Source organism: Orcinus orca, chromosome 9 (assembly GCF_937001465.1).
Source record: "Orcinus orca chromosome 9, mOrcOrc1.1, whole genome shotgun sequence".
Taxonomy (NCBI): domain Eukaryota; kingdom Metazoa; phylum Chordata; class Mammalia; order Artiodactyla; family Delphinidae; genus Orcinus; species Orcinus orca.
In genome coordinates, this window is record NC_064567.1 from 26,957,124 (window position 1) to 27,067,875 (window position 110,752).

Genomic DNA, 110,752 nt, shown 5'->3' on the forward strand with positions numbered 1-110,752 from the left:
TGTTTTCTCTCCTTTGTCATGCAAAATAATTATGAATCCATGAGGTAGAGATACAGAAGCACAAGCAATAAATTCCATAAATCTTATCAGTGACCATACAACTAAGGATAGTCTTTATGTAGATGTAATAAGGAAGGAAATGCTGGTCATGGAGTAGTTGTAATACCATCAATAGTATTTTACCATTAATCACAAACCTGGATCAGCAATGAGGCTCATTTCTAACTGTAAATGTCATTACATCTGTACATCTATATCTACATATATTGCAGTGGTTCTCAACTGGGGAAACTTTTCCTCCCAGGGGGATTTGGCAACGTCTGGGAACATTTTTGGCTGTTACAATGGAGGATGCTACTGGCATCTAGCAGATAGAGGCCAAAGATGTTGTTAAACATCTTAATGCCGCACAGATGCTGCATTAAGCAGCATTTATTATATAAACATGGCTGCACTTATTTAAACAGTTGTCCTTGGGGGAGGGGGAGGGAAGACTGGGAGGTTGGGATTGGCATATACACACGACTATATATAAAATAGATCAGGGGTCCCCAAGCCTGGTCCGCGGCCTGTTAGGAACCGGGCCACAGCAGAAGGTGAGCAGCGGGTGAGTGAGCGAAGCTTCACGTGCAGCTCCCCATCGCTCGCATCACCACCTGAACCCCCCACCGCTTCTCTGAAAAAACTGTCTTCCACGAAAGTGGTCCCTGGTGCCAAAAACGTTGGGACCACTAAAATACATAACAATAAGGACCTACTGTATAGCACAGGGAATTCTACTCAATACTCTGTAATGACCTATATGGGAAAAGAATCTAAAAACGAGTGGATATATGTATATGTATAACTGACTCACTCTGCTGTGCAGCAGAAGCTAAACAACATTGTAAATCAACTATACTCCAATAAAAATTTTTAAAAATAAAAAAACACAACAAAAACAACAAAAAAGTAAACAGTTATCCTTGATTCTGATATTTCAACCTAACTTTTAGTTTAAAAACCCTCCAAAGCGAAGAGTTAGCCAGTCCAAAATATCAACAGTGCCGAGGCCCAGCAACCCTAATATATAGTTGCTGAAATCCCACTCTTGAAGGTTTCAGCCTCATGACCAAACTACCTCCCCAAAGCACCACCTCCTGATACCATCATGTTGGGGGATTAGGATTTCAACATATGAATTTGGGGGAGAGGAGACATAAACATTAAGTCTATTACAGCTGGTAACCATACCCTTTTTTACTTTAGAAACTATCTACGCTAGTATTCTTATATCTGGTGTGGGTGGAACTGACCCATCTTCCCCAGGTGCATGATGCAAATTTATTAGTCAGACACTGCAAAACTCCGTGCTACAGTGATTAGTTAAGTAACATGATGCTTGTCAGAGTAATGAGAATCAGACCTAAGACTTTTGCTCTCGTTGTGCGAAAAGAGGAATTTGCTTGTGTGTTTTCCCCTGGAATTATTGCTAAATTGGTAGGTGATAAGTCCTGGAGCTGCAGGGAGCCAGTACACTGAGAGTCTGACCAAGAATCATGGCCACATAGAACAAAGCTGAAAGGTAGAGAATGAAGAGCTGAGACCTACTGACATCAATGAATGACAGATCCAGCTAAGCCTTAAGAGGTCTATCTTGAACTTGTCAGTTAACAGACCCAGTTCTCTCTCTCCCTCTCCTTTCTCCTTCTTCTCCTTCTTCTTTTCTTTACATATGCTAGTTGCACTTAGATTCTGACACCTGCAGTCAAGAGTCCCTTTTATCAAAGACATTTTGAGGCAACAAAAGGCATACACAAGAAAATTATGTAAGAGAAAGTCAGAACCAGGAATAGGAGAGCAAAATAAACTAATCCTAACTTAACACAGTTCAATGTTTTCCAGTGCATGATATATGTACTACTGATAGTATGTGAGATGATTTTAAGCATTATACAAATCATTTATTTTGACAGTTTAATAATATTTTGATGTGGATTAAAAATATAGCTAGCATATCAAACCCAAGTTTTCTTTTAAAATACATTTGTTAAAGTAAAAAACTGCTTTGATTAAAATTAGAATATAAATTCTTCTGGAGGTATGAGGATATGGCAAACGTCATGAAGGTATCATGCAAATGTCTGAAATTTTGAAAGCATTGACATAGTTGATATGATAGCATCAAATTCTGCTCTGAGTATTTGAGCAGCCTGAGGTGGGGCAGGTGGGGTTGGGAGGGGGTGTGTGGAAAGAAATACATTATTTTACAACTATCATTGGAAAAGAGAAATTGTACCAATGCTTCTGGACAGCTTATTCTCTGTAACTAAATTCCGAAAGAAACTTCTCACTTAGCACTCTTATAGAGAGACTATTAACTTATATTACTTAATAAAAATATCCTGAACAATAGTTTTATCGTCAATATAAAAGTGAATTCATAATACTTTTTCTTACAATAATCTATTAAAATCAAGAGTTTTACACTATAACTTAGTGCACTTGATTCTATAAGTGGCTTAAGTTAATGCAGTACAACCATGAGGCCTCCCAGGGATTGAATTTAATGCAAAAATAAAAGTTAAGTTACCTTGGGGTTTCGATGGAGAGCATTTCCATTGAAAACTTTTCAAAATCCCACATTTCTCACTGGGTTTTGAGAGTAGCTGAATAGCAAAAAATTATGGTTTATGCTGTCTGAGGTGGTTTTGAAGGACTGGTGTTCTACATTTCTACTTGAGGACAGACTCTGACGTTTTCAAAATCAAGAAAACAAAGGCAACTATTATTGATGACCAAAAGAAAAGGCTTTTTGTAATTCAAAGAGTTCTGTAGCAACTACAATTAGGAACCTTGTCATAATAGGTAAGATATCAACATAATGTCCCTCAGAGGAGAAAATAAGCTATTAGAAATCCAAATTTAGTAGGCCTCTTCAGTTAGGAACTATAGGAATAGAAGTTGGAGAGTGGGAAACCTAACAATCTATTTGTTGGAGAAAGAATAAGTATTATAATGGAACAACAGCAACAGGCAAATGAGAGAAACATCAGGACTTGGCCTTGGAAAGCTTATCTTCAGAAGGAAATTAAAATAGCTTTAGGAAGAGTAAAGCGATAAAAAATGAAACCTGACCTAACAGAAGAGAGTGATAGAACATATTGATAGACTAAAGCTCCTTGGGACAATGTTTTGCTATACTAAGGAAGCAAGAAGAGTATATTGCTTTCTATTTTTAGTTATGAAAATAGTTTTAATCATAGCCTTAGTTTAAATAAATATGAAGACTAGGATAAAGACCTGAACTGTTTTTGTAGTGAATTAGTTGAAAAAATGATGACTCTAGAAAGATGGACTACAAAAGCAGTTATTCCTTTAAGTCTTCGTTTCTGGTAATTTAAACATGTAAGTTATTTTTTCTTTTACTTGCATAAATATTTGCAGGAAAAACTACTTCATTAGCATATACTACTTCTCAGAAATTTATGGAAACTAAGAAGGGAATTAAAGGCAAAATATTAGAGTAAGAGACCATAAGTCCCTTTCTTATCATATCTCCCATAGAATTAACAGATACCCAAGAGTGTCTTTTTTTTTTTTTTTTTTTTTTTGCGGTACGCGGGCCTCTCACTGTTGTGGCCTCTCCCGTTGAGGAGCACAGGCTCCGGACGCGCAGGCTCAGCGGCCATGGCTCACGGGCCCAGCCGCTCCGCGGCATGTGGGATCTTCCCGGACCGGGGCACGAACCCGTGTCTCCTGCATCGGCAGGCGGACTCTCAACCACTGCACCACCAGGGAAGCCCCAATAGTGTCTTAAGAGCAGTGATTTCTCCATCTAATGATTATATTTTAAACCCTTGACTTGCAAAAACCCCTAACATACTGTATCCCCAACAATTGTATACTGTCAATTTCTCTATTTACTTATACTGACATGGTCCCTCTTTCCTACTCCTGCCCAACTTGCTTAGAAAACAAGAAGATTGTTCTATACAGGCAATATCAGTGTGACAATTCATTTTCTTTATTTATCACTTGTAGCTTTGTTAATTCAAAAGAAATACAAGGCAAGAGCTTCCAGAAAAATGTATGTTCAGTTTTCCATGAGAAACTGACAAGTTTTTTGACTAACATATACTTTGAATGGCGAATAAAATGTCCACAGTGATTAGCTTCTATGTCTTTAATGTTGCATTTTTGCAGTAGAAATATATTTAGACAGATTATTTAAATATAATATATAATTCCTGGGCAAACCAGTACTACTATTGAATGTATTTCTATTATTCAGAGTCATTGTCACCTTCAAAATAAATTTTTGTTTTCTTTGCTTATGAGAGTGTTATGTATCAAGAGTGTCAAAGAAAAGCAAGTAAGATTAGAGAGGAAGCTGGTACCTGGCAAAAGATCTCCCAATGAAAATCAGAGAATTTTGAAGTCTCACCTGGCTGCAGAGGGTAGCTTCAGCATTTATATCCTGATGGGTGAGAACAGAAGTCTTGGCCGTGATTCAAAAATTTTGCATTGGGAGAGCCAGGATTATTTAGAAGAAAAGGATATTGAGAACTACAAGGTTATGAAGCAGTTTCTTAGAACTCTGAACAGTCCTCCTTTAGTTTTTCCCTCCCTTCCTTTCTTTCCTCCCTTCCCTTTCATGTCTCTCTAATTCTTAGTCAACAAATATTTATTGAGAATCTGTGCTAGGCAGTGGGGGATCATGTAACTGAAAAATACACATATATGGGGTCGTATGCACATAAAAATACAGGATCCATCACCTTAGAGTCAAATGAGGAAACAAATAAATACACATCGGTTTAATTCATTTTAAGCTGTAGAGGAATTGCATGCAAGTTTCGATGTGGGAACCAAGGAGAAAAGGGCACCTTACCTGGGAAATTCAGAAAAGCCTTCACAAAAGTGGTAAATACTTGACCTGGTTGTTGAAGGAGGGCTTGCCATACAGACAACCTTAGGGAAACAGGAGAGGACACTCCAAGCAGAGGGAATAAGGTGTGAGAAATGTGGCCTGTTGAAGCAACTCTAAGCACTGACGGAGTGTGACGTGTAAGGGGTTGGGCGCAGGGGGAAGAGTTACCAGAGCATGAGGCTGAATAAGTTGGGAGGGATAGATATTGAAGGGCCTTATATATCTGAGTGAGGAGCTTAAATCTTACCCTGTTAAGTAATGAGGAATCTCTGAAGAAATTTTTAGGGAGGCTAACATGATCGGCTTCTCACTTGCTTGCTGGCAAAAATGTACAGGATGAACTGGGGGCACAGCAGTGAGACTTAAAACAGGGAGACCAAGAAGGCAGTCAATGATGGTCTGATTTGGGGCGTAGGCAGAAGAGACGAAAAAGAGGTGATGATAGAGAGTGAACAGGAGGTAAAACTGACAGGCTATAGCGACTGGAGAGAGGACGGGGACAGTGTGAGGGATAGGAGGACAGGACGGTTTTGAGGTTTCTGACTGGAAAAGAGTACACAGCTGTGTTATTCACTAAGACAAGAAAACAGCTTAAGAAGAAAGATTTGCAACAAAGATCAATGAGTTCGAATTTGTGCACCATGCCTTTAAGGAGCTTATCAGTCGGAGCTACAGATCTAGATTAAATCCAATGGTGCTTGGAGAGCCTGAGGAAGATAAGATTGGGATGTGTATGAACCTGCATGAAAACAGCAAGTTGTGAAAGAATGACACATTCTCCTTACATGTGTCAGAACACTATAATGTGCATGCACATAGACACCATCATTACATAGGAGCTGAGTCATTGTACCGAGTCAGTCTGGATGCTTATTAGAACTTCCCTCTTTCATCAATTCAGAGTCCTAGTCTAATTGAATATAACGTAAACATACAGGAATTTCAGTATGAAGAGTATCCAGGTAAAAAAGAAGTGCCAGTATTCCACTGTCTTTATCTTCCTACAAATCTTAAAGGAGGAAAATGGAAATGGGAGAAAGAAAATATGAAACTTAATTTTTAAACAACTTGTTCAAATTAGTTTAAAATGTTATCTTGGTCAAGGATCTTTTAGGTGCAGGTAATAGAAATGAGACAGGAGAGAAGGGGGCAGGGCACAACCATTAAAAGAATGACATAGCCATTGAGGATTAAGACATAAACTGGTTGGAACCAACTAAGCCCAAGACGTGGAAGATTAGACTTTCAGTAGACCTTGAGCCTCATTATACACTCTTTATAATACACTAGCATGCTAAATGACACACCCACAGGTGTTATGACAGTTCTGAGGCCAACCATCAAAGGACAAAACATAGCCCAGTTCCTGGAAATCCCCACCCACACCCCCAAAAGAGTTGGAATTATCTTCCTACTCCTTAGCCTATGAAATTACCCAGCCCATAAAAACTAACCACTCCTGCAGCCTGGGGGCTCTCTCACCTCTGGGATGGTCCACACTCTTATCTATGGAGTGTGTATCTCCCAGGGCTGTCTCACTTTCTGAGATGGACCCCATTCTGCCTATGGAATGAGTATCTAAGTAAACCTGCTTTCACTTTATTCTGGCTCGTTCTTGAATTCTTTCCTGCACGAAGCCAAGGACCCTCATTTGGCGGCCTGTCCCAGGGACTCAGCTGAGACCCGGGATATGACCATCCTCTCGTGCCCCATTTTCTTGCAACATCTTTTAAGGAAGGTGGTCTTCTACTCTTCCCCACTTTTCTTTTGATTATAAAAATGTAGCCCACTTAGTTCTTGGGGCAGAGCCCTCTTGCCTGCCCGCTTGAATCCTTCACAAGCGTCCTATTTTAATAAATCTACTTCTTACCTATCACTTTGCCTCTTACTGAATTCCTTCTGTGCCGAGACATAAAGAACCTGAGCTTCATTAAGTCCTGAGATGAGTTGTGGTTTTCAGTTGGAAGACTGTGGGTTCAAGTTCCAGCTGAGGTGCAACTGGGTTCCAGTACCACCTGAGGTGCACTTTCAGAGAGCTCTGGAATAAACCAAAAAAGAGGAACTTACATAGGACGATGGAGAATCCAGGAACAAGAACTGATACTGGGCCTCAACTAGGAAATGGAAAGCTAGCAGGGATGGAGACTTCTCTTCCTTTTAGCTCCCTCTCTAGAGATCACATGATCTCACATCTTTGCTTCTTTCTTTAAGTCCGCTTCATTCCAATTTCTCTCTGTAAATTGCTTTGTTCTTCTTTCATGAACACAGCAGAAAATGGCCACCCCACATTCCTTGAATTTATATGTCCTTAGTTTATGCAATTAGCATATACTAACATCTAGAATACATGATCCCCAGATCTCAGGAAACAAATTTGTTGGCCCAGAGATTATTTAACCCTGGTCCAATCTTCTATGGCCAGAAGGGCCTTAAACCTTAGATGTGACCTTCTAAGGGCAAGGTCACAAAATATAAATGTGGCTACCACTACTCAGGATCATGAACATCAGCTTTTGAAAAAGAATAGGTATCTATTACAGGAAAATATAGAAGAGTAAAGATGACATATGGATTCCAGCGAGCAGTAAGTGATCTGAAAGCTAGCAACGAGCAGAAACTGAATGGGAAAAGTACAGCCAAAAGGAAATGATTTGAAAACATATATATATATGCTGCTATGCCCAAAGGAGATACAGGGACTGGGAACTTAGATGGCCAAATACAACCTTCTAAGGTTATTTTAGCAAGTAACTGTACTTGTCCTTGAGAAATTGCTATCGAACCAATTTCTCACCCTGTCTCTGCTCGGTTCTGTATTGTAGGGGGGTCACCCTTACAAGATACAATTCCCAGCTTCCAAATCAGCTGATTTCCAGCTGGGTTCACTCAGTGAGAGTGCTGACCAAGCAGAGAAAAACAATTATTGGACTTTGATGAAAAGATAACTTATATCCAAGTACTATTTCACTTTAAACGTTTGTCAGTATTGCTTTCCTTGCCCTGCTCAGGACTAGTTACTGAGGCCCTTCACTTGCAGCTTATGCTTTAGAGCTGTCACTAGTCTATTCAATGCTTTTGTAGGAATTAGCAAAAGATGTCTCCTCTGGGCGCCAGGGCACACGACTTGTCTAACAGAGTGTGAGCCAGATATCAGCTCATACAGATATAGAAATTATCATTTGGCATCCTGTGAGTGCAATGGAAAATCATGGATTTAGAAACCTTCCACTTAAAGGAACTACACTGTTGACAGTTTCCCTTGACCAGTTCATGCACCCAGCTCCCAGCTGCTGGGAGTGTTGCCTGCTAACAGCTCACAGTTGCTCCCTTCTCCAGAGATTTGGCATTGCTTTTGGCTAACGGGAGTCAGCACCCAAATCCCAAAGCTCCCTCTTCCCAAAGCCAATGGCTGAGTGTGTAATAAGTGACACACAAAAGGCTGATCCTCTTGCCTCAAGGTGACATTTCTGTGAAGTGAAATTTCATTTATGATCCAGTGTTTCATTGTCTTGGATTAGGCTAAGGCTAGACTTCATCAGACATGTCAACTGTGCAGTGATTTCCCCTTCCCTATGCAGCTTCCTTCATTCCCTTGTAAGTGTTTCCTGAAGAACGTTCTTTCAATAAAGCATGTGTGCCTGAACCCCTGTCTCAGGCTTTGTTTCTAGGGAACCTGCTCTAATACAAGCACTAATGATGATTTTTTTAAAAAAAATCTCTAGAGGATAAATAGATTCTGGAGAAACACAGGAATAATTAAAGCAATAAGATAAAATGGGTACTCTAATACTAAGATTTAGGGATTCGATCCTTAAATAATATGCAAAGTTGTAATTATTGATGAGATGACAAAATATTTTGTTTGGTATTGGAAACTTAAGAACTGAGAAAACAGAAGGGAAATAAGTTTTAAAACTTGTTCTACACTCTATAGGGTGTTCAGGTTACAAGTTTATGGCTGAGTAGAAAAAAGGATTCTGGAAAATCTTTTTTTTTTTGTGGGAGATCCATTAACTTTAGTTCTATTTAGTAGCAATAGCTACCATTCAGTGAGCAACCATTAAGTGCCAGGTTTTGTAGCAGGTGCTGTTATATACATTATTTCAATTTTATTCCCTACAACCATGAGATAGGTATTATCTCTATTTTACAGATGAGAAAACTGAGCTACAGTGAAGTAATCTGACCACTGTAGAGCTGGTCTTCACCCTAGGTCTGTCTGACTATAAGGACTGCATTATTTTCATTATATCATGCTGCCTCTCAGTGAAATTTTTAGACACATTTAATCGACAGCTGTTGCTAAATAACAAACCATATACATCCACATATTCTCTTATACTTTTCTGCCTTTTCCATTTTTAGACACGGGTGAACGAGGAGTTTGAACAAATAATTGCTAAGGCCCCTTGATTCCCAAGCAAGGAATAAGGAACTTATTCTAACATGACCACTGACTTTGGCTAAATTATTTGAGTGTTCAATGTTTTTCCTCAACTACTTAAAAAAAAAAAAACAACCCAAAAATATTAACTTCCAGCCATGGGGAATTGAGAGGCATGACTGATTTAACAATGATCAAGTATTATGCAATCTAGTTTTGAATATAAATGATACATATTAGAGCCATAATTCCATGAAACCACAGTCACAAATCACCCATTCCTTTCTACTGAGGTAATTAAAAGTAGGATATTTATGCTCAAGGGATTTTAATTCTTATCACCCCCTCTTAGAGGTAGGCTTATAATAAGGTTTACATATTCATTTCTATACCACCAAAAGGTTGTTTGTAATAATAAAAAAATATTGTTTATATTCTCTTTTGCACTGCCTTTTTACCCATTACTTTTTAAAAAGCTGGATGTCTTTTCCCATGGGATTGATTATATAATTTTAAGCTGAAAGGGACCTTAGCAATCAGTAATTCATTCCTTTTATTTCACAAAGCAGTAAATGGAAGCATACAGAAGCTGAGTCACTTTACTAAGATTACATGGCTAGTTAGTATCAGAACTCAGATTAGAACAGCTAATCCGTTTGCCCTAGCAGCTGTTTTGCCAGATGTGAACAATGAAGACATTGTCCCTACAGAGCCTACACTATCTAGGCCTCAAACTGACAAGAATATATCCCAGGGGGTTTTATAGTTCCCTCCCAAAAAAGCAATGGGATTCAGATACAGCCTGACATACACTACTGAGTGTCATATGTTGGGGGAGGAGAGGGAAGGTGCTTGTTGGTGGAGGTAACTTGAATCTTGAATCCCCTGGACGCCCTCATGGAGGCCCGGCCATCGTAATCACCCGGAAGGCTCTTTTAAACATGAACTGATGAGGCCTACCTCCAACATTCCTAATTCAGTTTCTGATTCAACGTGGTGCCTGAGATTTTGCATTGCTGACGAGTTCCCAAGTGATGCTACTGGTCGGGGGAACCACATTTTCAGAACTACTGGTCTATCCCCCCAAGATCCTAGGGATGGCCAGTCTACTATATCTTGTTCTGGTTCTTGTTCTTACTCCAGTATTTGCTTCCAGAGTTGCTTTCCCAAACCAAGTCAACCTTGATTTACTGTTCTGGCAATTGCACCAAGCTAAAAACTATTACTCCCAGAAACCCATAAAACATACCCTGTATTTCTCCTCTCAGACTGGGACCCTGGATATCTACTCCTGCTCAGGAAAAAAAAAAAAAATCACTTCATGCTCTGGACTTGCATTAATTTGCTGGTCATCCAAGGTGGAGGCCATTCCTGTCTACTGCTGTTAGCCACGACCCCTCTCCCTGCTCCTCTTAGGTTGTGTGCTGATTTCTGCAGATTGCATTTTCTCTCCCAGGGCTCGCAGAATATCACATGCTTAATATTCTGTGGCAGAGTTTGGACAAGACTCTAAGTTTCTTGACCTGATTTCAGACCATGTATAGCTATCTTTGTACTTCATGAAAAATATTCACATATTGTGCCTTGGATCAGATGTGATCACTTGATTTATAAGTATACATTTAATATTGTATAGGTTCAACATTAAGAAGATATCAAGATGAATAAGACATGCTCCCAGCTCTCAGACAGCCTTAAGAATAACAATGGAGACAGACATTTAAAAAGTAATGATAATTTCCAAATGGAAAATCTGTATATCACTGGCTATGACAATATATTATATTAAAATGATACACTATGATTTTCTTTAATGGATTAGCTAGGTAGCTATTCATAGATAAATGACATCAAAATGTATTATCTTATGGTACCAATCCATTCAACCATTACTAGCTTTCCAAGGGCAAATAACCTAATTTATGTGGAGGGAAAAAAAATTGCTAGTTCATATTAAAGACAAAAAATGGAATAAAAAGGACTGCTTACTTCGAAGAGACAAAGTTTTATAATTCTCTCAGGTATGTATGTTATATGCATGTAATGCAGTACACAAAATGCTATCGTTATCACTTTCATAAAACTGGAAAGCAAGTACTATTTATGTTTAATATTTTATATTCTTGCTTTGTCTAAAAAGACCTCCTCTCCAGTCATCCAGTGTCCTAAAGTTCCTACTGTCTCTTGCTAACTTCTCCCCAACTAAATTAACTAGTTGCTGAGTACCTATAAATACTCCTCCTATGTTCAGGGAGTTTCTGATCTTATGAATCTGCAGATCCCTAAAGTTGAACCTGAAATCTCAGGCTCTCTTCCAGCTACGGCACAGCTTTGTGACTTTTCTCTAAACAGACAACTCATGGGCAAATGTGACTTCAAAGCACATAAAGAAGCAGGTGGCACAAGGGTGGCAGCAGAAACATACAGCTTCTAGAAACCCAGAAGAATTCTAGTTTCTAGTTCTCAACTTTAGCATTGGATTTACAGTGTCTCTCCAGACATGACAACAGATCACTGTTCACTGCAGCAGTTCCAGAGTGAAACCTGGGTGTAGTTCCTATTTGCATAGAGAATGAATCAGGAGGCCTAACATATGACCAACAGGTATTTCAGAAAGAGAAGAAAAAAACTTCAAAAAGAGAAGAAAAGAGTGGAGAAAATGATGAGAAAGTGACACAAGAAAACTTTCCAGTACTAAAGGACATGAGTTTTTAGATAGAAAGGGCATTTGAAATACCCATTTAATACAATAAATGTTAAAAGATCCCACTGTTGGTATATCATCAAATTTTAGAATTCCATGAGCAAATAGAAGATCCTAAAAACTTCTAGAGACAATAGCCACACACAAAGGACCAGCATCAGAATAACATCATATTTGAACAGCAATGTTAAAGTTAGAAATCAATGGAATAACACATCCAAATTCTGAAGGATAGTGATTTTCAATCTGAAATTCTAGACCCTGTTAAACTATCAGCCACTTGTGAGATTAGAATAAGACATCTGATGTGCAAGGTCTCAAAAATTTTACTTTTTACATATATTTGTCTAGGGAGGTCACTAATGAATACATGCTATCCAAACAAGGGAAAAAAACAAGATAGTTAACATAGGATCCAAGAATCAGAGAACCCAACACAAAAGAGGTGAAAGGAAATCCCAGACAACAGCCATGCAGTCAAGAGAGCAACAGTCTAGATTAAGCGGAGGGCCCTGGGAGACAGGTCTCTGATTAAAACAAACAAACAAAAACAACATAAGTACATCTAATAGATTCCTGATACATTTGATTATGTGGAAAAGAGTATGGGGAAGGATTTTACAGTCGTTAAAGAATACAGAAGAAATGAAACAATTAAACAAAAGAAAATTTGAAGAAATCATCGAGGGGAAAATAAACCCAACAAAGTAAAAGCCCTACAGGAATGTAAATATTGTAATGTAAATACCCAAAGAAACAGTTCAGAGTGGAGGATGACTCTGGGGGGAGTAAACGGGGGTAGAGAAGGAAGCTTGGAGCTTCTGGGTTATGCTGTTGTTATAAGCTTTGTAGTATCATTTTATTTTTTAAATCATGTGAATGTATCATTTTTAATAAAGCTAAAAATTGATTTTAAAAAATTTATATGTATTTTGCAATATGTACAAATATTGAATTACGTTGTACAACTGAAACTAATATAATGTTATATGTTAATTATATCTCAATTTAAAAAAAAAAGAAAATATGTAAGCCTAGATTTCAACTCTGAAATGGAAAATGAACTACTAATAAACCTGAAGAAAAGAGTAATAAAAATGAACACAAAAATTACTGAAATAGAAATAACAAACTTGATCAAAATTACAACAAAAAAGTTATATGGTAGAAGAGTCCATATCCTTCATCTCAATACTTTCAGTGAAGTAATCCATGGAGACTCAAGACATCGTCAAAACATCATAAGTATCCAAACTGCCTACTCATCCATAAGGTAGACTGACCTTGAGCACACTAAAATAAAGAAGCCAATGTCTGCCCTCTCTCATTTGGAATAATCCAACTGAGAACCACTGAGTATTCATTAAAGTTAAAGAGCAGTGGAAAAGAAAAAAAACCAGTTAGCAGCATCCTGGGAACTATAACATACATATTTCAAATAATTTCTTGAATAAAGCTATGTATTAGGTATGTGGAGACTAGTGGTACTGGCCATATAGTGGTAGTAACTATCACTGGTAATTCACTAGCACGATTAAGAATTCAGTTTTCCACTAAGACCAATAAGAAATCAGAATGTGTTGTAAATAAGCTGTCTATTTCTAAAAAAGTAAGCCCCAGAGAGGCTTGTACTCAAAATGAATTTAAAAGGGAGAGGGAGCGGAATATCGTTTGCTAGCTTACTTTTCAAGATTTTAGTTGATGAAAAATAAAACATTTAACTTGGGAGGACAAGGACAAATTCTCTTAAACATTTCTATATGCAACATTCGCATAAACGTGCAGAGATATTTTACAAGGCGAATATTCTAAACCCATGGCACTTGGAGGTTGCGTGTGGGAAGTGACACTCACCACTCCTGCAGCAGCCAGGTTTGCTGTTGTTCTGTCTCTACAACTCAGCTCTGCCATGGGAAAGCAGCAAGTCAGGATTGGTAATTATGACTACAATGGCTGTTGAATGTCACAGATCCCTGTGTGCAGCTACCTCTACATTCCCCTACAAGGAAGGGTGTCATTCCATTTTTAAATGATTAACATTAGCAAGGGGAACAGGGTGCTTCAGAGGACTTGTAACAGTACATAAACAATGATATTTGTAAAGGAGAAAAGTGGATTAACAGAGCACTAGGACAGGAGAAATTGGCAAAGTATAACAATAACGGCAGGGAATGCATCTGAAAAAAATGCCTTCATTTCCGTAAATAAGCTACCCTAATGTTTTCTGTTAAAATGAGGACTTTACCTTAAAGGATTATAGCAAAGAGAGAAGAAAATAAAAGACCTAAAATAGATTCTAAGTGAGTCAAGGAAAGTCAATAGGAAAAATTAAACATGAATTGCCTTATTCTGAGTGATATCCATAGACATTTTAAGACAGCTTATGCATTTTATACCTACAGGAAGATAGAATCCCTACAGTCTTCTTCACCTAGCTTACAAACTTCAAGATACTTAGTTGAAGGGAAATAGAATCCTTCTTATTTCCTGGATCAAATCCAGTCTCTCAAACTGGGTAAAAAGAATTTGAGATAAGAAAATAACTTGCCAAAGAAAACAGAGAGAAGGTTGTCTTGTGTTCTGCCAAATAAAGGATATGCTCTCAAGAATCAAAGGAAGAAGGGGACTTGCTAAAACCTTTCAAACAAATACAGCTGGTACTGCTTGGTCTCAGGATGATCATGGAAAAATAGAATCCTTGTATGCATGGTAAGGCAGGAAAATCCAAATATTGCTTGTTCACATGTTCATGAGAGTAAGGAAGTCCTATTGCCAATGCAATGTTCACGCTTACATTTCTCACAATTTAAGAATTAAGAACAAAAAGCTGGAAAAAGCCTAGAGAAAAGCAAAAACGACAATGAAGGGGTAGAAAATAAGAACCTAAATTGCAATTCTGTGGACAAAACCATATTTAAAATTTTGAGGAAAAGTTAAAGACATGTTTTGGGCTTGAGACAAAAGCCTATGGTCGTTATAATTTCCCATCCTCATTTCTAAAGAAAAAAGAACAAGGGCAAAAGAGTCAGAAAATTGCATTTAGAAATAGATAAGTTGTTGAAAATTTCCTGAAAGAAAAAAAATCAATTAAAACATAAATAGTCTAGACTAACAACAGGTTGTGAAAGGATTGGAACCCAACAGTTGTCAGCACGGGACAGATTCTTCAACTCATAGCTATTGTCCATTCAACTATCCTCCTATAGCTTCTTTTTTCAGTCCTTTTCCACATCTCTCTCTCCTATCTTCAAAATAGTTTGGTAGTCTGCAACGTTTAAAAGCTGGCATTCTGGCATAAAAATTGCTATCTTTCAGTTTTTATTAGAAATTAATATGATTCTGTCTCTAGATTGATAGTTTCAAAAAGTTTTGTAATTTCAGCATACTGGGACACATAAACCTATGTGACATAACATATAGCCTAACTAGAAATTCTGCTAACAAAGAAATTATGCCCCAAATTCACCACTATCTATCTGAAGAACTATATAGAGTCCCAAATACGAAGGACAATTTTCAAAGTAGCATGCTTAGATACGACCAAGGTAAAAGTACACATTTCAGCTCAACGCTTGCTCCCTTAGCTAAGGGAAGGCAGAGCAGACCACAGGCAAGGATGGTCAATGACAGGACAAATAGTATTTAAGTAACCACTCTGTATCAGGTATTTTACACGTTATCTTGGTAAATTTTGTAACTTTGAAGTATGTTGAATTATCTGTTTATGCTACACCTTTATTAAACAGAAATTATTTTCACTTTATGGATGAGGAAACAAACTCAGAATAGCAACTTGGCCAAAGTCCGTAAGGTTAGAATGACAGAATAAGAACTCCAACTTAGGCCTATCTGAAGCCTATACTTCTGTTACTATCCTGGTTCACAGGTTTGAAAATATTACGGAACTAATCTCTACTTCTCAAGAATTGGTAATGCTTTCCACTATCACTGTGGCTTTTATATATAGGAACCTCACTTTTTTATTTTTTTGCGGTACGCGGGCCTCTCACTGTTGTGGCCTCTCCCGTTGCGGAGCACAGGCTCCCTACCCGCAGGCTCAGCGGCCATGGCTCACGGGCCCAGCCGTTCCGCGGCATATGGCATCTTCCCGGACTGGGGCACGAACCCCTGTCCCCTGCATCGGCAGGCGGACTCTCAACCACTGCGCCACCAGGGAAGCCCAAATTTTTTATATTTTTAAAGTGTATTGATAATGGTTTAGCAATCTGTTTAGTACATCCAAGATTTGTACTGGGAGCTTTCAGAAATATTAAAATCAAATAGTTTTACCAAATTTCATTTGGCAAAGGACAGATGTCCTAAGTTTAATATAGGTAACTCTTTTGTTTTAACCGAATAGCAAGCAAACATGATGGTAAAGTTTATGCAATAAATGCTAATTTGTTTAAAGTGGAGATGCTTATTTATAATTCACAGCAGTGGGTATTATTTATCATTTACATATTCCAAAACTTGGTTTTAATACAGCTGTCTAGTATTTAATTTACTGAACAAAGGGGGTTATCCTAGGTGGCTTTCAGTATTCTGAGACATACAAAAAAAAAACAAAAACAAAAAAACTCCTGAGATCTATAAGTTCTAAGGATTAAATCACAATATGTATTTCCCTGGGTGACACCCCAAAATGGGCACATTCATTTTGGATAAAGAGAACACAAAGTCTTTGGGGTTTGAGAGAAAGAAAAAGACGAGAGGGGGGAAAAAAGAAATATTTTTTAATTCACAAAACAAGGGGGGGAAATGTGTGGAGGACCGTTCGAGAAGAGGCTGAACTGAAATGTTACAAACACATTTGTCCTACGAGACACACCAGCGGGCGGTAGAAATCTTTTCTAAGTGCGTCTGCTTTCTCGGAACATCCATCAGCAAGATCTCTGTTTCAGAATTCTGGGAGAGACCTGGTCCTTCACTCCCACTCCCACTGCTGAAGTCTGGACAAACTCTGAGAAACCGTAGGCACCTGCGGCTCTGACGGAACCAGCGAGGAGCACGGGGGAGCGCGTCCCTTCTCCCATTTTCCGTCTGCAGATTCCAGACCTTTCTGACAAGCGGCGTGAACGTCCGGCTGTCGCGCCCCAGAAATGCGACCTCGTCCGCGGAAGATGACCTGGGTCTGCACTGAAGCTCCGCAAAGGTGTGCGTCAGCATAAGAGAGACGGGCAGCTCGGCCACGGAGACCTGACGCCTCCTCCCTCCAGGGCTCTGCCAGCGGAAAACACCCGAGAAAGGAGCCCAGACCCGGGAGCCCGCGCCTGACCCGCAGCCCCGCATCCTGCCGCCCCTCGGCCGGAAGGGGGTGTGGCCTCGGTCCGGCGCGGCGAAGCCAGCCGCGACGTGGGGGGGGGGGGTCCTCCCGGGGCCGCAGACGCGCGTTTCCGGCGCGCTCCCCCGCGTCTTGCGTCCTGTGGTCTCGCCCGTCCCCGCTGCCATGTTGAATTGTGCGGCCGCCGCCGCTGCTGCAGCCGCCGCCGCCGCCGCGGAAGGAGGGTTGGAGGAGGAGTTGGGAGTTTAGCGCAGTCGCCGGAGTGCGAAGACAACGAGCCTCCGGCCAGAGCCTGGGCCGGCCGGAGCTGGGAGCTTCCCTTTCTCAGCGCGGCCCGCCGTCGACTCCTCCTTCCCGTGGCCTCCTCCCCGCGCCGGCGGAGCTGCGAGATGCTGCGCCTCTGATTACCCTCCTCCCGCCCCTGTCACCGAGAAAGGGGACGAGCGCTCGCCCACTCGCTGGAGGAGACTGCCCTGGCCTCCCTACCCCGCCGGCGAAACCATGAGCTCCGGCCAGCAGCAGCCGCCGCCGCCGCGGAGGGTCACTAACGTGGGGTCCCTGCTGCTCACCCCGCAGGAGAACGAGTCCCTCTTCACCTTCCTGGGCAAGAAATGTGTGGTCAGTGGCCGAGACCCGCGTCGCCGCCCCCGACCTTACCTCACGGGCCCGGGCTGGAGGGCCGGGAAGTGGGAGTGGGGAAGGAGGCGGGAGCGGCGCGGGTGGGCGGTGGTGCTGCCGGCCAGGCCTCCCGTCGGCCCCGGCCCCGCGTCGGCCCTCCGGCCCCGCGTCGGCCCTCCGGCCCGGCTTCCTGGGTGCGGGCCGGCGCGGCCGGACGCCGCCTCCCGGACCTGCCCGGGGAGCACGCAGGGAAGTGTCACCTCCGCAGGCTTGCCCTGGAGCCCTGCTCGGTCGGACCCGGGTCCGTGCCCTTGCTGCTGATTCAGACTTTACTGTCAGGCCTCACGGGGATTTTCTTCTTGCCCGAGCTGCTTGATCTTAGTAACTGGGCCCCTGGACTGGCCCTCGCTTCTCCACCTACAGCCGATCTGGGGGCGCCTTCCTTCACAATGCCAGAGGTTTCAGGAGTGGGTCGGTCGGGGACCGAGGCCCAAATATGAATGAATCGGACCATAAGGTGGTTTTTTAATCTCCTTTGAGGATCTTCATTCCTTTGAGGAATGAAGTCGAGTGCGTCTGTTCAGAATGAGGGCAGGAAATGCTACTGCTCCCTATTGCAGAGAAACGAGGTTTATTTCTCCAGCGGTCTCGCCCAGGCCTGGTTTTTCTCTCCTCTCCACTGTTTTTTGATTTTGGGGTTTTTTTGGTTGTTTTCTTTTCTTTCTTTCTTTCCATTGGTGGGAGATGTTGCTCTCCCACACCAAGCGCAGAGGAACCGCAGTCTCCAGCAGTTCTTGGCCTTTGGGGGTCTGAGAATGGTTCTTAGGTTGGTGCAGTGCGGCCTGGTCCAAGCCCCGATGGCCGGTTGGGAGCGAGCAGCTCTGCTGTGGGAAGGGGAATGTGTGTTGTTGACGGAAGCGTTCATTACACGGGCCGCTGGCACTTCTGCGGGTGGGGAGGTTCTGCTCTGCGGGGTAGGCCTCGTTAGGCTGCATCTTACTGCGCTGGCTGGGTTGAACTGTGGTTGAGTTTGTTGGAACGCTGTTTGGGTCCCTTTCTCCCCCCTTTACTGCTTAACACCTGCGGAGTATGTGCCACTGGAACCCGGGAAGCACCGAGTGAAATGCCAACAGGGCTGTACCTTTTACAGCTTTTCTTAGTAGTGCTAAGTGTGTCAAACCAGACTCCACCTGCCTGTTTGAGAAGTTGGGATTAGACAGGTTCTGGGAAGTTACCAGATTAATTGTTAATTTTCTAGGAGTTTACCCTTTGTATCCTGTGCCATCCAGTAGGAGATTGAATCATTACATTCAGTTCAGATGTGTTTCAGATTTCAGAAGTTAGACCTGATTAGAAGAATAAAATGAGGGGGGTGGCTTAAAATGAGAACTGGGGGAAACAACTGTAAGGGCAGTCAAGCCCTTTACTCCCCACACACACTTTTTAAACCAATGAGAAAACTGAGCCAGTGAGCCCGAAGTCACCCAGCAATTTAGTAATGTAACCAGAACTAGAAAACCAGGACTCCTGATGCCTACTCTGTTGTACTTTCCACTACATCATGTTGTTTTAGAAGAGTTTTTTTTCTTACTTGTTATTGACTTATTTAAAAGTGGTATGAAAGGAATAGTAACTTCTATTTTTCATCAGAAACTGATATAATTAAAGTGTAAGACTCTTAAAGCAGCACTAATTTTTGAATATTTTCAACTTAGGAAAATCTTCAGTACTTTAAAAATGACATTATTTAAAGTTTGTGGGTTTACCACTTTTGTTGTGTAATCTGTATCAGAAAGCAAGTAGTTGTACCGTGTGTAACCTACCAGACGCATTAACTTTAAGCAGGAAGGACATTACATTTATACCCAAGTATACTGACTAATTGTGCTGTGCTTACCTGTAATGTTTACTGGTTTCAAAAAAATGACTGATGTGGAAGAATACAGCGATAGATAGAGAATGAATTTCTGTCATTTAAAACCACACTGTTGTAGTTACCTGCTCTTGTGGTGTGAAATGGTTGCGGAAATTAACTTTAATATTTGAAGTCTCCAATTACAGAGTAAAGAATGATATGTTAATTTTCTGGAACAATCCTTTTTTTTTCCTTTGCTGACTATGCAGCTTTTTGTACAATACTGAAATACATGGTCTCATTAAAAAAAAAAAATGAAGCAATGAGATTTATAGGTCAAACCAAATTTGTTTAGCAAGATGTATTCAGAACTCTATCTAAGAATTCAGGAAATGAAACAGGAGTAGTTGTAGTTCCAGCTCTCAAGGAGTTTCATTCCTTCTTTCACTCAGCAAATATGTATTGAGTAGCTAAATGTTGAGGTCAAAATCAGGGTTGATGCCTGCACTAAGGGAGCTTACTATATCTAAAAAGAGAAACAAATGTGTAAACTGATGAGTATGTCAATACTTCAGAGTGATGTGCAAGAGGCTGCATGTCACAATGGAAAATCCTGTATCCTGGCTTTGTAATCAGCAGATCAGGGTTTAAACTCACATGGTCACTTTGGACAAGTTTCTTAAGCCCCCTGTCCTAGTATTGGTTTCTCTTTTCTAAAATAAGGATACTATCTCTTGGGGTGGCTGTGTGGATTAGAAGGACTATATGTGTAGATGCTATTATTTTTATAAAAGTTTAGGAGATCAGAAGAGAGGATGAGTAAACGCTTTTTAGAATGGTCAGTACCTGAACATTTAAGATTAGTAGGTATAGTCGTCATCGGGTGCTCAAGTCCCTTGCAGTCAGCCCTCCATGTCCAGAGATTTGGAGGGCCAACTACCCCCCAGGTTGATGAGAGGTATGAAACAGCTTGGGAAGTCAGGGGACCTCCTAATAGTATGTTATGGAGCAAGAAGGGGTCTCAAGTTTAGGTATACATTGGAATCATTGGGGAGATTATTACAAATGCATATGGCTAGGCCAAATTCCTAGATAATATTCAAATTCATTGAGTCTGAGGTGTAACTTGGACATTTCTATTTTTAGCAAGCTTAATAGAAGTCTCCAACTTATATCACAGTTTGAGAACCACTGCTAAAATCCACTGTTTTCTAATAGGGTAATTCTGAAGCACTTTGGAAATGTTAATAGGTTTTCCCTCAATCTTTGGTCCATAAACTCTTTCAGGACAGCATTTCTCTAACCCCTTCAGATAACAATGTGTATTTCATAGGTGTAAGAGATGCAGTTGAGGAAGTATTGCACTAGTTAGTGGGGTACCACAAGATCAGATTTGACTTTTAGAAAGTTTGGGGAGAAAGGTAGAGGCACTCTATTATAGAAGGTGGATTGAGGGTTGTTAGATTGGAGGCAAAGGAGATCAGATATGTGTTTACAATCACCTGCATGAAATATGATGAGGGTATGAATTAAAGCAGTGCTAGTGGGGTAAAGGAGCAAAAGACTCCAGTAGGATTTCATCCCCCTTAGGTAGAGGGCATGAAGGAAGGGAACTGGGGAAAAGTCAGGTACAAAACCACCAGCAGAAAAAGTATGCAGAAACAGGCATGTGTCACTAGATGTAAATATGCCTAGATGTTAATGAAACTCTAGGTTGCTGATTGTTTTCATGGAGGAGGTGAATTTTCAGTAAAGCTATAGTTTTACCACAGTTTTTAAAAATAGATTTTGAAAAAGTTGAGGTTCATTTAAAGTTATATGTAAATATATGTTATGTAATTTTACATAAAGTTAATAGTTCTGCTGCAATTTATTAGCTGGTGGTATTTTCTTAGAACAATTAAGAAGGGTTAGAAACAAGATTACTAGGTCTAGTTTTGTAGTTAGTTCTGTTGCCTTTCATGTGTGTGATTTAACTTATTTTCTGTAAAGAGTATATCCATCTTGCCAAGAAAAGTTAAATATATACATCCCTGAATAAGTAAGAAATTAAGGATTGGGAGAAAACAAAACCTTATACTATCCCTCTGGTCCAGATGGATTGGGGTTAGAAATGTTAACTATTACCATTCCCTGCATACTCACTTGGTTTGTTTCAGGATTTAGTGATATTTAAGAAGGCATTTTTATTAACTAAGTTTAATTTTTATTTTCTTTAGTTCCTCAGCACTTGTTTTAAACTTGCTTAAAGTCTTTAGTTTTTTGTTTGTTTTCTCACCCTATATATAATTCTGGGAGATTAGACCTTATGCCTACATAGTCTTCTATAATTTTTATAATAACCAGCATACAGATCACTGAATACTTACTGATTGCATAATTATGATAGCTAACTTGTTTACTCCTTAGGAGTTCATTCAGCATTTCTCATTGCTTGATCAGGTTGTTAAAACCTTCAGTTTCTAATACAGATGGTATCTGGACTTCAGTCTTCATTTATTAGGAGAACAAAGTGGTTTAATTCTTCTGCTGAACTAATGTAGTTGGTAGCAGTAGCTGTGCAACATTTGTTTCTGTGCTAAATTCTTAAATAGGTTTAGAGAGAGAGGTGCCTATGAGGGATGATTGTCTTGATGAAGCCCTAAATTGAGGCGGTCCCGGAGGGAAGTTAGTGCTGGGAATGTATTTCACCTTGAGTGATATTTAAGGAGAAAAAAAAAGGTAAAAATTCACAGGATTTGGAATAGACAAAGACATGAAGGCAACCTAGGCTAGTGAATATGGAAAAGGTGAGTACAAAAGTGAGTGTCATACGGGGTGAACTATAAGCACAGGAGATTTAGAAGAATCCAGCAGATCTGGGTTTATATATCCTTTTTTTTAATTATTCTTATCTCTATAGTATAGTCATATTTCTTAACAAGTATGAGCCTTAGTGTCTAGATTTGTAAAATGGACTTAGTCAAGGATTTCAGAGAATAATGCAATAATGTGTGTAAAGCTGTTAGAACGCCGGCCACTTACAAAGTGTTCTGGGAGTTGGAGAAGCATGTGAAAGAATGTTGTCATTAATACTATTCACTACTTGGTTTAGATTTCTTGTTACTGGCAGAGAGGTTTTAAAGTAAAATCTTGAACTGTATATTGTATTTGTTTTGATTTAGGTAAATTAATTCTAACATTTTGGCTTAAAGTCAGTACATTATAGAGTATGTAAATTAAGAGTTAAGCAGCAGCTGGAACAAATCTCTTTGGGGAATTTCTGGGCAGCCTAAGCCCCTCTGGCTGCTGACCGGAAAGGAAAAAAGGGATACTGGTATAAGAGTTAGGAGTTCCTGGGTTTTAGTCCATGCTCTGCCACCAATTAATTGTGAATGTGAACAGGTATCTACCTTCCTGAACCTCACTTTCCTGGTCTGAAAAGGAGTGGTTGGACAGGTAACACCACAGTCTTTCCACCTTTAATGTTCTACCACTCTAAATGTTCTAGTTGCCAGGGACTCTAGCAGGGAAAGAACAGAGCTTCTGTTAACCTTGGAATATGTGTGTTTTGCTCAGTGGAGACAAAGATAGTATATATCTAAGTGCAAGGTAGATAATCTACAGTCATTTCACTGCAGATTCCCATTTCTAACTCACCTTTTTCTTAGCATCATAATTTGATAGATATTTTACCGTAGAAAAACCAGCGTAAACAGAATTAAAAAGCATTAGTAATAGAATAATAAGCTCTCACTAACTTTGAATTATTATTTATTCTAATTACAAGGAATTTTTGGCTTATTATAAGTATGCCTTTTAATTAAGATGGAGTTATTTTAAAGAGTTCCTCTTTTGTTAACCAGTTCCGTCTAGAACCTCATTTCTTGCATGAAACTTTATTAGTGATATGATAGTTTGGTGCTTTTATTGCTTATTATCTAAGGTTAAAAATAAGTTTTTTTTTTTAAGTTTTTAGTTTTAAGTGTTAGACTCAGTAGTTATAGTGAACTGACTTGGTTATTTTAGAATGATTAAAAGTTGAGGTTTAGAAGAGCAGATGGAGTTCAGCTTCATTATAAATTATTCTGTCTGAGAGTCATAGCTTTGATCCAACAGATAAGAACTCAGCATTATTAATAGAGTTCACTTTCATTGTAAAGGTTCTGGAAGCAAAACAAGTTTATACACTCTTCTCCAGAGTAATCTAATATATATTGTTAACTGTAAATAAAATTCTTATTGCTGTATAACTGAACAATCTAGTATTTTTTAAAGTATTGTTTACTAATTAGAAGACATTTGGCATATTTAACTATATTCATAAATGTAGTGTAACAAAAATGTATTGTTTTTCTTTATTGTATCAGTATTCTTGGAAATAGAGGATTACATCACTATAGTATTAATATAAGAGAGTGGAATTATTAGAAAACATCAGTTTCCCTTTGGAGTTAATGTGTTGTAAAGGACTTTATGACCCCTTATTTATTTAGAAAAGCATCTTTTAAAAAAATTATTTATTTATTTGGCTGCGCCGGGGCTTAGTTGCAGCATGCGGGATTTTCACTTGCGGCATGCGGAATCTAGTTCCCTGACCAGGATGGAACCCGGGCCCCCTGTACGGAGCATGGCGTCTTAACCACTGGACCACCAGGGAAGTCCCTATTACCCTTTTTTTTTTAAAGAAACCAAATAACCGGTGTAATGTTGAAGAGGTGAATCTAGAAGAACTCCCTTTAGAAAATAAAATCAAATGAAAGATTTGTAGTAACTTCATATTTCAATTACTATGACTATCTGTTAGTTTAATTGTTCTCTATGTCCTTGGTTCCTCTGCCATGATGATTTGGCTTTTTAACTTATTTTTTACTTGACCTGAAGATTACTATAGAAATCTGTCTCTATAAAAGGAGTACTCATTAAAGACCAGATAAATTGAAACAAAAGGAAATGCGAAAGACATCTGGGAATATAAAATGCTGTTAAAAATATGAGGAGATCGAAATTATCATCAGACAAATACACAGTAACTTTAGGACAATGAAATATTTTAAAGTTTGATTTTAAAGTTAAACTTTCATATTAAACTTGGAGAAGCTAAAATTATCTAGTGTTTTTAAGTATTAAAATAGAGGTGAAGTTGTTTATCATTTTTTTTGGTTCCAAAATAAAAAATTTTAAGTGAAATTCTCCCTCCAGTAAGGTGAATACTTTTGTTGCCATAAAAATATCAGAGGATACCTAAATACCTAAGAAATATTAATAGTAGTAAAGGAGCTTATTGATTTGTATGCAGTGCATGAAGCTAATCAAATGATTTCCTCTATTCTTATTAATAAAATATAGTCATGATCAAGAATTGAGGATTTGCTGAGTACATAACACCTTCCCGGTATCTTGGACTACATGGAAAGGGTAGGGAAGATTTAGTCCTTACCCCTCAGTTGTTCACTAAGCCAGGGAAGACAAAAATTATGCATGTAAAGATAGTTTTACAAGCCAGCATATAATAAAGTTTTGAATAATAGGAGAGATAGGTGTATCACTGTGGGTTTTAATACATCATTGTGGGGTTTGAGCATGAGAACCTTAAATGGCCTACAGAATTTATGTCAGAATAAGGAAGTAGCCCACTTCAAGTGTAGGAAAATGTGTGAGCAACTTAGGAGTAGAAAATTTTCATGGAGTGTTCTGCAACACTGAATAGACTGACTTGGCTAGAACTGAGAATGGTATTTGCTTGAGGAGATAGTGAATGATAAGTTCGAAAGATAAATTGAGGCCAGATTTTAGAAGACCTTGAACGTCAAACCTAGGGATTGAGCTTTAGTCCCTAAGTAGGGAGAAGTCACAAAGATTTTGATTCAAAAAATGTCAAGATAGGAAGGATCTAGGAATGGGGAAAACTGGAAATTATTATTCGTAATAAGAATAATTAACACTTTAAAGTTTACTAAACAGTTTCTTATTCATTATCTTAGCAGACCAGACCTGGCCTGGCTAAGGAACCTGAATTGTAGCAGCATCTGGTACGGAAAAAGGATTATGAAGGATAGTAAATCCTTGGCCTTTGCTCTCATGGCAGACACCACTTATCACTAACAGCATTTTTTCGTACTTTGTCCTACACACAGCCACTACCAATCAGTCCATGTTCACAGTTGATGAAATCTAGTTGCCATTCCAAGGCTCTATTCTAGAAACATTGTGAAGAAAAAAATGTCAGTACTTGGTTGGCTTTGTGAATTCAAGATGACAGCAGAACCTCCTTGTGGAAATGGCTAAATTGTAGGATTAGAGCTGTTGGAATCCTTTTTACAGTGTTGGTTGTCGAGGCCTTAGGAGTGGAGTTAGATCCGTGAAGGTGTCAGTGCACGTGAAGATTACAGAGGGAGGCAGTCTAGTCCATATTTGACTTGACCAACATTTGAAAAGGATGGGTTTCAGTGAGGAGTTGAAGGGGGAGAAAGATGTTCTCTTTAAATTACCAGAGAAGTGGTATTCTGCAACTTAACTTTTTCACTTATATTGTATATCTTTCAAACATTTCCATGTTCATTTATATCTGGTGCATCCTTTTCATTACTACATCCTATATTTTATGTATTTCTTATAGCTTATTAACCTCTAATACTTTCCTAGGGCTAGTTTAACAAGGTACCACAAACTGTGTGGCTTAAAAAACAAATTTAATCTCTCTCATTTCTAGAGGCTGGAAGTCCAAAATCAAGGTGTTGGTAGGGTTGGTTCCTTTTGGCGGCACTGAAAGAGAATCTGTCTCATGCATCTCCTAGCTTCTGGCATCTGCTGACCATCCTTGATATTCTTCAGCTTATAGATTCATCACTCCAGTCTCTACCTATGTAATCATCACAGGATGTTTTCTACTTGTCTGTTTCTCTGTCTTCTTTTTGTATAAAGACACCAGTCATTGGACTAGTGTCAACCCTAATGACCTCATCTTAACTTGGTTACATCTGCAAAGAATCTTTTTCGATATATGGTCACATTCACAGATACAGGGGTTAGGACTTAAATGTATTTTTTAGGGAGACACAATTCAACCCATAACAATGGGTATTTTTATAAACAGTGTATTTTTAGAAACAGTGCTGTAATGAACATTCAAATACCTATTTCTTTGTATCCTTTCCAAGTATTTCTATAGAGTAAATTCAAAGCAGTGAAGTCAGAGAGCATGAGTATTAAAAAATAGTAATAGATACTGCTGAATTATCTTACAAAACAGGTGTTACCAAACTCTGTATAGTCACATCAACACTAGAATTTAAAAATCTTTTTTTGCTTCTGACAGTTTCACTGGTCAAAAAAATCTCATTGTTTGTAGTTTTTAGTGAAGTTAAATATTTTTTCATGTCTGTTGGTCATTTATATTTCTTCTGTGAAATGCCTATTCTTGTCTTTAGACCATTTTTCTATTGGATTGTTTTTTCTTAGTGACTTAAAGAACTCTTTAGGGATAGTAATTTTACAGTATTTTTTGGCAGTTCATCATTTTATTTTTCGACGAGTATTTTTGGTCATTGCGTAAGTTTTAAATTTTGTGTAGTTAAATATGATAATCTTTCTAGTATATCAAGTTCTTATTTAATACTGTCCTAGTTGAGAACTGCAAAAATATTTACTCACATTTTCCTAGTACTTCTATGGTCTTATTTTGTACGTGTTATCTTTGATCTTTCTGGAGTGATTTTGGAAAACAAGGGTAGTAGAAAGCCAGTGCTACCTTTTTACAAAAGATGTCATTTATTGAGCAATTGATTTTCTCCCATCTATTTGAAACGCTGTCTTACCAGATGTACTTAGATCCATTTCTACATTCTCTTATTTTTTGTTTATTTCTTTGCCAGTATACTGAATTTTTAATTAGTGTAGCTTTATAATTATGACATAGTTTGATTAAAGTCCCTCATTACTCTCCTTTTCAGTATTTTCTAGCTATTTTTATGTGCCTATGCTTAGTATTTTTTCAAGACTACCTCCCACCCCATCTCCCACCAAAAGCATATTTGCTTTAAAATAGCATTGGATTTGTAGATTAATTTAAGAAAAATTGACATAGTGGGGATTTCCATTGGCAAGCAAGTCTGTTTTATTTGCCACTTGTCTTATTTCCTTCTGTAGTTATATAGTTTTCATATCATCCGTACTAGCCATTAAATTTTTTTTTTTTTTTTTTAGGTACAAAAGCGATACCCATTTATACTCATTGTTTAGACACGCACACACACACACACACACACACACACACACACACACATGCAGTCTGCACTATATGGAGTTAAAAGGTAAAACAGCCCTTTACACTTCTCATCCCCTAATACAATTAGGCTCCATAGAAAGCTCTTAAGGTTTTGATGTGTCTCTTTCCCTTCCTTTTTGTTTGTATGTATGTATATGAATACGTATCTCTGCATTTTACCTGAAAGGGGTCATATTCTGGGCAGATTATATTATGTACATATAGTTTGACCTCATGCTTTTTTTTTTTTTTTAACATTTTTACTATGGAAACTTTTAAACATATATGAAGTAAAATAGGATAATGAATCTACGGGGACCTGTCACTGAGCTTTAGTAGGTATCAACTCATGGCCAGTCTTGTTTGCTTTATATCGCTACCCACTTTTGCCTTTCCTGTATTATTTGGAAATAAATAGCGGGCATTATATAAGGTTTTTTTTTGTCCTAATCAGTCTGGCTAGAGGTTTGTTATTTTTATTGATTTTCTTAACAGATTTAAGTTTAACTGATTTCTGTTGTTTTTCTTGTTTTCTATTTTATTGATTTCTGTTCTGATATTTATTATTTCCTTTTGCTTACATTGGGTTTAAATTGCTTTTCTTTTTTAAGGTGGTAACTACTTAGGTAATTGATTTGAGACCTTTTTCTTTTTCTAATGTAGAGATTTAGTGCTATACATTTTCTTGTAAATACTGCTTTACTGGCATCCCACATATTGGACATGTTGTATTTTATTTTTCATTTAATTTAAATTACTTTCTAATTTTCCTTCTCATTTCTTTGACCCACAGGTTTTCTAGAAGTATGCAATTTAGTGTCCAAAGATTTAGGGATTTTCCAGATGTCTTTCTGTTACTGATTTCTAACTTAATTCTATTATGTTAGAAAATACATGGATCCTTTTTATTGATAAGAATATGGTCTAAATTGGCATTGCACATGCCTTTGAAAATAATGTGTACTCCACTGTTGTGTGGAGTGTTCAGAAAATGTTAATTATATCAAGATGGTCCGTAGTGTAGTTTAAGTCGTCTCTCTCCTTACTGATTTTCTGTCTACTTGCTCTATCAATTTTTTGAGAGAAAGGCATTGAATTCTTCCACTGTTATTACGAATTTGTTTCACTTTGCAGTTCTATCAGTTTCCCTTCACTTGTTTTGAACCTGTTTATCATGTACATAAACATTTACAACAGTTATGTCCTGTTGAAGAGTTGACCATCATGAAATGACCCCCTTTGTCCCTGTTATACTTTGCTCTGAAATCAACTTTGTTATTAATAAAGCTACTGAAGCTTTCTTTTGATTCGTGTTATAATGTTTTTTGCATTCTTTTATTTTTAATCTCTTTGAGTCTTTATACTTAAAATGGGTTTCATATAGGCGGCACATAGTTAGGTCTTGCTTTTTAAGCCCAGTCTGGTAGTATTTACTTTGGGTGTTTAGACCATTTACATTTAATTAGATGATTATTGATATGATTGGGTTTAAATCTACCATCTTGCTACTTGTTTTCTGTTTGTCTCACATTTTCTTTGTTCCTTTCCTCCTCCTCTTTCTGGCTTTCTTTAGATTGGATTAGTATTTTTAAATTTTCTTTTAACCTCCTTTTCTGGTTTATTGGTTGTAACTCTTTATTTTGTTTCTGTAGTTGCTTTAGGGCTTACAGTATATAACTTATTACAGTCTACTTTCAAAGGCTATTATATCACTTCACATTTAGTATCAGAACTTTACAATAGCACAGTTCCATTTCTTCCCTTCAAGCCATTATGCTATATTGTTGCCATACATTTTACCTTTAAATTCCTTGATACATTGTTATTTTGCCATAATGATTCAAGTATCTTTTAAGGAGATTTGATGGTAAGGAAAAAAAATTCTTATATTTATCCACTTGTTATCATTTCTGTTGCCTTTAATTCCTTTGTCTAGATCCAGACTTCTCTCTGCTATCAGTTTTCTTCAGAGTATTTTTTCCTCTCCCTCCCTCCCTTCCTTCCTTCCTTCCTTTTCTTTCTTTTCTTTCTCCACCCCCCCCCAAACATCTCTTGTAGTACAGGTCTGCTGCTGGTAAATTCTTTCAGCTTTGTATCTCTGAAAAAGTCTATATCTTGCCCTGAATCTTGAAAGATATTTTTTCTGGATATATATATAATTCTAGATTGATAGTTTTTTTGTTTTTCTTCTTTCTGTAAAGATGTTGCTCCAGTATCTTTTGGTTTGCAGTTACTGCTGACAGGAAATTTGCTGTTGTCCTTTTCTTTAATCTTCTGTATACAACATGTCTTTTTTCTCTGATTACTTCTAAGATTTTTCTCTTTATTACTGGTTTTAAGGACTCTGATTATGATGTGCTTTGCTCTAGTTTTCTTATTGTTTCTTATGTTGGGATTTCTTAAATTTCTTGGATATGTGAGTTTATAGTAAGTTTATATCAAGTTTGGAAAATTTTCAGTCTTTTTTCCCCCCAAATATCCACCCCCCCAAAAAAAAACCCTTGACTTCAAAAAAGCTAGACACATATAGACTGCTTGAATTTGTCCTAGACTTCACTACTGTACAGCTCTTTTTTTTTTCTTTCCATCTTATTCTCTCGCTGTTTCTTTTAGATAGTAGCTAATGCTATGTCTTTAAAGTCACTAATCTTTTTTGTCTACAATGTCTAATCTGCCATTAATACCATTTAGATGTTAGTTTTTTCATCTCAGATGTTATAGTTTTCATCTCTGGGGTTTAATTTGGATTTAAAAAAGTATATTCTGTGTTTCTACTTAACATGTTCTATCTTTGCTCTAGCATGGTAAGAGCTTTTTCACATACTTGGTAACTTTTTTATTGGATACCAGATATTGTGACACTTATCTTTGAATTTTTAATGGTAAGGTGTTATTTTTTATTTTCCATCAAAGTATTCTGCATTTGCTAGTTGCTGTATTTTAAGAGCAGCCTCCCCCCTCCTTCTGCAATAATAACTAATTAAATATATCTGAAGATACTAATTTTTTTTTAAGTTCTCATCATTGAAAAAAATTTTCAATTAATATTCATATAGTTGCTCTCTTCTTTGCTCCCGTTTCCTCAATTATCTGATTATTCTTGGCTGTGGTCCAAATTTATGTTTGAAAGTCTGATTTCTAATATAGATAGTTAGCTTGTATTTTTTTTTATTAATAGACTTTATTTTTTCAGCTGGTTTAGATTTACAGAAGAATCGTGTGGAAAGTGTAGAGGGTTTACGTTACCCTGTCTCCCTCTCCCCACCCCCACTTTCCCCTATTATGAATACCTTGCATTAGTATGATACATTTGTTAAAATTGATGAACCACAGGCTTCCCTGGTGGCGCAGTGGTTGAGAGTCCGCCTGCTGATGCAGGGGACATGGGTTCGTGCCCCGGTCTGGGAAGATCCCACATGCCGCGGAGCGGCTAGGCCCGTGAGCCATGGCCGCTGAGCCTGCGCGTCCGGAGCCTGTGCTCCGCAACGGGAGAGGCCACAACAGTGAGAGGCCCGCGTACCGCAAAAAAAAAAAAAAAAAATTGATGAACCAATATTGATACATTGTTACTAGCTAAAGTCCATAGTTTACACTAGGTTTTAGTCTGTACAGATATATAAGTTTTGGTTTTCACAAATGCATGTCATATACCCACCATTGCAGTATCACACAGAATAGTTTCACTGCCCTAAACCTACCCTCTCCTCCACCTATTTATCCCTCCTCTCTCCTGCTGAAACCCTAGTGTCCATTGATATTTTACCTTCTTTATAGTTTTGCCTTTTCCAGAATGTCATAGTTGGAACCATGCAGTAGGTGGTATTTACAGACTGGTTTCTTTCACTCAGCAATATGCATCTAAGATTCCTCCATGACTTTATGTGGCTTGATATCTTGTTACTTTTTATTGATGAAAAATATTTCATTTTAGTGTGGATATACCACAGTTTATTTATCCATTCACCTATTAAAAGAAATCGCAATTTCTTCAATGTTTGGCAGTTATAAATAAAGCTGCTATAAACATTCATTTGCTGGTTTGTGCATGGACGTAAGTTTACAGTTGATTTTGGTAAATATCTAGGAGCATGATTGCTGCGTCATATGGGAAACATGTGTTTAACTTTGTGAGAAACTGACAAACTGTCTTCCAAACTGGCTGTTGCATTTTGTATTCCTACCAGGGATAAATGAGAGTTCCTGTTGTTACACATTCTCATCAGCATTTGGTGTTAGCAGTATTTTGGATTTTAGTTATTCTAATAGGTTTATCGTCATAGCTCATCCTTTTAATTAGCAAGTCCTAATGCCATATGATGTTGAGTATCTTTTTGTATGCTTATTTGCCATCTGTGTATCTTCTTTGGTGAGGTGTCTGTTCAGTCTTTTTGCCCAAGTTTTAGTTGGATTGTTAATTTATTCTTACTGAGTTTTAAGAGTTCTTTGCCTATTTTGGATATACATCCTTTATCATATATGAATTTTGTATATATTTTTATTTAGTCTGTGGCTTTTCATTCATTTATCAGTTTCTTTTGCAGAGCAGAAGTTTTAATTTTTTTTTTTTTTTTTTTTGCGGTACGCGGGCCTCTCACTGTTGTGGCCTCTCTCGGTGCGGAGCAACAGGCTCCGGACGCGCAGGCTCAGCGGCCATGGCTCACGGGCTCAGCCGCTCCGCGTCATGTGGGATCTTCCCGGACCGGGGCACGAACCCGTGTCCCCTGCATCGGCAGGCGGACTCTCAACCACTGCGCCACCAGGGAAGCCCCAGAAGTTTTAATTTTAATGAAGCCCAATTTATCAGTTTTCTCTTTGACAGGTTGTGCTTTTGCTCTTGTTCCTAAAAAGTCATCATGAAACCCAAGGTCATGTACATTTTCTATGTTATCTTTTAGAAGTTATTTAGATTCACACTTGACAATTAAATCTGTGATCAACTTAGAACTAATTTTTGTGAAATGTGTAAGATCAGTATCTAGATTTTTTTTTTTTTTTGGTAAGTGGATGTCCGTATTTCAGAAAGATTATCCTTTCTCCACGGAATTGTTTTTGCTCCTTTGTCAAAGATCAGTTGGATATGTTTGTATGGGTCTACTTCTGGGCCCTGATGTTATTAATTTGTGTCTTATCTCTTTTTTGTCTTTTGATTTCTTTCCTCCTGTTTTCAATTGCATTGATTTCTGCTATAAATTTTATTTTTCTTCTTTTCTTTTGTTTACTTTGGATTTAATTTGCTCTTCATTTTCTAGTTTCCCAAAGTAGATGCTTAGGTTATTGATTTTAGATCTTTTTTTCTTTTCTCATACATGCATTCAGTGCTATAAATTTCCCTCTAAGCATTGCTTTTGCTGCATCCCACAGAATTTGGTAAGCCATGTTTTAATTTTCATTTAGTTCAAAATGTTTTAAAGTTTCTTTTGAGACTTCATTGATCCATGTGTTATTTAGAAGTATATTTAATCCCCAAATGTTTTGAAAATTTCCAGCTGTCTTTCTTATATTGATTCCTACATTGTTGTCTGAGAACAGACAACAATGTATGAATTCCTTGTTGTTGTGTTTTATGGCCCAGAATGTGGTCTGTCTTGGTGATTATTCCACGTAAGTTTGAGAAGAATGTGTGTTCTACTGTTGAAGTATTCTATAAATGTGAACCAGATCCAGATGGATGGGATTGAGTATTCTCTAAAAGATGAGCACTGTCTATTTTTTAGGTTCACTTGAAAACCACAACATTGTTTGTTTATTTAAGTGAATGTACTGGAAATTATTTCCTGCTTCTGTGCTCATCTTACTGGCCTTGACATGCTTTGAAAATTAGTGGGGAAAGTACATTCTTATTTTTAAAAATATGTTTTGACTTTGGTATGCTTTTTTTGTCCCCAAACCCTTGCTCACTCCCCTTTTCTGTGGGTGGAGGTTGTGGTGGAAGCAAATTCCTGTGTTTTGTGGCATTTAAAATATTAGGAATGTGGTTGCATTGACTGAAGTTTTTCACTATGTCATGTAGATGTTTTTTTTGGTCAGTGAAGTGCCAAGAAGAGAACTGTTGTCATCTAAAAATAATTTAAATAGCACAGATTAGCAATTTCTACCTTTTTGAAAAAGTATTTAAAATAATTTTGATAATGTAGCAATAATTAATATGATTCTAAGAAAGAATCCTTTCACTTTTCACCTTTCTCAGTTTATTTCATCCAGTGAATGAGTGCACACTGCATTTTAAGTACTGTGCTAAGGCTGAGGGACATACATGGCCCTTGTCTTTAGAGGATGAACAGTTTATTGGTGAAGCATACCTCACATAGGAATCTATAACAAGTCATTCAGTGATAAGTGCTTCATTGGATGTGTAAATGAAATGTTATGGCTTAAGGAAAAAGGAATATATTGGCTACCAGAGGATCCCATGGAATCCAAAACAGAATTGAACAATAAAGTTTCAGGAACAGCAGGAGGCTGGGAAGCTCTGAGAACAACAAGAGTCAGTGGAACTTCTCTCAACTCCATTCATCTCTTCCCTGAACTCCTCAGTCTTATGACTCAGTTTGGAATTCTAAATTCCTGGGAGAGAATCTAAACTGACTGAGCTGTAGCGCCTGTGCTTGTCCCTGGGAAGAGGCAGCAGTTCTCTAACAATTAGAAGTATTGGGGGTGGGGGACAGGCAGGACCTGCAAGGTAAGTTTATCATATATATAAAAGCTAGTGAAAATCCTACCAAGATACAGTACATGATTATTTATTTGGTCTCTCACTGACCTAAACCTTCTTTAGGTGCCATTATTAAAAATGTTTACTCTGTACTATACTGGCGTACTTTTTTAGTCACAACTTTGATCCTAGATTTGCAGATAGTAAAGGTGTAAGAGTATCTTCGTGTTTTTGGAAGCTTGGGGTTTTTCCTGGTTCTCTTTATTTTCATTGACCAACTTGCTGAAAACTGAGGAATGCTGGAACTCCAGTTACTAGTTTTTATAAGCTGGTAGTAGAGCTGTTCTTATTATATAAAATCCTCACATCTTCCCCACTCCCCTGCCCCTGCTACCCACAAGTTCTTGATCTATTAAATGGTAAAGTTCTTAAAAAAAAAAAAAAACTAATATGATATACCTTTTAAATACAGTCAGTTTCCTACTCCTTTGTAGGGGTTGCAGTCTAACATCTAGATATGCATGGTCATTCGATTTCAGTAATAATAACCAGAGTTAGAAATGTTGGCTCATGCATTTAGAATAAAAATTGCCTTTTGAAACTAGCAACATTGAGCTTTCTGAGGAAGTATATAAAGCTTGTTTTGTTGAGTAAATTTATTTTTCAAATTACTGACTAGATCATTATTAATGTTTTACACTACAGTTTTAAGTCTCTGAAATTGTAATAAAGTGTAAATCTTTTTTTTTAAATAGGTGCATGGAAGCTTGTACATATCTTTTTATAATATTATTTATTTATTTTTGGCTGTGTTGGGTCTTCGTTTCTGCACAGGCTTTCTCTAGTTGTGGCGAGTGGGGGCTACTCTTCGTTGCGGTGTGTGGGCTTCTCATTGTGGTGGCTTCTCTTGTTGTGGAGTACAGGCTCTAGGCATGCAGGCTTCAGTAGTTGTGGCTCACGGGCTCTAGAGTGCAGGCTCAGTAGTTGTGGCTCATGGGCTTAGCTGCTCCATGGCATGTGGGATCTTCCCAGACCAGGGCTCGAACCCGTGTCCCCTGCATTGGCAGGCGGGTTCTTAACCACTGCACCACCAGGGAAGCTCTATAAAGTGTAAATCGTAAAAACAACTTCAGAACTATTCTTGCCTATCTGCAATCCCCACCCCCCTTTTTGCCTATCTAATTCTTATGCATAATATATGGGAGAGTCTCAGATGTTGTACTTAAAGTCCTTAAGTTAGGTTGTACATTGAATTTAAACTGTTACTGACTCTTAGATTAACCTTCTCTTTGCATGTCCTTCCCCAGCTTGATTGTACATATGAAAGTCAAGCAAATTAAATGTGCTTATATATATAATATATAAGCACATTCCTGTGATTGTCTTTAAAAGCTTGGATAATTATGAATTGCTGCATATATAGTAACAAATATAGGCGATAGAGCCAACTGTATTTTAAACTTGCTTACTTGATTAGTCATGTTTAAGAGTTCAAAAGACTCAAAGGGAAAGTTTGTGAAAGAAATCATAGACTTTGACCTTCATTACAGACATAGGCTATCTCCCTGTACTAGCCAAAGTTTGCTTTTCTCTTACTTTATAGCTTTAGACACTGTAGTATGTTATTTTCATCAGTGTTCACTTCTAATTCTTTTTAAGGGGAAGGCTTTTAAAAGCTACTAGAAATGCTTCCTCAGTTATAGTTTTCTAAATCAGAAAGATGATGTTTTTATTTTTCTCAGACTTATACCACGATATGACACGAATAGGTCTTTTGTTTTTCTTTTGTGTGTGTATTTTTCAAATCAATATTTAAGTTTTTGAAAAGCTAAAATATTTACTTGGTTTAAAATTAAGTGTATGAAAAGTAAGTGAAAAGTTTCTCTTTCATCCTATCCTACATTTATTTGCCCAGTCCCTCCTTGCCCGACAAAACCCATGCACACACAGAAAACCCCTAAACAGCTGGCAACTGTTACTAGCTTTCTGTGTCTTTTTCCAGATGGTTTTATGCATATTTAGGCAATGCAAATTATTTATTCTTGCTTCTGCTATTGCACACAAATGTTAGCGTGCTATACCCTTCATTTTATATCTTGCTTTTTTCTCACATAACAATGTATCTTGAAGGTCTTTCTTTATCATGAGTTAAAGAGCCTCTATTTTTTTTTAAGCAGCTGTATAATATCCCATTGTATAGCTGAATTGTGGCTTATTTAATAAATTGAGTGGGTATTTTTCTTGATGATCTAGAAAATTCCAGTTGCCTGAGTAATTTTGGATAATTTTAAGGTTCTGAAGGTTTGAATTAATAAATGTAAGATTTGAATTATTTTAATAGTTTTGATGGAAGTGTTTCTAAAATGAGTTATTCCTTTACCCTGGTTTAAATAGACCGAACTGAACTTGTTTTAACGCCTATATGATAAGGTAGGTCATCTATGTGAACATTTTGGGTACCATATATTTTACTGTGTTGTATTTCCTTGCCCCAAAGTCTGTTGTTACTGTAGGATGCAAATTATCTAATCATCTTATGAATTTATTCATCTTGACCATGGTAATACTTTTTAGGGTTATTGCCAATCAGTTACACCTCTTCTTTTATACTGTATGTTATATTATCTTTGATTATGTAATATTTCTCATCCCTCTTAATTACTAAAAACTTTTGTCTCAGTGTTTTATAAATTTATTACTGTTCCACATAGGCAAGATTGTTTGAGTAATGCTTGCCTATATTTTTTGAGTGCATGGGCTAGACTGCAGAGGATTTATGGCAACTCTGCCGTCAAGGAAACATTCCATTAGGCTTCCTTCTAGGAGAGTTGTTCTTAGTATCTGTGAGTGCTAATGGGGAAACCCCTGTACTAGCTACATCAGAGATTGTAATTTTTCCTGTTCCAGGCTTTTTTTTGTTTCCAAATGAACTTTAAGTTTCTCAGCATGTTTGCTTCTTGTTGGCTTTTAATTCTGTATTTCATTTTATTCTTTAGTATTTCCAGTCCACTAAAAAATATTTAACCCACTCATTTGTATAGTTTGAAAGGACCTAATTACCTAACCAGTCCATTGGCATTTTTGAAGAGTCTTCTTTGTTAAGGCCTAGTGAAAAGAGGCACTGCTTTCTCCCTCTAGTTTTTGATGGCTGAAGCTGACCAAAGTATTTTGTTAGGCAAGCTCATGTTGCGTATCCTCATAAGTAGTAGGCTATAATAGTAGGTTAAGTGTTAACACTTAAGGCATCCCATAGATGACCCCTGAACTGAGATTTGAAAGATGAATAGAGTTAGCCAGGTAAAAGGAGGGTGAGATGCAGGGTGTTTTGCCTTTGGGAGCATGGAATTGAAATGGAAGATCAGGATTTGAGAAAGGATAATGAGTTAGACAAAGACAATCCCGTGTGTCTCCAATATGCAGTGTGATAGATGAGAATGAGGCTGTACATGCATTCCTTTTTGTGATTGGGAATAAATTATTTCCCCCATCATTTAGCTAATATCCTGCATTGATGAGACCACATCTAAATATCATCTACTTCATTTTACCAGACTGATAAGGAATCCATAAATCAGGTCAGATGATGAATGATCAAAATAAATTTTAGCTGGAAAGGAGATGACCTGAGAAATAGGGTTGTGGGGACACATCTCTAGGGAAGTGAATGTTCTCGCCGCTACACAGGAGTCAGTACGCTGTAATTAGTGAGGACAGTACACACCTCCACTTTTATATTGCTGTAGCTACAGTGCCTAGCGCTGTGCCTATCACATAGCAAACGCTCAACAGGTGTTTAAATGGATAATTAAAGATTAAAATACCTATGAGTGGTAATTGCTAGGAAAACAGGTTTAGGTTACGTATTAATAATTTTCTAACTGAGCTGCTCCATGATGAGATAGTTTTTTCCCTCAAGTTGTAAGCTCCTCATTACAGCAGGCGTTCAAGCAAATGCTATTTAGTCATCTATTAAGAATGTTATATGAAGGATTTGACTATAAAAGCATCCCCTCCCTCCTCCCCCCCCCCCAAACACATAACTGGCCTTTCCAGCCTGTTTTATTTAGTGGGTTTTTTTTAAGTTGCTTAGCCTGTTTTCTTAGTGGGGAAAGGTCATTGTATGTTAAAAAATAACTATGTTAAATTTGGTTTGGCAAAAGGAATATATTAGCTTAGATAGTTCATTTTCTTTAGATTCAGAATTTTGTTGCTCTAATTGATGCATCATTTTCTCACTCCAGGTAAGGCTGATACAGGTTTTGTGGTCTGAAACTTATTCAATTTGGAGAGGCTGTCTTTAAGAAAAAGAATCCAAAAACTAAATACAAAAATGAATGGTTATTTAGTATGAGAAAGGATCACAACAAGTAAAAAATACCATAAACATTACAAAATTCAGAAAAGTAGCTCCTTAGTATTATAACTTATTTCTGCTACTACTGACTGATACACCTCCTTAATAGTTTTTATCTACTGTTTTTGGCCACATATTTATCAGCGCCTCTTTACATGACAACAATCTTATATTTTCTATAGAGAGAATCTTTCCTCTTGTCCAAGGCTTGGCAAACTATGGCCTCTATACCAAATCCAGCCTGCTTGAGTTTGTAAATAAAATTTTATTGGAACACAAGCATCTCCAAATTATCTGTGGCTGGGTTTGCACACTACAGTGTAGAGTGGAAAGAGACCACCAAATGGCTCACAAAGCCTAAAATATTAACTGTCTGGCACTTTGCAGAAAAAGATTCCTGCTTAGTACATTTGATCAAAATTTATTGTTTCTTATTATTTATTGATAGTTGTAAAGCTGAAAGAAATTTTTTGAAAGCAGTTACAGGTAATGGCACATCTCTAATTTCCTTCACTTTTCTTAGAGGGTGCTTCTTGCCTTGGGAAAACTCCACCTCTTTGGTCTCAGTTGGCTGGACCACTGCCACCACCCCCAGAAATGTCCATGAAGTTTGGTCATAGTATTCCACCCCCAGCAGGGAGCTGGACAGCACTTACTCAGATCCTTCTGCTTAGAGTTAAAGGTTGGGTCTGTGTGGATCATGTGGTCCAAGAGGCACAGGTTATTTCTGGGGCTGGGCAAATGTTGGGATAAGGCATCATTGGTGGAAATACCAAGATCACCACCAGGGATAGCTGGAGAGGATCCCCTGGGAATGAGAGGGGTTGCTGCTACTTCATGTGTCCTCAAAGGAGAATAAGCCAAGCCTTATAAGGGACTTTTCCAAGTAAAGGAAACTTAACTTAACCTGACTTAAACTTAATTGACTTCATGGTAAATCTGCCTATAACTTAAACTTAACTGACTTCATGATAAATCTACCTGTGTCCTCAGGACATAGAATGTATATCTGTTTGAAGTTTTTCTTTTCGCAAAGATCCTTTTCTCTCAGGCACTAGCAATCTTCTGTTTCCCAATACCTTCACCACCGCCAGCCTCTCCCTTCCCTCCCCCAAAATAAGGTAAGAATCTTAAACCAAATGGGATCAGTAGAGAAATAAAATTATATTAAGGGTATATTTTTCTTAGAGAATCATTTAGATGGGATAGGGCAAAAATATGACAATATAGGAACTAGATGAATCAATGAGTACGGTGTACAGTGAATAGAAAATGAGCAGCTAATTGGAAAATGCATCCAGAGCTGACCAATATATGACCTTTGGCAAATAAAGTGACCTCATCTATAAAATGAGGGGATTGTTTGTCATCAGAGAGCTTGGGTCTCATCTGGTAACGTTAAACTTTGGTTAGCTGAGGTGAGCATCCTAGGGAACCCTTCCCACCTTCATTCCCTGAAAACCCAATCCTAAACTTCAGGTTTTACCATAAGCCAACTGACCTTGCAAGAGAGAAGCAGACAAAGGGAAGAGGCAACAAGAGAAAAACTCCTTTTAAGTAGGTCCACTTAAGCTGCAGGGAAGGGAGAAGCAGAAGAGAGCAAGCCATACCTGTGTGCTCACACTTTTAACAGTGTCCTCAGCTGCTTGCAAATGTGACCCAGTCTGTAATGAGATCAGTATCCCTCTCAGAGCCTTAATCTGTATATAATTATCCTTGAAGTAGAAAATTAAGAATACGGTAAGCCTTGCCATTTGTAGTTTTAGCATCTGTAAATACCAGCATTTGCAGGTAATGCTGAAGATCTGTGCCATATAATTTACAGTGTTCCAGATGTATGAATTTAAATCACAGGCACCATATGAGATGATGTGTGGCTGTGAGTTTACTGAGTGAGCTTCGTCTGTTGCACAGCGTATATCTTTTAGTAAGGCTTTCATTTATAAAGTGATTTTTTAAATGGTTTCAAAAAAGAGAGTGTACTGGTAATGAGAGTGAGCTCTAGAATTTTTATGATTTTACTTGTAATTTTAAACACAGGTCCAATATAAATGGAATGGAGGCAGGAGCTACAGTTACCTATTATAGGTTAGTGTGCTTTTTAGTATCTTAAAACAATCCCCAACATCTGTTATGTATTGCCACAAACAAAGCGTCTAAAATTTTTGTGATATAAAGCAATATCAATTTATTTTTCACGATTCTGTGGACTGGCTGGGTGTTTAGTCTACTCCTGTCATCTGGGCTCACTCATGCAGTGGTGTTCACCTGGCAGGCCTGATGGGAACTGGGCTCAGCAAGTGCAGGTGACATGATTGGGCCCATGTTCTCCATGTGGTCTTTTACCCCAGGGCAGCAGTTCTAAGAAGGCAAGGCACAATGTGCAAGTACTTTTCAAGGTCTACTTTGCTGAAATCTTACTGGTTAAAGCAAGTCATATAGACATACCCAGGGTCAGGGGGGGAGAAGAGTTTATAAAAGAACTTGGATTCTGAGAGGAATCAAGGGCCAATATAGGAACGATTAACCCGCTGTACCACATCTCCAAACTGTGTATCTCTGTTTATCTCTCTCAACCGGAGTTGAACTGTTTGATGTTGCTTTAATATTGGCCGTAACTTCATTCCATACCACTCTTTTCTTTCTTATCTCCCACCCCAAACAGCTTCTAAAACTCCCCTAGCACTTTCCCGTGGTAGGGTCTTTGTTGATGTGTCTACCTAGAATGCTGTTTCCTCTCCACTTCCCCCCAACTCTTTGCTCACCTGACTCATCCCTTTTCATCCTTCAGGTATAGTGTCACTTTAAGGAAGCCTTTCCATGCTCGGTAGACTGTACACACTCCTTGCATACTGGATTTTTCCTTTATAGCATTTGTAATAGTTATTAATGTCTGTCTGCCCATTAGAACTCATGTTTCACGAGGACCGTGTCTATCTAATTCACTTTTGTGTTTGACCCCACTTTTATTCCTCCCCACCCCCATTGATCAGTCCTGTGTTCATAGTAGGTGCTCAGTAAACATTTGATGAATGAATACATCCAGCACCAGTTTTCTTAAATAGAATAAGACCTAAAAGACTACTTGTGCTTGGTCCTAAGGCAGTAGCTGCTTTTATATGGCTCCATTTTTCCTCACTGTTGGGATCCTGCTTTTTACTTACTGCTTTTGTGCTCCTCCTCTTCCAGTCCTCCAGCTTTGCTTTTTTAAAATTACTACTCCTTGTGGAGCCTTTTGTCTTTGATGTATTCTTTTTCAATCTCTACCTTTTCTATTGTTTTTTTTCCTTTCTTTTTCTGGTTATTTCTCATTGTGGAAATTACCAGGTAATAAAAATCTCTTCTTTCCAAAGTGAATTATTTGTTTTCTTTTTCTGGATAATTTTTACTGGTACTTACCACTTATGAATCTTGTTTCTGTTTTTTAAATGGGTGGTTTCTGTATTGGGTTTTTAGGTTGCCATGTAACTTAGGTGGTGTTATAATTTAATTATTTAGGAAATTGCTCTTTGAGATCACTGTATAATTAAGTAATTATAAGAATTCAAATTTTTTACAGTTAAATTTTTTTTTAATTGAGGAATAACCAAACTCCTTATCTTTCTTTACTTTTAAAATTTCTTTTATGTTTCATATTAAAATTTCATGTTCAGGATAATAATGGGACATTTCATATGAATGTGTCATCAGAGTATCTAGGAACATATTTAAAGCTTAGTTTTTATGTATTAAGAAAACTTAGGATGGATTTTCCCAGATTCGTTTTTAGGAACTTGGGGCCACACATGCACGTAAAAAAAGCTGAAATCTTTTTTTTTTTTTTGCGGTATGCGGGCCTCTCACTGTTGTGGCCTCTCCCGTTGCGGAGCGCAGGCTCAGTGGCCATGGCTCACGGACCCAGCCACTCCGCGGCATGTGGGATCTTCCCGGACCAGGGCACGAACCTGTGTCCCCTGCATCGGCAGGCGGACTCTCAACTACTGCGCCACCAGGAAAGCCCAAAAGCTGAAATCTTTTGACTATTAATCTAGGCCATTGTGATTGCAGAAAAGACTTTTATTTATTCAATCATATGATTTCCTTTTCCATACTCAGTTTATTTTTCATATTCATTGAAAATATATTAAAAATTTTTTCTTTAACACCATTGTATGTTTTTTGATTATTAAAACAGTAATCACTGTAGACAATTATTCAGTATTAAGTCATAGTACTTGTTGTAGACGGTTGTCAAGCAAGGATCTGTAACTCCTGGTGTTTTTCAGTCTTTTCCCTGTCATTAGCTGATTCTAAAATAAAAATCTATTTTCTTGACCTAAAATTCTTATTCTGACCTGTTATATAGTATGGTTGTTCTGATAATATGATTTGAGTCTTATTCAAGATGAAACTCCTTCTAACAAAGTTAGTATTAGTATAGAGGGACTTGGAAGAAGTGGCAGTTTTCTTAGTTTTGGGTCAGAGTGGCAGTGGCTAACATGTGTAGAGGTAGCATTGACTGAGAAGAGAGCCACCTTCGCAAGCCTGTCATGACTGTGGAAGGGGGTTAAGAGTCTTGCATTGTTTTGAATCATTTGTGCTTTTAAAAATTTTCTATTTCAAAATAATTTCATAACTTACAGAAAAGTTGCAAATGCAGTACAAAGAATTCCTGTATATATCCTTCGAATATATTTGTCAAACATTTATAACATTTTACCGTGGGTTACCATTTTACCATTTATAACATTTTACTCTTTGTGTGTATATACGTGCATATTATTATTTTCTGAGTCACTTGAGAATAAGTTGCTGATATGATGCCCCATATACTTCAGAGTGTGTATCCTAAAATAAAGGTCAATCTCTTTTTCATTATCATAGTATCATTATCAAAATCATAGTATGCAATTTTTAATTTAATTTAACACGTGTCCGCTTACTTGGGGCAAAGTATAGGTGACGTAGAAATATAGGCTTACAAAACTATTTTAGGTGCTTAAGGGAATTACAGTCTACTTAACGAATAGTGAATCAATATAGAAAATTCTATTTTAGAATAAGATCTGTCACATGACAAGATTTTATACAAGATACACAGAAAGGTACTCTAGAAACACGAAGAAAAAGCAGTCGTTTCAACCTAGAGAATCAGCCAAATACTTCTTGACTGGTGCAGTCAGCCCCAGAGAGGTGGACATGCCATGCTGAAGGAGAGTGGGAGGGATTCACATCCCAGAATTCATCCTCCATTTTATTTCTGCCCTTGACAATGAAAGTTCTGAGGACGGATGTGCTATTTATTGCAGTAACTCACTACTGAAATATCAGGAATGTGTGAGATAGGGCAGGTTCTGTTTCTACAAAAATTGATAGAGTACTTTTTTCCCCTTTTAATTAACAAATTTTAACCCTAACATTATTGAGCTAATAAGAAATAGGTTTCCTTTCCTAAGCACTTGTCCTTAGGTTGTTTTTCAAGACTACCTTCTTGATTATGAAAGACAAAAAGTAACAGAGTTGATTAGCTATAATTACTTTAAAGGAATGGAAGGAATGTTTTTAAAAACTTAATTAAGCCACTGTCAATCTAGAGTTCTAGGGATAGTCACTGTTGTTATTATTTCTGGCATTTGTATATTAAATGTTATGCTATTCTTGCATTTACTATAATTCTGAATTAGTCAGAAAAGGCTTTTATAAGGTATTATAGTATATAATTTTCAGACTTTTGACAGGTTAAGATAAGAAGGAATGAAATAGGCACACTTAGACTGACAATAACATTGTAGCAAAATTTTGAAAATCCCATTACTGAAAATTGCTGGTTAGTTGAGTTCTTTAGTATTAAAAGTTTATGAATTGTTTATAATGCCAAACATGTTTGTGTGGAAAATTATAACATTGTTTCCAGGGTCTTTATTTCTTAAAAGCAGATGTTTTAGATTTTGTTTTAAATTAATGTAAATGTTTAAATGGGATTTGGGGGGTTTTGTTGTTGTTGTTATTAAGTTCACATATACATCCAGACAGTATTTTACATTTGGTTTTATATTTGGTTCTTTTGACAAGGGGATTTCCATAATGGAATTTCATACTCTATTTAATAGCACACTTTTTTCTTTTGCAAGCTGTAACTTCTTATTTTCTAGTTAAAACGTAAAGTAAGGTTCTTAGAACTTTATCTTGGTATCTAGTTTACTAATTGCTTTTCTGTTTAGAAATGACTGCAGTTTGACAGCACCATACTAAAAAGGGCTGTAATTTATATGAATTTTCCTTGGAAAACAAATTTTCTCATCTGATTTTTAAATTTTTCAGCTTGGTCTTTAACATCTTTGTATAATGTATGCAAAATCCATTTTTCTGATGGTTTCAGTGCTAGGGGTTTAGGGTCAGGGAGCCTGTGGAGGTATCATGCTGAGACTGTGCACTTGCAGCACACTGGTATGTTCTGAGCAGGCCAAAGGCACACCCACATTCTTCAATCTACTTTTTAAAAACCCAATGTCCTAGTTTCTAAGCTATCTTCATAATTTTTAAAATGGCTCTTGTGGAACTTTTCCTGCTGCTTTGTATCCTGTTCATGACCGTCTATGAAATTCAAAGATGAGTTTGGTCTGCAAAAGTTAAAAACGGCATCAATCACTGTTATCTGGGAAAGAAAGTTCTTCTGAAATTCTGATCTCCAGCAGTACACTGATCTTACATTTCTGACTTTATTATTATTAGAAAAGACTCGCGTGTAGAATAGGTCTTTGGAATTCTCTTGTCAAAGGAGGGCATTCCCTAGGCATAGTTAAGTAACCCAAAACAGTGTCATCTCCATATCTTAATGTAGTCTGTTTTTTATTACAGTGCCCAGTATTCATTGAACTGATGTACCAAGTTACTTAATTGTCTCCTATTTCTGGTTATTTAAAAAACCATAATTAATATATATTCATATAACTGTTTTGGTTTTTATATTTATATTAAAAATACAATTTTTGGTTTTATTTTAAATTGTTTCCTTAATTTCTAATTTAGGAGTGAGATTGCTGGATCAGAAAAAATTATCATTTTTAGAAGATTTGTAAGTACTGTACCAGTAATGGGTGTAATAACTCTTACAGAAACTGGGATTGAATAGTTAACATTCTAGATTATAATATACAGGAAACTTAAATTAGAGTTAAATGAAAGTTTCCACTGGTTCATGATATAGTCATGAGGGAGGTGGCAGCGTGGTGTACTGGAAAACCCTAATGCACGTTCTAAGGTGTCCATTGTATGTAATGAATTAGCTTCTTTACTGTGCATCTAAAAGAGTACTAGTTAGGTATATCCTTGGGATAATTGGGACAGTCGTCACTCAAATCACTTTCCATATCTTCAGTATAGCTTTCAAGCTGTATGGCCAGGTGCAGTTCACTTTAAATCTTTTTTTCCCCTCAGTTTTATCATCTTTAAAAAAGATGTTTGGGCTTCCCTGGTAGCGTAGTGGTTAAGAGAATCTACCTGCCAATGCAGGGGACACAGGTTCGAGCCCTGGTCTGGAAAGATCCCACATGCCGCGGAGCAGCTAAGCCCATGCGCCATAACTACTGAGCCTGCGCTCTAGAGCCTGCGCTCTAGAACCCGTGAGACACAACTACTGAGCCCGCGCTCTAGAGCCCACGAGCCACAACTACTGAAGCCCACGCGCCCAGAGCCCGTGCTCTGCAACAAGAGAAGCCACCGCAATGAGAACCCAGCGCACCACAGTGAAGAGTAGCCCCCGCTCACTGCAACTAGAGAAAGCCTGCGTGCAGCAACGAAGACGCAACACAGCCAAAAATTAATTAATTAATTAATTAATTTTTAAAAAGGAGATGTTAGAATTTATCTTCCAATATGATAATATGTTCAAAGTTTCCAGCACTGTAATTAGTAAACATAAATCTTGCTTTCAGGTTTGACTTAGTATGTTTACTTAAGGGGTTAACTGCTTTATGGATGTCAGACTTTATTGATACTACTACTTTGTTGATCAAATGTTCATTTTATTGGAAAACAGTATATAGTACAGGGAGTAAGAATACAGGATCTAAAGTCACAAATTGCCTGGATTAGAATTTCAGCTCAGCTGTGTGATATTGGGCAAATTATTTATCCTCTTTAACCTTGGGTTTCTCAAGCATAAAGTGAGGTTATAATAGTAATAACAATTGAGTTATGTTGGGTTGGCCAAAAGGTTCGTTTGGTTTTTTCCATAAGATGGCTCTAGTAGCACTTAGTTGTCTTTAACTTCATTGCAAACAATTTTGTTAGATTGTATGTGACAGCTGTCATATCAGTGTGCATTTAAAAAAAGACTTATCAAAATTAGTGAATTTTTGTGTAGCCATTTTAATATTGAAGATGGAAGAAAAAAAGCAACATTTTCAGCATATCATGCTTTATTATTTCAAGAAAGGTAAAAACACAACCGAAACGCAAAAAAAATTTGTGCAGCATATGGAGAAGGTGCTGTGACTGATCAAACGTGTCAAAAGTGGTTTGCGAAGTTTCGTGCTGGAGATTTCACACAGGGTGATGCTCCATGGTCAGGTAGACCAGTTGAAGTTGATAGTGATCAAATCGAGACATTAACTGAGAACAATCAGTGTTATACCACGCGGGAGATAGACGACATACTCAAAATATCCAAATCAAGCACTGAATATCATTTGCACCAGCTTGGTTTATGTTCATCGCTTTAATGTTTGGGTTCCACGTAAGTTAAGCGGAAAAAAACCTTGGCCATATTTCCACATGCACTTCTCTATTTAAACGTAATGAAAACATTCCATTTTTAAAACAAATTGTGACGAGCAATGAAAAGTGGATACTGTACAATAATGTGGAGCAGAAGAGATCGTGGGGCAAGCGAAGTAAACCACCACCAACCACACCAAAGGCCAGTCTTCATCCGAAGAAGGTGATGTTGTGTATATGGTGGGATTGGAAGGGAGTTCTCTATTATGAGCTCCTTCCGGAAAACCAAATGATTAATTCCAATAAGTACTGCTCCCAATTAGACCAACTGAAAGCAGCACTAGACGAAAAGCATCCAGAATTAGTCAACAGAAAATACATAATCTTTCATCAGCATAACACAAGACCTCACGTTTCTTTGATGACCAGGCAAAAACTGTTACAGCTTGGCTGGGAAGTTCTGATTCATCCACCGTATTCACCAGACATTGCATATTCAGATTTCCATTTATTTTGGTCTTTACAAAATTCTTTTAATGGAAAAAATTTCACTCCCTGGAAGACTGTAAAAGGCACCTGGAACAGTTCTCTGCTCAAAAAGGTGATAAGTTTTGAGAAGATGGAATAAAAAGATGAATATGTTGTTCAATAAAGATCTTGGTGAAAATGAAAAATGTGTCTTTTATTTTTACTTAAAAACCGAAGGCACTTTTTGGCCAACCCAATATTTTAAAGTGCTTATTAGCACCTTCCTTACACATTTTAAGCCTAAATGAATGTTAGCTTTCAATAATTATTTTTAGTATAATTATTATATTAGTTATTACTACATAAGAAATTACTTCAAAAAGTAGTTTAAAATAACAATAAATGTTTATTTCTTCAGGTCCAGAATTTAGGATCAGGTTGGCAGGGGGTCCTGGTTCAGGGTCTCTCACGAGATTGCAGTCAAGGTGTTAGCAGAAGCTGTGGTTATCCTAGTGTTATTTTGAACCTAATGGCTATAAATTTTATATTTTGCAGACTATGTCTTCAGCAGTGGTACAGTTATATGCAGCAGATCGGAACTGTATGTGGTCAAAGAAGTGCAGTGGTGTTGCTTGTCTTGTTAAGGACAATCCACAGAGATCTTATTTTTTAAGAATATTTGATATCAAGGTGAGTTTTATTTTGCTTCCACTTAAACTGTAGGGTTTTCTACCTCAATTGTAATTTATAATAGTATAGATTTGTTTATCCTGTATGTAATATTTATATTCTACTTCAGTTAACACTAGAAGAGTGAAGCTTGGTTTTAGATACTGAACCATGGGCACTGTGACCAAATTGGGAATACATTCTAAACCAGGACATGAATAGTTCCCCATTTTATCTGTCTGCACATTAAAGGTTTTGTTGGTTTGTCTGTTTTTATTCCTTTGGGTCTTGAGCTTTTCCCACATTCTCTCCTTTTCTAATGATACTCTTTTTATCCCATCCTGTCCATTACAGACTAGTGTATATAGTTCTTTCAGAGAGCTACAAAAGTATATTTAGCCTGGTGTGTACTTGCTTACTTTGGCCTGGGTTTAAAGCATTATACAATATCTATAATAAAGTATTCGCTACCCATTTTATGTTGTTTGTCAACATAGGTATGTTCCAATTTTCACAGCTTTGTATCCCTCACTCTTAAACATAAATCCACCTTGTCTTAGATTGGATGCCCTTTGTCAGGAATTCATCTCTGATAGTCACTAAAAATAATTTTTTGGCTGAGATGAAGTCTCCATTTATCTTTTAAAATCTTTTCCGTGGGTAAGCCTCCTTGCTTAATATTCATATGTGGCTATAAGTGTAATGGGATTGTAGTTACAGAAAAATAAAACTGAGTTTGAACTCCTGGACGATACTTATGGTTAGACAGATTGTATTCAAACTGGTTTACTTCCCTGGGCTCCGGCTTACTTATTTGTAAAATGGGATAACCATCTGGATCTGTTGCAGAGTATTCCCCTGAGATTAAATGATATTTAAGTTACTGCACTTTGTACATTAGAAATTTGTAACATCCCCTTCTCCATACCCCAAGACAGCTGAGAGATGTGGCATACTCCTGTTACTAACAGTAGCTTACTTACTATGGCAGTGATTCTGGGGGATGGGGAACACATGCATAGTTTGAAAGACACTCCTAAGTCCTTTGATATATTTATTTCTCACCACCAAGGAGAAGCACTGTTTAGAAATCAAATGTACATATAACTCCACTGAGAAGAAAGGGATTCTATTACAATGGTCATAATGTGTGTACAACATTTTAAAATATTTTAAAATTGTGGTCTATGTAGAACCTTGCATTTCAGAATAGGGCAATGGGGGCTTCCCTGGTGGCGCAGTGGTTGAGAGTCCGCCTGCCGATGCAGGGGACGCGGGTTCGTGCCCCAGTCCGCGAAGATCCCACATGCCGTGGAGCGGCTGGGCCCGTGAGCCATGGCTGCTGAGCCTGCGCGTCCGGAGCCTGTGCTCCGCAGCGGGAGAGGCCACAACAGTGAGAGGCCCGCGTACCGGAAAAAAAATAACAACAACAACAAAACCAGAATAGGGCAATGATTATATTTGTCTAACCATTCATCTCCAATTATAGATAGCCATTGCTAAATACTTGGAATTAGCCACCTTTGGTATTAAGGTTAATTATATTTCTTGTACTACAGCTATCAATATGACAATCACCATGGATCTCTTAACCATAGTTTAACCTCGGTGCACTTTAATCCTCAGTCTCCTTCTGCACGTGATTGATACTGTTTATACCAATGTTTAATTAGACCACTTTGCAAAACTTAGGAATTCAAAGATTGTTAATGAGCAGTACAGAGAAGACTTATTTGACCCTCCCAGCATCTACAGAATTGAGGAAAAGAATGAAATCCTTCTGTAATATTTGATAGCTTACAGTCTAAGTACTGCTGATGGAACTATGCATTGATAATCAGTGCATATATAAAAGTATCCTACCCCTTCTATCTGACGTTGATGATCTAGTAAGTGTTTGGTTATGTATTTGACCAAGTAACTATATTTGGAAATGCTTGGCTAATGAGATTATATCTTAGCATATTGAATTCAACTCACATGGTATGTAGTTTTTATGAAAGAAACATTATCCAGTATTTACTGTTACTACTTACTAAATTATGTGATATGTTACTTATGTATTATACATATATGTGGTCTGTGTGTATGTAAAAGCTAGTATTAATATAAAGTTTCTTTAATATGAGTCATCTGCTTTTTTTTTTTTTTAATTGGCTGCATTGGGTCTTCGTCGCTGCGCGCGGGCTTTCTGTAGTTGCAGCGAGTGGGGGCTACTCTTCGTTGTGGCGTGTGGGCTTCTCATTGCCCTGGCTTCTCTTGTTGCGGAGCACCGGCTCTAGGCACGCGGGCTTCAGTAGTTGCAGCATGCAAGTTCAGTAGTTGCAGCACGCGGGCGTTAGAGCTCATGGCCTTCAGTAGTTGTGGTGCGTGGGCTCAGTAGTTGTCGCTTGCGGGCTCTAGAGCGCAGGCTCAGTAGTTGTGGTGCATGGGCTTAGTTGTTCCACGGCATGTGGGATCTTCCCAGACCAGGGACTGAACCCACGTTCCCTGCATTGGCAGGTGGATTCTTAACCACTGTGCCACCAGGGAAGGCCCATCGGCTTTGTTTTTTGTGTGTGTGTGTGTGTTTTTTTCCCAAGAGGCTTACTTATTGGTAGTTCTTACTTTAACTTTTACTTTTTTCTAGGATGGGAAACTATTGTGGGAACAAGAGCTATACAATAACTTTGTATATAATAGTCCTAGAGGATATTTTCATACCTTTGCTGGAGATGTAAGTCATATTTTCTTTATTGCCCTGTTTAATGTAATTACTGTTACATTTGTCTATGGAAAGTATTTTTGAGCTTTTTGTGTAAACATTGTATAAAATATAAAGAATTATTTTACTTTTAAAAGCCTCCATATTATGGCTTAGTAGGAAGCAATGGCTAAGATTTTAAGGGGAAAAAAAAGGTTTCAAAGAGTACTGTAAATGTAATTTGGTATGTAGAAAAGAGGTTTGTTTTTTCGTCTTCTCTTTCTTTAGTCAGATAGTTTTACCTCTGTGTGACTTTGGACAAATAGTTTAACCTCTCTTGAGTTTTAGTTTTCTTATCTATAAAAGTGAAACCACTAATCCATGGTAACTTTTAAAAATTGAAGATTATATTGCTGTTCAAATTATTTTGTGAAAGAATATGATCTAGAAGAGTACTAAAATATAATAAGTAGAAGGATTTTTATACCATATACTCACAGGACTTGTCTGAGTGACTGGATTATGGGTGACTTTAATTTTTTTTGTTTTCATATTTGTATTTCCTAAATTTTCTACAATAAAAGGTTGGATTAGATGATATGTCCATCTTTTCAAAAAGTGTTTTCTTCCTTATTTGTTATTTTTCACATTTTTCTGGATTGTATGTAAATATATGTACATATATAAAAGTGTGGACTAAATGCCATAATAATGCAGGGTGTTTCCACACTTCTAATAATTTACATGAATTAAGGTTATAATTTAAATAATATCTGAAAAACATAGAGTTGATCTGCATTTGATCAATGTTTCCAGCGTTTGCCTTTTCAAATCCAAATGTTCATAGAGCTCTTTTGAAGGATCAAATTCTATTTACTATTTTGTTTTTTTAATTGAAGATGAAGTATTCAGTTTAACATTTGAGTGTCTACTGTGACAGGTAACCTCTCTAATAGTACTCTTTTACTCTACCTTCTCTATGCTTTTTGCCTTCTTAAGTTATAAGTTATAACTTTAAGTCATAAAGTAAGTTCTTGTCTGCTAATAAAGTGAAACTTTTCTTCTTCAGAGTGTACTTCTATTGGTTATTAATTTTTTTGTTAAGTAAAGCTAGATTTGTGGTTTTTGTTGTTTACCTTTTTTGATGAAAATATTTCAGACCTGTCAAGTTGCCCTTAATTTTGCCAATGAAGAAGAAGCAAAAAAATTTCGAAAAGCAGTTACAGACTTGTTGGGCCGTCGACAAAGGAAATCTGGTAAACTTTTTAAAAAAAAATTCCTTTAAACAGGAGCTGGCTATGGCTCATGGGGCAGATCTGGCCTGCCATCTGTTTTTGTAAATAAAGTTTTATTGAAAAACAGCTATGTTTGTTGGTTTACATATTGTCTTTGGCTGCTTTTTTTCCACAACACAGTTGTCTAGTTATGACAAAGACTATGTGACGCATATCTGGCCCTTTACAAAAAACAGGTTGCTAATCCTTACCTTACAAGAAATACTGTTTTTATTGAGAGCTGATTTTTTTCAGGTTTATTAAAGAACTCATTCCAATAACCTTTTCTGTTGATAACATTTTACATATACTGACTCTTAACTTTGCATTTTTATGACATTATTTGTAACTTACATTTACAAAAATATTTTATAGTTTGTGAACAAATACTTTAGGCAAGCCTAGAAACAAATAAGCAAAGTTGCAAACAAGATCTGTAAACATTGCCTTGTCTCTATTTTGTCCCTAATGTTGTATATTGTAAAATTATAAGGAACTTAGTTTAATGCATGAGACTTTAATACATATAAGACAATTAGAGAACGACGCAGGATAGTGTAAAGCTTTAAATTCATTGATGTGGAACTATTTGACAGCTGTCACATACCAGGCCTTTCTGTTGTAACGTGAGAGAAGGGTGATTAGGAAAGGTGAACCTCTCCGAAATCATCTTCTTAAGCAGGTCACTTTTAGGAGAAATAACATATGGGAGTTGAGATCAGCAAATAAATCCCCTTAAAACTAACCATGCCCATATATTCTTTGAAAAGTTTGTACATCCAAGTATACATGTTACCCCAGTCTGAAAATCACTGTATTCAAGGATGTGCTTTACCAATAGGAGGGAATAAGTCATGAAAAAGGAAGGCACTGGATCCTGAAAACAGAAATGTAAACACGTGTGTTACATTTTATATATGTTTATTGTTATTTTAATGGGTTTCCGAGAGGAAGGTAATGTAAAAATGAAAATGAAATGAACTAAGTTGTTGCCTTACTTACTGCCATCTCATATATCCCCCTTGTCATGAGTGAATAGGAGAATGATTAGGAGCCTATTGTTTTTTGTTACTTCTTTTTGGGGCCAAGGGTGTTTACCACTTGATTCCATGCTGTGGAAGAATTTAATTCTGTGGAATAATTCACGGTTCAGTTCTTATTTCAATGACATGTTGTGGTGCCAGGCCAGGGACTCCCTGGGACTTCTTTTAGTCACACTGTGTGACTAAATTTTCAATTAAAAAAAAAGTAAAAAATACTTCTTAAAATATCGAATAATTGACTTTTGAAATAGATAGGTCACTTGAAGGTGTCTTTTAACTGGTATGGGAATTCTGTTTTATACAGTTCCTAAACTTTTAGGCATCATGTTTTCAGAAGCAGAAGATCACAGCATATGGGAGACAGCTGATTGATTGTTGGGTAGCCCCTTCATGCTAAGTCAACCTTCAGCCTTGCCTCTCTTTAACTTAGATGCATGGGGTCCAACTTTTGGAGCAACAAAGAATTAGTGTTTTCTTTTCCTTCCATTAGCCGTTTAATGTTGGAAGCCATCTACCATGCCCTCCTTAGGCCTACACTTCTTTAGCTTAACCAGTTCCAGTTTCTTATTCCTCACATGATATGATTTATAGACTCATCATACTGTATAACTTACAGACTCATCATACTGTATTCAGAGCACTATATACTGTGCTCTGAATGCCCTGTACATTTTTATGTCTTCTTCAAATGATCCAGATTTGAGAAAATGGTCCAGCTCAAATATGATGTCCAGATTTGAACACAGTAATCCAACAGTAGTATGACTAGTACTGTGATACTAAAAACGTCCCCTAATATGATTAAACACTGTTCTGCTAATGTTTCTAGCAAATACATCACACCATCAACTCCCATTCTTAGTTCAACCAAACCTTCTCTTTTTTTCATAAGAATGGCTCTCAAGCCAGGATAGTGTCATGTTTCTAAGTAATTGCTTTTTAGAACTTATACTCTGAACTTTACATTATCTCAGCATATTTCCATATTTGTGGCACTGTCAATTTAAGAAGTATTTCCTTTGTGGATGCAGAGGTAACATCACCTTGGAAATTGGGGATTTGACATTCATTGACATTAGATAGGATGTGCTTACATCAAATGTTTCAGAAAATTACTTCATCAGACCACCAGATGGAGTAATACATTTATATTTCCCATTGCCAGGATTTTCAACTTGTCCCTCAATTAAATCCAATTAATTTTAGGATTGTGGCTGTTTATAAACTAAATATTTTATTATATTATTATTATGGCTATTTGTCTTATAATTTTGGAAAATTTTGTATTAGAAAAATCTGTGGAAATTATATTTGTTGAAAATTCTTCAACCAGTTTTGAGCTTTCTTGAAACCAAAATTGTGTCAAACCTGATATGTAAGAGTATGAATGCAAAGGGTTAATAGAAGTTCTCCTGGTATTACTCCTACTTAATTGGCTATAGCTTCTAAGTATTATTTTGGTCTCCCCCATAGCTCAGGCATCTCTAGGTATTTTCATTATCTTTATGCTTTCGTTCAGTCCCATAGCTTTGAACACTGTCTATATACTGCTGACTCCCAAAGTTTTCTCTCTCCTGTTGACCTCGCCCCTGACTTTCAGACTTGTGTGCTCCAGCTGGGTGTCAGAATAGCCTTCAGACCTAGTATGTGTGAGCAGAACACCTGACCCGTGTTCCCCAAGCCCCAGTTCGACCTGCTCCTCCTCCTCTCCTAGCCGTCCCCATCCCAGTAAAAGGCGTTGGCTCCACCTTGTCAGTCTGGCCCACAGTGGTTCTTCATAAGCCCTATCAGTGAGTTCCATTTTCTCTATCTTCAAAAACAAGTCCTGGATCTGTCTCACCACCTCTGTTGCTACCACCCTACTCCAAGCTACCGTTGTCTGTCATCGGGACTATGACGGACTCCCTGCTGTCACTGTATGCCCCCTAGTAGCTCTCTCCCGCATAGTAACCAGGCAAAACTTTTAAAAACATAGATTGGATCATGTCACTTCCCCTATTCAAAAACCTGTAAGAGCTTCCTATCATGTATAGAACACAATCTATATTCCTTAACCCATGCCCTGTGGGACCCTACACGCTCCAGTTCCCTGGTTCTCCTTCTGACTTCTCTCCTTCCGCTCTTCCTTTGGCTCACTGCAGTCCAGTATTATGGTGTTCCTTCATGTTCTTCCCTCCTGAGGGCCTTTCAATATGTTGTTCCCTTTCTTGCTTTATTCAAATGTCTGCTCCAATGTCAGTTCCTCAGAGAAACTTGTTAACCACTTATATATGGACGTAGGAATAAGACAGTTTAGATGAGTTGATTTTTTTATGTTGATTTTTGTATTGCATATGTCTAATAATATTCCTTTATATCCTAACAGAGAAAAGACGAGACCCTCCAAACGGTAAGCTCTTTGATAATTATTGATCAAAAAGATTTTAGATTTAATTTAATCCTTGTGGAAACATGTATCATATATTAATGCCTAGTATTTAATATCTACGATTAAATACTGTAGTTTATTGTGTTCTTATTTTAAAATAAATAATAGATGGGACTTAGAAATGTACTATTCTTTGGCTTTTTTCTAGGATGAGGGAAGACTGTATAGGGTGAATATCACTATTACTTATATCTTAATTCCTTATTCACAGTTGTTTAAGTTTAGAAATTGTACAACCTGGTCTTAATGTCTTCCTTAAAAGTGGTAAGTTTTATCTAGCATATTTGTTCATTTCCTATTTTCATGTTAGTCTTTTTTTTTCTTATTTCAAAAGATTACTTCACACTGGGAATATAAAACTAGCCCCTTTCAAGAATGAACACTTAACTATTCTGGTGTGTTTAAACAAATAGTAGCTATGCTTACTGTGCTGGTGCGTTTAGAACACATAGTAGCTGTACATAATTCTCCTTAATTTGCTAACGAATACTTGAAGTAGTATGGATTCATTTAAAATATATATATTTATGCCAAAGAATAAAAGCAGAATACGAACATCCCAGATCTCTAGGGCATAGAGTCTCATCCTGGGCCCCATAAACCCTCGCTGAAACTTTGTGCCAAATATTGTAAGTATATATGTTCTTTTCTCTGGGGAGAGAGGATCCGTGGATTTCATCAGATTGAAGTGGGACCCCTGACCCTATGATAGTAAAGAACATTGCTCCAGGAGCCTTCGTTATAATGGGGAATATAGCTGCTGCTTTTTAAAGGCATCTCAAATTCTCTCATCAGAATTTAGAGTGATTATTCAGGGAAACACTTAATATAGTACAGAGTCCTTAATATATGACAACTGTTAGTGGTTGTTGGGTATTTTTTCTTTTAAACCAATATATTGCCTTCTGATTTTGTCCTTAAATTTGTTTTCCTGATACAAAAACATGAACCAAATATTGCTGTATTAAATTTTGGTTTACTTACTTTAGTATAATTTAAAAAAACTCTGTACCTTCAGTAGTGCTTACCATGTGCCAAGTGTTGTATACTTTGACTTTCTCTTTTAAATGGAAATTTTTAATACGTTATAGGGCTGCTTGGAGATAAATGAAGTAATCAAAGTGTTTAGCATGGTGCTTAATCAGTATAGTTATCATCATGAAGACAATGACAGTGATAATAATAGCAGCTACTATTTAGTGATCACTTACTACCTGCCAGGCACTGTCCAGAAATCATATGAAGTAGCTGCTATCATCCCTACTTCAGATGAGTAAACAGGCACAAATAGGTAACTTGCTCAGGGTCACAAAACTAGGAAAGTGGAGCAAGATTCAGTCTCAAGTGTTCTAACTCAAGAGCCTGCCCCCTTAACCACTGTGCTGTGTCAAGATGATTTTGAAGGAGAAACTGAGACCTGGAGAGAGTAAGTAACATGCCTTGAGGTATGCAGCTAGTATGTCCCAGAAACAAAGGAAGCAGAAGCAGCTGAGCCAGAAGTCCTTCATCCGTGAACCTTTAATGTGGCGTTAGAATTTTTCCCCCTTGTTCTGTGCTCAATATTTTAATGTCTTTTTTAATTTATTAAACTATTTGGCATTCTGTGAGCATATATTAAATACCAGTGCAGAAGGCTTCCTAGTGGTACCATCTTTGGGGAAAGTAACCTGAGTGAGATTTTAAAGTGTAGATGTTGTACAAATAATATAATTAAAGTTAAGGATGTAAATACTTCATGATTTTTTTAAAATTTAATCTTTTCAATACATATAAAATATATTTTTGAAAAGGCACCTAATCCATAATAGAATTTGGATATTCTTTATGTGACAATGGTGTCTTACAATTTTATTACCCATAGTAAGAGAGATACTCATAATTAAATGCAGTTTCTTTCTCTGAGTTTGTTCTTGGTTTTAAATCTTTAGATCTAAAGTTTTAACCCTTTGATACAGTGGTGCCAAACTTTTTTTCATTAAATGAAAGGAGAGTTTAAAAAAATGGCATTGTTAAAATGCAAAATTATACAGCATGCCTTGACAATATTTGCATACTTATATATTTTTAAAATATACATAACATAATTATTAATAGAAGTTTTAATATTTTCTCCTGCTGTGCAGTGGGTTGCCTTGCTCTCCTCATGGTGTGGAGACCACTATTTTGCAGGTGGCATATTACTTTTTTGCATTTGCTGCACTGCCACTAGGTGGCAGTGGACACCTTAAGTGCCTAGCAGTGTCCATACAGGAGCTTTGTCCCAGATCCTCATTTAGAAGATCAGTTTAGCAAACCTTTTTCACACTGTTAACTATTAAAAAGACACTTTATGTAGAAGTAACATATATTCCTGAAATACAATTCAGTGTCTTCCTCATTAACTCCTAATCCATATATTTTTCTTTTTTTTCTTTATTGGTCAGTCTCACCTTTTAGCTTAGATGCTTTCCAATGATTTGTTCTCAGCTTCATGACTGCTTGACATTAGAGGCCTCTAGGCCCCCTATTTCTCAACTATTTTACCTTGGTGAGAGCTCTCTGCTTTTTATGTAAGTAAGGGGAAGACTTTAGTTTGTTCTTTTAGTTTTAAAATTAACTAGAAATGCTGTTCAGTGAGAATATTAAAAAATCTTTTCTCTGACAGTTGTCCTTAATCAGAAGAAGGTAATGTGTCTTTTGACTGCTTTTTGAAAAAGAAGGGAAACAGTCCCCTTTATTATCTATTTACTTAGTACATGTTCTTAGGATGAGTGTAATTTCAGAAATGGAATAATTAAACTTTACTAGATATGATTTGAGTATTTCCATTACCATATCTTTCATAAACTTTATTAAAAAATGACTCTGTGCCTTATACAACTTATCACTTTTTTGGTCTGTCACTTTTGAAACAAATATTTAATTGGGCTTTAGAACATTATTTTAAATTTATTTCCTAACATCTTCAAACTGTAAAATGACGCTTGTCAACAGGAATATCCAAATACCTAATCTCTTAAATGTGTAAAAAGCCTTTTTTCTAAATTTTGAAAGTTATTCGTAAGTATTTCTTGAATGATGAACTGTTGGACTGCAAACTAAGAGAACTGATAAATTGGTAAAGAAATAAAATATAACATTTGTAAAGTTAGCACTATCAATCACCTTGTCATTTAACTTTTGTGAAAAAAGTTATAATAGTTAATAGAAAGAGTAGTGGAGTAGGAACCAAGATAGTAGAGTCCACCTTTCCCTTTGTCACTAATTGTGTGACTTTAGACAGGTCACCTGACTCTTCTTGTCCTTAGTTTTTATCTATAAAATGAAAGATTTAGAAAAGCTCTTTAATTTCCCAGCTAGTATCAATTTTCTGTACGTCTCTATAATCTGGATTTTTCTATGTAGACTTAATTAAATAATGTTTTAACCAGTACTGATGAAGTTCATGTGTAAGGACACTAAGGAGCTAATGCCACAGCTTTATGAACTGCTTGGTGGATGCATAACAATATATCCACACCTGATTTTGGGGTAGAGAGAGGAAGGGAAACTTTGGTATTCATTCTGCGTATCACTTATATTTTATACCTGTCTTCTTCATCCTTGAGCTTTCTTCAGAGATGGCTGAGTTATTTTCTTTAGTGAGTTATAAATCAGGCTTATAAGAACCTTAACTTTATTGTTTCCCAGAAAAGAATTTACTGGTTTGAATAATTTAAACTATTAACCTTACCAACTCTATAGCATTTAGGACATCCATAGTATAATTGGTTACTTTTATGTAAACTAAAGTAGCATCAAAATGTTTTTATTTTTTTCCTAAAAACTAATTATAATTTTTAAATTTTTGTTTTCATGTTTTTGGCATGCCACATGGCTCGAGGGATCTTAGTTCCCTGACCAGGGATCGAACCCCGGCCCCCTGCAGTGGAAGCGTAGAGTCCTAACCACTGCACCGCCAGGGAATTCCCAAATTTTTTGTTATTTTTTAATGGTGAATCTGGTTGTTCCTTCATTATTACTATTTGGACACCTATTTCAGGAAGGATGACATGTATAAAAAAAGTGCCTAACTCTGACTTACCTAAATCTGTCTCAAGGAAGTTCTTAAATGTTATTAAGTGTAAAGATAGGAGAGTAATAATTTGCAACATCTTAATTTGGACGGTGTTGCTGATGATGATTGGTAATGATAAACTATAAGAGGAGAGAAAGCAGAAAGGGAAGAATGAGAAGTGAAAACATATTACTATATTAAGTCTATGAAAATGTTAGTATCACCCCAATTCAACCCTCTAACGTTCAAATTCTGGATATTTTTAATAAGTCCCTTATTTTGTGAAACTACAGTGAATTCTGAAATCTTGAATCTGAACCAATTTGAAAATCCAATTCTTTTTCTACTATTTAATAAGCCTTCTATATTGTTTAACTAACCTTTAACTTTTGATCCAATTATTTTCAGATTATTCCTTGACACTGAATCAGCTTTTAAAGGTTTTATCCGTATTGTTCACTAGCTTCCATTTTTTCCAAGAAGAATTTTTATTTCTTGCCAATATGAGCAACTTCCCATGGAATTTTGTGTGAAATTATAAATAGAACTTTAGACATTTACATATTATACTTATGTAATTAGACTTTGAATATTAAGGGAAAATAGCTGAATTTTGCACCTCTTTCAAAATTGTTTGTCTGATAAAGTGGCAGATGGCATTTATAATTTTATTTTAACTCTATTTTGTCTTTAATAGTAGAGTTGAGGGAGAGAAAATTAGTTATATATAATTTCCCATATAGGTAATATTTTATTTCAGACAACTTTTATGAATAGGATATATTTGAGGTTTTCAGCATAATTGAAGAATTATAGTCAAGTTAGCATTTAGTGATCACTCGATATACATTAGCCTGTAATGTCTTGGGATTTCTGTCTGCCATTCTATGCTTGCGTTGGGGATTCCACAGACCACTCCTCCAGTTGGTGATTCATTAGGGCTCACAGGACTGAGCACATAGAGGTACTCATGGCAAAGATTTATTACAGTGAAAGGATATAAAACAAAAATTAACAAAAGGGAAAGACACATGGGGTTAAGTCTGGGGGAAACTACACACAGGCTTCCAAGAGTATTCTCTCATTGGTCACAGGGGATATGCTTAATGTCTCCAGCAATGAATTGTTGCAACACACATGAACTGTTGTCTAAAGAAGCTCAGTGCCTAGGGTTTATTGGGGGCTAGTCACGTGGGCATCTTCTGTCTAGGACATACCAAGATTCTAGACTCCCAGAAGGAAAGCAAGTATTCAGCATAAACCACATTGTTAGCACAAATAGTTGAGACACAATGAGCCCATCTTATCAGGGGATAATGGGAACCCTCTTGAGATCCTAGATCCTAGATGCCAGCTAAGGGCCAACCTTGCAAAGCAGGCCTTTCTAAAGATAGCAGTCTCAGGCCTGCTATGTTGACTGTTTCTCTGCACAGTAGTGATTATATTTTATACAGTATTTTAAAAGTCATCATTAATATCATCTCAGAGGAATTTGGTCTAATAGGAAGTTATGTCAGAGAATCATATGTTAAAATGGGATCTCTAAGGAACATGTGTTGCCCTTTGGTTAAATTTTTTAAGGAATTTTTAAGATGAATATATTTTGTTCAGACTCTCATACTTTTAAGACCAAAATACTTTTGTGAATTACAAAACAAATTTTTGTGTGCTACGTTTAGTGTCATTCCTGAAGATGCTATTAATAATACCTGAAGATGCCTGAGATCTTTTTACTGTTGATCCTTGTGGAAGATGGAATGTTTTGAGAATTTTTCTATTTAAAATTTTTGAGCTCTGTACTTCTGCTAGCCAAAGTGTGTGTATAATAATGGGGAGAATACTACTAGACTTAAGTATGACAGATTTTGAAAAAAATGGTAGTAATATTTGTATAAATTTTTGTTCATCATAGACTAATAAAGTTGAAATAAAGAAGTAAGGCTAGACTTCTTTACTAGATTTAAAACAAAGTCGATGCTTCTTTTACTCTTCCTATGTAATATATGCCACTTTACCAGTGAGTAATGTGTTGGATGTGAGGCTGTTATAGTCAAAATTTGATGGATCAGATCAATTAAATTTAAATTCTTGTTGAAAATTTATATTCATGAGATTTAATGTTATAAAAAGAGTTTGCTTTGAAATAATGTATCTATGCTAATTTGTTTAAGAATTTATTATAGTTGAGGTCTATCCCGATGGGGCTTTTTCTGTAAACCTACATCGTTGGAAACGCCTCATAGATTAACTGCGTGGTTTCCTTTACTCATAGAACTACCTGTTAGATCTGTGGGAAAGAACTACAAGACAGAGCTGCCAAGTAAACTGTGAAAAACCTAACAAACTTTTTATCTTTGGTATTGGCATATCCCAATGATCTGTACTAGGGTGTGATGGCTTAGGAGTGAATATGATTTGAACCTAATACGTTTTTAGAGGGTGTCAAATTCAGAACCAGGCAGATCCATCTCCTGACCCTAAACATGGTCCTAAAGTAAATTGCTTGAGGAAATTGGATCCCAAAGATTACAGATGGGGAATTTTGAAGTGTGTCCATATTTCATTGGAGATCAAAGAAGCCTAACTAAAAGAATTGTGGGCTGACTCACATGATAACTTCTTTTTGAAAGGGCTGTTTTATCTTGAAGATTATGAGTTTGGAGGAACTAAGGTGATTGGCAGTGGAAAGAATCAGAACGTGTGAAATTCCTTAAAAATTTATTGACTTAAATAACTTGGTGTTACACATAATAAAAAAAAAAACCCTTTACACTTTGTGCGGAAAGTCAGCATATATTTTTGGCTCGAAGTGTCTCTAATGTTTTCTGTGGAGGGAATAATAACATTTATCAGTTATAGTTCTGATGTGCCTTAGACATAAAAAATTGGGGGGGGCGGTGGCTGCTCACCTTATGAAATTCTTTTGCCCTTGCTCTGTTTTGGGCATATGCGTCTTGCTTTGCTTTCTCTTTTGCTTTTTCACTTCAGGTAACTGATGGTATAATCTGTAAGAAAGTTATATGGAATTAAAGACAGATACTTTAAAAAAAAAAAGAATTTATTATAGACTTTGGAAATATAGGAATTTTTGGAATTATAAAAAATTAACATGCAGGTTTAAAATTTAAATAATTTATAGTAATGAAGTGGTCCTTCATTATTATAGTAATGAAGTGGTCCAGGAAAAAATATTTAAATTATAAATTATGATTGTAATAATTGTTATCTTAAATTATATCCCTTTTATATTATTTTGACTTTATTTGCAGGTCCTAATCTACCCATGGCAACAGTTGACATAAAAAATCCAGAAATTACAACAAATAGATTTTATGGTCCACAAGTCAACAACATCTCCCATACCAAAGAAAAGAAAAAAGGAAAAGCTAAAAAGAAGAGATTAACTAAGGCAGATATTGGAACACCAAGCAATTTCCAGTAAGACAGTTCTTTTATTATTCTTATCTTTACTTTTGATTTACTCATTTCTGCTCTTGATTTTTTAAATTGTTAGAAAGTTTGGTTTGCTTTTTGGGAGAACTCTTATATTTATCACTTGCAAACCTTTTCAGCTATAAATTTTGTTGGAGTTTTTTAAAGGCTATTGCTCAATAGACGTTTTATTAATCTTAGTTTATTTACTTTTCCACCCATGAGAAAAGAAAAATTAGAGTTGTTTTTTCAACTAATTGTTGGACATGAAAAGGAAATCTCACTTTTCCCTATAAATGATATTTGGAAATTGCCTAAAGGCATTGTCCTAATCTGTTTGGGCTGCTAACAGAATACAATAGACTGGGTAGCTTATAAACAACAGAAATTTATTTCTCACAGTTCTGGAGGCTGTGAGAAAGGAAGAGGCAGGCAAGATTCGGTGTCTTGTGAGGTCCCACTTCTTGGTTCATAGACAGCCATCTTCTCACTGTGTCCTCACATGTTGGAAGAGGGCGAGAGAGCTCTCCAGGACCTCTTTCTTAAGGGCACCAATCCCATTCTTGGGGAATCCACTCTCATGACCTGCCCAAATCCTCATCTCCAAGAACTATCACATTGGGGATTAGGTCTCAAGATAGGAATTTTCGGAAGACACACTCAGTCTATAGTAGGCATCAAACCTTTGGTATTTATTTGACATATTTCAAGCATTCTCTTATCCATTATTTCATTACTTCATTACAAAACTCCTGTCCTCTCATACATATAATGCTTGTGTTCTTATGCTAGTTTGTCAGTTAAGGAAATGGATACTCAGAAAGATTGTGTAAAAATGTTACGGCTCAATTAGTAGCAGAGCCTGGGCTAGAATCCTGGTTTCTTGACTACTTGTACAGTTTTTCCCTGAATATGGTTATGTCTATGAGAACTGTTAGTTCAGGCCAAAAATTCACTGAGTGGATTGGATTTCTTATATATTAGGTTTTTAATGCCATTTATGCATTTTATTTCTCTATATTTTTCTATCTACCGCTTTAGGCACATTGGACATGTTGGTTGGGATCCGAATACTGGCTTTGATGTAAGTGTCTTTTCAAGCCATAAGCATTATTATTCTAAATATGTGGGAATGTCATGGCCTGTCTTTAGACTTTTATTCTTATTCATTTTTGTTAACTCTAGTGTTTATTGGAATGTGCTTGTATTTATGTTCATATTCCACTGAGGTTTTAAATCATAGACTGTTCTATCATTGATGGCTAAGTCTCTAAAGAGAAAGTTTTTTTAACTCCTTGGCTTTATCTACTATAATGTAAAAACTCTATGTTTTGAAAGCCAAGAGAAGAAAATTATTTCTGCAAAGTGATCATTCGAGGGGAATATATGCCAAATTACTGGAAAGTACTATAATAAAATTCTGAATATCCAGTTGTTAAAATTATCTAGATCTTTTTATTCTATTATTCTTTTTGGCAATTTCATCATTCATTAATTTATAGCATTGTGAGCAAAATAGTTGAAACTTGGTTACCTAAGTTACGTATTTAACATTTGGCAGATAATCAGGGTTTGGAAAAATTATTTGAAAAGAAATATTATTTGTGATTGGGGTCAAAAATTATTTTGGTTATTTTTGTTAGAACTACAATGTTAACACCACAGTGTTTTTGAGTGCCTCTTTGTGTTGGGCACTGTACAGAGTGCTTGGGTCATAAAGAGGTCCTTGACCTCAAATTTTCAAATGATTTACTTTTTTTGTGGTATTTGTGATTATACCTAAATCTTATTTAGGACAAGGTGGAATAGTAGGTGAGCATTAGAGATGTCTGAGTCATGAAAGGATTAGTAAAACTTTAAATGAGATGCCTTCTTTTTAAAGGTAGGGAACAAAGAGATGAGATAAAATATAAAACCTATTCTTTGTTCTTATCTTTTCTATTTTTTGTAAGACAGTTTAGTTAGCATATAAATAATCTAACTATATTAAAAATTTATAAACAAAAGAAAATAATTTCATAAAGGGCATAGATATGAGAATAATATTTCAACTTGCTATTGTAAAAAATTTGACATAGGTTTTATAGTTAGCAGTTATTTTGTCTGTTGTAGCTGAATAATTTGGATCCAGAATTGAAGAATCTTTTTGATCTGTGTGGAATCTCAGAGGCACAACTTAAAGACAGAGAAACATCAAAAGTTATATATGACTTCATTGAAAAAACAGGAGGTGTTGAAGCTGTTAAAAATGAACTACGAAGGCAAGGTAACTTTTATTTCTATTCAGGCATTCTGATCTATTTTTTCTTTTGAATCTTTTGAGGTCAGTTTCGTGGACGACAGCTACATACATTCACGTGAACCTTCCTTAAGCAGAATGTTCAAATTTATGGAGAACTAGTTTGGCCCAGTGTACTGTGTTTTACATTATTTCAGTATAATTGAAAAACTTGTCAAGGCTTTCCTTATTATTAAAAAGTCTTATATTAAATTAATGAAAATTCATACAAAATCTTCTGGCTATTTGTTTTAGAATAAAAAATAATAGTTGCATAATATTTCACTTACTGAATCTTAGAGACCACTATCAATGTTTTTATTACAATTCAGAAGTAGTAATTTAAATATAATCATGAATTCTGTAATGTATAATAAGCATTTTCAGAATATAAATAATGAAAAATCTATTTATTTTGAAATACATTTTTTTTCTTGGCTAAAGTTCAAAATTTGTCATTTGGTACCTGAGAGCACAAACAACTTGCAACCTTTTAAGATCTGATATTTTATTTAAATCACCTTGTTTTTTGGTCATATCTTAATAATTATCACAGTAAAATGCAAATACAGTTAATTCTGAGTTTTCTAATATGACTGTTATCTCTTTGCCACCTTATTCATTTGGGGTTACTTTTCTTCTTCCTAGTCTTTGCATACTCATGATAGATAGTGTAGCAAAACAAAAGCTCCAGTTAATCATAGCATTCTTCTGAAGAATTTAACTCATTTTCAATTAGGTATTTGACTTACCTGTATCTTTTTCACTGCTGATGTTCATTCATTCACTCATTCATATATTTAGTAAACATTGTTATGTCAGCACTGGTCTCTACTCAGGATATTTCGATATAAAGGTACGGTTTCTGCCCCCAGAAATCTTAGTCTGGTGTGACAACAGGTATATAAACAAGTATACAGTCATAATTACTGTTGTGGAAACACAATGCTAGTTCCACTGAAACTAGTATGATGCTAATTTATCTTATTTCATGAAGAGATTACATTTCCAAATTCTGTGGATTTTTAATAAAAACATCTGGGGCACAGCAACATTATTGTTTTTTAATGCGGCCAGAATGAGTTGTAGTTACAGTTAGTATACAGATGATGGAAGGTCTTGTGGACCCCTAGTTTGTTCCTTGACTCTCTTTTTCTCCACTGTTACCACACACCTTCACCTTATACCAAAATATTTTCAGGGTCTCTCTGAGTTCTCTGAATTTATAAGTTTATAAATACTCTTGACATTTGTTAGTCCATACTGCTGCCCTCTCACCTGAATATCTGTAACTGAGAGTTGTCTGTATTAACTTAATTGAGTTTGTTTTTTAAACTTATTGTTACTGCTTTTTATTCTAATTGCTTTTAAAACATCAAATTAGGCAAGGTCTTTCCTCAGTTAAATTACCTAAAACAAAAAAAATTCACAGGCATTACATAAAACATGCTTTGGGAACTTATACTCAAGATTCATATACTCAAGAATCTAACTCCCAGTTTGAAACCTTTTAGACAACCAAGATTGATTTTATAGAAGGTACATTTTTTTAGAGGAAGAATAAAAAGACAGATTAATGATTTTTATTAAGGAAATATTTTCTAGGCAAAACATATAGTGTGTTCAGAAGTATGAAAAAAATTAGAGACAGAGAAGTTTATGAAGTTATCATAAAAATATATTTTGTAAAACTTAAATCTCTTGAAATTTATTTTGTAAAATCATGTAATCAAATTTGTAAAAAGTAGGAGACCTTGTGATTTCCAGTGTATCTTTTTGTGTGTGTGTCTTTGCAATTGTTTGAAGTCCATTAATTTCTAATAATCTGTTCTTAGGTCCACCACAGTGGAGTGGTATGTATGGGGGATGTTATTTGGCCCAGTGTACTAAATTATGCATGTGTTTATTTTCAAAGAAGCTACAACTCATTTATCCTGCCTCCAAATCTAACATCCAGTAAGGTTTTCTGCCTTCTATTCAAACTAATGTTTGGGGCTATGTAACTAATGTTACATAGATGCTAAAGTAAAAAAGGAAGTTTATTTCTATATGAGTCAGAGCTCATATTTCATCTGTAATTTAGATAATTTTTTTGAAATTCTGTGGATTACCTCTTAACTGCACCACTGTTTTTATTATTAATATACTTATTTTTAGTGATTGCTTTTCACAATTGGCATTATTTCAATAACCTACATAAAATATACTTACATTTGTACATTAATTTGGGGCAGTGGGGAGGACTAAACATAAGCAAACATGCAGTTATAAATGACTACTCAGAGAGTTGTTAGTATTCCCATAAGTTTAAATTTGTCTTGAATAATACTTGCCTGGTTTACTTCATCTTCATGAGAGTAGTTTCCTGAATTCTATAAAACTACATTTCTTTTAAATATTAGTTATATTTATATTATTTTACAATTTCTGCTTATAATTCCCTTAAATAAATATCTAGAGTTATCTACCAATTACTCTTAATATTAATTTGATCTGAAATAATATCTGAAAGTTAAGTATATCAACTTTTCTTTATAGTGCAGCATCAAGACGGGGTTTTTTCCATAAGCCTCAGTCTTTCTTCTTTTCTAACTAAGCTTTGATAGTAAGAACAGTTTTATTTGTTGTAACGTTTGTGTCATGCTTTTTACTTTATGTATTTATTAAATATCTAAGAACTATCATTGTCATTCTGATTCTGGTGTTTGTTTGACTGAGTTTTGAAAATCTGTAGGCCGCCAGACTTTCTCACAGTGGTGTGTGATCTGCTCAGCAGACATTTTTGTGCATGTGAACCTAACGTGCCGTCTCTCCTCTCCTCCTGTTTTAATTCTTTCACATTTTTACCTTGGTATGATATGGCATATCTTCTGCATACTTTCCTTTTTTTATGTAGGCATAATACAGATTTTAAAAATAGAAAGTTGGTAATAGATGTTTTCCTCATGAAAATACAGAGATGTTACTGCTCACTTTTCAGATAATAGAAATGCTGAACTTGTGCTGTACCCAAACTTGGTGCAGTTGATAATTTATTCACTATCAATTAAGGCTCTCCCTTTGCCTGAACAATAATTTACTGTCTCTTTGAATGGGTATTAGCTGAATCCCAAATTATTCCAATAAATGTGCTTATTCCCAGTTCAAAAGAACTTTAAATCTATCTATTGAAGAGATATATCATTGTACATAGAAAAGATTATGGTTCCAGAGTCCTTGGTGAAACCACAGGAAATGATGGACTAATACCTTTTGTAGTAGAATAGAGTGGGTCCTTTTCCTCTTGATTAACAAACAACTAAATCATAAAAATGCTAGTTCAGACAACATTGTTTTTTGAAATGTAAACCTCAGCTGATTAAAATGAAATCTTTGTATCTGCTTGAAGGATTTGATGTACTATCTTATTCAGGGAGTATACATAATATACATATGCCATATCCTCTTGGTTTTACCCTGTTATTACAAATTATGTTAGGAAAAGAATTTGGTTTTAGCAAGTTTAAACCTCCTTGCCTTGGATCTGGTGAGAAAATTGGGTGAACCTTAGCTGCAACCCCAGATCTCCAATATGCCTTGAGTGTAAATCATAGGAACTTCCCTCAGTGATGGCCTGTATCCAAGTAGGATGACTGTCCTGTTTGCAGCTATATATTATTTCCAGTTTTAAAAGTTTCTGTGCCAGGAGACAGTACCCTTGTGAGCTTTGGCCTTTCCGTATATTTCATCTAATGTTTATGACTGTATTTGATAGCATATTTTAGAGTGTATTTCCATGATAGTCCCAAATAAAATCAGAAGATAATGTTTGATTTCCTTTGAACTGAGGGGGGCTTTGTCTTCTCTGGTATCATTGCATTATTGAGCATCTGAGCCTATTATTATTTGAAATTAAGGTAGGTATTTTTATTATATAGATTGTCGAAATATCCATCAATAATATATTAGTTGGTACCAGTAAATACAAATAGCTCTCATGGGTTTTAGGATTTCTTTATTCCTAAAAATAGTTATTTTTTCTAGTCACTCTTTAAATGAATGGAGAAATAATGAAGTTCATTATTATGTAAGTTTGTGTATGCTGTTGGTAAAATCATGTCTCTAGAAATGTAATAAATTTTGTACTTTGAATTTGTTTCTCTATTTTAGCTTACATTTTCCCTTAAGTAAAATAAGAATGTATATGTCATTACTACCAGGATAATGTTAATATTTTATTAATAACTTTAATTTTACAGTGTTTAGAAATTCTCAGTTAATTTGTTAATGGATAAGTAGTTAAACATTTCAGCTGAGCAACCAGTCTCCCTTAATGCCATCACTGGAATTGCTGACCATCTTTTATTAATGTAGTACAACAGATACAATATATACATGATACATTGTATTATATATCACTATAATATATATTTATTACATAACTTGTATTATATGTTATTACATGTTCTATACATGTAAAAATGTAGGACAATATAAATTACAAATGTAAGTTAGGTGACAAAGATTTACATTGTCAAAAAGTTTTGAGTTTAGCTCAGATTAACTTGAATAAATTCTAATAGATTATACTACATTAGCTATTTAATTCTGAATGTAAATTAATTTTATAAAACAACTAAATATACTTGATTCTTTAAAGAGAGAAGGTATCCATTTTTATGAAAATGTAAAATGTCGCTTATTGCCCAAAATGTTTGATATCATTGTTATAGTTTTATTATTACATAAAAATGTGTTTATTCCCTTACCTTGATAAGTGGTGCTGATTCCTAAAAACTAAATTCTACTATTTTAGCTAGTATTTTTTCAAGATAGACCAGGAAGGCGATCTTCAGGCCGAGTAGTCCCAAACAGAGTTGTAAGATATCATCTGTGCCCAGGTATCTTTGTAAAGTAACATACAAAGATGAGGCCTCTTTTTTCCCCCTCATATTGGTTTTTTTTAATACATGTTGAAATGAGCCGCTCTTTCAGTATCATGTTTTGGGGGGGGGGAAGCATGCTTTTCTTTTTTTCTGTTTTCATTGCAGCACCACCACCTCCACCACCGTCCCGGGGAGGGCCGCCTCCTCCCCCGCCGCCTCCGCACAGTTCGGGCCCTCCTCCCCCTCCTGCCCGGGGAAGAGGGGCTCCTCCCCCGCCCCCTTCAAGAGCTCCCTCGGCTGCGCCGCCACCGCCGCCTCCGTCCAGGCCAGGTGTCGGGGTGCCTCCGCCACCGCCAAACAGGATGTACCCTCCCCCTCCTCCGGCCCTTCCCTCCTCAGCGCCTTCCGGGCCGCCGCCACCTCCTCCGCCAATGTCGGTGGCGGGGCCGGCGGCACCGCCCCCGCCGCCTCCACCTCCTCCGCCGCCGGGGCCGCCACCTCCCCCCGGCCTCCCTTCCGATGGTGACCATCAGGTTCCAACTTCTGCAGGAAGCAAAGCAGCTCTTTTAGATCAAATCAGAGAGGGTGCTCAGCTAAAAAAAGTGGAACAGAACAGTCGACCGGTGTCCTGCTCTGGAAGGGATGCGCTTTTAGACCAGATACGGCAGGGTATTCAGCTGAAATCTGTAAGTAATCTGTTCCTTTCGGTTTAGACTGCCTGTCTTAATGGAATTTTAAAGCAATTATAAGACATCTTTGAAAAAAATTTTTTTACTTTTTCTCTTGGTGTGTGTTTTTCCAACCCTTACATACCTTAAAATGCGTAAGTTTATACCTTTACCTGTGTGGTCCATACTTCTGTATCAAAATATCACCCCAGAAAGTTCCCTCATGCCTCTCCGTTCTCAGAAAGTATCACTGACCTGATTTCTATCACCATAGGTTTAGTTTGCCTATTCTAGAACCTCATATAAAGAATATTGCACTATGTTTGCAATCTGTCGTTCTACACTTTTAAATAAATTTTAATTTAAAGAAAAATCTTTATTAAACTATACAGAAGTAAAAATAGCCCTGTTGAAACCAATTGTAATCATTTTGGCAAAGTCAAACCATTAACTTTATGAAAACTAAACCATATTTTAAAGTTTATGTGTCTGAAATTTAGATTAGTAGAGAATGAGACTCCACAGAAAATTCAAAGAGTTCTAATTAGAATTTCTATAGTGACAGATAATTTTGGATTCTCTGAATTGGTTGAGGTCATCGTTTCATCTTCCAGAGCAGAGGTTGGCAAACTTTTTTTTTAAAGGACCAGATAATAAACATTTTAGGCTTGCAGGCCATATGGTATCTGTTACAGCTGCTCAACTCTGCTATTATACCACAAAAGCAGCAGCCATAGACAGCACATAAGTCAGTGGGCATGATTGTGTTCTATAAAGCTTTATTTATGGACACTGAAATTTGACTTTCATGTAATTTACACATATCACAGATATTCTTCTTTTGTTTTCTTTCAACCATTTAAAAATGTGTAAAAAATCATTCTTAGCTTTAAAAAAGTTATACAGAAACAGGAGACAGGCTAGATTTGGTCCATGGCAGTAGTTTCCTGACCCCTGACCTAGAGCCTAACCTGGCTAACATTCACATGCTTCCTCTGGGCCTTTATGTGTGGTCTCTGAGTTCCAGGAGGAACATTTGCTCTGCAGGGCTTCAGGCAGGTTATGGATGGTAGATTTTTCTGTGAAGTAAATGGAGCTGAAAGGAGATTTTAATTGAAAATTATTTTGCAATGTGTAGAGAATTATGATAACTTACTAAATCTCAGAAGCTTTAGCTAGGAAAAGAATGATGGCTAGGGAACACAGCTAATCGAAGGAAAGCATTTAAACATCAACCTAGCACAGATTTAAGAAACTTCTTTAAAATGTGTCTACATCTTTTCTTAATATGTATTCAGGATGATACTTAGATCAGCCTGTGAACAATCACCTCTGCTCCCTCTCCCGATTTAGTTCAGACTACAGGTTTCTCAGGAGCAGTTGAAGAACTTTGAATAGTTGTTGGGGGGGGGGAATTATTGTCAAAATGACCACAGCCCAGGTGAATAGCAGATTTTAATGGGGTCATATACTTTAGAATTTCAAATACATAAGTTGACCCTTGGACAGCAATGGGAGTTAGGGGTGCCAGCCCCCTGAGCAGTCAAATCTGTGTATAACTTTTGACTCCCCAGAACTTAATTACTAATGGCCTGCTGTTGACTGGAAGCCTTACCAATAACATAAACAGTTAATTTAACACATATTTTGTATATGTATTATATACTGTATTCTTACAACAAAGTAAGCTAGAGAAGGGAAATGTTATTAAGAAAATCATAAGGAAGAGAAAATACATTCACAGTAGTAAACTGTATTTATCGATGCTGTAAGTTTACATCATCTGTTTACAAGATGAATAATCTATCTGTTAGTACCTACATCAATTTGGTCAATATTGTCTTATTAATACAAACACTGTAGATGTTATATGTAATACTAACAGTAGACATCAAAAATGAAAAGAATGTGAGAAATTTATATTTATTTACATGTATAATAATTCATGCAGCGTTAACGGAGAGGCAGCCATATGATTGCTTTATGGTAGCCTAGCATATTCGATATGGTTGCTTCACAGTAGCCAGCCTATATACTAGTGAATGAATCGTTATAAAATTTTTATGGCATATGTTAGTACAGTCATATTCATAATACTGTATTGGGAACATTGTTATATGTTTTTTCAAAAACCACTTGCCTGTGAAGGTAGGCAGATACGCAGTTTCTCCAGTTACGAGAGAGGGGGGCATACTGTATGGTAATGTAGTTCTCCAAAAGCAAAGTTGTAAAACAGTAAGAAAACTAACACAGTATGAATTTTATATTAAATATCCCTCACCTTACGCCTATGTAAGGAGTGGCTATCCACTTCAACTCTTACACACAGTGTTCTACATGATGAATACTTAGGTGATGATGATGACACAAAAATATTTCATACAGTTCTTGCCATATAGTTATTAGATTTTCACACAGAGACACACATACACAACAGATAAATTTATTAACTGTACAGCATGATGATTACTGTTCATTAAGTGGAAGTAGGTCATCGTAAAGGGCTTCATCCTTGTTGTCGTCACATTGAGCAGGCTGAAGAGCAGGAGGAGGAAAAGGAGGTGTTAGTCTTTCTTGATGTCTCAGGAGTGGCCTCAATGGAAGATGTGGAGGGAGGGGTAAGGGGAGGCAGGAGAGGCAGGCACACTAATTTTATAGAACTATATCATACTGGGTTGGCCAAAGAGTTTGTTCGGTTTTTCCCGTAAGATGGCTCTAGTAGCACTTAGGTTGTCTTTAACTTCATTCGAAACAATTTTATTAGATTGTATTGTGACAGCTGTCATATCAGCGTGCATTAAAAAAAAAAACTTACCAAAAATTGATGAATTTTTGTGTAGCCGTTTTAATATTGAAAATGGAAGAAAAACATTTTCAGCATATTATGCTTTATTATTTCAAGAAAGGTAAAAACACAGCCGAAACGTAAAAAAAGACTTGTACAGTGTATGGAGAAGGGACTGTGACTGATCAAACGTGTCAAAAGTGGTTTGCGAAGTTTCGTGCCGGAGATTTCACGCTGGATGATGCTCCACGGTCAGGGAGACCAATTGAAGTTGATAGCGATCAAGTCAAGACATTAATTGGGAACAATCAGTGTTATACCACGCGGGAGATAGCCGACATACTCAAAATATTCAAATCAAGCGGTAAAAATCATTTGCACCAGCTTGGTTTATGTTCATCGCTTTGATGTTTGGGTTCAACATAAGTTAAGCGAAAAAAAACCTTCTTGACCATATTTCCACATGCAATTCTCTACTGAAACATAACGAAAACATTCCGTTTTTCAAACAAATTGTGATTGGCAAAGAAAAGTGGATACTGTACAATAATGTGGAACGGAGGAGATTGTGGGGCAAGCGAAATGGACGACCACCAACCACACCAAAGGCCGGTCTTCATCCAGAGAAGGTGATGTTGTGTATATGGTGGCATTGGAAGGGAGTCCTCTATTATGAGCTCCTTCCGGAAAGCCAAACAATTAATTCCAGCAAGTACTGCTCCCAGTTAGAACAACTGAAATCAGCCCTTGATGAAAACATCTGGAATTAAGTCAACAGAAAACGCATCATCTTCCATCAGGATAATGCAAGACTGCATGTTTCTTTGATGACCAGGCAAAAACTGTTACAGCTTGGCTGGGAAGTTCTGATTCATCCTGCATATTCACCAGACATTGCACCTTCGGATTTCCATTTATTTCAGTCTTCACAGAATTTTTTTAATGAAAAAAATTTCAATTCCCTGGAAGACTATAAAAGGCACCTGGGACAGTTCTTTGCTCGAAAAGATAAAAAGTTTTTAGAAGGGCTTCCCTGGTGGCTCAGTGGTTGAGAGTCCGCCTGCTGATGCAGGGGACACAGGTTCGTGTTCCAGTCCGGGAAGCTCCCACATGCCGCGGAGCGGCTGGGCCCGTGAGCCATGGCCGCTGAGCCTGCACGTCTGGAGCCTGTGCTCCACAACGGGAGAGGCCACAGTGGTGAGAGGCCCGCGTACCGCCAAAAAAAAAAAAAAAAAAAAAGTTTTTAGAAGATGGAATTATGATGTTGCCTGAAAAGTGGCAGAAGATAGTGGAACAAAAGGGTGACTACATTGTTCACTAAAGAGCTTGGTGAAAATGAAAAATGTGTCTTTTATTTTTACTTGAAAACCAAAGGAACTTTTTGGTCAACCCAATAATTCCTTGTTTTAGTTTTAGTACCCATATCATAGAAGGGTCCATGTTGTAAAGGAAGTCAAATGCAGTCTTGAATAGTCCGAGAACCCTTCTTTCCTCCAGATTGTCTAATGTCCATTTGTTTTCCTGGCACTGCTGCTTCTACATTTTCTTCATCATCATCTGGCACTGGTTTGGAAACACTCATCTTCATCAAGTCATCTTCTGTTAATTTTTCTGGTGTGGTATCTGTTAGCTCTTTTATTTCTCCAAGATCCATATCTTGAAACTCTTCACCACCACTGCCACCACCCCCCGCCACCTTTTTTGCCATATCAATGATCTCTTTCATGATTTCCTTGCTTGGCTCTGTTGTAAATCCTATGAAGTCATATAGAACATCTGGACACAGTTTCTCCAGCAGGAGTTTATTGTTTCGGGCTTGATGGCTTTCACCACATTTTCTGTAAGAACAATGGCATCTTCGATGACGTAATCCTTCCAGACTTTCATGATGTTCTCTCTCCCGGAGTTCTCTTCTATAGTTGACAGTTCGTCACATAGAGTACCATGTGTAATGAGCCTTAAAGGTCTTTATGACCCCCTGATCTAGAGGCTGAATTAGAGATGTTGTGTTGGGGGCAAGTAGACCACTGTGGTGTTGAAGTCATGGGGTTCTGGGTGGCCTGGGCACTCTCCAGTATCAAAAGAACTTTATAAGGTGGTCCCTTACTGGCAAGGGACCTCCTAACTTCAGGGACAAAGCATTGATGAAACCAATTCAGAAAAAGTGTTCTCCTTGTCCAGGCCTTTTTGTCATCTAACCAAAAAGACTGGCAGCTGGTGTTTATCTTTTCCCTTCAACAAGAGTTAGCAAATTTATAGATAAGAGCAGTCCTGATCGTAAACCTGACTGCATTTGCACAGAACAGCAGAGTTAACCTAACCCTCCTCAGTCGTGGTGCTTGCTTCTCTTCCTTACTTACAAGTGTCCTTTGTGGCATTTTTCTTCCAGGGCACTTCTAGGACACTTTCGTCTACATTTAAAACCTATTCAGGCAGATATCCTTTCTCCTCTATTATTTTCTTAATGGCATCTGGGAACTCCTCTGCTGCCTCTTGGTTGGCAGAAGCTGCTTTTCTTTTAAAGCCAAACCTCTTTCTAAAATTATCAAACCGTCCTTTGCTGGCATTAAATTTTCCAGCTTTAGATCCTTCACCTTCCTTTTCATTTAAGTTGTCATGTAATGACTTCACTTTTTCTCAAATCATTAGAGTCTATAGGTATGCCTTTCTTATAGCAATCCTGCATCCACATGGAAGCTGCATTTCAGTATGAGATATAAAGTTATTTCACAAAAAGTGCAAGGTTTTTGCACCTGATGATGTAGCTGCAGCGATGGTTTCATGAATTTCTTGTTCTTTTTTTTATTATGGTCCTTAATGCCGGATTCATTTGTCTTGAAACAGTGGGCAGCTGCAGCTGCAGACCTCAGTCTACAATACATATCACACAATTCAGCTTTTTCTTGTAATGTCATGACTTTTCTCCGCTTCTTGGGAGCACTTCTAGCATTACTAGTGGTGCTTAGTATGGGTCCCGTGGTTTTGGTCAAGGTTTGCAGTATTGCACTAAATACAATGAAAAATACATGAGAACTGCGAGAGATCACTTTTTATTGTGATATGCAATTTATTGGAGGGACAAACTGCTCACACTAATAACATCACAGGGAGTTTTAAGCGTATACTTAGAACACTTGAGCATACTGAAATAGCAATAGGAGGTGGGTACAAAATTATTACAGTAGTACAATGTGCACTACAGTTAATTTTATGCAGTTATGATTTAAAACTGCATCTTTATGTTTGTTTACATTTCTCTCAACAGGGAATGGTGCCGTGTACAGTCTGTGTATAAGCTTTAATAAATTCTATCTTTTTATAATAGATTCGTGTATATTTTATGGTAGTAAATGATAAAATAGATGTGTATATATGTTTTATGCAATCATGACATATCTAACTTTTTCTTAATTTTTTCCATACTTCTAGGCAGTGTGATTCATCTGTAAGTTTTTTCAAATGTAGCAAATCTTTAAAAAGTTTTCCAATATATTTGTTGAAAATAATCTGCATATAAGTGGACCCATGCAGTTCAAACTGGTGTTGTTCAAGGGTCAACTATGTGTGTGTGTGTGTGTGTGTGTGTGTGTGTATGTAATTATTTAGTATAGCTGTGCTATTTCATTTTTAATTATACCAGTATCATCCCAGGGACAAAGTTAACAAAATGACTGTTTTGTATAAATGACTGCTCATTTTAGTCAGAGTGCACATACAGCAATAGTTTCTAAATTGTATTTTTTTTTCCTAAATCTCTACAAACTTCCTGTAGTCTCGTTTTTAATGAGTGTTGGAATCAGGGATTATTTTATATAGAAATTAGATTTTAATGAGACCCTTTGATATTGATTTTTTTCCCCCAAATGTAGTTTATATTAGGTAAAGTACTTTAGTTAGGGATAGTTAGTTGCCTTGTGAGGTACATTTTGAAAGCTACGCATCTGATCTCCTCCTCCTACATGATATGAGAAGGAAGGTTCATTTTGAATTCTAGTATATATATTATATATTGTACATATTTACATTATAACTTTATATTAAGTATAATATTTAAAGTCATAAAGCCTATTAGTAAAGCTGAGTTTTTCTAGGAAACCATAAGTCTCTTTAATTGCTCTTAGATATCCTAAAATGTTCTTCTCTAATAACTTTAGGCATCTAAATACTACCTTAGTTTTGTAAAATGATGTCCTTTGATAATCGTTTTAAAGTTTCTCATCAGCCAAGGCTTTGTGTACTAGAATGAACAGAAGTAACCCAGCTGTAAGGGCAAGTATTATTTAGGAAAAAGTTTGACTGTTGTATTAAATTTGGAAGTGTATTAATGGCTTACACATTAAGGAGGGGAAATGTATCTTGGAGAATTATTTTAAGGCAGCAGTTTTTTTTCTTCTTAATTTTGTTAATCCTATTCTAGGCTTGATTGTTTGCTTTTTTTGTTTTGTTTTGTTTTAAAATAATAAAGTGATTCTAAGAGAGAAAGATTTTCTGGAGACAGAGATTTGTTGCTAAGGATGTGTTACTAAATTTTGCTGATTTTCCTTTCCAAGGTATCTGACGGCCCAGAGTCTACACCACCGACACCTGCACCCACTTCAGGAATTGTAGGTGCATTAATGGAAGTGATGCAGAAAAGGAGCAAAGCCATTCATTCTTCAGGTATATTTGCATGTGTATATATATATTTAATAAATTTGAATATTTGAAGTTCTGCTTCTCTTTTTATTCTGTGACACAGTCTTTGCTAGATTTTCCCCTGCTATTGAATAACTTATTGATGTAGGTTCTAGGATATATTTTAAGTTGCTGCAACTGTGACTAGTCTATTTGAAACTTAATGGATGTCAAGACACCACTGTCATAATCATAAATTGGAAGAACAACTTTAGCAAAATGACAATTTTGTTTCCTGAACCAGAAATACTAATAGAATGCCTGGCAAACAACTTGTAAACAAGGCTGGAGAGTCCTGAATCTCATTCCTGTGACATTCTTGTGACATAAGAAATTTAGGTTTCCCTGATTTGCAAGAGTTGGGGCTGAGAAATGAGATAATTTATACTGTTTCTAGGGTTTAGTAAAGAATCCTAAAGTTTTTTGTTTCCTCTTTTTTTTTTCCTAAAAGGTTTATTTGAATAAACTAGTACTTATTTGAGGTTATTAAACATATACACACCACCACGTAAATGAATATCACTTTTAAAAGAGAGAAAGAGTATAGGGTTTGCTGATGTGATGGTTGAGGTTTACTGGAGAGCATGATGTACTAGAAGCAGATCTTTGTTCTTATTAAATCTATTACTTACTCCCTGTGGTGGACCTCAATTCTCCAGTTTGTTACATGTAGAGAATTCATAAATCAGATGATTGATATGAACAGTAAGTAAACTAATATGCAACTAACCAGCAGATTGCCTAGCACATAGTAGGTGTTCAGTAAATGTTATTTTCCTTCTCTTTCTTTATCCTTAAGGATGTGGGTATCTAAGATCTTTTAGCAACATTTGTTTTTCTTAAATAGGCATTTTTATTTCCATACCGTGTTACAAAGATAGGATAGGTTAATTCAGTCCACAAATATTTATTGTGGAATAATAATAAAATAACAAAACAACAAAAATTCCTGCCTTCATGGACCATGCATTCTAGTGAGAAAGAGAGACAATAAATAAAACAAATTAGAAAATATGTATATTAAATGGTGATATGTACTAAGGACAGAAATTAAGCAGAAAAGGGAGATATAAGGACTAACAGGCCGTGAGAGGGAAGTTCATTTTGAAATAGGATAATGAGGCCTACCTAAGATGTCATGTGAGAAAAGACCAGACGGAGTTCAGGGAGTAAACCATGTAGAAAACAGGAAAGTGTGTACAGCCAGTACAAAGTTCCTGAGGTTGAGGAACAGTGCCAATCAAGGTCAGTAGGGCTGGAATAAGAGAGCAGGAGAAAGAAGAAGGAATGTAGTTTGAGAGGTGGCAGCGGGTCAGGAGTAAGGCTTTGGAAGCCATGAATGTGATGGGAAGCCACTGGAAGGTTCTTAGCAGAGGAGTGGCAGTGATCCAAGCTAGAGATGATGCAGGTTTGAATCAGGTTGGGAGCACCTGAGAAGTGGTTGGATACCAGTTATACTTTGAATATGGAGGTCATTGGGTTTGCTGATGGATTGGAAGCGAGGTTTGGAAAAAAAGGAGTGATGGATAACTCTGAGGTTTTTGAACTGAGCAGCTGAAAGAGTGAAATTTTCTTTAACAGAGTGGGAAAGATTTAGGAGTAGCAAGTTGGAAAGGAAGGATTAGGAATTTGATTCTGTACATATTAAATTTGAGATACTTATTAAAAAATTAAAAGTAGATATTGAGTAGACATTTGGTTATGAGTCTGGAATTCAGGGGAGAGATGTGAACAGTTAATATAAATTTGCATGTCATTAAGATATACATGGTATTTAAAGTTATGGAACTGGATGAGATCATCAAAGTGGGTATAAATGGAGAAGAGAAAGTTTAATGAGTTTGGAGCACTGGAGAGTGTGGTATCTTAGAAGTCAGGTGAAGAAGTGTTTGAAGGAGGATGGAGTGATCATCTGGGTCAGGTGGGTGTGATGGGTCAGGAAAATGAGAACAGAGATTTGAGCTTTAGCTTTAGCGAGGGTAGGTCCTTGGTGACCCGGAAAGAGCGGTGTCAGTGGGTTCAAGGGAGAATAGGGGGTAGAAGAGGAGATTAGGTACTGGGACTGCCTACTCCGTTTCCTTTATGGCTTAGTGCTGATGCGGTTCCCACCTGTCACTGGAATTATAATTAAAATTGGTAGCCAAACAATGTGCTGGTTATATTTTTTACAACTTTTCTTTAAAGACAGTCATTGAAGGGGCCTTTGTTGGGTTTGCAATATGTGAGCCTAAAATTCAGAGAGATCAACTCAAATGTGATTTTACATATAAAGAAACACAGGTTGAAACTGGTTACATAGATACTTAGGGACTAGAACCCAAGTCTTCTTAGTCGTGTTCTAATCTTCAGCTTACTATCAAATACTCTTTAGATGTATTTTACTGATTCATTTTAAACCATTTTAGTAACTAGATTCCTCCAGGTTTGTGTTTTAGAAGCTGAATAATTAGAGAAGTCCCCTAAGAATTATGAAATGTCATTTGATTTATACATACGTTTTAATTGTTTGTATTAATGATTCTCTTCTAGATGAAGATGAGGATGAAGATGATGAAGAAGATTTTGAGGATGATGATGAATGGGAAGACTGATCTATATATTATATATATATTTTTAAGGTGAAATACTAAACACTACTTTCTGTCTATGGATTCTGTAAAATTATCATGTAAATGTTCTACCAATTTGCTGTATATTTTTGTTGCCTTTTTGCTTTTTTTTATTAATCTGTGCAATACCTCATTTAATCTGTAAGGGTTTGTCATAATCCTCTGCAAAGCTACTCCCTGTTACTGTGTGCACGTTTACACCAGGATGCTCACTTAATTTGTGAATATTTCTCATTCCATCAACAAGGGAGTTTAAATATTATATGTGAGACTGACAAAAACCTTAATGTAATTTAGTTATAATGCCAGAAGGAAAACACTATTTTCATACCCTACTTTTTCTGTACCTAAATTTTCTTATTAAAATCTAGTATAGCACTACATTCTTTTTTAAGTGATGCAAACTTTAGTTTATTTAGCCCCTTCATTTCGAACACATGCCACATGAATGTTGAAGCTGATACATTGCACAGTTCTCTAGACATCACTACACTGATGCAGTTTCTCAAATTTTAGCAATATGCGCTATGTAAAATCACTACAGAGATGCTAGTTGGGAAAATGGTAACACACCTCTTACAGCAATATTGCCTGTTACTGTACAGATGTGGTATTTGGAGGCTGGAATCATAAGGAGCCCTTGCATACCTATGCTTGACTGAGGTTATTTTTGTGCTATAGCAAATGTGGCAGGCTCTTTTAGGCAAAAATTTTAAAAATATTTTTGGTACTATTCTGAAACAAAAGTTGTTGAGGTTTGGGGATCTTAGAGATAATTTCGTTCTACATGAACTGAAGGAGGCTATACATTGTGGTTACTTCAATATTTGGTTAAATATACTGTAAAAATCAGAACATCATAAAAGTGGTGTGGAATTAAGTATTTTTATTTTGCAGTCTGTATAGATTGAGGTATTCAGAAATACCAGACATAAAAATCTTACCTATTTGGCAAAGGTATACACTGTAATGATGAAACTATTATGCTGTTTTTTTAAAGTTTGATAATTTCTCAAGATTTTTGTCAAATGTCAGGTGAAGGGTTACATTTTTCTTAAAAGATTGGTGGTCCCAATGTCAAATTTCTTGAAATACAAAACTGAATGACAGAGTTAAAAAAAAAAACAAATAAAACTTTACAACCTGCACATTTGTTATGTATGCTAAATGATACGATGCCTCTCTACAATACACTAGTCTGCCTAAAGGTGGTTGTTTCATATTTATAGCATTAATTATCATACCTACCTACTTTAAATTTTAGGTAGAAAAATTATCTGATTTACATACAGACACCTATTTTTCTCACATTGAGTCATACTCAGAATGTAGTTGCAAATGTATTTCATTACTATAGTCACAATATCCAACTAAAAATTAAGCTGTCTATAATTGTACCGACCAAAATCTGGTGTTGGCATGATCTTGACAGGCTGGACCTGCAAGATGTGGCTTGAATTTTAACCAGTTATCACATAATCTCTAGTGATCATGCGTCTAGTTATCATGAGAAATAATTTAAAAGGTTTTGTTGCTGAAAGCAGTAAGTGGTGCAGTAAAACAGTTAAGTTATTCAAAGAATGTTACCTACCTTGCAGGAATAATTTAAGAACGTGGGAAAGATTCTAGACCTTTTGTTTCTTGCAAAAACAGTGCCCTCTGCTGCTGGAAACCTTTTTCTGCTTACTCTCATTTTTATTGTGGCTTGAGCTCTGTGGGTCTGGTGTGGATGAGGCTGGACAACTACTAACCAGTAAAATTAGAAATTTGTGCAAATGGTAAATAGAACATTGTAATTATTTTAAGTAATAATAAACGTGTTCCTTTCTTTTATTTTAGACATTATACAGAATTTTTAAAATATCTTAGAAATATCTTTAAAGTAATGCCAATCTAAGATCTCTGTTAACTTTGGGGCAAGGAATTCAGGGTTTCCCTGCTGACTTTGTTATGATAAAGATTTATCAGGAGCTGCTCTGAGCAGAGGATATCAATTCTTTGAATTGGAAACGCAATTTGAAATACGTCAGGTGGGTATAAAATTTGCCAGTGATAATCGAGTTTATTCTTTCTTCTTAAAGGAAAAGTAAAAGACTTTGTTGTTGTTGTTTGTTGTTGCACAAAGTCTGAGGCGCTATTGGTTTAAACACAGCAGCTGTGGAGCTCCGTCCAGCCACGAAGACTAAATCCGCTTTAGACGTAAAGGTTGCATGTTTCAGTCCCCCACTGCCTTGCGTTGTGGACAGCACTACACCTGTGCACAGCCTGAGGGCCTCCCACGTGTGCTCCAGCTAAATGATTGTCTGACAGCCTTCGCCTTTAACAAACTAGCATGAGGCTTTTTATATCTGAATGCTGCGTGATAGTTTCAGCTAGCCACATGCTGTATGTATGAGATTCATAAAGACTCTCAATCATTCACTTCCATTTATCAACTGAAATTTTGTTTAGTATGTGAAATATTTTTTTGAAATGTATAGTGAATAGGATGTTGCACTGGTGGCAATTCATCATGGAGCATAATAAAATTAATTTGACCCAAATAGTATAAAATAGTGTGTTTCTTATTTGTTTATTGTCAAGAGATTAAAATGGGTAAAAAATCTTAAACTGTATAGTAACGGGTTCATAGCAGTGAACAATAGGGTTGAAAGTTTTAGCCGACTGCATGCCCTGAGAGTTGGAGCGTGCCGTTAAATAAACATGGTGAGCAAAAGAATGTTACACCCTGTTCTGGGAAACGTGACGGCTGCTCAGCTGTTCCCCTGGGAGCCACTGCTGTGGTACACAGAGCATTCACATTGCAAGGTCAAACCAGAACTCTCGCACACCGAAAATGTTGCAGTTTCCTAAATCAGAGTAATAGTGGAGTTTACTGGTAGTTGCAGTAGAAACCAAATATAAAGTTCATGTGGGACTTAAATAGCTTTTAATAAATGGTATCAAACATGGTGCTTCCTTTTAAATAGGAAATTCAGTTTTTGATAAATAGAATTTTCTGTTCTCCTGGCCCTGGCACAAGTGGGTGTCTAAAGATTAAACTGAGTTACGGAATCCAGCATGTAGGATGCTACAAAAATGCCTTCTAAGAGTGTTAGTCAAATTTAAACATTTCCATATGATATGTCCTATTACAAATTTTGTTTCTTAAAAATTTTTTTAAAGAGGGAAGTGCCTCAGAATTGCTCTTGTCGCATTATATTAATCTAATCAGTGAAGAAATTCCTGAAACAACTTACTCTGCTTTAGAAAGGGAATTCTTAAAGGACAGCTATAGAGATATGGCCTGTTTATTGTACAATAGAAAATTATTTATGGAAAAGTTGAGAAATTTTATTTTGCACACCTGTCTTACTGACATTGTCACATCATACCTCCAAAACACAGCATACTCTTTGTAATCACTTGTTCTTTTATTCATAGATTGTTTTTGTAACTTTGCTTTTAGTGAAGCCACTGGAAAAAGGTGTAATAACTTGGCTGTTATGAATATGATGGGGAACTTACTTTGCAGTTAATACGAAGACTGCCTTTACTTCTATATGTGATACGTGGTATCCTCCCTTGCCATGAGGGAACCCATTGCAAATTTTGGCTTTAGAACAAAATCTAGATAAATCAACCATAGCTTAAAAAAACATTTTTTAATATATACCAATGGCCATACTAACTATTGATACACATATAGTATTACTTTTTACACAAGTCCAGTGTATATCTAAACTGGTCATGTGTACCACCATCACGATTGACAAGTCAAGATATGAATAACAATTATTTTGAGTAAAATGTAACAGTAGCTTATGGGTGGTTTCTGGCTTAGATGTTTTTGTATTGGGGAATTTCTGGTAAATCAAAGTAGCCCCTTAATTTTTTAACAACCAAAAAAATTTAAGGATTTAAAAATTTTTTTTATTTAAGAAGAAGTACAGCTTTAGCAGTATCAAATTGCGTTATGGAACTTGAAGTTCCAAGTGTCATGTTGGCATTTTCTGTTGGCGTGTCCTGACCTAAATTCAGTTTTATCTTAGTTATTGCTAGATGTGTGAGGATTTTCATCAAGGCCTAAAGTGTAAGATTTTTGTTTTTGCAGTACGCGGGCCTCTCACTGTTGTGGCCTCTCCCGTTGCGGAGCACAGGCTCCAGACGCACAGGCTCAGCGGCCATGGCTCACAGGCCTAGCAGCTCCGCAGCATGTGGGATCCTCCTGGACCGGGGCACGAACCCGTGTCCCCTGCATCGGCAGGCAGACTCTCAACCACTGCGCCACCAGGGAAGCCCAAAAGTCTAAGAATTTTTAAGCATCAGTATCACCTTATTTAAACAACTGTTTATTAAAATTAACTATGTGATGGGTATTGTAAAATATAACAGTTCAGTCAGCTTCCCTTCCTCCTGAAATCTAAAATATTTAACTTCACGATTGAAAGACAGTTGGAGACAATCGAGTTATATCAAGCCTATTCTCCTTTCCTGGGTGAGAGGGTATCCAGGGTAGTTGAGGGCCTTGCCTGAAGCCCATTAGAAAGCTAGGTACTAGAAGCCAGATCTGGCTACTAGGTCAGTTGCTCTTTTCCATTTATTACCATAATACTGTTTTATCCTTATTTTCTCTATTTTCCTTAAGTTGTGGATAAATTGCAGATTTACTTTGTTTCTGAAAGATTTATGGCTACAAATGTCACCCATGTCAGCTGGGTGTTGATAGAAGCCTCCAGCACATCCTGTTGTCATCTGCCCCGGAAAGCTAGCTTACTTTGAGGAGCCAGCCTCTGACTCTAAGGCATGTGGTAGTATTCTGGCTCAGTGATGGCGGCCACCCTACATTGTCAAGGCATTCAGTCGTCACAGGACACTCCTGTCATTTAGTACTGGGTCGAAATGAAATTGAGCTTTTTATTCTACCTCCAAATTATTTTCATTCGTTTCTTATAGATGTAAAATGGGCATTGCCTTTATATAAACATACGTATTTTGTAAAACCTTAGTCAACGGCCTCACAGAAAATTACTTTCAGGATGTATTAATCTTTCTGTATAATTTCCAATCAACAGCTGTACTGTCAATTTAAAGACCAGGAGTTCTTCCAAGGAGTACAAGGACAAACTGAACACTTTAAATCCAATTTCCTGGTTTTCTTATTAGTGAGACAGGGGAGATTCTAATTTGGTTGCATGTACTTCACCCTTATTGTAAAAGAGGCAGGAAAATAAAACATTTAGTATTTGTGGTGTTGAAAGAAACAAGTGAAAGGAAAAGACATTATGTCCAGTTAACTGTAGGGAAACAAATCATCAAAGCTGTTCATAATATCTCAATTCTGTAGTTGTCTGTAAGACAATTCTGGTTCTTAAATCAGTTTCTGGGCCTAAAAAGAAGCAACCTTTCCTTTTTCTTCTCTTTCTTTCTTTCTTTTTTTTTTTTAACTAGAGTGGGACTCCAAGGAGGCAGAGAACAGAAGGGATTTGTGTCTGCTGCCAGATTTTTGTTTTCAGAATGGGATTGGGAAAACACTCAGCAAGTAAAATTAAGAAGTATATTCAAATCTCCATTTTGAAGGATGATAACTCGTTAGGGAGAAGCTGATGAAATATTCAGCATATCTGGGTTTTGTTTATTGCACAAGGATGTAAATGTAGAAAGGCCAACATCTTAGTTGTATATTCAGTTAAAGCTCAATCCATACTAGCCCATTCAAATGGAAATTAAAAAATTTTTTTTTCTTTTTAAGACTCCTGTGAACTTTGCTATGGATATTTGCTGAAGGTTGTGATGTAGTTAACATTAATAGTTAAGTGATTATGAGAGTCAAGGCTTCCCTGGCGGTCCAGTGGTTAAGGCTTCGCCTTCCAAGGCAGGGGGGTGCAGGTTCTATCCCTGGTCGGGGAGCTAAGATCCCACATGCCTCATGGCCAGAAAAACAAAAACATAAAACCAGAAGCAGTATTGTAACAAATTCAATAAGGACTTTAAAAATGGTCCATATCAGAAAAATCTTTAAAAAAATAAAACCAACTTAAAAAAATTATTATTAGAGTCTAACTTAATAAACGTAGTTCTAGAATTGCAACCACTTTCCAAGCCACCTGTAAATGGATTCTCTTCTGTAAGTGGTCTTGCCTAGTTCATGCATGAATGCCTCTGGCCCCTATGGAACATGTTTATAAGGACCTGTTGCCTCAAGATGTTTAGAAAGTTCAAGTAGATTCTGAGCCCGATGAATGCTTTAGATCTGTACCAGTGCCCCACGGTTTTACAGCCAACATGTCTGGGACAGCCTGATGAGGTTTATGCCAGTTAGACCACGAGCAAAGAGAAATTCTACACACAACCTGAGCCCTTTCAGCATCCTTTTTACTTTCCATTTTCATCACTGTTTTCCAGAACGCAGAACAACAGAAAAACTGGTTTGACGGGGAACACTACAGTCAGCTCTCTGTTCCCGCAGGTGTCGCATCCTCTAAAGACAAAGGGCCAACTCTATTCCCTGTACTACTCCATTTTATTTTATTTTATTTTATTTTATTTTACTTTACTTTTATTATTTTATTTATTTACTTTTATTTTAAATTTTTTGCCTCAACGTGCAGCTTGTGGGATTTTAGTTCCCCAACCAGCAATTGAACCCAGGCCCTTGGCAGAGAGACCACAGAGTCCTAACCACTGGACTGCCACTTTATATAAGGGACTCGAGCAGCCTTGGATTTTGGTATCCATGGGGTTCATCCTCTGTGTGTACTGAGGGACCGCTTTATATTTTTCTTATATGTTTCTTCATTTCCCAGCTAGCTAAATCTGAAACCAATCATCATTACGTTGGCTATTCCAATAGCCTGCGTGGGAGAAGATGGATAAGGGGAAACATTATGCATTCGAGTTCAGTTGTAATTCTGTAAAGCTTACTCCTCAAGTGGGATTTGGTGGTTGTTGGAAAAGATAGGATACTTGTAGGAAAAAAATGTGGTGGTATTCTTTCCACTGCATGGCTGGTTAACACTTAGATGTAGCACTGTTTTCATATCTTGGTCTCAGTTCATGATATGTGGTAAATTATAATTGCAGTAATGACCCCGCATATGAACTGTCCGACATTATAATAAAACTTTGGAGTATCTTTCAACACATGAAAACCATTGCTGTGTCTTTATGTTGATAAGATTTTCCACAAAACTGAGGATGGGGATGGGCATTGTAAAAATCATTAACATTTTTGGAGAATCTTGCCCTCAAAGCCTTCAAATACACAAGTTTCTTAAATATTGATAGGAACCGGTGACTCAAGCAAGAAGAAACAGAAACATAAGGAAATGTTCTCCTAGATCATGTTCCCAAGTTGCCACAAACTCCCAGACATCGTATTTTCAGAGCTACTAGGTGAATGCACTTGAACGCAAGTGTTATCCTAATGCCCTATCCTAAACCAAACTATTTTAAATGATTATTGTTACTGTAAGTTGGAAGTAGGCTTCAGAATAAAACACATCTCTCATTCCATGTATTAATATATCTACATCAGGGTAATAGAGGAAATTCATGTGACCACGTAATTCTAAGACCCATTGAGAAATCAGGCTCCCCTCTCAACCCCGCCTGCCAGCTCCCTAGCAGGTTTTTGTAGTTTACTCAGTTACCTTCACACAATCAGGAATAGAAGGTGTGCTCATGACTGATCATGAAAGAATGGCAAAAAGGCACACGGTGAAGAAGAAAGAAGGGCTGGAAAAAACGACACTAGTTGTTGGAGAAACACTTGTGTGGGTTCCTCTAGCAGGTCACTGGGGAGACACTTGACGTTATTTAAGAAATTTTCTTTGTGTTAGTGTGTATGAACAGGAACATTTATGTATTTTGATGTATAGAAAATATATTTATGGAACTATCCTGGCCTGTGGAAATTACTAACTTGCCCAGGTATAAGTAGGAGGAATTAGTGCACAGTTTCTCAGCTGACTCCGTTTAGATTGAGAAATAGCATTTTAGCCATAGGTCATGATTCTTAGGGAGTTCACAGGACTGCACTCAGCATCTAATGAGAAAATGTGGGGAAGACAGAAAAAGATAGGGAAAAGACTTCTATTGGTAAGCGTTACCCACAAGATTGGCAATGAGCTTAGTGATGAAAACTTAGGCTAGTTTAAAGATTTGGTGACTCCAGACTGTTTTATGTAGGAGTGTTAACATCAAATTGCCATAAGATTTATCTCTAAACATGGCAAGAGTTTGAATCACCGATGTAATATAGGAAATACATCTCAAGCTTTGTCAACGCTATGTCAGCATCTCTCCATGGCTGTTTGTTCTCTTATAATTGGGAAAAATGACCAACCGTTAGACATGGACAAATCTCGATACCCTACACGCTATTCAGTGAAATGCAGGCCCAGGCAACATTTAGACTGTCATCTATTTCTTCTGGAATAACTGGCCTGAATAAATGTGCACCTTGACGACGGTATTAATTGACTCGAGATCTGTTCTGACAAGTCTGAAGGAACAAAAATAATGCCATGTAAAGTTCAAAATACAGAAAACTTTTCCCCAAGTTGTTTGGTTTCCATACCTGAATTCCCAATGGCATTTTTTTCACAGCATCTCCCCCAGAGATAGAAATTACTACACAATGTTGAATAGGGAACTGGAAGCAACAACAAGTTTCAGAAAATTATGGGGGCTGCTTCCCAGTCTTCAGTTACTGCTTCTCTTGAAAGCATTGTCCCCTTAAATCATCTTCCAGCTTTACTCTTTCTCTGACTATTAAAGCAATAACCTCCATTCTGCTTACCTCTCCTAGAAATTATCCAATACAATGTTTTTCGTTGTTGTTTTATGGTTCCTGTCATCCCCTCCTACATCTCTCCCCCATGACACAAGTTAACGGTAATTGTCTGGTAACCAAGAGACCTAGGGGGTATAAAATGCACAGAAGAGGATTTGGTTTCGCACGTGTGGGTTCTTGAGACTTGTGAGTTGATACTGGGATTTGGGGAGCACAGTGAAAATTCAATGGATTTCTTGTATAAGTAATGTCAAGAACACCTTCAAATAGGGACTCCCCTGGCAGTCCAGTGGTTAAGACTCCATGCTTCCGCTGCAGGGGACGCGGAACTAGGATCCTGCAGGTTGCACGGCGCAGCCAAAAAGGAAAAAAAAAAAAAGAAAGAACACCTCCAGGTATTGGTTCTGCTTTGTACGGGGAGTACATTCCCTGCCCATACAAGTGTTTTTCTGATAAACACTGTCCCCAGAGGGCACAGTCAACACCCGCGCACTTAGTGTGCAATTCCCAGTGTAGACTGCTCTCTAACTTCCACAGGGAGGCATCCCCTGGCCCTGTCTCCTTTCTGCAGGGGATACTGTAATGTGAGCAATCAGCTAGTTCAGACCAAGCCACTTTTTGATGATAATGATGATGCCATTTAAAGGGGCTTCCAGAAGCCCCTTGGCTGTGCTTATTCCACTCCCGGACCTTTCCTAACTGAGATGTTTTTCCTTTGAGAAAAGTCATGTTTAAAAGGACCCATCATAATACTAACCACTATTTATTGGACCACTTATTAAGTGTTGGGCATTACATGAAATGTTTTACATGAGGAGGTTATTATCCCAATTTTTCAGCCAAGGCAAATGAAACAAACAATTTGCACCAAGTTAAATAGTAAATGGCAGAGCTGAGCATCAGACTTAGGTCTGTGTTAATACAAAGGATGTACCCTCGACCACTGTAGTTCCCGGCCTCTCAGGTGCATCAAGACACCAGCAATGATCTGGATAAAAAATATTACTCCAATATCTTTACTTCAAATGTAGGAGGCTTGGGATTGTTCTGCTTTTGCACATGTAAAGACCCAAAGGGAAATGCTGTCATTCTGTTTTCCAAAAGAAAAAAAAGCAGGAAGAAAAATATGTTAACATCATGCAGCCAAACCAACAGCCACTCAAGCAAAAGGCAAGGCCAGTTTTGAGATTGGTACAGCCTCAGATGGTTGGAGTATTCAGTAAATAGAATCTTTCATAATTGTTGTGTTTGCTCATCCCCAATCCCCATTCCTCCTTCCATCACCATTAAAATTTTTTTTCCATTTAAATATTAGATTAGGTAACTGGCATGTTTGAGTAATCCCAAATGCTTAATAAATGATTACACAAGAATTTATTTGGAATTACCTCAGAATCTTCTCTCTGAATTTCAAGTAATCTCTGTCAGTGTGTCTCTTTCCTTAAGCATTTTTCATTGATGTCATATTTCTCATCACCCCAATGGTGACTTTTAACTTGTGAATATCATGTGTAGAGAAGATGCTGGATTTGTTTTGCCTTTTTTTTTTTTTTCCTTCTGTTAAAAATCATTTGCATTTCTTTAAAAACAAACTTATTAATGACAGCTTCTGGGGTAAAAGCATAGTTACCATCCCAGCAAGTTCTGACAGATCAAGATTCTTGTTAACCTTCTTATGAGTGTCGCGGAGAAGAATCACCAAAACTTCCTGGCAGCGTTTAGAGAAAGATAAGTGAACACGTTGGTGAGTATGATCTTGTTCTTTCTGACTGTGATATTTTCAGCTTTCTGCTGGTCTCCTGCATAGTCTGCAACTATGAGGCAACAGCTGAGGGCAAATTTCAAATTGTGGCTTGAGACTGACTTTAGATCATTTGTTTTTGTGTTTATGTAATGATGATTACTCAGATGGATCAGCTGAGATTTCATTCAGGAAGACAGAGAATTTAGCTGTGGGTACGAGTGACAACAGTATTTCGATCAGAGGAGATGGCTAGACTTCAAATACATGCTTAATTTTTAAAACTTCTAAATCTATAACCCCACAAAAGTCGTGTTGCTAAGAACCTGCTGAACTTGTCATAAAGACTAGATGGCTAATTACACAAAGTTCCAATATGGAACAAGTGATTAGTCATCTGAAAATTAGTGCAAAATAGCCAATGTACGAATAGATAGTATATCAGAGTAAAGACTTCTGCTTCGGCGTGCAAATTTGTCTAATGAATTCAAGGGTTAGGGGTTTAAGGATTATACTCATTTGACCTCAGGATGTAGAGAACAGGACTTCCACCCGCCAGTTGTCTGTCCTCGGCTTACCCGAACACTCTCCCGACTGTAGCTTGCGCAGCCGCTCGTGACTACATCCTGACCATGGCCCCAGATCACACGGGAGAAGGGGTGGAGTGAGGCTTTGAGAGAGGAGGGCCAGCAAGAGTGGATGCAGATATTCTTAGACCTCTGGCCCTGCAATGCACACAGAGAGAGTGCCTACCACTGGCTGCTCCCTAGTGATGCACTCCTTGGAGCCCCTCAGCCTCCACATGTAGGTCCTGCCCTGTCACAGACCCTGGGACCAATCTCGCCTCTAAGCTTGGTTTCTCAACCATGATCGTTTTTGGTCCCGCATCACCCTTTGGCCACCCTGGGAGGGATGGCGAGAAGATACCGTCATTGGTGTCTTCATTGTTGCTGAGCAGCTAATCATCTCCGTCTATTCAGATATATGCATTGAGTGTTTGCTGATAAAGTCCCGGATCTCCACGATATAGAATCCAGTAGGATAGTAGGAAGATTAAGACATCTACACAGGTAGTATATAATGCAAGGTAAAATGTATTGCGAGATAGTGGGATACAGACTATAACAGGAGCAGTGTTGGAGGAAAAAGATGAGTTCAGCCTTAAATACGTTGTGTCTGAGGTACCTGTTCTTTTGAACGTATGGGTTTAGAATCACGAGGGTGGTATTTGTGCTGGAAGTAAGGATTTGGGCATCATGTGGTACGAGTGGAATTTAAAGATAGGAGTTTGGTTGAGGTCACCCAGGGAGAGTGTGGAAGAGAATAGAGTCTCCTTTGAAAGGCGCCCTGTTCCCCATCTCCTTGGTTCAATTAGCTACTCATCCTTCAAGGTCTCTTGAAGAATGAGTAGGCGCTCCCCCGAGATAAAGAGTGGGAGGGGAATTCCAGGCAGGTAGGATGGTATGTGAAAGGTGTGTGTCAAGAGGCAGCATCACTGCTTCAGTGAACTGCACGATGCTAGGATGGCTTAAGCACAGGGCACGTGAGGACAGATGAGGTCGAAAGATCAGCAGGGCCATGTTTGCCAGGCCAAGGGATTTGAAGTTTATTCTGCAGAATATGGGTTACCACGGAAGAATTTCAAGCAGGTGACTGATGTCAACAGAATTGCATCTTGGAAAAATCTCACTCTAGCATGTGGAGGACCAATGTGGGGTGAGGGAGAATGGAGACAGAGAAACCAGTTAGGAAGCAACTGGTTAGGAACCAGTTAGGAAGAAGCCAGTTCAGAAGCAACAGTCTGGATAACAGATTGTGAGTGACCCACCAAAGGTTTTTGTGGTGATCAATGAGAGGATATGCCATTTTCAAGGGGAGAAATTCTATTCACAGCCATAACCTTAGGGAGGCTCCTGTTAAATAAAAGCATCTTTTGATCTGCACCACTCTGGCCAGTTTGGATATGCAAAGGTAAACTGGAGCTGCCCTTCGCCAGGGGTTGGAGAGAGTTGAATTTGCTGTGCAAAACAAAATGAAGAGAATCTGGAATTCCCAGGAGTGACTTAGGAGGATACTAATGAGGGTGAATCATGAGAGAAGAGGAAAGTGTAATAAACTAACAAGAAAATACAGACTATTATGTGCGATAAAATAGCCAGTGGGGGAAGAAAATCTCTGATGGGGAATTAGCCCCTCTGTTATTGTTATAACATCTCATGTTTGATACCAAGTCATTTGTGTTGCTGTAATGTCAACCTTACCTTTATTTCCCAAATTTTCATGTAATGTTGAACCTGTGGAAACCAAGAAAGAGGGCTGATTGCCACAGGTCCATTTCCATGTGGTTTGAAATAGGGCCATTAAACCATAGGTTTGCTAGATGCATGCTTGGTGCGTGGAGCCAGAGACAACGATGGGCAGATAAACCTCCGGCCCCCAGCCCCTTCATCCCAGAAATTCTCAGAAACCTTGCAGAAGACTTTGGACTGTCACAGAGGTGGACTGAGGTTTCCAGTTAACTTTATCTAGACTGTATATATACATGTATGTGCACATATATGTCCTTTCTATTTGACATGAGGAAAGTATGTATATAATATATAAATGTATTTACAGAGAAACATATATAACATTTTTTTCTCACATAAAGTAAAGATGATAATGTATGTATATATTTGTGTATGTGAAAATATAATATAATGTAATATAATGTAATGACATACCAGGAAGATGTGCCTTTTTAATTTTGAGATTTGTGGACCGGCTGACTCTGCAAGAGAGCAGCACACCCATTATTTGAAGCATCGCCCTACATTCTTCATTGCAGTGGTAGAGTCGCCCCACTCTACCCCTACAGTCTAGTTTCCATCTCCACGGCTCCCATGGACTTGCTCCCACCAAGATCACCGGCTCAAGTAAACCCTGTCAAGCTGCAGAACTCACTGAGGCATCTTATGCTGCCGACTGGCCCTTCCTTAGCGCAACTCTCTGCTTTGCCACCTGACTCTCGTCTGGTTTCTCTCTGGACATACTCAGCCTCTGCCCTTCTCCACGGTCTCCCTGAGTGACCTCGTCCAAATCCCCATCTTTAAATGCTACTCATATACAACCCCCAAATCCTCACTTCCAGCCCGAATCCCACCCCATGATTCTAGACCCCTACTTTCAAATGGACAGGCACCTCAGACACGATACTATTCAAAACTGAGCTCACCTTCTTCCTCCAAGCCTGCTCCTGCTGTGTGCCATTGTCCCGTTTTGCGGCACCACTACCCACCCAGGTGGCCCAGCCAGGATCGGATCCACCTAGACTTCTCTCTTTTGTTGCCTCCTGCCCCCTACGTCTAACCAGTAACTAAATTCTGTGGAACGTGCGCTTTCTCAGTCTCTGCTCTGTTCTGACCTCTTCATACCTACACAGCGGTCAGTTCGTCTGCATTACTTTGTTTCTAGATCATTGCAATGGTCTCCTAACTGGTGTTCCTGTCGCCAGCCCAGGCCTCACTGAGCCCATCCTTCTCTCGGTTACGCAAGCCATATTTTTGTAAAGCTGTATAAACATCATGTCACTCCTCCTCTTGAAATCCTCTGTGCTCTCCGTGACTCTCATAATGAAGCCACATTCCTTAGCCCACACTGAGTTGTTCAGGACGGACTTTTGTGACTCTCAGCCCCTCCCAGGCTTTTTATTCAGACATAGAAAATTGAATGGACTTTTTGAAATGCGTCTTACCAACGCATGCCTCTGTGGTTCAGACAGGCGTATAATTTGACCGAGAGGAAACTGGTAAACATGACAATTTAGTTGAAACCTAATTTCCAGTTTTGGTATACCGCAATGATGATGTACTCGCAACTCTTGTCTAACTGGGAGATGGCTCCTTAGCTGTGATTTTTCAGTCAATCCTTTCTTCTAAGGGCTTTTTGGAAAAGTTAAAAGTTAGAATAACTCAAAAAGATAAGTTGGAACAAACTAAATTCCAACATCAGCGGTCTAATCAGAATAAGCTGAATATTCAAGCTATTGAAATTGCTTAAATAAAATACACTAGGCTACGTAATGGCATGTGTGTTATTTTCCCCTTTTTGTAGAAAAAAAGTTATATGTGTGTTTAAGTATGCATTAAGAAGGATCTAAAAGGATATACACTAAAAGGTTACCAGTAGTTCTGTGTGGGTGAGACTTTGGGGATTCTTTATGTTTTTTGCCTTATCTATATATTCTAGTTTTTCTTAATGATCGCATACTATTTTTGTAAAAAGAAAAGACCATACTGAAACTACATACTAGTACTATTCTTAATCCACCAAAATTATCAATACTAGAAAAAAAACCCTAAAATATTAAACCTGCCAAATTCTTGTTTTTATAGAATTACATTAACCCTATGATTTTCTACCATTTTCTATAATACCCTGTTTTCTCAAACTTAAATATCTCTCTTCATTCATCACCCCTACCATCTGATTCCTTTTTTAGCCTGGCATCTTCTCTATTCTTTAAAAATCCAAAACAAGTGTCACCTTCCCTGAGAAGCTTCTCTTGACCCTTATCTGCTTTTGGTCAAGGGTCTGTGGTAAACTGTGGCTCACAAGTCAGATGCCTCCAACATTTGTTTTTGTCCAGTCTGCAGACTAAGGAGAGTTTTAACATGTTTTAATGGCTGAAAAGAATCAAAGAAGAAAATTAACAACACATGAAAATTATACGGAATTTAAATTTTAGTGTCCATAAATAAAGTTGTATTAGAACACCAACACACTCATTCACTTACGTATTGTCTGTGGCTGTTTTCACCCTACAACGGCAGAGCTGAATAGCTGTGACAAACACCAAATGGCCCACAAAGTCTAAAATCTTTAAATATTTTATATGCCATTTTAAATATCTCTGGCTCTTTACAGAAAAAGTATGCTAAGCCCAGCTTGAGGTAATTAAGCTGCCTCAGTGCTCATATAGGACCCTACACCAGCCTCTAGCTCAGTTCTTACTGCGTATTCTGGAAGGAATGAGGATCCTCACTGCTTGGCATTGGAGGACACTTTCTAATTCAACTTGGTCTCCCCAGCATCGAGGAGAGTGCCTCATCCACGGGAGGCACCTGATACACAGACGCACGATGCGTGAAAGAATGGTGTCAGCTCCCTCTCCTAGACTGTAAGTGACACGAGGACAGGCGTCTTATCTCCTTCATTCACTGTGTATCCTCAGTATCCAGAAGTATCTGGAACATGGCAGACGCTCAGAAAATAGTTGTGGAAGTTGGGTGCGTCCGTATTGGTACCATATTTCTGAGTTTTGTAATTCTTACCTCAGTTCTTTGTCTTTTACATCCGCTATTTGACGACTGATGGAGACAAACCCCCACCTTCCAAACCTCAGAGAAACAAAGAAAAGACAGTGTGAACTTGTCTGGAAATGAAGTAGTTAAGAGGTCTTTTCAAGGATGTATCGATTTACCCCAGTCTTCCGTGCCTCTCAATGCTGGCCACTGCAGTCTGTTATGACCTCTTCCCTCTCACTCACTTGGAGCAACTACATCAGGGCAGGGATTAAATCACTGAGTTATTGAATGCCTCTGGCAGCAGGGCTCAAGAAGCAGGGCGAGACTCGGCATCCTGGCCCTGTTTCAATCAGGATGAGGCGTACTTTAAGAGATTAATGTGCAGATATAAATCATGGTCTAAACGCTTCATCTGGTCTTGGACAGCCTCTCTCCCAGTGAGCTGAACTCTCTTTAGAGACGATGAACTAACTGGCCTTCATACCAGCTCTGTGAGTTTGCAGGAAGGATGAACTAAGGATCCCTGTTCTGTGCTGAGGTGTCATGACACCTTGCCTGTTTACAGTGCTGTATTCTGAAATCACATTCGAGAAATGCTTTTCCTGAATGAAAAACGTGCCAACTTAGTGCCTGACCATATCATACTTGTCTTGTTAGGGGCTTTCTCATATTTTGTTTTGTGGGTTGACTGTAAGGATATCTTTATTTACATGTTGTGAAGTGCCTCGTAAGTGCACGCTGCTCTCTCCCGAAGCCCAAAAATTTCCAGCAAAGCAGTCTTTTAAAATGTGAAGGAGATGGGCTTCCCTGGTGGCGCAGTGGTTGGGAGTCCGCCTACATGACCTACATGGTTTTATCAAAGGACCCTTTTATCAGCAACCATTTGCCCCTCTGCCTCATCATGATGGAGCTGAAAGCTGTTGGCGTTCAGAAGAGCCCCGTCCTCATGCACACACAAAGGTCAGGGGAAAGGAAGGTCAGTCCTGGCTTTCTGTCCTAAATTCACTACACACACACACAAACACACACACACACACACACCATACACACCCATGCACACCTTTTAAAAACCTACGTTTTAGCTTTTATTTCTTTGTGCAACAATAAGGAACATGATTGTAAACACTAGTGGAAAGGGGTAAAGTAGTGAAGTCACTACTAAGGGAAACTGAAATCCCCACTGTTATTCTAAGAACAGGGAGCCTTCGTGGGGTGGGGCGTTTGAGCCCCGATGCAAGCAGAGACGGGCAGCGATGCAGAAGGAGCACGGGCTTCTGAAACACCCAGGCTCCCAGGCAACCCCAGCCCCCCTGAGCCTGGGTTTCCTCATGGACTAACTGGGGAGAGCACCTTTTAATGTTGCTGTGAAAACTACACAACTTAGTTTTGAAAATGTCAGTCACTCCCTACACAAAGTCAGGAAACAGTTATTAAACGGGTGGCCCAGGGAGCTCGCCAGGACCACTGTCATACTCTGTAGGACACAAGGGAAACATCGCTAATCATAGATAATACAAAGGACTTCAGAGGAGATTTATAGCTTTCATAAATTGGAGAGGAACGCTAGGGTGGAATGAGGGGAATCTCTGATAGGTCTTTCTCTAACTGAATTCAGATCTTTCTTGAGTGGGGGGGGGGGTAGAATGATTGCAGATACATGTACCCTTGTCCATGGATGTGTGTGGTGGACTCTGACATCATCACTATGTATTCAGGGCACAAAAAGGCTGAGACCCATTAAACTAAAGCTCATCCAGGGAGAGCTTAAAGGAGACTTGAACGTGAACCTTTAGCATCAGCCTCAAGATAGCTCTGAATTCAGGGGAGCCCCTATCTTCCAGACGTTCCCTTAGCACTTAGTTCCTCTCTACCAAGAGATTTCTTTTTTTTTTTTTTTCCCTTTCTTTTTTTTTTTTTTTAAGTACGCGGGCCTCTCACTGTTGTGGCCTCTCCCGTTGCGGAGCACAGGCTCCGGACGCGCAGGCTCAGCGGCCATGGCTCACGGGCCCAGCCGCTCCGCGGCATGTGGGATCCTCCCAGACCGGGGCACGAACCCGTGTCCCCTGCATCGGCAGGCGGACTCTCAACCACTGCGCCAGCAGGGAAGCCCTACCAAGAGATTTCTAACTTTCAACTGTTTTTTTTTTTTTTTTCTTCCAGAAATAGTTGGTTTTAATTATAAATGATTGAATGACTTCTGGGTACCTATCAGCCTTATGCAAATATGGGAGTGTCAGCTGCCATCCTGGGTCCAACATCCATGCATCTAAGATGATAATGGTCACTTTGGGGTCACTTCCCAAGCTTTTATCTCACTACCAAAAAGACTTTTAAGAAGGTTCTTGATTCCAGACCTTTAGAGAGAGCTCTGATCAGATTTTCTTAGACATGAGAAAACAAAGGCAAATGCTAAGGACCCACACCTTTTGGGGGGGCTGAGAATGTAATATTTTTAATATTTAGCAAGGTTACAAACACACCTGACAGATGTGAATATCAATTTACAAAAAAAAATTAGTTTGTTTAAAAAAAAAAATGAAAAACTTCAATCCAAAATTTTTGGGATTACAAAAATAACAGCACATTTCATTAACTCATTACAGCTCAGAATTACCAACACAGCCAGAGCATGTTTAAATAAACTGCTTCTTGCCAATACAAATCTCATGACATAAAAAAGAAGTTTATTTTCATATTTACAGAAGAAACATGGTGATAGTTTCTTCAAATTCTCTTTGGAATTAATGGGTGAGGCTACTTTTAAAGTCAGAGAACATTTCAAATTAAAGAAGGTATTTTAGAAACATCTCACAATGCATTTTATCTAATACCACTGAATAATTCTGCATCCTCTTCTAAAGATCGGGTTTTTATCGCAGAGCTTCTGGAACTTCCACCTACAAAATAGGGGATTTTCTTTCAATAAAAACAGTGCAAATGATAAAGTGAAAAAAATATCTGTAGGGTATGTCTTTAGCAGTATTCTCCAGGAAGAACTCAGATATAGATTATTGCCCGTTGGTACTCAAATTTTATATTATAAAGTAGGTTTTAAATCACTTGCAACTCTGTGGTAAAATTTTTGACAAGTGATGAATCTGTTCTGGAATGTAGATGATAACGCCCTGATTTTCTTATTAAGGAAATCGGGATTTTTTTTAGATTGAAGTATCTTAAGCTGAGCCTGGCCCTTAAAAGACTGAGATGCCAAGAAGGTGGACCAGGCACATCTCTCAAATGGAAATGTGCTATCTGGTGACCTGCTTCTGAAGCTCCAAATTTGGTAGCCTGCTCTGGCATACTAAAACATTTAAAATATTGATTAAGTATTTGGGAGGCGACTTTGGTACCCTTGTGCGGTGGAGGCCGGCTCCTTTACGAGGTCTGTGCCCCAGGGTCTGCCCTCGGGTTACTTACGCGCCTTAGCTGTCTCATGCTGCTGCCCCGAATAGCTTCCATGAGATTCTCATGAGCTGATCTCTGTGGGGTAGAAGGTCGGGAAGTGTCTTCCATTTTCTTCTCCTGCACTGACCTCAGGGAATTTCTAATTTCCTTTAGGCTACTGTTTGGCTGTTTCTTAGCCTTTTTCCCTTTTTTCTTTTTCTGTCCGTTTTGTAAGGCCCGCTGGGCACTCTCCTGCTGTTTGATGACTTCTGCGATGTTCCGCGTGATGAGCTTCTTCTCTGGGGGCGGAGGGGGTGGCGGTGGAGGAGGGGGGGGCGGCAGCCTTTGGGGAGGAAGAGGGGGCGGTGGAGGGGGCGGGGCCACCGGCGATGGAGGACGGCTCCTCACGCTTTGGACTTGCCTGGGGAGTTTGGGGGATGAGCGGGGAGAGTGCCTGGGGGATGCGTGAGGTGAAGAGCCGGGCGTCCCTCTTCGCCAGACTTTGGTCCTAAGGTTGGCTCCCCCATCGTACCCCTCCTGCTGCTTTTGCTCCTGCATCCGCTTCTGCCGCTGTTTATCCATGTTTCTGGTCAAGAGGCTGGTCATGCTCATTCTTGGTCCTGGGAGCTCGAAATGGTAACCCAGCCTCAGCAGCGTGGTGTTCTCCCTCAGCAGCTTGACGATCTCCATCTCCACCTGGCTGCCCATGATGTGCCTTTGGTTGTGGAAGCGCAGCTCGGTGAGCACGGTGTTGTGCTGCAGAGCCCTCATGATGGCCAGGATGCCCTTGCCCGTGATGAAGTTGGACTCGATGTTGACGCTGGTGATGTGGCGGTTGACTCGCAGCATTTCCGCAATGGCGGTGGCCACGCTGTCGTCGGCGCGTGTGTTGGCCAGACTGAAGGTCTTCACCACCGTGTTGGCCTTGAGGGCCTCCGCGAAACGGATGAGGGTCTGCGACGTGATGTTCTCGATATTGTTCAGATTGACTTCCGTGGTGTCAGGGTCGTTGTTTTTCATCTTTTCCAGAGCATCCTCGATCACCGTAGGGTTTCCACAGGGGTGGATGGCAGCCGGGGACTCTGTGTTCCTTCCGCTGTGGCCGTTGGTCAGATGTATGTTTTCAATTTGGCTTTTAAATGTCTCTGGCCTCGAGTTGTCAGAATTGACACTACTGTAATGTACAGATCCATTCATCCCTTTCTCATTTTCAATTGTTCTTTCCTCTCCTTCGTGGTCCTCTTCCTCCTCATCCTCGTCCTCGTCCTCATCCTCGGCCTCCTCTTCCGTATACACCTCTTCAGAAACCTCACTGTTACTTTCAGTAAAGATAAGCTCTTCCTCACTCTCCTCTTTGTCTTCTTCTGAAACCTAAAGAGCATGGTATCCTCATTAAGTTTGTCATTTCTAAGCACATTTTTAAAATTTACGAAAGTAACACATGGTTTTGCAATACATACATGGATCAAATCATCATGTTGTCCGTCTAAAGCTCATACAATGTGATATGTCAGTTACATCTCAATAAACTTTTTAAAAAGTAACACACAGCAAGTAGCACGGAAGTATATAAGACAAAAAAGTTCATCTCCACCTTCTGAGCTCTCTAGTTTGGGTGACCAAGGTTAATATTTCCTTGCATAGCCCAACAGCTTTTTCTACAAACGTTTCTTTTGTTTTCTGCAAAATAAATATGCAGAATTCAGTTTATTGAATAAAAGTTTGCTATCATCTTACCAGTTGGAACAGATGTGTCGGAACTTCTGCTCTGGAAAGCCCTTGATAAAGTTTTTATTCTCTTGACTACCTCTTCTGAACTACTTGACTCCTAGTCTATTACAGTTTAGCAAATTCAACTGTCCCTTAGGGAATCACCCCTCTGTCCTTCCTCATTTCTCCATCCCAAACATACGAGTGACAACGAAAATATACCACAGGTGCATGGGTTCCCTTTCTCAATGTTCAAAAATTCTTCCCCCAATTTGCCTCCTATAGCCTATGTGACAGGAGCCCAGAGCCCTCTGCCCTGTCCTGTCTCAGTGTAGACAGAGGCGGGGCATGTCCCTCTGGGGTAGAGCCTGGCACAGGGACTCAGAGACTCCACAGCGCCTGAAAGCTGAGGCTGTCTCTGTCCTTTCTCTGGGGAAAGAAGCCGAGGGGGCAGGGCTGCTTGTTCAGGGCAGCAGCAGGTCAAAACCCAGCTCTCTGCAGAAACTCAATCAGGTCACCCTTTTCAGCAAATCAGCTTGAAATCTCGCGTTATCACAGGGTTAAATGAGACAGGACTGCAGGAGACACGAGATGGGAAAGATAATCGCCCTTGGCACTAGCTAGATTCCAACCGTAATGTGGAACAGCAGAGAACAGTAGAAAATCTTGAAGCAAGCTACTGCCTCAGCCTGATGGTCTTAAATTAGTTACCAGGTGTTAATTCTGAGAGACTTTCAGGCAAACACAATTTCATCCCATCTTTGTCTTTCCTGTTTACAAGACTCTTTGTACTGAGAAGCTCAGGTGACCCCATCTCTCTTTTTCTTGCTACCTTTTCTGATAAAATAAAAATCTCGTACTTGCTGACAGAGTCCGATTTTCTCTAATGCGATCTTTTTAGTCCGTTATTTTCTCTAAAGTCCTGAGTCGCTTTCCTGTCCCCAAAGCCTTGATTCTTCCCTCCACACTGGAAATGTTTTTGACTCCAGGCCGAGGCGTATGGAATGAGCTTTGGAAACCACTGGGCTGGTCTCCAGGTTTGCTTGCCCAGTTGCTATCACAAAATAGCCTGCAGTTATCCACTTGCTTGGAGTGGCAGGCACCACGCGATGGCCTGGGGAAGGGGCCGCTCCTCGGTTGCCTCCTCCAGTCTTGATTTTTCACTCACTTATTCAGGAGGAGGAGGGAGAGTGATACAGTGTGCGTGTGCGTGTGTGTGCGCGTGCGCGTGCATGCGTGTGCGTGTGCGTGCGTGTGCGTGTGCGTGCGTGTGCGTGTGCGCGTGTGTGCGTGTGCGTGTGCGTGCGTGTGCGTGTGCGTGTGCGTGTGCGTGCGCGTGCGCGTGCGTGTGCGTGTGTGCGTGTGTGTGCGTGTGTGTGTTGTAAGTATATGTTTTTAGCTGTTTCAGTATTTGGAAGAAAGGGACCTGTCACAAAATTCAAGGTATACTGCCTGTCATACCACCATTAAATTATAACCTCTAGTTTTTAAAAGAACTTTAGGCTTTATCTGCAAGAGAGGTTTTCCCCTTAAATGTATCTGGAGAGGTCATATGCGAAACTGTTATCCAGCAATGAGTTGTCCTGTAACATCTAAATGACATTTCCTCCAGAAATGTCTCTGACACCTCCTTAAATTATCCTTGTGACGTGTTCCCACAGTGTTGTACTTCCTCCAATAAAGTACCTATTTAATGATTTGTCATTTTTCTCAAAAGACTGCTTGTGGGGTAAGGAGAAGGATCATGTCTGTTTTGTTCACCTTGCACAGCGCTCAGCACGTAGTAGGGACTCAATAACATTTGTTAACGGAATGGCTCTAAATTGACATTGGTTTTAACAGCCGCTGAGAGAAGGGACAAGGCCTAGGAGAAAAGTACTGATGGGGCTGGGGTCGGGGGAAGGTGACCGACCGTCCTGGTTTGCCCAGGACTGAAAGGTATCCCAGGAAGCAGCGTTTTTAGTTCTAAAATCTAGATAGTCCCAGACAATCTGAGATGGTTAGTCATCCTGGGTGGGGGACATCTAAGAGAAGAACAGCAGAAGGGAGAAAGGTGTCTAGAGGGGGAGGAAGGAGGATATAAAAACAATCATTGCCTAGTCTCAAAATTATTCTGGCATTTGTACTGACTGCACTGTTCCAGATCACCTATCTGCCACTGCTCTGTAGTTAACCCAGATCCTTGCAGGAATATAGGGGTGGGAAGATGGAGGGGGGGGCATGAGGTGCTGGGGGGTGATGTTGGTACACTTAGGGCATAGATTAGGCAAAAAGAAGAGGGTGTCTAACCATTTCTCCTCATTACCTCCCTGGCACCATTACATGAAAAAGGAGGCTTGGTTCCGTTCCGGTTCTGGTTCTACGCATAAAGAGCGGGTTGATCTTAGACAAATCACTAAACCTCTGTGGAGAGGAGTCTCAAAGAAACTGCAGTAGAGTTGAGCGGTTCTCGAACCAGTGTGTGTCATAACCACCCAGAGGACTTGTGAGGCCACAGTGCTGGGCCCCATTCCCAGAGCTGCTCATTCAGCAGGTCTGGGGGAGCCCTAGAATTAGGAGTTCTGAGAAGATCCCAGGTGATGCTGATATACCCACATTCTGAGAATCACAGTCTTTGTGCCAACAGAACTTGGTTTGAATTTCAGCTAGAAGCTGTTTATCTCAAATGAGTTTCTTCACCTCTCCTAGTCTCAGTTCTCACGTCCAGAAGGTAAGAATTCAGTGAAATAAAAATGAATGTACTCATTGGCACCTATGCCTGAAGCCCGGCAGACGCTCAAGCTAGGGGAGTTATATCTTTGGGTCGGCAAGGCCCCTTGGAGCTGTTTAATGCAGGATAAGTTTGTGTGAGTCCAGCCGGGCAGAGGCTGTCATTCCCTAGGGGTTGAACAGGATTTTCATAAGCGTTTACAGAGCCAGGAGGAGCCTAATAATTGTCTCCTTCTCATGGTCCGTACTGGGCTGCTCTTCACTTACGCTGCCGTCCCCCTCCCCCTCCTACCCACCAGTCAGCTGCTTTGAGCTTTTTCCTGGAGTGGAAATGGATCGACACCCTCCACTGGCAAGCTTCTGCTCAGCGCTCCTTGTGACTCCAGAGACAACTAGCCAGCAGGGAAAGGGTAGCGGGAGCAAAGTTAACTAGCTGAGAAAGGAATCAAAGTTCATCAACATAAAGCCTCTCTAATTGAGCTGATAAGCTATTGGCAGGGATCAGGGATCAGCAAAACCTTTGGCAGGAGCTAGTGGGTTTCATCAACAGCTGACAACAGGCTTTGCCCTTTGTTTTCCACTGATCTCAAGACATTATGCCATTAAAATGCCTTTGCTTGGTTATTGCTCCAATGGCTATCTGTCCTGGACAGTATGAGGCAATTTTAATCTTTTTATTAAGGAACATCTTTAAGAACTGTTAGGAAAATGTCATACTTATATTTGATCAGATTTTGGACACACATTTCCACATCAGAAAAAAAAAAAAAAAAGACCTCTGAAAATCATGGTTGTGGAAGAACTGACCAACCCCAATCCTGGCCCATCATGTGTATCCTTCCTTCTCACCACCACCCCACTCCTTCAGCCCCTCATTGCAGGCGGCCACCGTGGCCTTGGCAGCTCCTGGCCTGATCCCAGTGGCCCTTCCCGCGATGATTGACGTGGACAAGACTCACACATATCTTGCTAAAAATGTGGCCAACACACCCTATCATCAAGATCATCTAACAGCGCCTAGATTAGTACCATGGAAGTCTCGCCATTGGCTTTGGGCCATTTTGATTTGAGATGATTCCAGTGGAGCACAGAGGTATTAAACTGTCGCTCCTGACCAGCGTTCTTCCACAAATTCAGGAATTTGTTATTTTGACATTCTTATTGTCATTACTACAATATTTTCCCAGAGCCTAGTTTTTTGAACTTCCTTCTGTGAATGATTCATTTGGCAAATTCAAAGTAACTGTTTACAGGTCAGAGAACAAGAGCTTAATAAGTCTGACCTCTAATATAAGCACATTTCCTGGCCTTAGAATCACCGTTATAAAATAGAACAGAATCTTAGAGATCATCTACGCAGGCATGCTTAACTTGGGTCCTTAGGTGGGTTTCAGGATGTGTGTCATCATTTTGAAATTCGATGTAAAATTTGTGTATGTTTACACAAGCACACGTTCATTTTCTTTAGAAGGTCCATAAGTTATCAAAATCTCAAAAGGGTGTTTGATTCACAAAAGAAACACTGGATCCAATGTCCTCCATCGACAGATGGGAAAAAGAACCCTGCAGAAGCGACTATCTGTTTAAGATCTTAAAAGTTAGGCACAGAGCAGGGAGTAGAAATAAGGTCCCCTGACTCTCTGCCCCATATACTTCTCACCACCCCACACTTCCTGTTGTTGGGAAAAAAAGAATTATTTTTACTATAGTCACCATCACAGTCCAAGCAACCAGAGTACACCCTTTCGTCTTTATAGAAGAAAATAAATTTAGTTAACCACTATCTATACACACACACACATATCTATACACATATATAAATACATCTACATTTCTATTATGCCGCATCCCCAACTTATAACTCAAATGAGACTTATGTTTGGCAAAATATTTAAACCCATGCTTTGCTTGTGAATTATTTTCTTCTTGAAGATCCCATCCTTGTCAATCATGGGACCCCAACTAAGAATTTTACATATAATCCATTGGGTGGCCATAAAAGTTAGATGACTATTTCAGCCTGAGAAGATTTTCAATAGCAGCTACAAGTGGGTTATAAGAAAAGAAAAGTGAGGAGGGCTGAAAAGTTAGAAAAAACAGCTTCCTGGGTTCGGGGTAGAGCCGTGGGAGCAGCTAAAGAAAAAAAAATCTGAGAGCCTACCTTTCCACACTCCCCCAGCCTCTCCTGCTCCAAGAGTTTCTGGGACTCCTTTTCCCAGTAGGCCATCAGTGCCTCTCTGCTGAATGTCCCCGTGGGTGTTTTCTCGGTCAGGCTCTTTTGCCTCATCCCCACGGGAAGGCTGCGATCAGGTTCAATATCTTCCAGCTCCCTCTCTAGCTCCTTCAGCTCCTCGGCTGTCAGGGAAGCCAGGAGTTCATCCTCATCGATGGATTCGTATTTGCTAAGTCCTCTCCTGTAGCCGAAGGTAGACATGGTCCCTGCTCTGTCAGACCCACAAGGAGCTCGGAGCACGAGGCATTCAAGGCAGCCAGCAGCAGGCAGGGGAAACAAGTGGGTAGGCTGGTTAGCAACTGGTGCCTGGAGTGCCTGCGATAGCCTTTTAAGAGTGGTGGTACAGGCTGTGACAATGCAGAGAGGGGTGAAGACATAGGCTGTTTTAAGCATCAGACGTCAGCTAGACATTTGAACACAAAGAATGTCACATCGGTGGTGGATGGAGGTCTCGGAACCAGTAGGGATTATTCACATACTGGCCAGGGACATATTTAGCTGAGCCTGATAGCTCATGAGGACAGGCAGACAGTGCTTCAGATAGGGAGTAGCCCAGTTCTTGCTTTGTATTCAGACAACAAGGGGGTAACATTTATTTTGAAAATGCCTTGCTACCACCACCACTGTCATAAAAAGATTATTTCCTTATAATCTCCCAGGATAAGAAATGACTGCACATCCCTCTAGTTATTCTGGTTCTCCTAAAAACATACTGTGGGTGGCGTTGATGGGAACAGAAGGCTATAATAATATAGCACTTTCCTATTTACCTTGCATTTTGCAGTTTGCAAAGCACTTGAATGTAATTTTCCTGATCATAAGTCCTGTGAGATGACTTACATTATCCTCCTTTACAGATTTTGGCAACTGAGGCTCTGAGAAATTAAGTGAAAAAGTTGGACAGCTAGAAGAAGAGATGTAGCTCTCTCCTCTGCACAAAATGGCTTCCTTCTTCTCACCCCTGAATATTAGTAAACAACTAGATTTGCAACTAAAACTCCAAAAAGACAAATAATAATACTGGGTGTGATTTATTAAGGACTGACACCGTGCCAGCCTAGTGCTGAGCATTTTATACATTTTATCTCATTTAATCCCACAGTCCTGGAAGGTGTACACTATTGCCCATATTTTACTAGTACAGATTCAGAGAGGTTAAGTAACTAGCCCATGACCACAGAGCTAAGAAGTGGTGGAGCTAGAAATTTGCAACTAGATTTGCATCCGGGTTGAAAACTGAAGAGATGCTAATTTGAAATTATATATGTGCCCATATTCTTATGAATGTGATGAAATATATACATAGTTTACAGGGCTTCATAAATATATCATTTTAGCATAGAGATATATAAACATCGGTTAAAATGTATATGCACAGAAATATACATTTATCAACACAAGTATAATTATGTTATTTTGTTTATGCATTCAGCAGTCGGTGAATATTTGGGTTGTTTCCAGGTTTGGGTAGTTATAAATAATGTTGCTACGAACACTTAATGTGAAAGTCTTTGTGTAGACATGTGTTTTCATTTCTCTTGGGTAGGTATGCAGTAGTGGAGCTGCTGAGTTATACGGTAAATTTACATTTAACTTTTCATGAAACTAATTATTTTCCAAAACCGCTGCACCAATTTACTTTCCCACCAGCAATGATGAGAGTTCCAGTTTCTCCACATTCTAATTTGTCATTGCTCTTCTTTCTGATTATAGCTATTTTAGTGCCTGTGAAATGGTAGCTCATTATAGTTTTAAATTTCGTTCCTCAAATAACTAATGGCACTGAGCACCATTTCATGTGTTTATTGGTCATCTTATATCTACTTTGGTAAAATATTTATTCAAATCTTATGCTCAGTTTTAAATTGGGTTATCTTCTTATTACTGAGTTATGAGAGTTCTTTGTATATTCTGTACTTTATCAGATATATGACTTGCAGATTTTTCTCCCATTCTGTGAATTGTCTGTTGGTGTCTTTTGAAAAGCAAATGTTTTTAATTTTGATGAAGTCTAGTTTCTCAATTTCTTCTTCTATTGCTTGAGCTTTTGGTATTATAACTAAGGAATCTTTTCCTAACACAAGGTCTGAGAGACTAACTCTTATGTTTTCTTCTAAGTTTTATAGTTTTTGATTTTTATATTTAAGTCTATTACTCATTTTGACTTAATATTTGCATATATGTAAGGTAATGGTCTAAATTCACCTTTGTGTATACAGATGTCCAATTGTCTTCATTTTTTTTTTTTTTTTTTTTGAGGACTAGGCCTTCTCCTATTGAATTGCACTGGTGCCTTTGTGGAAAATTAATTGGCCACAAATGTAAGGGTTTATTTCTGGTCAGTCAATTACGTTCTCTAGATCTGTAAGTCTATTTTCTTATGACAATACCACCTAGGCATAATTACTATAGCTTTGTAGTATGTATTGAAACCAGAAAGTGGAAGTCCTCCAACTTTTTTTTTTTTGCAAGAATGTTTTGGCTAACTATTTATGACCTTAACTCATTGTGGTAGTCTGCCTCCCAAAATAACTATGACTCTTTTCAATGATACTAGTGAGAGAGATGATTATGATATTAGAAATGCTGAGTTCATTGTTTTTTTTTTGTGGCTTCTAGCATATACCTTTGTGTAGCCTTAGTGGTGACACATCTTTTTAATGTGAAAATGGGTTTGATTTTTGGAAATGACATCAAATTATTATATCCAAATCTGGTGAATAAGATGAGTTATTTGGCTGAATAATGACATTTTAGGTTAAAAAATGATGATTACAACTATGTAAAAACCTATGTGTTTTTTGGAAAAAAACATGAAAAAATACATTAAAATAATAGTACAGGTTCATTTCTTCAACAATTTTGTATTAGGCCCATATGCTATGTTGACCAGTATACAAATTTAGAGAGATGCAATTATGTACCAAAAGATGAAATTGTGTTTTATTCTTTCTCTCGTGTTTATAACTTTTCTGTAATATTTCAGTATTATTTTTATTCGACAACTTATTGAACATACACTGTGTGTCAGATTCTAATTTAAGAGCTGGAGTTAGAGCACTGAAGAAAAACAGCAAAGTCCCTTCCTTTGTGGAGTTTATAGTCTTGCTGGGGGAGACAGACGATATGTAAATAAACAAGTAAATACAGAACATATCAGACAGAAGCTCAATGGAGAGAAATAAATCAGGGTAAATGGGAAGGAGGAAGATTGTGAGAGTAATATTTCATGTAGGAAAGATCTCTGTTTTAATACGGTGACATATGAGCACAGACCTGGAGAAGTGAGGGCTTGAT

The 110,752-nt window shown here is 37.9% G+C and overlaps 2 protein-coding genes, 1 long non-coding RNA gene and 1 other non-coding gene across 7 annotated transcripts; 2 read left to right on the plus strand and 2 right to left on the minus strand.

Annotated features, from left to right (window-relative positions):
• Positions 1–17,604: 17,604 nt before the first annotated feature.
• Positions 17,605–88,752, plus strand: WASL (WASP like actin nucleation promoting factor). 3 transcript variants are annotated; one of them, XM_049714564.1, is made up of 13 exons: positions 17,605–17,902; positions 48,729–48,863; positions 51,472–51,558; positions 52,685–52,781; positions 56,208–56,231; positions 63,576–63,744; positions 64,780–64,822; positions 65,851–66,004; positions 67,852–67,869; positions 71,047–71,567; positions 78,885–78,993; positions 81,538–81,626; positions 88,002–88,752. In XM_049714564.1, the coding sequence occupies exons 1-12, from the start codon at positions 17,786–17,788 to the stop codon at positions 81,597–81,599; spliced, it is 1,536 nt and encodes a 511-aa protein (XP_049570521.1). In that variant the 5' UTR covers positions 17,605–17,785; the 3' UTR covers positions 81,600–81,626; positions 88,002–88,752. The 3 variants fall into 3 exon arrangements, with proteins under 3 accessions (XP_049570521.1, XP_049570520.1, XP_004265540.1); XM_049714563.1 differs by lacking the exon at positions 88,002–88,752 and having other exon boundaries at positions 81,538–82,751; XM_004265492.3 differs by lacking the exons at positions 67,852–67,869; positions 88,002–88,752 and having other exon boundaries at positions 81,538–82,751.
• Positions 62,489–62,619, plus strand: LOC117199797 (small nucleolar RNA SNORA18). Its single transcript, XR_004481135.1, has one exon. It is a non-coding gene; the product is annotated as a small nucleolar RNA SNORA18 (small nucleolar RNA).
• Positions 63,008–63,313, minus strand: LOC117199771 (uncharacterized). The gene is made up of 2 exons (XR_004481105.2): positions 63,216–63,313; positions 63,008–63,131 (listed from the first exon to the last, which is right to left on the minus strand). It is a non-coding gene; the product is annotated as an uncharacterized LOC117199771 (long non-coding RNA).
• An 11,200-nt stretch (positions 88,753–99,952) lies between the features above and the next one.
• LMOD2 (leiomodin 2) lies at positions 99,953–107,762 on the minus strand. 2 transcript variants are annotated; one of them, XM_049714790.1, is made up of 3 exons: positions 107,384–107,762; positions 100,841–102,174; positions 99,953–100,316 (listed from the first exon to the last, which is right to left on the minus strand). In XM_049714790.1, the coding sequence occupies exons 1-3, from the start codon at positions 107,654–107,656 to the stop codon at positions 100,244–100,246; spliced, it is 1,680 nt and encodes a 559-aa protein (XP_049570747.1). In that variant the 5' UTR covers positions 107,657–107,762; the 3' UTR covers positions 99,953–100,243. The 2 variants fall into 2 exon arrangements, with proteins under 2 accessions (XP_049570747.1, XP_049570748.1); XM_049714791.1 differs by having other exon boundaries at positions 100,837–102,174; positions 107,384–107,760.
• Positions 107,763–110,752: the final 2,990 nt, after the last annotated feature.

Bases quoted from the DNA above. Each gene is read 5' to 3' on its own strand.
- WASL (XM_049714564.1), top strand. From the start codon at position 17,786: ATGAGCTCCGGCCAGCAGCAGCCGCCGCCGCCGCGGAGGGTCACTAAC. The intron at 51,559-52,684 runs GTAAGTCATATT...AAAATATTTCAG, and splicing joins TTCATACCTTTGCTGGAGAT to ACCTGTCAAGTTGCCCTTAA. The intron at 64,823-65,850 runs GTAAGTGTCTTT...TGTCTGTTGTAG, and splicing joins ATCCGAATACTGGCTTTGAT to CTGAATAATTTGGATCCAGA.
- LMOD2 (XM_049714790.1), bottom strand. From the start codon at position 107,656: ATGTCTACCTTCGGCTACAGGAGAGGACTTAGCAAATACGAATCCATC. The intron at 102,175-107,383 runs GTAGGCTCTCAG...CATGCTCTTTAG, and splicing joins GGCTGGGGGAGTGTGGAAAG to GTTTCAGAAGAAGACAAAGA. The intron at 100,317-100,840 runs GCGCGTAAGTAA...CCTATTTTGTAG, and splicing joins AGCAGCATGAGACAGCTAAG to GTGGAAGTTCCAGAAGCTCT.